Source organism: Mesoplodon bidens (genome assembly GCF_964165515.1).
Source record: "Mesoplodon bidens genome assembly, chromosome: 5".
NCBI lineage: Eukaryota > Metazoa > Chordata > Mammalia > Artiodactyla > Ziphiidae > Mesoplodon > Mesoplodon bidens.
Window position 1 is genome coordinate 122,983,205 of NC_138161.1, and position 143,851 is coordinate 123,127,055.

The following is a 143,851-nucleotide window of genomic DNA, read 5'->3' on the forward strand; positions in this document are numbered from 1 at the left end:
TGATGTGATTCCTTTTATTCTGTTGTCAGAACCATGAGCAGGCACAGGTAAGTAATAAATGATTCTGATTGTTATTTTATATCCATACTGTATGTCTTCCTCTGTAAATACCTGTTCATGTTGTGGCTATTCAAGTAATAGGATAACATCAGTGAGGGTCTGAAAGAAAACAGAAAAACATCCTCTCCATTCGCTAATGCAACACCTGGTATTACTGTGTCAATACTTCGCTTTTATATGGTACTTACGTGATTTCCATTTCCCACGTGGGCTCTGCAGTCAGGCTGCTTGAGTTTACATCTCACCTCCTCTTCTCACCAGCTCTTTGACCTCAGACAAATTGCTTCAACTTGTTGTGCCTCAGTTTCTCACCTGTACAACGGAGATGATAGGAATAGTAAGTACCTCCCAGGTTTCGAATCCAGGGATCCAACCAATCGCAGAACAGAAATATTTGGGGGAAAAAATTCCAGAAAATTACAAAAAGCAAAACTTGAATTTGCTGTGTCCTGGCAATTATCTACATAGCATTTACATTGCATTTACAACTACTTCCATAGTATTTACATGGTATTAGGTATTATAAGTAACCTAGAGATGATTTCAAGTATACGGGAGGATGAGTAGGTTGTATGCATATACTACACCATTTTACATATGGGACTTGAGCATCCTTGATTTTGGTATCTATAGGGATCCTGGAACCAATTCCTACCAACTGCATGGGTTTTGTCTCTAGCAAGAAAATTGAAGCTCAGAGAGGCTAAATGACCTTCACAGGTTCTGAATTCAGGGCCAGTGGTATTTTTTAAGACACATGAGAGGACTTCCCTGGTGGCGCAGTGGTTAAGAATCCGTCTGCCAGTGCAGGGGACACGGGTTCGAGCCCTGGTCCGGGAAGATCCCACATGCCGTGGAGCAACTAAGCCCGTGCGCCACAACTACTGAGCCTGCGTTTCTAGAGCCCACGACCCACAACTACTGAAGCCCACGTGCCTAGAGCCGAGCCCATGCTCCGCAACAAGAGAAGCCACCTCAATGAGAAGCCCACGCACTGCAACGAAGAGTAGCCCCCGCTCACCACAACTAGAGAAAAGCCCACACACAGCAACAGACCCAACGCAGCCAAAAATAAATAAATACATTTATTAAAAAAAAAAGACATGAGAAATGGTACATGTTTCTGCTGCTCAAGAGATGCCTTTTAAGGGAGAAGTCATTGCCTCTTGATGTGATGCAACGGGAAGTATACAGGGTCACCTACTACTGGACTGTCTTGCCCCAAATGTTTAACTGGAATGAATCACACCTTTCTACAAAACCTCAAATTTACAGGATACAGAAGGGATCAAGCGGTCCCGTAAACGGTACCACAAGAAAAAACAAGCAAATCCAGGACGTGGGAACATTGTGCAATACAAACTGGTTGTGTCTTTTCAACAAGCCAATGCTGCAATTAAAGAAAGGCAGGAGAGGTGGAACAGCTGAGGATGGTTCCGGGTTAAAAGAGACAAAACAAACCCAATGTGCATGGTGTTGAATAGGATTCTGATTTGAACCTAAAGGGTAACCAGAGACTTGCATGTGTACAGAATATTTAGACAATACTACAGAGTTATTGCTAGTTTTGTCAGGTGTGATAATGGTTATGTGGTTATTTTTTGAAGAAGCAGGTTGAAGAATTTAGGGGTAAATTGTCCTGATATCAGTTTACTTTAAAATGTTTTAGCAAATAAAAATACATAATAGGGGAATTCCCTGGAGGTCCAGTGTTTAGGACTCCACTCTTTCACTGCCAAGAGTCTGGGTTCAATCCCTGGCCGGGGAACTAAGATCCCACGAGCAGTGCAGCACAGCCAAACAAACAAACAAAAAACAAATATGAAAAATATGATCAATTCTTGAATGTAGGTAGCGAGGTGAGTATACGGGGATACTTGTACTATTCTTTCTACTTTTATGAATGTTTGAAATATTCATGATAAAAAGGAAACAAACAAAATAGACAAAAGTGGAGCTTTTTAGAATGCAGAAGCTGTGTGTTAAAAGTTGTTGCAGAGATGGCCTAGCACAGCACACGTCCAGATGTCCACGCAGTGATGGTGACACACTGGACAGCTCTGCCTGCCACATCTTACACATCATGTATATTTCATATGGCAAGGACACAAAAGTCCCATTTAAAAAACAAAACTAAATGAAAACACCCTATGCTCCTAAGGAAAGCCTCTCTAGCCATTCCCATAAAGGGCCAAACCTAAACTGTCTGTGTAGTATTTAGATGTGCAATAAATAAACAGTGGGATGGTATCAATAATAATACGTGTGTTTTATGTAAACGTATTGGAGCACCAAGCAATTTTTTTTTTTAATTAAGAGGGTGGTTGATGATTTTGGTAAAGATGGATCCATAAGTGGGGACAGAACTAAGAAAAATCTATAGAATTTGAACTCCCGATTCTGGGCTCTGCTCTAAGCCACTCATTTACAAGTGAGAAAGTTTGAGCAAAGTAAATGTATTCACCTCCAAGTGCATAAAATCTTGATTTTATTCTCAAGCCAAGTTCAAGGAAAATCACAAGTTTTCATTTCATTCTCTAGCAGTTTCCAAAAATAACATCTTAGATATATACCTCTTAGACCAACCCACCATCCCAAGGATTTATTTTAAGCGAAGGCAAAACTGGAACTAAATAAATTCGTTTTTTTTTTTTTAATTTTATTTATTTATTTATTTATTATTTGTTCTTCGCTGCGTTGGGTCTTTGTTGCTGCGTGCAGGCTCTCCCCAGTTGCGGCAAGAGGGGGCTACTCTTCGCTGTGGTGCGAGGGCTTCTCATTGCAGTGGTTTCTCTTGTTGCGGAGCATGGGCCCCAGGCGCGCAGGCTTCAGCAGTTGTGGCGTGCGGGCCAGCAGTTTTGGCTCGCGGGCTCTAGAGTGCAGGCTCAGCAGCCGTGGCGCACAGGCTCAGGAGCTCCGCGGCATGTGGGATCCTCCCAGACCAGGGCTCAAACCCATGTCCCCCGCACCGGCAGGCGGACTCTCAACTACTGCGCCACCAGGGAAGCCCCTAAATAAATTCTAATTATCGGAGCATAAATCTCAGTCTTAGAAAGGATCCTTCTAATTTTCCCGCCTCTATCACTCAAGGACACAGCAGTGCCAAGGAGTGACCCAGAGTTGTGAGTAACTAGCTTTTCCACCGTTGGAGGGTTTCTGAATATAAATCTCTACTTTATGTAATTATATGAAAAAGATCTGTTTTCAAAGAAAAGGTATGGCTTTCAACCCCTGCATATAGTACAAATTTAGAACTCTAAGAGGACAAATATTACCCCAATTACCGAGTTCTAAATCTCTCTCCTAGGTTGGACAGAACCTGAATAGCTCATAAATGTTGCAAAAAAATGACCTTTTCAAACCAAAAATGCCGATTATGATGGTGTTATTACTTCTGGGAATCCAATGTGTGACTCTCACAGGAGAGAAGAGGCACGTAGGAGCCTAAACATTTTCACCAACATTGTCCATACTTGTCCACACTGTGATTGACAAGCTTCCTAGAGAAGTTCCTTGCGTTTTAAACTTCTTTGAAAATCCCAGCTTGCACACCATCGGATTCCTTTCAGGACTCTTGATTTAACACTTTGAAGAGGCCGGACTAACCTGCCATCTAAAGAGAAAGAGAATGAATTCAGTGTAACAGACACAAATCCTCTGGAATGATCCTTCACCCAACAGTTCTCCAAACAATTTAAGTGGGAGCATCAGATACTTGGGCCATTCTGACTCACTCATGGAAAGAAGAACATTTCTGGTCAAACCCAGATGTTTTCTGACTTACCTGTTTGTTCAGGCTTTCAGAGGCTCGTGCCACCGTGACCACCAATCAGCAGGTGGCCACTCAGCTCCCAGGGCGTGGCCTTGGGCTGGAGCTGGAATAGGGCAGGGGTCCCCCCCTTGCCATTTCCCAAGCGACAGTAAACAACCCAAAATAGCATACAGGTTGGCTTCATGTACTTCCAATTTATTAACTCTGGAACAGCCAAAGAAAGTCTGAGCTCGCTGGATTAAGTCCTGAAAAATACTATTTAGACGAGGACAACGTGTTAGATTCAACCAATGATAGCTTAGGCCATGCCAGGCCCTGGACTAAGCAGTTTACAGACATTTCTCATTTAACCTTCTGAAAAATCTTTTTTTTTTTTTCTTTTGGCTGTGCCACGCGGCATGTGGAACCTTAGTTCCCCAGTCGGGGATCCAACCCGTGCCCCCTGCATTGGAAGGGTGGAGTCTTAACCACTGGACCATCAGGGAAGTCCCCCGAAAAATCTTATGTGGATAAACAACAAGGTCCTACTGTATAGCACAGAGAACTATATTCAATAGCCTATGATAAGCCATAATGGAAAAGAATATGAAAAAAGAGAATGTATATATGTGTATAACTGAGTCACTTTGCTGTATAGCAGAAATTAACACAACACTGTAAATCAAATATACTTCAACTTAAAAAATGAAAGAAAAACCCTTATGAAATGGGTTTTATTATCCCAGTTTGTTCAGCAGGTTGGAGAACTTTCCAGAGGGAGTGTGGGTCTGGAAAGAGGTCTGCTCCTTCGCTAACTGCCCTGCCCTGTGCCCCTCCCTGAGGTGGTGGTGTGGGGAAGGGTGAGGCAGGGGGAAACTGGGCGAAGCTGAGTTACAGTGCTGTGTTCATCTCTGCTGTACAGCAAAGTGACTCAGTTATTCATATACATGCATTCTTTTCCATTATGGTTTATCAGAGGATATTGACTATAGTTCCCCGTGCTATACAGTAGGACCCTGTTGTTTCTCCATTCTATGTATACATCTGCTAATCCCAACCACCCACTCCATCCCTCCCCCAACGCCCTCCCCCTCGACAACCACCAGTCTGTTTGTAAAGAGACTTCTTAAAGTCAGAGATGAGGAAGGGCATGTAGGAATCTTTGCTTCCAGCCTCACAGTCACGTGGGGCAAATATCTGTCCCCACTTCACTGTAAGATTAAGGATGGCCTTCAGTTCAGTGAGTGTAATTCAGGAAGCAAGGTGTGTGTATGTGTGTGTGTGTCCACACACGTGTGCTGGATTAGTGATTCTGTGCCCGGCCCGATGTCCACGGCTGAGGGGATGTGGCAGACAGTGACGCAGACCAGGTCCACGGAGAGCGGTGCCGGGTAGACAGAACGAGAGTGCGCTCGCCTCCTTGGAGTTTACCTCTGGCTGCTGGGGTCCCCGCGGGCGCCCCATGTTTGAGGTGTGGATATGTGGCTTCTGCAAGACCCCAGAGTCCACTTGCATTCTTCCAAGGGAGAGGTCTTGGTTCTGCTGCTCACTAGTTGCCTGATCTTAGAAAACTCACCTAGCATTTCTGGACCTCAGCTTCCTCCCCTGTTAATACAACAGGGCACACGGGGTGATGCTCTCCAGAGCTCTTCCAGGTTGGCGTTCTGTAACCCTGATGTCAAGGCTGGGATTCCTTTCCATGCTGGGGGGCTAGGAGTCGCTTCAGGCCTCATCTTGGGGCCACTCGTGCTTCCCCGGGATCAGCAACACAGACCCCACACGTCCCTTCTCGAGGGCTTGATGGTGTAATCACACACCTGTGAATGATGGAACATTGGAGGAGGTGGGATGGGGAGAACAACACCATTAAAGCCAAGCATGGTGTTCATTTCCTGCCTTCTTTGGTTGCGTATTGCATGCCTACTAAGTGCCAGGCACTGTTCTAGAATAGTTCTAAGCAGACATGTTCTCGGCTATCACGGGATTTAAATTCCCAGAGCTTTAGCATTAAACAGTGATTAATGAGCACAGAGAATTAAGAATTAGGAGCTGCTTTCCTGAGGCCAGACTCCTCCAAGGGCTTCTTCCTGGTTTCCTGACTTCTTCCTCTCCTTCCCGGCTTTTCTATCTAACTAATCTTTTTAAAACAGCCCTTAGGCTAAAATACCTCTAATGTCTTTCTCTTGTACTTTTATCCTGTAATGAAATCCAGGCTTCTCAGCTCACCGTGGAGCCCTCTGCAAATTCGAGGTGACTACGTTTCACCCTTCCAGCCACCGCTCACTTTTCTAAGTCCTTCAAACAAATTTGTCTACTCATGGCCTCCCCAATCACTTCCTGAGTTTTTCTGCTTCCATATATTCTTCTTCTTTAAAGATTTATGTTGTAGATTTTTTTTTGATGTGGACCATTTTTAAAGTCTTTATTAAATTTGTTACAATACTGCTTCTGTTTTATGTTTTAGTTTTTTGGCCTCCAGGCATGTGGGATCTCAACTCCCTGACCAGGGATCGAACCTGCACCCCCTGCACTGGAAGGCGAAGGGATATGTAATGAGTTGGCAGTCTCACCTCCATTTTCCCCCATTTCATCCCTCTGAGGTAACTACAGTTTTTCCCTCCAAATTTACAGGAAAGTCACAAGAATAATTGATACAGAGAACATTCTTCTGCATATCCTTTACCCAGATTCACCGATTTGTAACATTTTGGCACGTTTGTTTTCTTCCTCTCTCTCTCTTTCTCTCTTTTTAACACACATATTGTCATCTATTCTTCTGAGCTATTACAATAGTTTTCAGACATCCTGCCTCTTTACCCCTTGATGTTTCACTGGGTATCTCCTAAAAACAAGAATATCCTCAGTATAGGTATCAACCTCAGGAAATTTCACAGTGATACAATACCTTTATCAAATCTAACTTCCATACTCCAATGTTTCCAGTGGACCCAATTATGTCCTTTATAATTATCTTTTCCATTTTCCATCCAGTACAGGATCTGTTCCAGGATCATATATTACATTTAGTTCTCATGTTTCTTTAGTCTCCTTTCATCTGAAACTTCAATTTGTGTTTGTCTTTCATGCCAGCGACACTTTTGAAGAATAAAGGCCAATTTCTTTCTTTTAATTTCCAATAATAAAATATTTTGTATTTGATCATTTGTATATATTTATATTTTAAAAATAAAATGTTTTGAATCTTCCTGATGTTTTCCATATTTTTTAAATGTCATTTCAGTCCCTGGTGATGCCTCTCCATCTTTTCAAATCCTACTTGTTCTAGGTTCAGTTATAATCCCTTCTCCCCTGGCCTTTGCCGGAGGCCAGAGAATACCCCGTAGACTTTACGTCTGCCATGCACCGGCACTGTGCTTAGCATACACAGAGCCGTTAATACATATTTGTTGATTAATTGATTTGGGGCTGAGACATGAGTACCGTCTGCTGCAAAGACAGAACACATCAAGCAGGCTTAGCAAGTCAAGATGGGTATCTTTGTTGCCAGTTGCTTCTGGGCCTTGCAATTATTGAGGTAACTTTTGGATTCAAAACTGGATCCTTGATTGTAGATTTGCCACACCATGGAACTGTAGGGAAGTTGTTGATCTTTTTTTAAAAAAGTTTCACAATAGATAATTAAGAGCGTGAAATGAAAGTAACTTTCCATGCTATTTTATTCCTCCGAATTTCAGGAAACTGAAATAGTGTTCAGTTCAAGAAAAGGTTTCAGAGACTAATGAACCAAACAGCTCAAGCTGCAATCCAGTATATTCAAATACAGTCTGTCCTTACGTTATCAAAAACATATAGGAGGTTGAAGGCTAGTGTGTTCAGAGAATAGGCCCTTCAGAGGAGATGCTAAATTATAAACTGAGAAGAATGCTTTCATACTAAGCACTATCCATTTGTTGACCTCAAACCAACATTTTTGCCCTTGCCCAAGAAAGCTTTAGACTCTTATCAAGTCTTGGTAAATTTTGAAAATCACATGGCTGTTCAATGCCTCCATGTGGTAGAAAAAATAATTTAGCTCTGTCCTAGCTTCCTGTGATAGCAAGGTTAGGACCAATACAGTTGCACAATGCTTAGCGTCCTTCAAAGGGATCAGTGCTTTTTGATAAAAAGGCCCGTGGAAAAACGACCCAAATTGAAGATAAAAGCCCCAGGTCTCATTAGGCTTCATGAACTGACCCTTCTTTGCAAACCTTCCTTATCCTTCTGTATAAGGAATGGCCTTTTCAGCAAAGGAGCATCATAAAATAAAACAAGTGGACTGAAATCCACAGTGACTCCACCTTTTCAGAAAAGCTTTATAGAAATTCTTTTTACATGCCAAACATAAGTTTTTTTCTTTTGACAAAAAAAAAAAAAAAAGGAAATCCTTTCTATCCAGCCATAGGGTAACTTAAAAAAATATATATTAATAAATGTTTATATATTATTAACAAATTTGCTTGGCAATTCTTTGGATGTGAAATTGGCCAAAGAGAATGGTCACCTTTATGAAATATTTGAAGTTCCGTGTAAGCAACAAGCCAGAAATAGGTGTGCTAGAAAGTTAGACAGGGTCTCTTTCTTTTGAATCAACCGTGTCATTTCACTTCCTAGGGATCAGTCAATACCTTGATCTTCAAGGGCTTCTACTTAAACGTACTTGATACTCTAAAGATGCCTTGAAGAAGAGGATTGGATCATTCTGAGAATCAGGAATAGGCATTAATAAAAACTGGAGCCCACTTTTTCAAAGCCCAGGGACGTCACAGTGTTGCACCACATGGCCTCTGTGGCTGAATGCGTCTTTTAAATGTAGATTGAGCCTTCCTATCAAAGCAGCCACTGTATATGGGCACATTAGCCCGCACTTGACTTCCCCAGCGTTGGGGGCAGGGGCCGAGGGATATTGTCGTGGTATACCCTTTGGTTTCTTTAGGATAATATAGCATGAGAATGTATCACCTACTTAAAATATACCCGTCAATATGAAATAAAGAAATAATAAGGATTATTCTCAGAATGGGGAGTAGGGAACTTCAGTAGGGGTCATTAATTGATTCAAGTCAATGTTATAAATTCAGTGATTCCCTTCACTCGCTTCCATTTTTTTCCACTTTCCCACCTGTCTTAATTGTTAATATGTTCTTTAAAATATTATCAGAATTCTTTTATATTTAATATATTGTTCTTCAGTGTAATTGAGACTCTTTCCACCACCACCCCCCGCCCCCCAACATTGCCAGGACTGGCAAAGTCGTCATGGGCCACAGTCACAATTCCACCACTGACTTAACTGCTTGACCTTGGACAAGACATGGTGGCTTCCTTTGCTTTAATTTCTTCATCTGCAACATGAGGAGTTTGAATTCAAAGCTATCTTAGGCCCCTTCCTGGAAATAAAATCCTGTGATTCTTCGACCCGATCTTTCTCTTAGAAGGTTTCCTATATTGTCATCAATTCTAAGTCATAAAGACCCCGTGTCCTAACAAAATTCCTGAGAAGTAAAATAAGGGTGGGATTATTAATACTCTGAGTAACCGTTAATAAACCACTTTTACTATAGATACACATTTCATCCTTCTTACAACTGACCAGCGAGTACAGCGCAGGTATTGCCCTTCTTAGCTGAGGAAAGGGAGGCTTAGAGAGGTCAATTTATCTCCTTAGGCCTTGCAGCTAATAAGCAGAGAGCCAGAAGATTGCAAATGAATTATTATTTTTTTATGACGGAGACAACTGTATATGTAAAATAATCTGAATATAAAGAATAGTCTTTCGAGAGCAGCGGATTCTTTTCTAAACATTTTGAGGTTGTCATTCCCCCTCGGCAGGTCATTCCCGAACCATAAAGCACTAACCAGGGTTAGAGATAAGAAAGACTAGTACACAAAAGAGAGCTAGTGTCCCTCCATACTAGCTTGGGAAAGCGCTTCGCTATAGAGGAGGGGCCCTTCCATTACATGATTTATTTCCCCAGGGACCAGTCTCATCCAAGCATCAACAATGCAACACAAAATACCACGTTCAGTTTTTTTAATATTATTATAGTTAGTATCCAAATATATGATTTATGCCAACCAAAATTAAAGAAAAAATTCACCCACCGTCCCAGTCACATCATCAAATCAAACCTCTTCTCCTGTATTCTCTGCCAGCTCTCGTCTTGATACATATACGAGTTTTTACTGGTTGTACTCACAGTGTGGACATGTATTTTAAAGTATCAGGAACCCAAAATTTTCGTAAGAGGAAGTCTCAATTTTAATAACTATCTTCAGATTATTTTTTTCATCCCAACTGAGTTTGTTTCATGTTTGCTCATTGTTTTCTCTCGAATTTATATGTGTTTTTTTCATCAGAAGTACAAAAACTATACAACCTGGTTTTGAGGAGATTTGGGGGCATTGTTTTCAAATAACATACAGCAGAGAATGTTATTATTTTTATATCCTCTACCAAGACTCCTGAAACCAAACACACGCCTGGCATCTTTTCAAAATTTCTAGGCATTTGAGTGACTGAGGGACTGCTCCGAGGTAGGAGGCTGAAACGATTACCTATACGGGTTTTTCTCAGCTTTTGGACCCCTTGATTCTACGACAGTTCTTGGTAAATACAGCTTTCCTGGTAAGGACTGAGCAAGAAGTCTGCACAATTACTTTGAGTCTTAATAAAGTTGGAGTTTCCTGTTGAGTGCTAGAAGGGGTTGAGGTGGGTGGTAGTAAGAACGCTCGTTTTCCTGCTTAGTGGATATGCCACGGGCTTTATAGCTTGTGTTGTCCTGTGGTAACTGAAGCCACACTGTTGCCATGGAAAAGGATGGTAATTTGAATGAGACAATTTAGAGTGGCCCATGGAAATCTGACTGGACAGCTGCTGAAAGCACCAGACCTAGTATGTGTGACACCACACCTATCTCTTCAATTTCCTTCAACTGAAATGACCGATAAGTGAGAAACTAAATTGTAACTTGATGGCTTAATCTTAAAAAAATCAATCTTCGTAAAAATACTAAATAAGGAACAATTCAGAAGAATTAGGACTATTATAGAAATATTATGATTATTTGAAAAGCATTTATATCGCCGCTGCAGAAGGTACAGCAGGCCCCCAAACTTTAATCCAATTTCCGACACCAAAAATTCTAAATCCAGTCTCCTTCAGTAGTATAGGGTTTATTCCCATTGATTTCTCGCATTTGTGAGGCTGTCACAGTCGGCTGGTTTTATCTGTCACGAAATCCTTTGTATCCGTTTTATAAAACACCACCTCTTTCTATAAAAAGTGACTGGAAGAATCCACAATCGTAAAATTGCACGTGCCTGAACAGAAAACTCCTATCTTGGGATTTTCTCACAGGCGTGCCTAAACCGACCTCTGCTCCTGGAAGGTAAATTGCCAGAGGGAGAAGCCAGGGTCAGCCCCCAGGAAACCCTGTTGCAGGATTTCTAATTTCGCCCTTAAACTGATCACTTTTTTAGGAGTTCCCGGGCATTCTCTAGTCCAAAGTCCTGGCCACCAGATTACCATCATTTTTTTTTTTTTTTACCAATTTGCCATCCCCGCCCCTTCCAGAAGCCCTTTTGGGAAGAACTGCCTCTCGTGAGTGCCCTATTCCATACAGTTCTCGGCGCCCCCCCGCCCCCCCCGCCCCCCCCGTCTAGGAACGACTTCCCCGCTCCAGCCCAGGAGCCGGGGGTCCCCAGACCACTTGAGAGGAAATTCACAGCCCTCGCCCCCTGGCTTGGCGTCCCGGGTGGTGAGGGCACCGGGCTTCCCGGGGTCCCCCGAGCGCTGCTCGCGACCCCCTGAAGGTGTCCAGTGGGCGGGGAGCGCGGGTGGGTGGGACCGGGCCGGTGGGGGAGGGGCGGGGAGGAGGAGGAGGAGTGTGTGCGAGCGTGTGTGGCTGGGGGAAGCCATTGCCTGTTTAATAGTTGCTGTTGCTGCACTTCCGCTTCTCTCCCAGCGAGAGAGAGACACGAGTGGCCAGGCCCAGCCGCAGCCGCAGCAGCAGCCGCGGCGGCGGCACGGAGCAGCCAGACACAAAGAGAGGTACGGGGATCCCCCCGCCGCCAGCCGCCCCCCGGCCGCGCCGCCGGGCCTCGGGGACACTCTTCGCCGCCTGGCACGGGGCCGGGGGGCCGGAGAGGGGCCGGGCTCGCCCGCGGGGGATGGGCAGGGACCCCCGGGCCGCGTGGGGTGCGGGGGCAGCCCGCGTCGGGGGCGGGGGGGCGCCGAGGTTCGAACTGTCAGCGCTGCCCCGGGAGCCCCCCACTGGCCGCCGAGGGGGCCGGGAGCGGGGGAGGGGAGGCGGGGGAGCCCCGTTTTTCCCCGGGGCGGGGGCCCGCGGGGATTAACCCCTCCGGGGCGGACGGGCTCATTGTTATTCCTCCGCCGAGGAGGCCGACTCCCCCCGCCCCCCCACCGGGGGTGCCGATTGGGCGTGTGCTCGGGACCCCCGCCTCGGCCGCGCAACCTCGAGCCGGACGGCCGAGGGGCGGGCGGCGCAGAGGGGCGTCGGGGCGCGGCGGGGGCCTCGGGCCTCGCCGCCTCGCCCCCCCCCTCTGGCCTCTCCCTTCCCCCACCCGGGCACCCGCTCCCCGTCTCCGTCCCCATCCCCCCTTTCGGCTTCCTCTCCGCCCTCCTCTCTTCCCAACCTCGCCAAACTCCGCTCCCGGCCCCCCGGTCTCCCGCGACCCCCGGAAAGCCGCCGAAAAAACAGCCCGGGGCCGGCCGGCCGGCCGCCGGGACCTTCCCTGCCCGCTCCGGCCGGGCACCCCGCGCCCCCGCCCGGCCGGTTGTTCCCCTCCCTGCCCCGAGGGGAGCCCCGGGGGGCGAGGGAGGGGCTGCTCGTGCGCCCCTGACCGTTTTCCCACCGCGTCCCCCACTTGGGGCCAGAGATAAACAAGCAGCGTCCGATTTGCAAAAGCCGTGGTGGGCCTGAAGACTTTGGAAAGCGAGTGGAGGGCGGTGGGCGGCCGGGTGCACCCCGGGCCAAAGCCCTCCTGACAGCGCCCGAGTTCCTTCTGTACACTGGCTGCATGGTTTGTGTGTTTCTGTTTTGTTTCCCTCCCCCTGCAGGGGCTGTTTGCGGGGTGGGGTGGGGGGTTCGCTATGTCGGATGACGATTCGAGGGCCAGCACCAGCTCCTCCTCATCTTCGTCCTCCAACCAGCAAACCGAGAAAGAAACAAACACCCCCAAGAAGAAGGAGAGTAAAGTCAGCATGAGCAAAAACTCCAAACTCCTCTCCACCAGCGCCAAGAGGTACCGTACCCCACCCCCCAACCCCAGCAGGCTTCCTATTTCCCGAACGGACTGCCTCTTGCTGCATTTGGTCTGCCTCCGAGGAGGGTAGCTTAAACGCTCCCCATGGGTTATGTGTTTTTAAAAAGGAGAAAGAGGGCCTTGGAAGCCCTAATGGTTTTTCTCTGTTGCTTCTTCTGTTTTCTCTTTAAATCGTGGTCCACATGCAGCTGTTGTGGCTTGCCTTTCCCATATCTTGCTGCAGTTTGTAAGAATCCGTGTTAGTATTATTAGTGACCCCCAAATCTGATTTTAGATGACTTGTCCTATTATAATCACTAATATGTGACCCTCCCCAAGGCTGGCATCCCACTTAATTACTAATACCTGCCCGGACAGCTCTATCACAGCGAATTCTATTACCATCTTACTTCCTTCTCACCTGTTGCACATATGATCTGTTTCACAAATTGCATAAGGAATAACTAACTCACATTAGCAGAGTAAAACATGTAATAGGTGGAGGTAGATGTTTTCGGATGGAATTTAAAGAGATGTTTCTGATTTAGAGAGTTGAGGCAAGTGGATGAATCAATAAACGATGTAAAATGGTTGTTTAGGCTATTTTGGGGATTCTTTGTTGTTCTCTTTCAGAACTTCAGTTTACCAAATTTCAGGGGAACTCAAATTTTTTTCATGCTATTTTCTCTTCTCTTAGGCTGTACAGTTGTTTTTTGGTTTTTGTTTTCAAGATGAATTCAAGCAGTGGCTCTTTTTCTTTCCTCTCTTCCTCTTACGTCTCTGGAAGAAGCTACTTTTTACCTTAATCTTTTTTCAGTAGCAGTATCCTCTGATCCCATGACCCTTAAAGTAATCTCTAGCAGATTCCTGGGAACCCTCATACCTTTTCATAAATCCTTCTGCTGTCAGGTGTACAGTCATTAAACTTTAAAGTGGCAAACCAGAAAGATAGTAAGGAATCCAAATGGTAGGTTAGAGAGAGATATCTGTCTTAAAGAATGTAAAATAAAATGGAACATGAGGCTTTAGATCTCTCCACTGAGTAGTGAGCCAGAACTCTCAGAGTTTGAAAGTTTGTCCTGTCATTCTCCCTGACTTGAAATTTGGAAGGTTGGTAAAGTGCTTTGGTGACCTGACCATAGGAGGATGAAGGAATGACTTCAGCTTATTGTAAACAGTGTAGAGGTGTAGAGTTAAGTGGCAAGATGTCTTGGCAAGATTGTTCTCATTTTCAGAGGGCTAGTTTGATTGCGTCTCAGCTTCCCAGGAGTCCTGACTGGCTCTCCTTGATTAGCCCTGTGCTGGTTCTCCCCCAGAATTTTGGCTTCTACCCTGCCCACTTTGGATGGGCCTTTCCTTAGTCACCCCCCGCCCCCTTGCCCCAGCTTCTGGGCTCCTCTTCCAAGCTGAGGCAGCTTTTGGCCTGACCTAAAGGTAGAATATGTGCTTTAGGTCATTAGTATTTTCATATTTTGCTGCATGTCCCTGGTGTACATGAATATATTTGGGGATAAAGGCACAGGCATCAAATATAAAACAGTCTGCTTTGTGTCAGCAAATTACAGAGGGGATTTTTTTCATTAGACACAATTTGTCCATATATGCTAAGGAGGTTAAAAACTCATTTGGAAATGCTTGAGAAAGAGATGGTAGATGTAAAACAAACGAAAGGTGGGAAGCTACCAACGGTACTTTTATTTATAAAGTTAACATCAGCTTTAGCTCCCTGGGAATCTTGCTGAGAGAGTGGCTGTTAGTGCAAAGCAGAGCTATGGTTAATGGTAAAGGTAAAAAAGTGGAGAGGGACAGTGTATCCAGGAAAGAATAAGGGGAAAAGTGATGGTAGTGGGACCCTATAGATGCTGCTCTGGGAAATGGGTTGGTTTGGAAGGTAGGTGTTGCCCATAGAATTGGAAGAGGCACACACACCAGGAGATAGAATGAAAGAGAAACCTGAACTGGCAGACGGAAGGTTACTTAACTGCATGTTCGAAACGGCATGTTGGTTTTGAGTCCACGCGTAAAGGAAAAGCCCCCATCAAGGGTGGTCTGGACAAGAATGACTCTGGAACGTATGTGTGGGTTACTCTTATGAATCTTTTACCAGTACTCTAGAAATGGTGCGGGTGTTGGTTGTAGAGATGAAGTGGACAAAGCTGTCTGGCATTATACTTTTTAGGTGTTAAAGAAGCAGCTACCTTTTCAGTGAATATTTTATAGGGAGAGGTTGGGTTGACAAGGAGAAGTGAAGTCAATGTGTGTTTTTATAAGTTGTGCTCAGGAGGAGGTTATTTTGGCCCCTGTACATAGGTCTTAACATATACAGTCATTCTAGTAGATGCAGGTAAAGAATCAGGAAGCCAGGGTTCCAAACTTTTAGTCTGACATGCAATAATGAGTCAAACAGCAGGGATGCCAAGGTCTCTGAACTGAAATGATAATTGATAGCAATAGAATTGAGCAGGACACAGCTAAGTAGGTATCAGAGATAGTAGTGAGCAAAGCCCTTTCTCAAGTTCACCAGAATTTGTAGGGGACAGGAAATGTCCTTCAATAGGAAAGTTGAAAGAACTTCCCTAATCAGCACCCCAATCAGAAGTAAATTTCTCTTTACTTATAAATGGAAAGAACAGTGTCTTCTAAAGACACTTTTAAAACAGTGTCTTCTAAAATATTCCCCATTGTATCTAGCCAGCCTGTCTTTCTACCTTCAGAAAACCTCTGGGAAGAGAAAAGCATCCATTGCGATTGTGTATGTGTGTGTGTGTGTGTGTCTGTGTGTGTGTGTGTGTGTGTTAGTTTTTTACTACTGTGCTGCCTCGGTGAGATTTTTAAGTTGTAACGTAGCCCTTTAGGGCTTTATATGATAGGAGCAGGAAAGGTTATAAAAATAGAAGGCACCGTTTATAAGGTGGAGGAGGCTTAAAGGCCTCAAACTTTGTCGTAGGAATTGATGGTCGAGGCGCCTAGGTAAGCTGAAGACAAAGGCCATGGCTCGGTGTGAACTGCCGGGTGGCGTCGGCCTAGGGGTGGGGGATGGGCTCTTTGTGGAGTCGCGGGCCGCTGCGGAGATGGGAAACTGGGTGGGGGTCCCGGGCTCTGAGCCGGTGTGGGGTGCAGGCCCAAGAGAAGTGAGAGGGTGTCCGGGCTAGAGCAGGGCCGGGCAGGTGAGCCGAGAGGGCGGGCGGTGCACCTGTGCGGGCCGCGGGCCGGGGTGTCCGGGAGGCAGGCGGCGGTTGAGCTGTGGGATCCCCAACCTGGCCCGAGGCTCTGTCCGCTGCCGGCGTGCTTGCGGGCAGGGGGGCGGGGCCGCCGGCGGGGGCGGGGCGGCCCACCGGGGTCCGCCGTACGGCTCGCGCCGCCCCCAGCCCGACGGCTGCGGCTGGTCAGCCAGCGCCCGCGGGGCCTCGCCGGCAGCGGCCATGTTGGCTTCGTCCCCGGGGACGCGGGCGGCCTGGGGGGGGCGCTCTGGGGGGAGGGGGAAGCACCCGAGGTGCCCGGCGGCCTGGGAGGGCGCTCTGCGGGGGGGGGAGCACCCGAGGTGCCCGTGCCCGGTTGCCTGGGGGGGGCGCTCTGCGGGGGGGGCAGCGGAACCACCCGAGGTGCGGGACGGCCTGGGCGGGGCACTCTGCGGGGTGGGAGCACCCGAAGTGCCCGGCGGCCCGGGGTGGGGGGTGCTCTGTGGGGGGAGGGAACCCGAGGTCCTGGGTGGGGGGGCGACCGCGGGCTCCAGGGTGGTGGTGGGGACGTGCTCTCTCGTCCCCCCCACACACATTGTGATACAATTCCGGAAACTAGGTGCGAGTGAGGAGCTTCAAAACGATTTCCTAAGTGGAAATTGGTGGGAAATAGCCCTGTCGTAGTGCGTGAGGCGGGATTCGAACCCAGGGCGGTGGAGGGCCGGGGCTCCCGCCCGGGTGGGGCCGATTCTTTCCTCGCGGGGTGCAGGTCCTGCTCCCCGGCAGCTCGGTCCGCGGCGGCGGGGGGAGGGGGTTGTCTGCCCTGCGGGGCGGCCGCACACCCCTGATTCTTTCTCCCCCCCTCGCTTCCTGTCTCCAGGATTCAGAAGGAGCTGGCGGACATCACTTTAGACCCTCCACCCAACTGCAGGTGAGCTCCCTTTACATTTTTTTTCTTTTTTTCTGTTTAAACTTTTAGGTTTTTTCTTCTTGTCATTATAAACTTTTGCTTCTGTTCTTTGGTTAATGCTTGTTTGGGTGCTGACATCAAGTTAACAGCTGAAATTGAATAACCTGAGTATAACGGAAGTGGTGGATTTATTTGGAGTGGACCCTTGTACGTATGTGTAAAGTGAATTCAAAGATGTATGATCGCCTGGTCAGGGATCTTTGATAGGTCATTAAGGATGATGTAAAACCTTTTAGATGCTTAGGTACATTTTAGTTTAGAAAATTGCTTTGCTGTCTTAATCTGTTATTCATGCTCTCTACTAAGCTGATAGAGCATAGAGTTAAATCAAGCACTGGACCCTCAAACTTCTATAAATTTTGTTGGACTTTGGGCAGACCTATTCAGGATATAATTTGTGGCTTTGATAAAAAGGTTTTGCCTTAAATTATTGTATAGATTTAAACTCTTCCATGGGGATATTTTTCCTCGAAATTGCTTTACTCAGACTGTATACATAATGTGTGTTTCAGTTTCAAAACAATTTGATACCAGCTTTTGAAGGATTTGGTGATGACTTGATTTTATTTAAAATAGCCATTTGTTTACTATTGAGTCAAGGTGGAAGACTTGATGATTTTACTAAATCAACAGTGAAGTGAGGAAGGACTTATATTACAACAGAGCCATTTGAGAGAGATTAATTGTTCCATTCTATTACTCCCATAGTTTAAAAATTAAGTATAACAGTTAATTTAATTCTCAGTTCTCAGGATTGTTATTGGAATGGGATGTGAGGTTTCAGAAGTGTCCTAAACTTGTAGAGGTACAGGAAGAATTTGTTACCAACAAGAAAATATTAAGTGGCTTTACACAGAATTTAAAGGGAGCCTGTGGAAATATTCAGGAATATTGAAAAGCGAAATGAAATATTTTGCTTATGAATACTGAACTTTCTAAACTATGGTTAATGGAGTAAATGGAAGCTTTAATACTGCCATTTTGGTAACATGTTCTTAATGTTGGTCAGGTGTGGGATGTTCTTTAGTAAAATTTTGTCCCTCTTTTGTAAGGAAAGTAAGTCATTTTGAGTTTGAAATGCTCTTAAACTATAGTTTGTAACCAGTTAATCGTTCTGGAGGATTTCTCTCATGGATGTTAAGAATCTTTTCAGACTGTTGTCCTGAACAGTGGAGAAATGGGTCAGGCTTAGGGCTGGGATGGTTTCGTTTTTCATTTTAGTGGCATCGTTGTTCCAATGGAGGCCTGGAGCTTCCCTTGGTTGGTTGTGTTGAATCCGTGGGCTTTCCCCGTGGTAGATGTGCGCTGTGTACTTATTGCTCCTGTCTGGTATGCCGTCTCTTCCATGTGTCTCTTGTGAGTTCAGACAGCTTTAGCTGGTCAAGTTATCAAGTTTTTAAAGCATGGTTTCAAAACTTATAACATGTACCAAGGTATAAATGGCTTTCTTGTAAGTGCAATGAAATTTAAAATTGTAAACAACTTGAAGGTTTTCATGGAATTAGTCACTTTTAAAAATATCGGATAAGTACACTTTTATTTCATACCATTTCAGCTGAGTTCACATGTGAGAGATTTGTGCTGCTGAACATGTAGGACTTCTCATCCTTGGAAAGGTCTCCTAATTACCCCTTCAGGGTGACACCTCTGACCATCACCTGTGGGTCAGGGGAAGCACCAGACTGGATGGATATTGGGTGGGGGGGTGGGGAGGAGACAAACCTCTACATACTAAAAACATTTTGAAAAAATATCTGTGATTTCAGAGAGAACACCAGGCATTTTTGTTTTGCGAGAGAAACGTGTGTTATGTAGACTTTTAAGAGTAAAAACGGCTTTATTTTCTGAAGACATTCTTCAGTAGGGCTGCTTAAGTAATATGAACTGCAATTTCTACTTTTGGTTGGCTTACTAGTGTTACTGACAGAATGTTTTGCAGTAACCCCGATATTCAGCTAACTTAGATGAGTTTGGTTTTATGTTTTGTGTTGGTACCTTATAGGATAGAATTATTTACTGTTTTAATGTACATTGTTTCAGATGGAAATGGATAATTTGCGGATACTTTTTGAAGTTAGCTTCCAATTAAAATGTGTGAATTAAGTGATCTATTGAATGTATGCATTTTTTAATACTTAATGTTATTCCACATGAAAGCTTGGTTCTTATGAAGTTGTAATTTCACCAATTGTAAATTATATTTTGAATGAGTTAAATAATTAGCTTTCAATTAACGTGTTTTATACACTAAGCTTTTGTAGAACTGCCTTTCTTCAGTCAGTATTCACTGTGTGGTTTTAAATTTAAACACATTACTTTATTAAAATACAGCAGTGGACACATAGGAACCTCTCAATAAACCATTGATTGTTGCGAATCAATGGGAGAGTGCCTTCTTCTGAAGGTGTACTGGATGTGGTCAGTAATTTTAGCACTTAGCAAAAATATTTGAATTCGAAGTTACTGAACTTCAAAACTTGTGTGAAATGCAATTTCTAAAAAAGTTATAATGTGTGAGCACATCAAGTTTAATCCTCAGTGTTTTATATTATGTCGAGTAGATTTTTTTAGAACAAAATGTGGAATATATTCAATGACGAGGTCAGAAGTATTCTAAGTGAATTTTAAAAGTTGCTGTATATTACCATTTAAGTCACATTTCTTGGTATCTCTGGACTGTTTGGTTATATTTATATGTACAGATGTAATAGTCTCTCAACTCATGTACCATGCTTTTGGTTGTTAGGCTTTTTTCCCTGCATTTTGACTCTTAATCATTTAGGAAAAAATGCTGTCTTAATTACTGTAATGATTTCCTACAGCATTGGATTGTAAAATTATGCCTTTTAGATAGCTGGTGAACTCTGGGCCACTACAGCCAGTTTTGTAGCTATTATTTATAGCCTGGGGCTCAAGCTTTGCTTAATTGACTAGTTATAGCTATGTAACTAACCTGTAGCCATAATGTCTGTAGGCAGTATGTCTGCACATAATAAATGACACATTTTGCCCAAGTCCTTTAAACTTCAGATTTCACTTAATATTGGAATTATGAGTAAGTGCTCACTTAGTGCCTCAAAACCTAAATATTAAGATTGGGGGGGGGTCTATTTAGGACAAAGTGTCTTCAAGAAGTCATTAAACACTTCAAGCATGGTGGAGAATAATAAAAGTAAGATTTCCTTTTATATGACTTTATTACACTTTGACCATTATTTTTCTGTTTCCTAAATATATAAACCTAACTAAGTCAATGCTTTTTATTTTGGGGGGGAGAACTAGAATGTAATCAGATATAGTTGGTTTTAAAGTTTTACAGCTAAATTGCCCATTTTTGAAGATGATGTAAAGGTTCACATGAAGAGCATTAAAAAAAAATGTCAAGCAGTTGTCTAAGAAGCTTTTTCTCAACCTTCTCTTCCTCGTTTACTAAAAGGGCTGAATACCTGGCTGGCCTACCTCATAGCATTGTAAAGTTCAAATGAGATTAGAGTTTTCTGACTGTGTTAGATGGTGACATTGTTGGAACTGCCCATTTAGCTCCTTTTAATAGCTCATCTTTTTTCCTAACATTGCCTTTTATTGCTTGTATTTTAAATACAATTTTAGGCCATTACACAATTATGATATAAGAATGTGTGTTTTTGAAAAGCTGAAATACAGAAGTTGTGGAGTAAAAAGTGGAAGGGTCCCCCTCATGACCTTCTGATCCTGCCCCTTGCACAGAGATGCTCCAAGTTAGCACACATCGTTTCTGTGAATTTACATTGTCGTATTATGTGGTTTTATAAAATCTCCTGGCATTTGGTGGTAATAATCATGAGATGTCAGTTTAGAAATCCCAGGCTGCTAACCTGGGAGTGAAAAGAGATGATCCTTTTCTCACAACAGTAAAGGCTTATGCATCTTGTCCAAGTTTAACATGTTTTGTATGCTTGTTTGGGTTTAAGAAGTGGGTTCAGCAGAAGTCATCCTGTACAAAACCCTGTATCATCTTACCTGCTAAAAAATATCCTTCCTTTTATGTATCTTTCATTCATCTGCTAATGCCTTAAGGATATCAGTGTGACTTCCAACACCTGAATGATGTTTAGTATCATCATAATTGTCATTTGGAGAGTTACTACAACAGTGTGCTTCCCTTTGTGTGCAAAAGGTACTGTGGAAAAATAGTGAGAACTGGGAGACTGGAGTGTCAACAGATCAAAGTGGCACCCAAAGCAGGGTCAGGTTCCTGAAATTAGATCATCACCTGGGGCCCGAGTGGGTAGGAAGGAAGGAAATCTGTCTAAATTAAGTGAATTGTTTCCTAAATGAGTAGGAACTCTTGTGGCTGTTGTGCTTTACCAAATGACCACGTGTGTGGATTGTAAAACTGTACTGCTGCTGCGTCTCATAAAGTGAAAAAGAATTACCGTAGGGGGAGTTCCTTGGCGGTCCAGTGGTTCGGACTCCGCGCTTCCACTGCAGGGGACTGGGTTCTATCCCTGGTCGGGGAGCTAAGGTCCCGCATGCTGAGAGGCGCGGCCAAAAAAAAAAAGAATTACTGTATGACCCAGCATTCTACTTCTAGGTGTAGTCCCAAAAGGATTGAAAACAGGGACTCAAACAAATATTGAGTCAGTGTTCCTAGCTTCTCATAGTAGCCAAAAAGTGGAAACAACCAAGTCAACCAAGTGTCCGTCGACAGATGAGTGGATAAGCAAAATGTGGCCTATACACACGATGCAACATTATTCAGCCATTTAAAAGAATGATTTTTTTTTTTGGCTGCGCAGCATGGCAGACAGGATCTTGGCTCCCTGACCAGGTATTGGACCCACACCTCCTGCAGTGGAAGCGCGGAGTCTTAACCACGGGACCACCAGGGGAAGTCCCGTGGAATGAAGTTCTGATACATGCTATACCATGCATGAACTTGAAAATACTACACTGAGGAAAATAAGCTAGACAAAAGGACAAATATTGTAGGACTCCACTTACATGAAATACTTAGAATAGGCAAATTCATAGTGACAGAAAGATGAGCGGTTTCCAGAGGCGGGGGTGGGGAGGGGAGAATGGGTAGTTATTTCTTAATGGGGACAGAGTTTCTGTTTGGGGTGATGAAAATTTTGCAAACAGATAGTGATGATCATTGCACAACGTTGTCAGTGTAATTAATGGCACTGAATTTTACACTCTCAAATGGTTAAAAATGGCAAATTTTATATATTTTTACCATTCCAAAAAAGTAAAAAAAAAAAAAATAAGACTATACGTTAAAATGTTATCGGTATTTTGAGGGAAAATTGCTTATAGTTTACGAGGCAACACTTCAGTTTTTTGGGATTCGTGTACAGGATACTAACGTTAGGTTCCTGTCACAGACCATGAGTGCCTGTCGCATGTGAAAAGTCACTGCCTTCAAGGAGTTCATTGTCTAGTAAGCATGGTGAGAAGTGCCTGTACAGATTTTGGATCGTACTTGGAAACGCGAAAGTTACTTGGAAAGTGTTAGTAAATGCATATAACGTATTTTAAAGGTTCAGAGGAGTGACATATTACTCTGACCCAGGTGCGGGGTGTGTGTCTGGAGCAGGGGAGGAGACCCGCGCGAGCAGAGGAAAGGCACGAGGGTGCTGCTGGGCGGCAGGGAGTCAACCTGCGGTCAAGGACGGGGACGGGGAAAGAGCGGGAGAACCAGCGGATAAGACATGCGTCCTCGGTGTCACCAGGGGGCCTTGAATGTGCTTTACTGATACTGGAGAATAGCTGCCACCCTTTTGAGCTGGAAGTGTAATCCAGTTAGAGCTGAGCATCTGGACAGAGACAGCAAGGGCTGTGTGGAGCTCCTGCTGCAGTAGTTGCTCCTGCTGGGCCTGGGTTGGGGACAGGTGGTGGCCAGCAAGGTGGAGAGGGGAGCGAGGTGGACAGCAGTAGAATCAGAGAACTTGGCCACTGATTTAAATGTGGAGGACGTGAAAGGAGTCAGGGATCTTTGGGTGTCGGGGAAGATGGCGGTGCCGTTAGCAGACGTAGACGAGGTGTAATAATGTGCTTTGTTGATCACGTACAACGCTTAGCATGTTGCTGCTCCTCAGTAGGCCCTCGGTACATATTTGCGTTTCGATTATACATTTGAGCTTATTATGAATCCGTCATTGAACTCGCAGATCTACCTAGCCTACTTTTAGATTAGACAAATTAAATAGATTATAAACTCCCTAAAAGGCACGAACCATGATTTCTGTCTTTGATTCTGATCCTACCTGTTTTTTCCCCCAACTTTTTAAATTTGAAAAATTCCAAACCACAGAAGAGTTGAAAGAATACTTCAGGGAACAGCAGCCTTCACCCTGATACATCAGCCGTTCACGTTTCACCTTGTTTGCTTTGCCTCGGTCCCATCTCCATATATTTATTGTTGTGGAACCATTTGAAAGTGAGGCGCAGGCATCGTGACGCTCGTGTGTTTAGGTTTCCATGCGTTGAATCTGAGGTGGGCTGGCTGGGGGCTGAGGCTGGAACCGGCCTTGAGTGTCTACATTAGATTTGAAAGTGAGTGATAAAGTACACCCTGTCGCCCAGGGAAGAGGAGAATTGAGACTTGTGCTCTGAAGGATGCTGCAGATGAGGGATGGGAAAGCAGAGAGGACCTGGAGAAAAAGACGCCAAGTAGGAGGAGAGCTGTGAGCCCTAGGGAAGGTCAAGGTTACAGTTATGCTTTGTAGACTGAGAGGAAAAAAGTGAAAAGGCGAGAGAGGGAGATGCAGTGTTTTTTGAACACGATTGTAGAGAAGGTAGTAGAATATAGAATTGAGGCTGTAAGAGGAGAGCGTGTATTTTGGAAGGCTGGTGGCCTGAACTTGATGATGGAGGGACAGTTTCTAGAGGACTGGAAGCCTTCGTGGTCCTTGACTGACACTCCAGCTACTTGAAAAGCAACATCTGTCCCCAGTGTTCTTTGGTTTGTTCTTTCCCGGGAGACTTCAAGTTCCTTGAGAGCAGGGGTTATGTCTTTGCATCCCGACATTGTCCGAGAGAGTGGATAAACAGCGATACATATTTGTTAAATTAAAATACAAACACAAAAACCTAATTTGGGTCTGATGATTTAATGGAACGTCCTCATTACCCTCTTCAGAAAATAATGGCAGGAGCCGGGGAAATTGCTGTTGCATTTTACTGCTGTCCGTCGCTGGCAGTCTTTCCAAGTTGGCACCCAAGCGCTTTTGGCAATTTTCACCTTCCCGCAATCACAGAGGAGCTCTGGACTGCAGTGTGGTACAAAAGATGGTGCTGTGGGCTAGATTGGGAAGATGTATACAGAAAATGACAGTACCTGTGATTTGCATGCTTTGACTTGTTAGGATTATTGTTTGCCAACAAATGAGCATGGGTTTAGGGGTGCTAAGTAAATTGGGCTTCCTGGAGACGTTCCCCACATCCCAGAGCTGTTCCAGAGTGGGTTATGTCGGAGATGCTGGCACCGCCTGAGACATCTGGCACATTCCCCGTCATCAGTGGAGTGAGACAGGGCTTCATAATGGGCCCATTCTTATCCAGCCTCTCTTATGCAGTCACGCTCTAACGTGAAGCAAAGGGCCTAGTAGCTGGTGTCAGAATACGCTTCTCATCCTCCGGGAAGCTTCCCACTCTACAGGCTGAGAAGCTCTTCAGAGCTCCTTGCTGGAGAACCGTAAGCCAGGAACTGCTGTGTGCTGATGGCTCCTTTCTTGAAACATATATGCGAGTGACAGTGAATTGCTTGTAGAGTCCATGCCACACTACATAGATGACAGACTTGTGGAAGGCCAGAGTGATGTCTCACTCAGTCAGGAAAGTCCTACGAAGCCAACAGTTTTCATATGCCAGACATAACTGAAAGCTGTCACCGGGTTTTGCTACTTGAAGCAGCATACTGTTCCCTAATACTTGAATTAACAAAGTAGTCAAAAACTGACCTCTGTCTGCTTTCTGAAGAACCTGAACATGACAAAGGGAACCAAAACATGACCAGGCCAGAATAAAGAGACTGTGTTATCCAGCTCTTACATAGCATCAACATTGCATTTGTTGCAGGTGTCACCTCTGATTGTCTATAGTGACCTGTGTCAGTACTAAATTTTAAATAGTAATAGTCAATGAGAGGTCCCAGTAGGGTCGACCACCGTTGAAATGATGACCGTTACGTGTAAGACCAGGAAATTGGGTGTTTGTATCTATTTAACTTGATAGATGGAAAATTGATGTGGGATGGACCCAAAATAAGTTCTATAGAAAAAGACATTGAAGCACATTTTCAAATAGCAATAGATGGAGCAGCTTGGAATGACTTAAAGAAAAGTTTTAGAGAGGGTACAGCTCAAGGAGTCAGAATTATAATCAGGAAGCAGTGCTGTGGAAGAGTGACAGCTGTGTGAGTGAATGAGATCGGATGCATTTCAAATGCAGGCAGCAGGCCTCGTTTTATCGCGCTTCACGGATACCACAGCTTTTACAGATTGAAGATTGTGACAACCCCGCGTTGTCACGTGATGATTAGCATTTTTTAGCAGTGAAGTACTGTTTAGGGTGTTTACGTGGCTTTTTTAGACATGATGCTGTTACACACTTAGACTACAGTGTAGTGTAAACACAACTTAATATATGCTCTGGGAAGCCAGACAGTGTGTGTGATTTGCTGTGTTGCGATATTTGCTTTATGGCAGTGGTCTGGATCTGAACCTGCAGTATCTCCAAGGTGTGTCTTTGTGCTAGGCTCTGTGGGTGACTACACAGACCTGGCCTCTGGCTTGTGCAGCTTGAGTTTTAGTAGGCAGTACAGACATTAACCAAGTTAGAGGGTTAGTAAGTACAGGTTGTATTGATTAGTAGGGGAGACATTAACAGTGCGGTGGTAGAGAAAAATTGCGGAAGAGGTTACTTAGAGAAGGCTTAGACAGACATTTAGGCCAAGACCTGAAAGATGAGAAGAAAGGAGATGTCCTTGTGAAAATCAGAACACGTCCTTGGGAAGAACATCCCAGAGGGAAGCACACACACAGGCTGCGGGCTGCGGGAATCACGTGATGCGGGATCTTGTAAACCATTTCATTCTAAGAACAGTGGGAAGCCATTCAAGGTTTGGAAGCAAGGAAGTGACATTATTTAAGTAACGATTTAAAAGTCTTTCCCCACCCTCCTTGCTCTGTGGGAAATAGCTGGGAGGAAGGCACGAGTTGGAGACAAGGTGACCAGAAAGGAAGGTGTGGCTTTATTCCAGGCAGCTGGTGGTGGTAGTTGGGACTAGGGTAGTGGCAGTGGAGGTGGGCTTAGAACCCCTGGACCTGTTGATGGGTTGCATTTGGCAGGTGAGAGAGGACTGAGAATGGCTCCAGGTTTCCGTGGTTTTAGAAACTAGGTAGATGATGGTGATGTTTTACTGGAATAAAGCATGTGTGTGTGTGTGTGTGTGTGTGTGTGTATGAAGCAGGAAAGGAAAATGAGGTTTTTTTGGATGTGTTAGGTTTGAGATAGATGCCAGTGACACATCCAAATGAAGGTGTCAAGTAGATGTTAGCTGTAAGTAATTGGAGTTCAGAGAAATATCGTGAACTCTAGACACATTAAAACTTGAGATAGGTATACACTTGGGGGACGTCAGTATATAGAGGCTCTTGAATGTTTGGGGGACACCTCTAGCTCACCTGGAGAAGAAAGGTGTAGTGAGAAGAGAGCTCAGGATAAAGACTTGGACATCTTTAGTTAGAGGTTGTAGAATCTGAAGGAGAAGCCAGCAAAGAAGGCTGAGAGAAAGGAGGAAAATCAGGAGAACATGGGGTCAGAAAGCAGCAAGTGGAAAGGGTTTTGAGGTAGAGTGATGATCAACTCTGAAATAATCCTGCTTGAGGTGGAAGAACATGAAGACCAGCAAGTACCCATTGGATTTTATGACTTCACATTGGTTGGTGACCTTCACAAGACAGATCCAACAGAGGGGCTGATTTTTGAGAAGGAAAAGATGTTTGTGTTACTGTTCCCAACTAGAAGATTTCATTGTGTTCATCAGGGAAGTGATTCAGTATTGCCAGATTTTTTACACTAGTATAGAATTTCTTAACATTGTGTATATTATTTCTCTTGGAGGCGGGGGTCTGTCATTTTCAGTGAATTCTCAAAGGATTGGAGGGGGGTTCCTTTTCTCTCCCCCCACCAGAAAAAGTTCTGCTTTACTGGATTCAAGGCTTTTGTGATCTTTACGGCTAACATTGTGGTATGGATACCATATGTAAATAGTGCAGGATTCTTATATTATGTCTTAATGAATCCATTTTGCTGGACCTAATTTGAAAATACTAGGCAGTGGATAAATTGGAAAATCGGTGAATTGCTGCCATCCTTAAGCATTTTTACATACTCTGATTTGCATCAATATTTTGTGCTCTTCACACTTGTGAATGCACTAGAATGAGGGGGTATACGTGTTTACTTTTTAAAAAAAATAATTATTTATTTTTGGCTGCATTGGGTCTTTGTTGCTGTGCGTGGACTTTCTCTAGCTGCGGCGAGCAGGGGCTACTCTTCCTTGTGGTGCGTGGGCTTCTCATTCCGGTGGCTTCTCTTGCTGTGGAGCAGGGCTCTAGGTGCATGGGCTTCAGTAGTTGTGGCACGTGGGCTCAGCAGTTGTGGCTCACGGGCTCTAGAGTGCAGGCTCAGTAGTTGTGGCGCACGGGCTTAGTTGCTCCGCGGCATGTGGGATCTTCCCGGGCCAGGGCTCAAACCCGTGTCCCCTGCAAGTGGCACATGGATTCTTAACCACCGTGCCACCAGGGAAGCCCTACGTGTTTACTTTTAACACAGCATAAGTTATTCATCATAGTCAGTATTTTTTCATCCTTTTCAGATTGACTGTTAGGTTAATGTTTTGGTACATTAACCAAAATTGGATAATTCCAGGTACATTCAATGTACCTGGAACTCTTAAAGTGTCATGTAAGCATCATCTTTCCAGTCATCTACCTGTCACGTTTTATTGATTTGTTTCAGATTATCCCAGGCACTCTGGGTCCTGTGTAACTTGATAATTGATATCCCCTTTTCAGAGATTGGTTCTCAAGGCACGTAATTGTAAATGACACACAGTCAGCCAGGGGACGTCAGGACACCTAGAGTAATTGCTGAATGTGCTTAATAGTTTCATATGAGAGAATGTCCCACAGTGCAAATGTTTATCTTAGCCCTTCCCATCAGCGCAGTGTGTTTAAATAGCAGCTGTGTAGAGCAGTCCCGATGCCAGATTCCCGTTCAGGTTTGGGGGTGAGGTTGGGGGAAGCGCTGCACAAGCACCCTGGGTGACCTGCTTGCTGTCTTTGTAGTCACATCACAGAAGTTGTCAGTCGAAGCACTACATTTTAGCCTCACAAATACGTTACACTTCACTGACATTAGCTGTGTTCAAAGGTGGGTCCTTTGGGTTATGAATGATACCTTTCACATCTTAAGACAATTAGAGGTTGTTTTCTAGTATGCCCTTATAGCAGATAAGTATTTGGAGGAGAAATTATTCATGATCTCTCCTATTCAAATAACTTGGACAAATTTATGAGTTAAAATTGACGGCACAGAGGAATCCGTTTTTATTTTTATGACGTGAAGCTTCAGACTTCAGTCCTGTTGCTGGGCCCACCTGGTGAGATGTGGGCAGCCAGTAAATGGTGTCATTTGGGTGAGTCGGTGACTCAGGCTGTCTGGAAGTGAGAGCGGAGGTCTGGGCATGTTGACCGTAGAATTTAGAAATTTTCAGGATTGGGAGACATTCTGCTAGTTCAGAGTATTCGTTGGAATCACAAAAGCATTAGGTACTGCCAGAGAAAAGCAAATGGTACCTTGTGGAGCTGCAAGTGTTTTGGCTGCATGGCGCTTTGCTCCCCACATAACTTAAATAACTTAAATCACAATAACTTAAATTTCTCCTACCACCAGTCATAACCCTTCCTCCTTTATGGGAATACATCTCAGTTTTTTAAGGAAATTTATTGGAATTGGCTTTGTAAAATTTTATTTCTTAGCAGACTTTGCTAGAACACATTTATCCTAAAGAAGAGGAGATCGTTGAAATTGGTGTACATCAAAGACTGAAAGAAAACACTTGTTTTACAACAAGCACCCAGGAGGATTTTTATATATAAACATGAAAGATAACTTTCCCCTAACCTAAGTAAATAGTTAAGTAAATGTATGTTAAGTATTTATAGTAATGTGTGAGCAGAGACTGGGAGTAAAGATAGCAACGCCTTCTGTTACTTAATAGTATATGGTACTGCTTTGGCCTTGGTCCTTTTTCTGAATAACTTTAGGAAAGTCCTCAATGCATAGCTTTATTCTTCAGATTGGCAGCCCCCCCCCCCCAGAAAGTGCTGCTTCTTTGTAGCTCAGAATACTGAGATGTTTCCACATCGAAAATGTATTTATTACATAGTAGACATTGCCAAGTGATATGGACCAGTCCTAGAATAAACCACATGTTAAGGACGCAATTCTCGTTAGAACCAACATTTGAAATTGGTTTTCATTCTGTCCGGCCACACTGCTGGATTCTGTGTAGATGTAAGGATTTCTTCTACTGTATTTGACTGTAACGGTTTGCATTTAGATATATTGGGAGGAAATTCTGTACTGTAGTACCTGCAAGTTAAAACACATGACTATGAAAAAAAACCTGAAAAGCTATTAAGATCTTGGAGCCCAAATTAATTGTTATGATGGAAATTTTGTAGCTTGGAGGATTGGATGCTCCCTCTCTCTGTTTCTGTGTCCTGTTTACTGTGAGATGAGTGCATTTTCATCCACAGATGACTGGTGCTGTGTTTGTCTTTTTCTTTTTCCAGGGCTATTCTTGAAACCTTTCTACATTTAGAGGTTTGTGACAGTCCAACTCTCATTGCTTTCCAAAGGTTTATTAAACTTCCCAGCCTGGTAGTAAGGCCCTCCAGTTCTGAAGCTTCTCTGAGATCCGACAAGCCCCTAGAGAAGTGTGAGGTTTGCTGATGGTAACATTTACTCCTTGTCATTTGACCTGGAAGTGCAGGAGAAGAAATGCTGTCTTGTTGTTGAAAGGGCTAAGTCAAATCTCCGATGCTAATGACATTGCTGCATGCTTAATTTGCGGTTCCCTTCCTGGTTGCAGCCTTTGTCGGTTCACTCCGACACCTCTGGCCCCTCGTAGCCCGCTGTGCTGCCTCCCCTCCTGGTCCCTTCAGAACAGAACAGTTAGCCAGTTGGGTGAAGTTTTCTTGGTCTATTCTGAACATACTCACTCGAGCCAGAAAACACATAGTTTGTGACACTTGACTTTTTGAGGAAGAGATACGATCGTGTGTATCCAGACTATATATGTGAATTGCTGTTGGCCTAAACTTTGAAAGTATGATTCATTCCCCAACAGGTATTTACCAGGCCCAGTAGATGTGTAATTATGTTCCTTGAATGAGTTTTAAAAATAATGTAACATACTGAAAGCACATGATTTGCATCATGAGAATTGTCTTTAGTAATAACAGATTTTCGTTTGTTCCAGTTCAGTCTTATTCCTAATTTTGCAAGTACATGAGGCGTGGCTTGGTTATCAGTGACTCAGCTGGGGTGGGCAGGGCGTCTCCTGCCTGCCCCACCTGTGTTCCCCGCCTGCCTGGCTCCCTGTGACCCAGGCTGAGCAGTACAGATCATTGACAGCACTGCCAGCACCTTGGTCTGTGTCTGCCCCGGCGTGTTCCGTGCGTGGCTCTCTGACTTAAGACACGGCTGTGATCAGCCCTCCCTCACCGTATTCAGTCGCTCCTCCTAACATTTAGTGGGCATTTCCTGCCCGGCCAGGTACACAAGATAGAGCAGTGGAAAAGCTCTCGTGGAGGTTACATTCATACAGAGGGAGGGACAGTTTTAAAAATGTACAAAACAGTTCTCATCACAAGAAAAAACTTCTTTGTGTTTCCTTGATTTTATGTCTGTGTGAGATGGTGGATGTTCACTCAACTTGTGTGATAGTTATTTCATGACGTGTGGAAGTCAAATCATTATACTGTGCACCTTAAACTTATACAGTGCTGTATGCCAATTACATATCAAAGAAACTGGAAGGAAAAAGGTACAAAAAAGTAATTTCAGGTAACAATACTAAGAAATTAAAACAGAGTAATGCCATAGTGAGTGACAGGGCAGGTGGAAGGAAGCCTTGCTGTTGCCACTTGGGGGAGATGGCCCTGAGCGATGACCAGGACCCAGCCATGAGAATGGCATTTTTAGGCCCAAAGACAACAAAATAGAAGACTGGACGTTACGAGTGAGGGTGAAGAGTAGTAGGAGATGAGGTAGGCAGGGGTCCGATCTTACTGATTTCGGTACAAGGCCATTGGAAGTTTTAAGTAGAAGAGTGATCTACCGCCGTGCTTGGCCTGTGCTCAGACAAAATTTCCAGCTCATAAAAAGAGCGCTTATGGAGATACTCTTTGTAAATATCCTTGGTTTTTGTTTTTTCTGTTTGTTTGGGATTTTTTTCCCCTCATGAACAGATTGACTGTTCTTTATATAGCAGTTCTGTTTCATCTGGATGTAATAGATCTATCATACCCATTACATCTAGATGTCTTATATCTATTATATCTAGAAATTTTATAAAAATGAAAGACATGCTACCACAATTTGTGTCTGAACCTGTGAGGGGAAGTATAACTGTGCTCAGCTTGCTTGTCCTGACATATTGGTCGGGTGAAAGTGTGAATACTTTGTAATGCCTCGGTAGCCGGTAGCGACAAAAACAGCTCCTTAGTTGTCTCTGTCGCCTGCTTGCCTGGCTTCCAGCTGAAGTGCAGATGGCCTGGGTCTGCTGGTGTGGAAGCCATCAGGAGTTCGGCTTCTACCTCTGCAGAACAGGAACAGCACACGAGAGCTCGGGGAAGCAGTGTGGGACCCTCGGTGGTTGGGGGACAGCTTGCTGGATCTCCCCCCAGTCCCTGCTTGGTTACCTGTGGTATTTAAAAGATTGATCTCTGCAGCATGAAGCTCCACATCTGTGTGATAGGACTACGTAGCATGCGTTCCAGTTTCCTTGATTCGGTAGATCCTTTTGTGGAGTAATAGTTTTGCCATACTTTTTAGTTATGATAGCTGAAAATTTGGACTAAAAGGGGACCTGTAGGCCAAACACAGGTAATAAGGCTAATAAACAGATAAGTGATATAATCATTCTTAGGTGTGTATTTGAAACTTCAGTTCCTAAAACTCTTGTTTTGATTTGTTTTTTATGCTATAGAAATGACCTGTAAAATGAAATGTAATTCCAGCATATCCTAATAAATGAGGTTTGGGGTTGCACTGATAAGAGATTACATCAGTTCTTATGGAAGGGTACGTTTTCTTACTGAAGGAGTAGTCCTCATGATTTTTTTTCAACTGAGCTAATAAGAAACAGCTAAGAAGAAAGAGGCCTCTAGGAAATTTTTGTTTCACTTATTTACCATTATAGAAAAAATTACACGTATCATTCAAAATGTATACATGTCATTCATAATTCTTAAGGGGACAAAATTTCAGGGCAGATACAACGTGGGTATTCGCTCAGAAGGAAACTAAACCAATAATACGAAATAATCAAAATACACAAAAACTGAAGTAACTTATGTTTGACTTTGAAACGAATTTTGGTAATTATGCTGTAAGATGATATGAATGCGTCCAATATTCTGGTTATTCACTTTATGCAAAATAATGAAGGAATAATGGGAAGCCTGACAACTGGACAACTCTTTAGACTTACCGTACAAATCTTAGTTTAGCTTCTTTCTGCTTCATATTCTGTGCTGTGCACTTTAAAAATAGAATAAAACTTAAATAGCGATTATAGCAGCTGACACTTATGTCATTATGATTGTTACTCCCCTTTTACAGATGAGCAAGGAGAGGCTTAAAGTGGTTATGCAGCTTGCCCAAGGTCACTTAACTGGGGGAGCTGTGTTTACACCCCAGCCCTTTAAAGCCTGCATGCCTAACCGTCCTGCTCATACAGTAAGCCCTGAATGGAACCTTACATCACGATATCGCCTGTTCAGTTTTTACTGTTTTTACTGCAGAACTGTGTTTAGATTAAAACACAGCTTATTTCACAACTTAGCCACTGACATTGTTGCATCAGGCTGGCCATTTACCCCTCTGTATGTTCTCCAATGTAGGTTTCATCATCATGGCATCCCTCTTTTAAAAATCGAAGGACTCCAACTGCCCTTAGAATTAAGTACCCCAATTCTTTATGTGATGTAGAAATCCTTTACAGCCTGATTCCAGTCCACTTGATCCTCATCTTGTTATTTCTCCACCCTCACCCCGCCCGTAACTTAACTATATTCAGCCTACTCCCTGGATCGTTCTCTCTCCCAATTTCTATCCTTATTATTTTTCAAAGCACAGACGAAGGGGCTTCACCCCACACAGCTCTCTCATCTGTCCCCCACTGGCACTTTATACTTACCTCTTTACAGCATTTATCACACTCAGTTACCATTATTTGTGTTTTCTTTAAAATGCAACTGTTTTATTTCTTGAGCCTAACACCAGGAGATGCCTAAAAAGTTTGAATGATTACTGAAACAAATTACTTGACTAGCAGTAGTTGTATAAATGTTTCTTTAGATGTTAACATCAGTCACTAAGAAATTATAGTCAAGTTGAAGTGATGAAACCAGTCAGTTTTAATCTTTCATTGGTAGAAACAAAACAAAGTTATTTCTGCTACTTCGTGTAAATGTAATGTTTTTCCTTAAGATTTTAAATATAGGTGTAATTTTTAAGAAAATTAAAGCAAATATGCACTATACCTAGTGATTTAAAATTTAGATCAAAATGAGAAAATGGGATCATGCTTTGGATATTTACCAGTGTTAGGTGAAGCACCTGCTGGTAAAGGCATTGAAGTTGCTGCATTACAGATAGATGTAAAGTTACTTTTGCAGTAAAATATTAGAGTAACGGCCACCATCAGAAAAAAAATTTGAAAAGTTTTTTAAAGAAGATGTTGGGGGTAGGAGTTTATTAATTAATTAATTAATTTTTGCTGTGTTGGGTCTTCGTTTCTGTGCGAGGGCTTTCTCTAGTTGTGGCAAGCAGGGGCCACTCTTCATCGCGGTGCGCGGACCTCTGAAAAGTTTTATTTGACTAAAATGATAAGCTGAGCATTTATTTATGTCTCTCTCTGTGTGTATAGCACTGAATTAGATTGTGTGCCGATAGATGCTCTCAACATAAAACGACATGAAACAGGTAGTGAACAAGACACTGTATATTAAGGTTAGTTAGTGACCTAAGATATAACTGTTTGATTTTTTTCTAACCATAGCTCCCTTTCATCTAAACCTTCTGTCCGGTGATCGCAGTGATTGCCAGTTGAGCCCCTATCGCAGCACACCTTCGGGAGAGGGACTAGCCCGCCCATAACGGCCTTGCTTTCAGTGCTGAGTGCGGGGGAAGGGAGAGGAGCAGTTTGCTGGGGGCTGGGAGGTAAAAGCCCTGCAGCGGTGCTGAGGGGCCGTGGAGAGGGAGGCGGGTGGCCTGAGAGGCAGCTGCTCCCTCTTCTCTTCTCTCGGGGTGAACCAGGGGAAGGCAGGATGAACTGGAGGGTTTACAGACCGAGGGAGTCGAATGGAAAGGTGGTCCTTGGGAGGCTCTGAACCGAGAAGGGAAAGGGGTCTAAAGAGAGGTGACCTGTTTCTCTCGAGGTCAGAAATGGGGTCTCGCTTGTTTTTCCCCACAGGCTACATTTACAACCCCACATTTGCTATTTTGTACAAATAAGATACATCTGAAAGAGAAGCAGAGAAAAGCAAAGGAGAAACCGTGGATTGATTGGCTCTGCTGGACCTGGGTTCCTGGGAAGAGGAGCCCCAGAGTGTGCCATTATTTCAGAATTTCTAGAGAAGCCCCAGCGCTGTAAGATTGTGGACATGCTGCACGCTTCCCGTCTCCCCTCTCCTTTTTACTACCTCGATGGCTACACACCTGGAATTGTGGCTCTAGAATAATTTAAAAAACATTTTTGCCAAGAAAATATCTTTGGAAAAAATCATGTATGTATGATTTTTTTTTTTCTAAAACTACTTCCTGGCCCTTCGGAACCCTTTGTTTTTTCCCCTTTGCCTTTCTTCCTCCCTCCCTCCCTCCCTCCTTCCTTCCTTTCTTTCTTTCTCTCTCTCCTCCCCCTCCCGTATGTCTTTCTGAGGTATAACTGACATACAACATTATATTAGCTTCATGGGACTTCCCTGGTGGTCCAGTGGTTAAGACTCCAAGCTGCCAATGCAGGGGGCACAGGTTCTATCCCTGGTCGGGGAACTGAGATCCTGCATGCCACACGGCCAAAATATTAAAAAAACCAAAACGTTATATTAGCTTCAGGCATACAGCGTGATGGTTGGATATTTGTATATGTTTTGAAATGATCACCACAATAAGTCCAGTTAACATTTGTCACTGAACATAGTTATGGAATTTTTTTCTTGTAATGAGAACTTTTGAGATATACTCTTAGCAGCTTTCAGTATGCAGTAGTGTTAACTGTAGTCGCCATGCTGTGTATTGCATCCCTATGACTTATTTATTTTATTATTGAAAGTTTGTGCTTTCTGACCACCTTCACCCATCTGCTGCATTCCCCAGTCACCGATCTGTTCTTTGCAGCTATGAGCTTGGTTTTGGGGTTTTTGATTCCACATATAAGTGAGATCATATGGTATTTGTCTTTCTCTGTCTGACTTATTTGACTCAGCATACTGCCCTCAGGGTCCATTCACATTATTGCAAATGGAAGATTTCATTCTTTTTTATGGCAGAGTAATATTCCACTTTGTGTGTGTGTGTGTGTGTGTGTGTGTGTGTGTGTGTGTGTACACACACACACATCCCACATCTTTATTCATTCATCTGTCAGTGGGCACTTGGGTTGTCTCTGTGTCTAGGCTGTTGTGAATAATGCTGCAGTGGATGTGGAGGTGTAGATATCCTTTCAAATTGGTGTTTTCATTTTCTTTGGATAGTACCCAGAAGTGGAATTCCCAGATAATATGATAGTTCTCTTTTTAATTTTTGGAGGAACCACCATCCTCACCAGATGTTTTCATTCCCACCAGCAGTGCACAAGGTGGAACCCTCGATTTCTTTGTTTTTTTAAAAATTGAACTATAGTTGATTCACGATATTGTATTAGTTTCAGGTATACAACATATAATTCAATATTTTTATAAATTATACTTCATTTAAAGTTATTACAAAATAATGCTATGTTCCCTGTGCTGTCAAATATATCCTGTTGCTTATCTGCTTTATACATAGTAGTTTGTATCTCTTAATCCCACACCCTAACTTGCTCTCCCCCATCCCCCCTCCCCTCTGGTAACTACTAGTTTGTTCTCTGTGTCTGTGAGTCTGTTCCTGTTTTGTTAATTCGTTTGTTGTATTTTTTAGATTCCACATGTAAGTGGTAATGTAGAATATTTGTCTTTCCCTGTCTGACTTACTTCACTTAGCGTAATACCCTCTGGTCCATTCACGTTGTGGCAATTGGCAGAATTTCATTCTTTTTTATGGCTGAGTCATAGTCCATGTATGTGTGTGTGTGTGTATATATATATATATATATATATATATATATATATATACCATATCTTCTTTATTTTTTCATCTGTTGATGGACACTTCGGTTGCTTCCGTATCTTGGCTATTGTAAATACTGCTGCAGTGAACACTGGGGTGCATGTATATTTTTGAATTGGTGTTTTTGTTTTCTTTGGATGAATACCCAGGAGTGGAAATGGTGGATTACGGGGTAGTTCTATTTTTAGTTTTTTAAGGAACCTCCATACTGTTCTCCATAGTGGCTGCACCCATTTACATTCCCACCAACAGTGTAGGAGGGTTCCCTTTCCTCCACACCCTCTCCAGCATTTGTTATTTGTAGACTTTCTGGTGATGGCCATTCTGACAGGTGTGAGGTGATATCTCATTGTGGTTTTGATTTGCCTTTCTCTGATGATTAGTGATGTTGAGCATCTTTTCATGTACCTGTTGGCCATCAGTATGTCTTTGGAAAGATATCTGTTCAGGTCTTCTGCCCGTTTTTTTTTTTTTTTTTGCAGTACGCGGGCCTCTCACTGTTGTGGCCTCTCCCGTCGCGGAGCACAGGCTCCGGATGCGCAGGCCCAACAGCCATGGCTCACGGGCCCAGCCGCTCCGTGGCATGTGGGATCTTCCTGGACTGGGGCACGAACCCGTGTCCCCTGCATCGGCAGGCAGACTCTCAGCCACTGCGCCACCAGGGAAGCCCGGAGCCCTCTATTTCTTAAAGGCAGGTGCTTGATCTCTGGGCTGCGCTTGGGCCATGCTTAGTCCTAGTTCAGTGAGCCCTTCGGGGTGGTGTTCAAATTTATTCCAAACTCTTTACATCGAGTCTTCTAATATCCCCTTGACAGAACCACGGATGGGTTTAGTGTCTTGGTTGTTACCTATTATAAATAGATTTAAGTTTCACAGATGTCGGTAGCCTAATTGCCCAATCCCCATTACATGCGAAAATAAAAATCACAAATAATGAAGAATCGTAAAGTTTATAGCGGTCGGGGTGATTTTTGGGGCAAGCTGAAATCATCTGCTGAATCTGAAAGCACGCAGTAGCCTTTAGGTTTAGAAGATGAGTGGAACAGGAGGGAGGGCCGTGGGGGGTCTGGCTGGGTGGTGCCTGGGGCTGTGGGTCACCCAGTTCTGCTTTTCTCTCTCCTGTACTGATCTTCCCCACTCAGCAGTCGTGGAACCTGCCCCAGCCCCTGCGTGAGGGTGGCCCTGCCATCCCCTCCCGCCCCCCCCTCCATGCTGTAGGGAACGTGTGGAGCCAGGGGAGGGGAGGGGTCTCAGTTGGAGCGTTAGCTCCTCCGTGGAGTTGTGCTAAGGGAACAACAAAAGCAGTAACTCCTGTCAGCAGTTACTATGGGGCAAGCTTTGTTTGCTTTGAGTGTAGAAACTCATTTAAAATTTAAACCATTCCTAGTGGTGGGTACTGTTGGGCCCATTTTACAGATGTTGAAGTCAAGGCCCAGGCTCTGTGTAGCTAGTGCATGGAGGGGCCAGGAGAGGCGCCCGCGCAGTCTGGCCCAGGGGCCGTGTTCTCAGCCCCTCTACTTTGGGGGGGGGGTAGTCAGGGAGTCCAGTCTGATACCAATTTTGTTTTTGGTTAAGACTCTTTATGTTGCAGGTAACAAAGTCCAGTTTCAACTGGTTTAAATAAAAAGAGGAGATTATTATAAGGACATGCAAGTGTGTGACTTTATCAGTCTGATAGCTCAAGGCCTGAGCTGTTCTGGGTAACAAACAGCGGAATCAGGGATTCTTTCGGCTTCTCGTCTCTGCTGCTCTCTGCACATGCGCCTCGTTCTTTCTCACCTGCCTGGAGGAACAGGACCACGGGAACTCAGAGAGAAGCTGACTTTTTTTGTTTTTTTTTGGCCAATCCTGAAACTTCTGGATGAGGGGCCGGTTAGTGCAGTTTGATTGACTTCTGGACCAACCAGCTAGTTTGGTAACTGGTCCAGATGACACCATTGTTGATGGTTAATTTAACAAAATGGAAGAAACCTGTTCCCTTGGCTCTTCATAACTGGCCGTTGAGGTTCCTCAGTACTGAACGCTCCGTGCCAGCCCCCTAGCCGTGGAGCGCTTGGGAAATGGTAGCTGCCCAAGTGTTTACTGAATGAAGGAAGGAAGAAGTGAATGGTTGTCCTGAAAAAGGAACACTTCTAAAGACAGCATTTGGCTTTCTGATGGTTGCCCACGGCGGGGCATAGATGCAGATAGTCTGTTGGAAGACTTTCAGCAAAGGGGAAGGGGCTGTTTTTCCCGGCTGTGAAGTGTTAAGGTGTCTTTTTTTTACATCTTTATTGGAGTATAATTGCTTTACAAGATGTGTTAGTTTCTGCTTTATAACAAAGTGACTCAGTTATACATATACCTATGTTCCCATATCTCCTCCCTCTTGCGTCTCCCTCCCACCCTCCTTATCTTACCCCTCTAGGTGGTCACAGAGCACTGAGCTGATCTCCCTGTGTTATGCGGCTGCTTCCCACTAGCTATCTATTTTACATTTGGTAGTGTATATATGTCCATGCCACTCTCTCACTTCGTCCCAGCTTACCCTTCCTGCTCCCCATATCCTCAAGTCCATTCTCTACGTCTGTGTCTTTATTCCTGTCTTACCCCTAGGTTTTTCATGACATTTTTTTTTTAAGATTCCATATATATGTGTTAGCATATGGTATTTGTTTTTCTCTTTCTGACTTATTTCACTCTGTATGACAGACTGTAGTTCCATCCACCTCACTACAAATAGCTCAATTTCATTTCTTTTTATGGTGGAGTAATATTCCATTGTATATATGTGCCACATCTTCTTTATCCATTCATCTGTCGATGGACACTTAGGTGGCTTCCATGTCCTGGCTATTGTAAATACAGCTGCAATGAACATTGTGGTACGTGACTCTTTTTGAATTATGGTTTTCTCAGGGTATACGCCCAGTCTTTTAACTCCGTAGCACCACAGCTCCTGTTTTTTTCCTCTTCCTCTGCTTTTTGCTCAGTCTCCACATGTTCACCTCTCAGCACTGCCTTAGTATACAGTGGAGATATTTGTTTTTCATTTTGTATTTCTTAAATAGAAGTTTTGTGCTGCCTGTTTCTAACCTAAAAAAAGAGTAGTGGGTGTGCCTCCCTTGAAAATGAACCATTTGATAGTCAGGTACTAAAAAGTAAGAATGTAATAGACTATCCCAGCAAGGAGGATTTGTTTCCTAGACACCTTTGGAAGCAGCTACATTAGTTAATTAATTTACATGTAATACGTAAATTAATTTAATGATGGTTTATTCTTTTTGACAATCATTTGTTTTCCCCATTTTGAGATTATTGGTAGTGATTCAGAAAGTCGCATGCCATGTGGTCTGAAAGCCGTCCTGGAGCAGTTGTTAAAGTATTAAAGGTCATGGGGTAGAAAAGGATGCTGGAAAGCAGTGGCAGTGTTAGCAAAACTGGAGGGAGGGTGAGCTTCTGCAGTTAACAGCAAATTTTGTTGCCAATGTAAAGAAAATTACAGGCATGACTGTGAAGAAAGAGGCTGACTCAAGATACCAAAAGTTTTATATCAGGAAATGTCAACTTTTGGTATTTATGACTTAACAGCTTAACTCCTGGTCCGTGTGCGGACATTTTTTGAAAGATCTTTGGGCAAGGCCTACACCACTTCATTGTTACATAGCCGTGCAGTTACCTTTACTGTAATAAGAGCTTGGTTTTGAGTCTCACAAAATGTTCATTCAGGTCTTAACTCTGCTTCTTGGTAGCACTGTAACCTGGGGCAGCTCACTTAACCCCTCACAACTTTATTTTCTCATCCATCAATTGGAGATAATAACCCCTATCACATTCTCCTTCCGAGGGCCAATCTTTGTCACCATTTAGGGTGGTTTTTCTAAAACATGTCAAGTTGTTTTACTTTCGCACTGAAGGTCCTTCCTCTCCCCTTCAGGAACCTGGAGCAGGTCTCCACCCCGCAGTTCTTCTGAGGTCACTGCTGACGTCCCTTCCTCTAGTCTTCTCTTCCCTTTGAGATGAGGAATTGGATAATTTTTTTTTCTTACACTTTTATGTTTTACATGTTTTAACTTAAACTGTTTTTATGATGGGAGAGTGCACTTCGGGGACAGTTCTTCAAGTAGGACACTCTGGGTGCCGACTGCATGCGACGTTCACAGCTTCTCGGTTGAGTCACTGTGCCTTTACCTAATACGTAAGCAGAAAGACAGGCCGGGGCTCGAACCTCTTGCTTTTCTGACTTTGTAATGGATGGGGAGGACATGTTTCAGAAACTCAGTTTTAGTGGGTATTCCCTTTCCCTTCTTTTAAGTTAAGGAATTTCTTTTTAAAATTAAATTTGTACTGAATTTTGTTTTAAGGCTTGTGGTATTCCCTGGAATGCATACAAATCAGTGTGAGGAGTCACTACTCCAGTTGATAATACTTAAATTTAGAAAAAGACACTGAGTTAGTTACTTGCCCGAAGTAATTGCTTAAAGTAATCTAGCATTAAGTGTTGTAGTTTAGTGCAGTGGTTCTCAGCTTCGTTGCTGTCTCAGTTACATGTAGCATTTTAAAAAATATTCAGAGGCCAGAGCCCACCCCAGTGAAGCATCATCCATCTCCAGGGGGAGGCTCAAACGTCTGCATTAAGACAAAATGCACAAGCCAGGGGTAAGAAGGCATATAGTATGTATTTTGCATATAGTATACTTCTGGTCCTAATTTCTGTTTTTATAATGTAATCATAAGTTATTAAAACAAAGTAAAAAGGTAGTCATTCAATTTTAGAAACTTATTTCATTTTTCAGGCTTTTAGAAGGAAAACCTCAGGGCGTAAAGATGTATAGCTTTATCAATTCTTAAATGTTTCAAGAACCCTGGTTAATTGAGACTGCGTTAAATTTCAGTGTGTGGTTCTATTCATAATCATAATGCATTGGAATAGCTTTATACTTAAAGGCATTAGGAAAAAGGTTGGCGGGCTGGGGGCGGGGTTCAGTACGAGTTCCTCTGAGTCTTGAGCTGTGTCTGATGACTTTTCAGCTGCCGCTTTTATGATCTAGTTGTAGCGTAGACAAGGTATATGTATTTCCGAAAAAAGTTTTGAGTGTTTACTGTTGATGTTACGATGACTTTTTATGCTCCATGAGCCTTCTGGAACAAAAGCTGCTTAGATGTAGATGAAAAATATTGAAACAACAAAAACTAAAGCATTTTAAAGTCCTGTAAACGAGTCTTTAAAGCACAGTTTTTGTAACTAAAGTAAATAGATATATCTAAAATGAACATCCAGCTAATAAAATTAGCCACCCATTCATAGGATTTAGGAAACAGCTGATTTAGAGTGCTACATAAAAATATTTCCTCATTTCACTTATTGCTCACAAGCTTTCACCTGTAGTGCATTCACTCATTAAACATCAGATATCTTCCACAAGTCAGGTACATTGTTGGGGGAGCACATGTAAACAAGACAGGCTGGGCCCAGGCCCAGTATGAGCTCTTATTCTGGGGGAGCAAGGGATTTTAAACAAGAAATAAAAGGGCTCTAAATGTTGCTCTGAAAACTACAAGGTGCTTCGATTCTCCTGGTCAGAGGCAACTCTTTTGTTTTTTTTTCTGAAGAACAATATTGGCTTTTCTTGGAAATTTTAGAGCTGAAAGGGAACTTAGACCTAGTCCAGTTCTGCATTTTACAGATGGGAACACTCAGGTCTAGGGAGGTGATGTGACCTTCCTACAGCAGCAGAGCTGAGGACTGGTGCGGTTGGGAGAGAACACCAGCCTTCTGATTCCTGCCCGAGCACAAGTAAGCGATGTGTGAAGCAGGACCACGCACACCCGGAGTGCATCCAGCACCTTCCGTGGACCTGCTTTATACTCTCTTTGTGCTGGCTGCTGGGATTACTCAAAATGAAGGAGATAAGAGCTCTTGTCGCTAAATAGTTCACAGTCTAGAGTGAAAGACAGGCAGCTTTGAAAAACAAGTTTATAAAGGAGTTACTCATTTAGCACATGGATTAAGATGACAGGTTCTGAAATTAGACTGAGTTAAAATCGTAGCTCCCCCCTCAATAGATATGTAAATTTGGGAGAAACATAGATCTCTGCACCTCAGTTTCCTTATCTGTAAATTGGAGCTAACAATGCTTATTACTGGGTTGGCCAAAAGGTTCGTTCAGTTTTTCCCAAAAGATGGCTCTAGTAGCACTTAGTTGTCTTTAACTTTATTTGAAACAATTTTGTTAGATTGCATGTGACAGCTGTCATGTCAGCGTGCGTTAAAAAAAAGACTTACCACAACTGGTGAATTTTTGTGTAGCCATTTTAATTTAGAAGATGGAAGAAAAGCAACATTTTCGGCATATTATGCTTTATTATTTCAAGAAAGGTAAAAACGCAACTGAAACACAAAAAAAGATATGTGCAGTATGTTGAGAAGGTGCTGTGACTGATCAAACGTGTCAAAAGTGGTTTGCAAAGTTTCGTGCTGGAGATTTCTTGCTGGACGATGCTCCATGGTCAGGCAGACCAGTTGAAGTTCCTAGAGATCGAATCGAGACATTAATTGAGAATAATCAATGTCATACCTCGCGGGAGATAGCTGACATACTCAAAATATCCAAATCAAGTATTGAAAATTATTTTCACCAGCTTGATTATGCTAAATCGCCTTGATGTTTGGGTTCCACGTAAGTTAAGGAAAAAAACCTTCTTGACTGTATTTTTGCATGCGATTCTCTACTTAAACGTAATGAAAACGTTCCATTTTTAGAGCAAATTGTGATGGGCGATGATAAATGGATAGTGTACAATAATGTGGAATGGAAGGGATTGTGGGGCAAGCGAAATGAACCACCACCAACCACACCAAAGGCCGGTCTTCATACAAAGAAGGTGATGTTGAGTATATGGTGGGATTGGAAGGGAGTCCTCTATGATGAGCTCCTTCCGAAAAACCAAATGATCAATTCCAACAAGTACTGCTCCCAGTTAGACCAACTGAAAGCAGCACTCAACGAAAAGCGTCCGGAATTAGTCAACAGAGAACGCATAATCTTCCATCAGGATAACACAAGACCGCATGTTTCTTTGCTGACCAGGCAAAAACCGTTACAGCTTGGCTGGGAAGTTCTGATTCATCTGCCGTATTCACCAGACATGGCACCTTCGGATTTCCCTTTATTTCGGTCTTCAGAAAATTCTCTTAATGGAAGAAATTTCAATTCCCTGGAAGACTATAAAAGGCACCTGGAACAGTTCTTTGCTCAAAAAGATAAAAAGTTTTGGGAAGATGGAATTACGAAGTTGCCTGAAAAATGGCAGATGGTAATGGAACAAAAGGGTGAATACGTTGTTCGATAAAGTTCTTGGTGAAAATGAAAAATGTGTCTTTTATTTTTTCCTTAAAAACTGAAGGCACTTTTTGGCCAACCCAATACCTCATAGGTTTTTAGTATTTAAATACATAATTGTAAGCAAAACACTTGGAACAGTGCTGTGCTCATGGTGAGCACTCAATACGCAATAGCTATTATCTATTTTTAAAAAATTTTTGTTGGAGTATAGTTGATTTATAATGTTGTGTTAGTTTCAGGTGCACAGCAGAGTAAATCAGTTATACATATACATCTATCCACTCTTTTTTAGATTCTTTCCCCATATAGGTCATTACAGAGGTTTGAGTGCTATACAGTAGGTCCTGTGCTATACAGTAGGTCCTTAAATAGATAACTAATAAAAGCATTCTCTTTAAAAAGTTACACTCTTCCGGTTGTCCTCCGTTTTACAGAAGAGGAGGTTGAAAGCATAAAGTTAGGTAACTTGCTCGTGATCACACAGCTAGAAATTTTGGGAGCCAGGATTTAAAAACAGGAAGTCTAACCAAGTGCTCTGTGTAGATTTAGGGGGCTGAGCCACAGTGTGTTCCAGACTTACTACCGATACTAGAAAAGCTCTCAAAATTCTAAGCATCCAGGATATTGGTGTCACAAAAAGATAGTAATGTGTTAACTGTGAAGTGTTTAGTGATACATTTGCTTTCTTCTGAAGAGAGGAAGGACTATATTTGGGGAATATTGCCTGCTTCACCCAAGTCCAACTTGCCGTGTATTTTATTTTTAGCTGTTGGTTTATCCCAACTTGAAATTCAGAGGATTTCTAGTGTGTTAAAAATCGTGTCTTGTTGGATTTTCTAAAGCATTGGACATAGTATTTGGTTGGTTGGTTTTGGTTTTGGGTTTTTTTGGTTTTTGTTTTTGTTTTGTTTTGTTTTTTGCCGTACGCGGGCCTCTCACTGCTGTGGCCTCTCCCGTTGCGGAGCACAGGCTCCGGACGCGCAGGCTCAGTGGCCATGGCTCACGGGCCCAGCCGCTCCACGGCATGTGGGATCTTCCCGGACCGGGGCACGAACCCGCGTCCCCTGCATCGGCAGGCGGACTCTCAACCACTGCGCCACCAGGGAAGCCCCTTGTTTTGTTTTTTAATAGTAGTAGCCTACATCTGATTTGAGTGAGAATGGTTTAAAATAGCTTTTTTTTGGAGGAACTTTTGACATAAAGAGGATGAGATAGTATGTAGTAGTATGTACTTTCAGTAGAAGACAGACTCTGGTAATATGGAGAATTGAATTTTATAAATCTTTATCATTCTCTTATAAATTTCCCTTTCTTTCCACCTGCCCATTAATCTGTGTTGCTTTATACTACACATTGATACTTTTAGGTCCCTGCAGGAGAAGTTTTTCATATTGATTAGTACGTGTCTAGTAAGTGATAGCTGGTACATGAGTTTTTACTATTTAAATATTTATTTTAAGCAGCATGTAGTTGGGACTTCTTTTCCAATTTGACACTCTTTGTATTTAAATCGGAATGTTCAGACCATTTACACTTAATGTTATTGTTGATGTGATTGGGTTGAAATCTACTGTCTTACTATTGGTTTTCAATGTATCCCATCTGTTCTTTATTCCCTGTTTCTTTTCTTCATGCTTTCTTTTGGGTTGAGTTTATCTTTTAATGATCACATATGCTTTGTTGGGTTACTGGCTGTAACTCTTTGTTTTGTTTTTTTTAGTGGTTGCTTTTGAGTTTATAAAATATGTCTTTAGCATACTATAGTCTGCCTTCAAGTGCTGTTATGCCCCTTCCTTATAGTACAGGATCCTTCAACATTTATTCCTCCTAGCAGATGTGCTATTGGTATCATAAATTTTATTTCTACAGATTATAAACCCCATAATACTTTGTTATTAATTTTGCTTTAAATACTTGATTATCTTTTAAAGCAATTTAAGAAATAAAAATTTATATTTTCCAAATATGTTACTATTTCTGGTGTTCTTTATTCCCTTGTGTAATGCCAGATACACACCTATTATCATTTCCTTCCACCTGAGAGATTGCTGATGAATTCTTTCAGTTTTTGAATATCTGGAAAAAAATCTTTATTTTGCCTTTGTTTTTGAAACATTTTTGCTGAGTATAGAATTCAGTGTTTTTCTTCATGTATTAAGGATCTTGCTCATCTGTCTTCTGGCTTGTGTTGTTTCCTACGAGAAGTCTTATAGGAAAGTCTTATCTTTGTTCCTCCATGTATTGTCTCCACCCCCCCCCCATGTATTGTCTTTTTTCCCTGTGACTGCTTTTAGGTTTACTCTTTATTACTGGTTTTATGCAGTTTAATTATGATCTGCCTTGTGTAGTTGTCTTCATGTTTCTTGTGCTTATGGGTTGTTGAGCTTTTTGGATCTATGCGTTCATAGTTTTCATCAGATTTGGAATTTTTTTTGGCCATTAATTTCTTTCCAATATTTTTTCTGCCCTTTTCCCCTTGGTATATTAGGCTATTTGAAGTTGTTCCGCAGCTCACTGATGCTCTCTTCAAAGTCTTTTATTTTTTTATTTTTGTCTGTTTCATTTTGAATAATTTCTATTGCTGTGTTTTCAAGTGTATTCATCTTTTCTTTTGCAGTGTTTAACATGCTGTTAATCCCATCCAGTGTATTTTTCGTCTCAGATACTGTATTTTTGTATCTAGAAGTTTGACTTAGGTCTTTTTATAATTTCCTAAATTATAATTATATATTTATAATAATATTATAATTTATAATTATATATTACCTAACACTCAGGTATTTGGCAGTCATTTAGAACTTAGAGAATAGTCATAACAATGTTTATTGTCTTTGTCAATTAATTTTATTATCTATGTCATTTCTGGGTTTGTTTCTGTTGATTAGTTTTTCTCCTTGCATTTTCAAACTTTTCCATATCTGGTAATTTTTTATTGAATACCAGATGTTGTGAATTTTACCTTTTTGGGTGCTGGGTATTTTTGTGTTCTTAAATAATATATTCTTGAGCTTCATGGTTGAGATGCTAAGTTAAGTTAACTTGGAATTAGTCTGATCCTTTTGAGACTTGCTTTTATGTTTTGTTTAGAGTGATCAGAACAGCTGTGAAGCTTTTCCCCTTTGCTGAGGCAATACCATTCTGAGTATTTTACCCAGTGCCCAGTCTTCTCTAGCAAGTGGGAATGCAAACTATTAACCCTGAGGGAGCCCCGGGGCTGTCCCCTCTTCCCCTTGTGGGTGTTCTTTCCCTGCAATTGCATGTGCCGATAAGTACTCATTTGGACCTCTGGAGCGCTCTTCCCGGGCACCTCTTCTTTTCCAGCAGTTGTGTGCTCTGGCCACCTGGGTTCTGTCTCTGTATCACAGGGACAACTGTAGCCCTGTGTGTGTGTGTGTGTGTGTGTGTGTGTGTGTATATTTCTTTCTCAGGAATCAACTGCCCTGAGATGCCTGACGTCCAGTGTTTAGAAACTATTGTTGTTTCATGTATTGTTCTTTTTTTTTTTCTTTCCGAGTTGTTTAAAGTGGTAGGGTAAATTTGGTCCCTGTTATCCATCTTGTCCAGAAGGTGAAGTGACTTAAAAAGTCCAGGACATTTTTTTGTAAATAAAAGTTAGTCATTAGAAAGCAGTACATTTATGTTATTCCAGTTTTCATACATTTATTATAGTAATACTTTTAGAAATGTGGGTGAACTGTTTGAAGATTGGAAAGATATAAAGTTACTGGATTCTTGTCATAATGATTGGGGGGGTGGAAATTAAGTTCATCTTAAATGGCTTGTGTTTCAAATTTTATCTGCTATAAATGAATAAGAGATTTTATTTAAAATTTGTCTTGACATTTGGAGACTGGTACTATTTCTAGCCATATCAACTGCACTTTGCAATTAGAGTTTTTAGTTGTTTCAGACTGTTGGTTTATTTATATTCCTCTACTCTTATTGACTTAGGGTTAAGTGTGCTTTGAGTACATACTAATTCTAACATGATTATAGGTCAGGCCACATCAGAAAAATATTATGTGTTGATTATAATAGGACTTAAATGGCTACATTGTTACAGATTACACTTCTGTTTTCCACAAATTTCTGTTGGATTTTCAGATGAAATATTCTGAATCTGATAGGGAGAAAATGTAAATGCCATATATTCATCTCTTGCACTTCTTTCATTTTTAAAAACTGCCTTTTCTAAACCAGTGCCATCCAGTTGTGGGATTCTGGAGCTACGTTTGTAGTCACCATTAGCCAACTACTTTGAGCACAGTGTTGTACTGTATTGTTCTGACACAAATTTGAAATCCTGTTGGTTGGTGAGTGAAAGAGCCACATGCAGCTTAGAGTCCCAGTTTTATATCATTGTCCTAGATCTTCTTGTTTTGTGGAAGTGTGTTTAGGTGGTGGTGGTGGTTTGCGGTTCCGGTGGGAGAGGGCTGAGGGCATTCTGGGGGGAACTGCTGTTGGGGGGCAAAGAAGACTTGAGGCACACGGTTTAGTACCGTAATTATTCTAGCAACTGTTACACTGGACCAGACAGTTAATTTACCCTAAAATGTTTATTGTAACCAGATAAAAATAAATATGGTTATATAACTTTTAGTTTGACTGTAATGGGTGGTAAATCTCAGATGTAATAGGCTTTATGTTGGGATCAGGTAAGAACGTAGATTTGAACTATTTTGAACTATTTCATAGCTCATTGGGGATTTTTTGGGTTTTGGGTGAATAGCAATTTTTATGGCATGATGTTGCACAAGTTTAAGTATATTTTTAGATTAAAATTTGATTGTTAAAGTCATACATAAGATTTTATACTTTTTGAGGAAGGGAAAATTCCTTATTGCAGAGGACTAAATGGAATAGATGCTTACAACTTAGACTTTCCTGGAATAGCTGCTCAAAAGCTTTATTTTTCTTTACTTGATTTACGACCTCTGAGGAAAGCAGTGGCTTATTTTACTTAGGTAAAGAACCTTTTCGTACTATAGTTATGGTAAAACTACCATAAAGTATACCGTGTGCTATTATAACATAGTATATATTCTATATGTATACATATGTGTAAATATATAAATATAACACTATACACTATATTATGTAATTATTACTGTAATACACCATAGTATATACACTATAGATTATATGTAAATATATATTTAAAAGTATGTATTATAGCAATATAAAGTATGGTATAGAGCTGTTTTTCTGGCAAGAGCACAGTTTGAGGACAGCGTCCTTCAGATTTCTAAGATTACAATTGACTTTCTGTCTCCCCAGAGTAGGTTTCGTTGGGGGTGGATAGAGGGGCAGAGGGGTGTCCATAACACCTTGACTTAGTCTGTGTAATTGTGAGGTTCATGCCAGTCTTGTTAACCACAGGCTGTGCAATTCCTAACATATTGTCTAGCACATAGTAGATGTTAAATATTTATTGACTGACATTCTGAACTGTGCACAGTATTTGCTGTCAATAAGAGTGAGTCAGGGCCACTGCATCGCACAACTCTGGAGCACCATTCACATCATAACACTCTAGATTTTCTCAGTTCTTTGTTTGCTTGCAGAAATCTGTCTTAAATCTTTGGCGCCTACTGCTGTTAAAGTAGAATATGATGGCATGTGAACACAGAGATACGTATTTAGTCTTTTTTTTTTTTTCTAACAAATTTTAATGCCATCTTTATCACATGCAAAATTCCTACCTAAATATTGAAATTTTTTTTTAATTTTTTTTAATTTTTTGCTTTATAACAAATTTAATCAGTTATACATATACATACGTTTCCATATCCCCTCCCTTTTGCGTCTCCCTCCCACCCTCCCTATCCCACCCCTCCAGGCGGTCACAAAGCACCGAGCTGATCTCCCTGTGCTATGCGGCTGCTTCCCACTAGCTATCTACCTTACGTTTGGTAGTGTATATATGTCCATGCCGCTCTTTCACTTTGTCACAGCTTACCCTTTCCCCTCCCCATATCCTCAAGTCCATTCTCTAGTAGGTCTGTGTCTTTATTCCTGTCTTACCCCTATGTTCTTCATGACATTTTTTTTTCTTAAATTCCATATATATGTGTTAGCATACAGTATTTGTCTTTCTCTTTCTGACTTACTTCACTCTGTATGACAGACTCTAGGTCTATCCACCTCATTACAAATAGCTCAATTTCATTTCTTTTTATGGCTGAGTAATATTCCATTGTATATATGTGCCACATCTTCTTTATCCATTCATCCGATGATGGACACTTAGGTTGTTTCCATCTCCGGGCTATTGTAAATAGGGCTGCTATGAACATTTTGGTACATGTCTCTTTTTGAATTATGGTTTTCTCAGCGTATATGCCCAGTAGTGGGATTGCCGGGTCATATGGTAGTTCTATTTGTAGTTTTTTAAGGAACCTCCATACCGTTCTCCATAGCGGCTGTACCAATTCACATTCCCACCAGCAGTGCAAGAGTGTTCCCTTTTTTCCACACCCTCTCCAGCATTTATTGTTTCTAGATTTTTTGATGATGGCCATTCTGACTGGTGTGAGATGATATCTCATTGTAGTTTTGATTTGCATTTCTCTAATGAGTAAAGATGTTGAGCATCCTTTCATGTGTTTGTTGGCAGTCTGTATATCTTCTGTGGAGAAATGTCTATTTAGGTCTTCTGCCCATTTTTGGATTGGGTTGTTTGTTTTTTTGTTATTGAGCTGCTTATAAATTTTGGAGATTAATCCTTTGTCAGTTGCTTCATTTGGAAATATTTTCTCCCATTCTGAGGGTTGTCTTTTGGTCTTGTTTATGGTTTCCTTTGCTGTGCAAAAGCTTTTAAGTTTCATTAGGTCCCATGTGTTTATTTTTGTCTTTATTTCCATTTCTCTAGGAGGTGGGTCAAAAAGGATCTTGCTGTGATCTATGTCATAGAGTGTTCTGCCTATGTTTTCCTCTAAGAGTTTTATAGTGTCTGGCCTTACATTTAGGTCTTTAATCCATTTTGAGCTTATTTTTGTGTATGGTGTTAGGGAGTGATCTAATCTCATACTTTTACATGTCCCTATCCAGTTTTCCCAGCACCACTTATTGAAGAGACTGTCCTTTCTCCACTGTACATTCCTGCTTCCTTTATCAAAGATAAGGTGACCATATGTCCGTGGGTTTAACTCTGGGCTTTCTATCCTGTTCCATTGATCTATCTTTCTGTTTTTGTGCCAGTACCATACTGTCTTGATTACTGTAGCTTTGTAGTATAGTCTGAAGTCAGGGAGCCTGATTCCTCCAGCTCCATTTTTCGTTCTCAAGATTGCTTTGGCTATTCGGGGTCTTTTGTGTTTCCATACTAATTGTGAAATTTTTTGTTCTAGTTCTGTGAAAAATGCCAGTGGTAGTTTGATAGGGATTGCATTGAATCTGTAGATTGCTTTGGGTAGTAGAGTCATTTTCACAATGTTGATTCTTCCAATCCAAGAACATGGTACATCTCTCCATCTATTTGTATCACCTTTAATTTCTTTCATCAGTGTCTTATAATTTTCTGCATACAGGTCTTTTGTCTCCTTAGGTAGGTTTATTCCTAGATATTTTATTCTTTTTGTTGCAGTGGTAAATGGGAGTGTTTCCTTGATTTCACTTTCAGATTTTTCATGATTAGTATATAGGAATGCCAGAGATTTCTGTGCATTAATTTTGTATCCTGCAACTTTACCAAATTCATTGATTAACTCTAGTAGTTTTCTGGTAGCATCTTTAGGATTCTCTATGTATAGTATCATGTCATCTGCAAACAGTGACAGCTTTACTTCTTCTTTTCCAATTTGGATTCCTTTTATTTCCTTTTCTTCTCTGATTGCTGTGGCTAAAACTTCCAAAACTAGGTTGAATAAGAGTGGTGAGAGTGGGCAACCTTGTCTTGTTCCTGATCTTAGTGGAAATGGTTTCAGTTTTTCACCATTGAGGACGATGCTGGCTGTGGGTTTGTCATATATGGCCTTTATTATGTTGAGGAAAGTTCCCTCTATGCCTACTTTCTGCAGGGTTTTTATCATAAATGGGTGTTGAATTTTGTCGAAAGCTTTCTCTGCATCTATTGAGATGATCATATGGTTTTTCTCCTTCAATTTGTTAATATGGTGTATCACGTTGATTGATTTGCGTATATTGAAGAATCCTTGCATTCCTGGAATAAACCCCACTTGATCATGGTGTATGATCCTTTTAATGTGCTGTTGGATTCTGTTTGCTAGTATTTTGTTGAGGATTTTTGCATCTATGTTCATCAGTGATATTGGCCTGTAGTTTTCTTTCTTTGTGACATCCTTGTCTGGTTTTGGTATCAAGGTGATGGTGACCTCCTAGAATGAGTTTGGGAGTGTTCCTCCCTCTGCTATATTTTGGAAGAGTTTGAGAAGGATAGGTGTTAGCTCTTCTCTAAATGCTTGATAGAATTCGCCTGTGAAGCCATCTGGTCCTGGGCTTTTGTTTGTTGGAAGATTTTTTATCACAGTTTCAATTTCAGTGCTTGTGATTGGTCTGTTCATATTTTCTATTTCTTCCTGATTCAGTCTTGGCAGGTTGTGCATTTCTAAGAATTTGTCCATGTCTTCCAGGTTGTCCATTTTATTGGCATAGAGTTGCTTATAGTAATCTCTCATGATCTTTTGTATTTCTGCAGTGTCAGTTGTTACTTCTCCTTTTTCATTTCTAATTCTATTGATTTGAGTCTTCTCCCTTTTTTTCTTGATGAGTCTGGCTAATGGTTTATCAATTTTGTTTATCTTCTCAAAGAACCAGCTTTTACTTTTATTGATCTTTGCTATCGTTTCCTTCATTTCTTTTTCATTTATTTCTGATCTGATTTTTATGATTTCTTTCCTTCTGCTAACTTTGGGATGTTTTTGTTCTTCTTTCTCTAATTGCTTTAGGTGCAAGGTTAGGTTGTTTATTCGAGATGTTTCCTGTTTCTTAAGGTGGGATTGTATTGCTATAAACTTCCCTCTTAGAACTGCTTTTGCTGCATCCCATAGGTTTTGGGTCGTCGTGTCTCCATTGTCATTTGTTTCTAGGTATTTTTAAATTTCCTCTTTGATTTCTTCAGTGATCAGTTCGTTATTAAGTAGTGTATTGTTTAGCCTCCATGTGTTTGTATTTTTTACAGCTCTTTTCCTGTAATTGATATCTAGTCTCATAGCATTGTGGTCAGAAAAGCTACTTGATACAATTTCAATTTTCTTAAATTTACCAAGGCTTGATTTGTGACCCAAGATATGATCTATCCTGGAGAATGTTCCATGAGCACTTGAGAAGAATGTGTATTCTGTTGTTTTTGGATGGAATGTCCTATAAGTATCAATTAAGTCCATCTTGTTTAATGTATCATTTAAAGCTTGTGTTTCCTTATTTATTTTCATTTTGGATGATGTGTCCATTGGTGAAAGTGGGGTGTTAAAGTCCCCTACTATGAGTGTGTTACTGTCGATTTCCCCTTTTATGGCTGTTAGTATTTGCCTTATGTATTGAGGTGCTCCTATGTTTGGTGCATAAATATTTACAATTGTTATATCTTCTTCTTGGATCTATCCCTTGATCATCATGTAGTGTCCTTCTTTGTCTCTTCTAGTAGTCTTTATTTTAAAGTCTATTTTGTCTGATATGAGAATTGCTACTCCAGCTTTCTTTTGGTTTCCATTTGCATGGAATATCTTTTTCCATCCCCTTACTTTCAGTCTGTACGTATTTAGTCTTTACTACACACGGTCGACTGTGAGTAAATGAGAGCTGCGATGATTTACTCCCTGCCTTCACTCTCACGCTCCACAGCCATTTCCCGCTCTGCCTCCTAGTGGTTTGTTTTGTTTGAAACCAGCACCTTTCCACGCCTCCCCGAGCATCCGTACCATTAGCAGCCTGTATGTCTTCCACAGCACTGTCATCTTTAATAACTCTGTGGCAGGGAGAACAACGGGCGATCCAGATGACTCTCACGTGTGTGTCCAGCCATCCTTGGCTGTCCTCTGGAGTCGGTGCCTTCAAGCAAACATTGGAACTTAAAAGCAAAACATGTCTAAAATTATCTAAATTCTTCTTTCACCCAAATACCATTCTGTTGTTCCTTTGTCTCTTAACCGGTATCATATTGTTTACCCAAGTTAACAGATATTGCCGTCTTTATCCTGCATTCTGGTTATACCAGTACCAGTTCAAGAGGTCTTTTTGATACTTCTTTTTTACCATTTATAATGTCTTACGCTTAGGGCTCCTTTAATAGAGGTCTGTTAGACGTGAAACTGGAGTATGTAGAAATACCCAGGGGTAGAGCTGTGGTGTGTGCCTGCGGTGCTGTGGTTGGGTGGCGTCTGCAAGGTGCAGGCTACAGTAGCTAGCTTGGTGGGTGTTAGCACTCTCCTACCCCAGAGTCGAGGGTTCGTATAAGCTAGGTTCCTTTTTCTCCTCGTCCCTTCTTGCTTGTTTTATTCCATTTTATCCTCATTTTCCACCCGTGTTAACCCCCAGAGCACCCATTCTGATGTGTTTCAATACATCATGGGTAAGTGCTCTTGCCAGTGTATATTCAGTGAGTGTGTGTTTTTAACTTACATAAATGACGATGTCATTTTCTTTCCTAAGCACAATGCTTTAGGCTCTCTCGCTGTTGCTGTGCACAGGTCTGACTCATTGCTTTGGTCCGCTGCATGGCACTCCGTAGGGTGTATCCATTCTGTCCCCACAGGCCCAGCTTGCCTGGGCAGCTCCGTCCCCACCGGCAGGGCCACAGCAAGCGTTCAGTATGCATCCTTTCATGGGCCTCCGTAAGAGTTCAGCCAGGCTGCAGGGGATCGTAGGGTTGGCTTAAATTTAATTTAAGTTGTGCCAGGTAGCTCTGCAAAATGGCTGTCCCCATCCCATGCCCAGCAGTAGCAGGGCGTGGCAGTTCTTGTAGCCCCGTGTGTCTCCTTGGAGGGCTCTGATTTTCTAATTTTTGCCAGTCTGCAAGTGTAAGGTGGTGTCTCGTAGTTTGATATGTATTTCTTGGATTATGCCCCTTGTTAGCCTCTTGTCCTATACCTGTCACACTCTTACGTATCCTAGTCTGTATATTGCCTAATCACCATTTGTCCACTTTTCTACTGAAGTGCTGTCTGATGCCTCAGATATTAAGCCTTTGTTCTACATTTTGTAAATGTCTTCTCTCTGACCACTGTTAACTTTATAATATAGAGATGTTAATTCTCCCCCTTATAAATTTAATTCAATCCCAATTTAAATTCCAGTTGGAATTTTTTTTGAGGCAACTCTATAAACTTACTCTAAACATATATGGAGTACATATCCAGACAACTAGGTCAGTCTTAGAAAAAAAAAAAAAAGAAGCAGTTGGATGGAGGGCAGGAATTGTTGCTTTACCAGATGTGAAGACGTGCCCCAATACTACACTGTTTTACTGCCCTGGCCTTGTGGTTATAGGTGGAGCACTGTGGTAGGTTTAGAGTGCTTAGAGATAGATACATGTACATGTAGGATTTTCATATGTGATTACAGTGACAGTGGAAAACCAGTGGGGGAAAGGATGGATTGCTTAATAGATGGTGCAGGGGAAACTAACTCACCCTATGGAGGCAAATAAAACTGGATTCCTACCTAATACCATATATGGGGAGAGAGCAAGATGGATTAAAGGCCTACCTTGGAGATGTAAACTATAAAGTTAAAGAAGAAAATGGGACCCATGGGCTAGGAAGGACCTTTTAAGCACAGACCTTAAGGTGAAATGAAATTAATTTATCACATGAAATTAAAACGTCCTGCGTAGTGGACTTCTCTCTCCCTCAGACTCTGTAAGTGCCTGGCAGCGTGCATGGCATGTTCTTTCGGGGAGGGGGCCAGGTTGGCTGTGCGTGCATGTACTGTTGGCAGAGGGCAGGAAGCCTCTGCACTAAGTTCTCCCGTCTTGCTCAGCTATGAGATTAGAAGTCTCCACGTGACATGTCCCCCTTCACCCAGGCATCTGTAGAGGAAGCGTGTGCAGAGCAGTGTTTTCTGAATAATACAAGGTCTGCAACAGAATCACCTGCGGTGGCTGTTAAGATGAAAAGGCCTCTTTTCTCCATCTCTCCCTCCCCTGTTGTTTCAGTAAGTGGAGTGGAGAGGATCTGCCTTTTCCTGAAAGCCTCTAGAGCAAGGGGATGGCAAACTTGCAAAGTAAAGGTCCAAATGGTAAATATTTTAGGCTTTGCAGACCGTGTGGTCTCTATTAAAACTATTCAACTCTAACCGTAGTATAAAAGCAGCCATAGAAAATGATACATAAATGAAAGAGCATGGTGGTGGTCCAATAAAAATTTATTTATAGACACTGATAAAATATTAGTGTCACAAAATGTTCTTTAAAATTTGTTTTCAATTATTTAAAAATTGTAAAATTCTCCATTCTTAGCTTGCAGATGGAACAAAAACAGGCAGTAGGCCCGATTTGCCCCGTGTGTGTGTCATAGTTTGTCAACCCTGCTCCAGAGTGGTCCGTAGGCACCTGAAGTTTGAAAACTGGTGCTGTAAATTACTTGATATAATTGTTATTGTCTATATTGTTGGGGGAAATGTCTTATTTCATTAAAGCAAGAACTTCCAGGACCTCTGAGGGGGAAGTATTATATATTAAGTATTTAACTAAGCAGGGTTTTTTTTTTGTTTTTTGTTTTTTGTTTTTTTGAGTATAATTGCTTTACGATGCTGTTAGTTTCTGCGGCACAGTGAAGTGAATCAGCCATACGCATACACACACTCCCTCCCTCTTGGACCTCCCTCCCCGCCCATCCCACCCAACTAGGCCATCGCAGAGCACGGAGCTGAGCTCCCTGTGCTATACAGCAGGTTCCCACGAGCTATCTGTTTTCCACATGGTAGTGTATTTATGTCAATCCTAACCTCCCAATTCATCCCACCCTCCCCTTACCCCACTGTGTCCACACCTCTGTTCTCTACGTCTGCCTTTCTATTCCTGCCCTGCAGATAGGTTCATCTGTACCATTTTTCTAGATTTCACATATATGCGTTAATATACGATATTTCTTTTTCTCTTTCTGACTTACTTCACTCTGTATGACAGACTCTAGGTCCATCCACCTCACTACAAATAACTCAACTTTGTTTCTTTTCATGGCGAGTAATATTCCATTGTATATATGTGCCACATCTTCTTTATCCATTCGTCTGTCGATGGACACGTAGGTTGCTTCCATGTTCTGGCTATTGTAAATAGTGCTACAATGAACATTGGGATACATGTGTACATTTGAATTATGGTTTTCTCAGGGTATATGCCCAGTAGTGGGATTCCTGGGTCCTATGTAGTTCTATTTTTAGTTTTTTGACGAACCTCCATACTGTTCTCTACAGTGGCTGTATCAACTTACATTCCTAAATTGTGCAAGAGGGTTCCCTTTTCTCTGCACCCTCTCCAGCATTTATTGTTTCTAGATTTTTTGATGATGGCCATTCTGACTGTTGTGAGGTGATACCTCATTGTAGTTTTGATTTGCATTTCTCTAATGATTAGTGATGTTGAGCATCTTTTCATGTGCCTCTTAGCCATCTATATGTCTTCTTTGGTGAAATGTCTGTTTAGGTCTTCCACCCATTTTTTCTTTATTTTCTTTTTTTTTTTTTTTTGCGGTACGCAGGCCTCTCACTGTTGTGGCCTCTCCTGTTGCGGAGCACAGGCTCCGGACAGGCAGGCCCAGCGGCCATGGTTCACGGGCCCAGCCGCTCCGCGGCATGTGGGATCTTCCCAGACCGGGGCACGAACCCGCGTCCCCTGCATCGGCAGGCGGACTCTCAACCACTGTGCCACCAGGGAAGCCCCTTCCACCCATTTTTTGATTGTGTTTGTTTTTTTGATATTGAGCTGCATGAGCTGCTTGTATATTTTGGAGATTAATCCTTTGTCAGTTGCTTCGTTTGCAGGTATTTTCTCCCATTCTGTGGGTTGTCTTTTCGTCTTGTTTATGGTTTCCTCTGCTGTGCAAGAGCTTTTAAGTTTAATTAGGTTCCATTTGCTTATTTTTATTTTTATTTTCATTACTGTGGGTGATGGGTCATAAGAGATCTTGCTGTGATTTTTGTCAAAGAATGTTTTTCCTATGTTTTCCTCTAAGAGTTCTATAGTGTGTGGTCTTAACATTTAGGTCTTTAATCCATTTTGAGTTTATTTTTCTCTATTGTGTTAGGGAGTGTTCTAATTTCATTCTTATACATGTAGGTGTCCAGTTTTCCCAGCACCGTTTATTGAAGAGGCTGTCTTGTCTCCATTGTATGTTCTTGCCTTGTTTGTCATAGATTAGTTGACCATAGGTGCGTGGGTTTATCTCTGGGCTTTCTGTCCTGTACCACTGATCTAAATTTCTGTTTTTGTGCCAGTACCATATTGTCTTGATTACTGTAGCTTTGTAGTATAGTCAGAAGTCAGGGAGCCTGATTCCTCCAGCTCCATTTTTCTTTCTCAAAGTTGCTTTGGCTATTCGAGGTCTTTTGTGTTTCTATACAAATTGTATAACTTTTTGTTCTAATTCTGTCAAAAAAGCCACTGGTAATTTGATAGGGATTGCATTAAACCTGTAGATTGCTTTGGGTAGTATCGTCATTTTCACACTGTTGATTCTTCCAATCCAAGAACATGGTATATCTCTCCATCTGTTTGTGTCATCTTTGATTCCTTTCATCAGTATCTTATAGTTTTCTGAGTATAGGTCTTTTGCCTCCTTAGGTAGGTTTATTCCTAGGCACTTTATTCTTTTTGTTGCGATGGTAAATGGGATTGTTTCCTTAATTTCTTTTTCTGATCTTTTGTTGTTAGTGTATAGGAATGCAAGAGATTTCTGTGCATTAATTTTGTATCCTACAACTTTACCAAATTCATTGATTAGCTCTAGTAGTTTTCTGGTGGCATCTTTAGGATTTTCTGTGTATAGTATTATGTCATCTGCAAACAGTGACAGTTTTACTTTCTCTTTTCCAATTTGTATTCCTTTTATTTCTTTTTCTTCTCTGATTGCCGTGGCTAGGACTTCCAAAACTATGTTGAATAAGAGTGGCGAGAGTGAACATCCTTGTCTTGTTCCTGACCTTAGAGGAAATGGTTTCAGTTTTTCACCATTGGGAATAATGTTTTCTGTGTGGGTTTGTCGTGTATGGCCTTTATTATGTTGAGGTAGGTTCCCTCTGTACCCACTTTCTGGAGAGTTATTTTTGTTTGTTTGTTTGTTTTGCGGTACGCGGGCCTCTCACTGTTGTGGCCTCTCCCGTTGTGGAGCACAGGCTCCGGATGCGCAGGCCCAGTGGCCTTGGCTCACGGGCCCAGCCGCTCCGCGGCATGTGGGATCTTCCCAGACCGGGGCACGAACCCGCGTCCCCTGCATCGGCAGGCGGACTCTCAACCACTGCGCCACCAGGGAAGCCCTGGTCCTGGACTTCTGTTTGAAGATTTTAAATTACAGTTTCAAGTTAATTGCCTGTGATTGGTCTGTTTTTATGTTTTCCAATTCTTCCTGGTTCAGTCTTGGAAAGTTTTACCTTTCCAAGAATTTGTGCATTTCTTCCAGGTTGTCCATTTTATTGGTATATAGTTGTTTGTCGTAGTCTCTTATGATCCTTTATGTATCTGTGATATCAGTTATAGTCTCTCCTTTTTCATTTCTAATTTTATTGATTTGAGTACTCTCCCTTTTTTTATCTTGATGAGTCTGGCTAAAGGTTTATCAATTTTGTTTATCTTCTCAAAGAACCAGCTTTTAGTTTTATTCATCTTTGCTATTGTTTTCTTCTTTTCTGTTTCATTTATTTCTGCTCTGATCTTTATGATTTCTTTCCTTCTACTAGCTTTGGGTTTTCTTTGTTTTTCTTTTTCTAGTTGCTTTAAGTGTAAGGTTAGATTTTTTATTTGAGATTTTTCTTGTTTCTTGAGGTGAGCTTGAATCGCTGTAAACTTCCCTCTTAGCATGGCTTTTGCTGCGTCCCATAGGTTTTGGATCATCGTGTTTTCATTGTCTTTTTTGTTTCTAGGTATTTTTTAAATTTCTTCTTTGATTTCTTCAGTGATCTCTTGATTATTTAGCAGTGCACTGTTTAGCCTCAGTGTGTTCATGTTTTTTACAGTTTTCTTCCTGTAATTGATTTCTGATCTCATAGTGTTGTGGTCAGAAAAGATGCTTGATACGATTTCAGTTTTCTTAAATTTTCCAAGGCTTGATTTGTGACCCAAGATGTGATCTATCCTGGAGAATGTTCCGTATGCACTTGAGAAGAAAGTGTATTCTTTTGCTTTTGGGTGGAATGTCCTAAAAATATTAATTAAGTCTACCTGGTCTGTTGTGTCATTTAAAGCTTGTGTTTCTTATTTATTTTCTGTCTGGGTGACCTAGTGGTGTAAATGGGGTGTTAATGTCCCCCACTATTATTGTGTTACTGTCCATTTCCCCTTTTATGGCTCTTAGCATTTGCCTTATATATTGAGGTGCTTCCTGTGTTGGGTGCATAAATGTTCATAATTGTTATGTTTTCTTCTTGGGTTGATCCCTTGATCATTACGTAGCGGCCTTTCTTATCTCTTGTAACAGTCTTTATTTTAAAGTCTATTTTATCTGATACGAGTATTGCTACTCCAGCTTTCTTGTGATTTCCGTTTGCATGGAATATCTTTTTCCATCCTCTCACTTTCAGTCTGTATGTGTCCCTAGGTCTGAAGTGGGTTTCTTGCAGACAGCATATATAAGGGTCTTGTTTTCATATCCATTCAGCCAGTCTGTGTCTTTCGTTTGGAGCATTTAATCCATTTACATTCAAGGTGATTATCACTATGTATATTCCTATTACCTCCTATTACCATTTGCTTAATTGATTTGGGTTTGTTTTTGTGGGTCTTCTTCTTTTTTTATATAAATTTATTTATTTATGGCTGGGTTGGGTCATCTTCTTTTTTATATATAAATTTATTTATTTATGGCTGTGTTGGGTCTTCTTTGCTGTGCGCGGGCTTTCTCTAGTTGCGGTGAGCAGGGGCTTCTCTTTGTGGTGGCTTCTCTTGTTGCATAGCACGGGCTCTAGGCATGTGGGCTTCGGTAGTTGTGGGTTGCGGGCTCTAGAGCACAGGCTTAGTAGTTGTGGTGCGTGGGCTTAGTTGCTCCGTGGCATGTGGGATCTTCCCGGACCAGGGCTTGAACCCATGTCCCCTGCATTGGCAGGTGGATTCTTAACCACTGTGCCACCAGGGAAGCCCTGTGGGTCTTTTTCTTCTCTTATGTTTCCCGCTTAGACAAGTTCCTTTAACGTTTGTTGTAAAGCTGGTTTGGTGGTGCTGAATTCTTGTAGCTTTTGCTTGTCTGTAAAGCTTTTGATTTCTCCGTCGAATCTGAATGAGATCCTTGATGGGTAGAGTAATCTTGGTTGTTGGCTTTTCCCTTTCATCACTTTGAATATATCCTGCCACTCCCTTCTGGCCTGTAGAGTTTCTGCTGAAAAGTCAGCTGATAACCTTATGGGGATTCCCTTGTACGTTATTTTTGCTTTTCCTTTGCTGCTTTTAATATTTTTTCTTTGAACTTAATTTTTGTTAGTTTGATTAATAGGTGTCTTGATGTATTTCTCCTAGGGTTTATTCTGTATGGGACTCTCTGTGCTTCCTGGACTTGATTGACTACTTCCTTCCCCATGTTAGGGAAGTTTTCAACTATAATCTCTTCAGATATTTACTCAGATCATTTCTCTTTCTCTTCTTCTTCTGGGACCCTTATAACTCAAATGTTGGTGCGTTTAATGTTGTCCCAGAGGTCTCTAAGGCAGTGCTCAATTGTTTTCATTCTTTTTTCTTTATTCTGCTCTGCAGTGGTTATTTCCACTATTTTATCTTCCAGGTCACTTATCCGTTCTTCTGCCTCAGTTATTCTGCTATTGATTCCTTCTAGAGAATTTTTAATTTCATTTATTGTGTTGTTCATCATTGTTTGTTTGCTCTTTAGTTCTTCTAGGTCCTTGTTAAACATTTCTCATGTTTTCTTCATTCTGTTTCCAAGATTTTGGATCATCTTTACTATCATTACTCTGAATTATTTTTCAGGTAGTTTGCCGATTTCATCTTCATTTATTTGGGTCTTGTAGGTTTTTACCTTGCTCCTTCATCTGTAACCTTTTTTTTTTTTTTTTTTTCTTTTTTTTGTGGCCTCTCCCATTGCGGAGCACAGGCTCCAGATGCGCAGGCTCAGCGGCCATGGCTCACGGGCCCAGCCGCTCCGCGGCATGTGGGATCCTCCCGGACCGGGGCACGAACCCGTGTCCCCTGCATCGGCAGGCAGACGCTCAACCACCGCGCCACCAGGGAAGCCCTGTAACCTTTTTTTGTCATTTCATTTTTTATTTTTTGATGGGTGGGGCTGTATTCTTGTCTTACTGGTTGTTTGGCGTGAGGCGTCCTGCACTGGAGTTGGCAGGCAGTTGGGTAGAGCAGGGTCTTGGTGCTGAGATGAGGACTTCCAGTAGGCCTCACTCTGATAAATATTCCCTGGAGTCTGAGGTTCTCATTCCAGTGGTTTGGACTCAGAGCTCCCACCACCAGAGCTCAGGCCCCACCCCCGGCCTGGGAACCAAGATCCCACAAGCTGCATGACGTGGCAGAAAGAAAAAGAAAAAAAGGAGCAGTACAATAACAAAGAATAAAAAATAAAATAAAATTAGAGGGCTTCCCTGGTGGCGCAGTGGTTGAGAGTCCGCCTGCCAATACAGGGGACATGGGTTCGTGCCCTGGTCCGGGAAGATCCCACATGCTGCGGAGTGGCTGGGCCCGTGAGCCATGGCCGCTGGGCCTGCGCATCCGGAGCCTGTGCTCCGCAACGGGAGAGGCCACAACAGTGAGAGGCCCGCGTACCACAATAAATAAATAAATAAAATAAAATTAGAAAGGTAAAAAATATATTAGGAAAAATAAAAAATAATTGAAACATCTGCAACAAGGTAAAACAAAACCGCAACAGAAAAAAGAAAGGAAAGAAAAAAAGCGAACAAGCCAAAAGGAGCAGAACAATAACAAAGTATAAAGAATAAAATTGACAAGTAAAAGATATATTAGAAAAAATATATAAATGAATCGACAACAAGGTAAAACAGAACTACAGCCTAGAAGAGGGAAAAAAAATAGAAAAATAAAATAAGGAAACAGAAAAAAAGGCCGGAAAAGGCTTTGGCTGTGGGAGGCAGAGCTTAGGTGGGGGGTGGAACTTAGGCAGAGGTGGGGTGGGGCCTAAGCTTAGGACCTACGAGGGAGGGGAGAGGCAGCATGTCCAGAGTGGTCCTGAGTGTGGAGTTCCGGACCTTGGAGGTAAGGCCTGGGTGAGGGTGTGTGTGTGGGCTTAGGCCCAGCGCAGTTGGAGGGAGGGGGTCTCTGAGTGCAGAGGTGGGGCCCTGGTGTGGGGGGGTGTAGGGGCAGGGCTTGGGCTCTGCATGGCAGGAGGGAGGCTCCAAGGGCAGAGGATTAGGCCTGGGAGCCTGACATGCTCCCTGGTGCCCAGATGGTCAGGGAGAGCACTGGCCACCCTCCCCTCCTTTCCTCCACTCTCCCGAGGGTTTCTCCCATTGCCGCTGGACCCCTAACCATGGGTGGGTCCCCCTGGGTGTAGGAACTCCTCCCCTCCCCCAGCCGCCCCTCAGGGGTGCCGGTCCCGCAGGTCCAGCCTTTACTTTTGCTCTCCCTTCCTTCCCTCCCACTCCCTCAGGACCCGCATGGCTGGAGGGGGCCTCAGTGGGCAGAGGATCAGGCCCGGGATCTCCGCAGGTTCCCGGGGGCCCAAGTGGACAGGGGAAACCTGGCCACACTCCCTTTTGATCCTCTGCCCGCCCGATGGTCCCCTAATTTACCCCTTCGGGCGTGGGATCCCTTCCCCTCCCCAGCCGCCCCTCAGGGGTGCCAGTCCCATCCCACCTCCACCTCTCCTCCCCCCTCTCTCCCCCTCCATGTCCTTCACGGTCGCTGGGAGTTCCTCCCATCCCCTTATGTGTCAATGGTCACCCATTGGTGCCTAGTAGGTGCCCTAGTTGTGCGGAGACACGAATTCTGTGTCCTCCTAGTCTGCCATCTTGACTCCGCCCCCTTTAATATTAAATATTAAGCAGGTATTTAATGAATGTTAGGTCCCATCATGTTCCTTTGCCCAAGTATGTCCTTATACTTAAGGAGCTGGGAGGAAGGTAAATCACAGTACAACTTGAGGAAAAACAATAAGACTACTAGTTAAATGCCCAAATATGTGATATAATCAGACACTGACCTGGCAGATCAGACATGGGAGACATCAGAGTATAGTCAGGGAAAATCTTTAGATGAATGTAGTGAGATTGGGGAAGGATTTACACAGAGGGCCAAAGCGAGAGGACACATAAGAAGGGAAGAGAGAGTAGCGTTAGCAAGAAGGCCCTAACTGGAGCCAGAGTGGGAGGTGCTGGTAAGCAGTGGGTTGCCTTCAGTGCCGTGTGGTCATTTGTGACTGGTCCTTCCCTTAGCACAAGGCTGTCAAAGTTCATCCATGTTTTAGCAGGTATCAGGTTTTTTTTCTTTGCGGTACGTGGGCCTCTCACTGTTGTGGCCTCTCCCGTTGTGGAGCACAGGCTCCGGACGCGCAGGCTCAGTGGCCATGGCTCACGGGCCCAGCTGCTCCGCAGCATGTGGGATCTTCCAGGAGCTGGGCATGAACCCGTGTCCCCTGCATCAGCAGACGGACTCTCAACCACTGCGCCACCAGGGAAGCCCAGGTATCAGTTCTTTATTCCTTTTTATGGGTGAATAATATTCCCCCTGTAAGGTTATACCACATTTTATCCATTCGTCATTTGATGGATGTTTGGGTTATTTCTACCCGTGGTTATTATGAATAATGTTGCTATGAATGTTCATGTGCAAGTTTTTGTGTGTTCATGCTTGATTTCTCTTGGGTGTATATCTATGAGTGGAGTTGGTGGGTCACACGGTAACTCTGCTTAACATTTTGAGGAATTGCAAAGCTATTTTCCAAAGTGGCTGCACTATTTTACATTCTCATCTAGCCAGTACTTGTTATCTGTGTTTCATTATAGCCAGCCTAGTGGGTGTGAAGTGGTATACATTCAGTGTGGCTTTGATTTGAGTTTTTTTATTGAAGTATAGCTGATTTAAAATATTATATTAATTTGAGGTGTACAGCATAGTGATTCAGTAATTCTACAGATAATTGATCTGCATTTTTCTAATAGCTAATGATGTTAAGCATCTTCCCATGTGCTTTTTGGCCATTTGTATGTCTTTGGAGAAATGTCGATTTAGGTCTTTTGCCCATTTTTTGATTGGGTTGTTTGAAGTTTTGATATTGAACTGTATGAGCTGTTTGTATATTTTAGAAATTAACCCCTTGGTGGCTGCATCATTTGCAAATGTTTTCTCTTATTCCCTAGGTTGCCTTTGCATTTTGTTTATGGTTTTCTTTGCTGTGCAAAAGCTTTTAAGTTTAACTAGGTCCCATTTGTTTATTTTTGCTTTTATTTCCATTATTTTAGGAGATGGATCCAAAAAATATTGCATAATGTTCTGCCTATGTTTTCCTCTAGGAGTTTCATAGTATCTGGTCTTACATTTAGATCTTTAGTCCATTTTGAGTTTATTTTTGTATATAGTGTAAGAGAATGTTCTGATTTCGTTCTTTTACATATAGCTGTCCATTTTTCCAAGCACCACTTATTGAAGAGACTTTTTCTCCATTGTATATTCATGCCTCCTTTGTTAAAGATTAATTGACCGTAGGGTTTATTTTTGGGCTCTCTATTCTGTTCCATTGATCCATATGTCTGTTTTTTGTGCTAATACCATGCTGTTTTGATTACTGTGGCTTTGTAGTATTGTCTGAAGTCTGGGAGGGTTATGCCTACAGCTTTGTTCTTTTTCCTCAGAACTGCTTTGGTAATTTGGGGTCTTTCATGGTTTCATATAAATTTTAGGATTATTTGTTCTAGTTCTGTGAAAAGTGTCATGGGTAATTTGGTAGGGATCACATTAATAATATCTGGCCATTTAAACTATATTAATTCTTCCAATCCAGGAGCATGGAGTATCTTTCCGTTTCTTCTTCAGTTTCCTTTACAAGTGTTTTATAGTTCTTCATGTATAAGTCAATAGTGTCTTTTTTTTTTTTGCGGTACGTGGGCCTCTCACTGTTGTGGCCTCTCCCGTTGCGGAGAACAGGCTCTGGACGCGGAGGCTCAGCGGCCATGGCTCACGGGCCCAGCCGCTCCGCGGCATGTGGGATCCTCCTGGACCAGGACATGAACCCGTGTCCCCTACATCGGCAGGCGGACTCTCAACCACTGCGCCACCAGGGAAGCCCCAATAGTGTCTTTTGAAGAGCCAAATTTTTAAATTTTGATGAAGTCCAGTTTGTTAATTTTTTCTTATGCAGCTCATGTTTTTTGTATTCTAGGAATTCTTTACCTACCCCAGGATTATAAAGATTTCTCATATGCTTTCCTCTAGAAGTTTTGTAGTTTTAACTCTTAAATTTTGGTCTGTTCATTTCTGTTCATGAATCAGTCTTTAAGATAAAATGCATATAGGAGAGTTGGCAGGGGAAGGGAAGTACCTATCACTGATTACTTGTTTTTTTTAGTAATGAGTAAATTGGTGAGAACAACTAACTACACATAAACCTGTAGGCCTGCTTTGTATAATTTTTGCATTTGATAGTCTGCCAGTGCTCCTCAAAAAACCCTGGTGGTGTTCGTTGAGGAATACTATCCATGACCGTCTCTGATGGCCATATGTCATTTGTACGCCTAACATCCCCTTGGGGTACCAGCGCCTCTCATTTTATAATAATCTTTTCTGTTCCGTCAAGAGTCTCCCCTTCCCCTAGTAGTGGTTGGTGTGTGACTCAAGCCCAGCCCTCCAGAGTTGCGGTGATGGCCTCAGAGCTGGCTGTTGGACCCAGTCTGAACTGGTTGGAGCTGTGGCAGAAGTATTGGGGAGGGCTGTTTTCAAAGGTCGTCCCTTTTCCTGAGGTAGCTGTCTGTTGGATGTGAGTCTTAAGCTTCTGTTATCTGTCTTTTCCAAGGCATCATGTGTGAAGAGCCTGTCTCAAAAGGAAGTCACCCAAAGTCACGGTGAGACACTCCTAGTGACCCTGGTTGTCCACGTGGGTCCGCCCTTGCCTGACCTTCCCTTGGCCTTTTCAGTTATGTGGGCCAACGAATTCCTCTTTAGGCTCAGGCTCATTTAAGTCAGGTACCTGCGCTTGTAACTGAAAAAGTCCTGACGGATAAGATATTAAATCTTCTCAAATAAATGTCTCATGTGTAGGGATTTCAAGTAAGTTAAGATCCATTTTATTGGGGCTTCCCTGGTGGCTCAGTGGTTGAGAATCTGCCTGCTAATGCAGGGGACACGGGTTCGAGCCCTGGTCTGGGAAGATCCCACATGCCGCGGAGCAACTGGGCCCGTGAGCCACAACTACTGAGCCTGCGCATCTGGAGCCTGTGCTCCGCAACAAGAGAGGCCGCGATAGTGGGAGGCCCGCGCACTGCAATGAAGAGTGGCCCCCGCTTGCCACAACTAGAGAAAGCCCTCGCACAGAAACGAAGACCCAACACAGCAAAAATAAATAAATAAATAAATAAACTCCTACCCCCAACAACAACAACAACCACAAAAAAGGTCTGTTTGAAGTCCCAGTTAAACATGACAAGGTTATCCTTATAAAAAAAAAAAAGATCCATTTTATTGATAGAGAGATGGTAGAGGAACAGAAACTTCTATGTGTGTGCTGTGGGCCGAAGCAGCTCCTGCTGGTTTTTACGAAAGCTAGGAGAGCCTATTAAATATAAATACCTAGGATCGTGATACTGCTTTTTCAGAAGACTGAATTTAAGTCCTAAGGTTAAATGAGAATTAACTGAGAAGTACATCTTTAAGTGTCTGCTTTTAATGAATATATGGATTAATTATTCATTTGACCAACTTCTTGATGGTACTTTATGGGAGAACTGGATGCATAATAGAGGCTTGACATTTATGAAGGCAGATTGTTCCCTGAACAGGTTAGGACTTTTGAGTGTAATTTTTATTACTTTAGAGTAATTATTTTGTAAGACTATAGCTTGAAATTAAAATGAGGAGTATTTTTCAACTTATAGAATCACAGAGCAGTAATTTGGGGATATGTAGCTAATGTAAGAATAGAGTTCACTGTGTGGTGGTGAAATCAAAGCATGCTTAAAGCAGTCTTAGGGCTTAGAAAGGTAGATCTCTAAAACATCACTTTTCCCGTATTTGGGCAACTAAGGGGTGTGAATATGCAACCTTCTATAGCAATCACTTCCACATTCTTACTAGTTTATGTTTTTTATTTAAAATTTTATTGAATTAGTACATATCTTAATAATCCATGTAATATAAGTTAGTTTTTGTATTATTTGATTTCAGTATAATGACTTCATTAATTACGTGGAATTTTACTATAATTTTGATATTTGAAGTGAGAAGATTAACTTGATTATTGGAAAGCCAAATGTAGCTTTAGATTTTTCTGACAGCTGTTACTGATACTCAAGTAAGAAGTCACTATTTCTATGGAAATTTTATCACTTATTGTTTTTAAAATAATTGTGTGGGTTTAATAGTGCTTTAGGGCTCAGAGCCCCTTTATGTAGTCCTTCCTTTACTTCTCAGGGTCCAGCAGTGCCGTGGTGTTTACGCTCCCATGAGCTTCACTCTCCAGATGAGGCTTGAACTGGGATTTGCACACGGTTCTGATTTTCACGTTTCCTGTGTGTTTAGTTATATCATGCTATTAAGTGTATTTTTCAAGCTTTTTGAAAGCAGCGTAACCCTTTCTTAAAACAGATTCAGGGAAGTGAAGCATTTAAAACATTAAAGCCTTCTCTCCATTTGGAGTACAGTTTTGAACATCGTTGCTTTGTAGTAGGTATTTCTAGTGTGTTACCAAGGCCCACGAACTTGCCAATAAGACAGCACGCTAAGATTTCTCACTAAATTTGTATCAGGTTCTGACTTGCCTTCTCGCTTTCTCCTTCCATTGATGCCCATTAAAGCCGCTCTAGACCCTGTGTTTTTCTTTTTGCATTGGAAAGTTTGAACTTTTTGTAACCAAGTGTTAGATTCATTGATATAGTATGAAGGAGAAATTTGATAGACCACACATTTGTCTTTGAAAGAAGCACATACTCTGAAATGAAAGGGGAAAAGAAGAAAGGAGTGATGATAGAAATTCTCATGTTCGAGGACTTCCCTGGCGGTCCAGTGGTTAGAACTCCGCTCTTTCACTGCCCAGGGCCTGGATTCAATCCCTGATCAGGGAACTAAAATCCCACAAGCCACGGGGTGCGGCCAAAAAAAAGAAAATAAATTTTCACGTGGAAGAATTGAAGTCTGAGGGAGCAAGAGACACCAAGATAAGTGAGAAGTCCTTATAAGTAACACATTCAACACTGTAAGATGTTTTTCCCCAGGCTTCCCTGGTGGCGCAGTGGTTGAGAGTCCGCCTGCTGATGCAGGGGACACGGGTTCGTGCCCTGGTCCGGGAAGATCCCACATGCCACAGAGCGGCTGGGCCCGTGAGCCATGGCTGCTGAGCCTGCGCGTCCAGAGCCTGTGCTCCGCAGTGGGAGAGGCCACAGCAGTGAGGCCCGAGTACTGCAAAAAAAAAAAAAAAAAAAAAAAGGATGTTTTTCCCCAAACCTATACCTTTCGGTTGCCCATCAGATTGGAGATGTGCACCAGCCAAGACCAAGTCACTCTGACTATTTAGGACGGAGTCTGGCCACAGAGGCTCCGCTTCCCTGTCAGCCAGCTGGTGGTTTGGAAGCCCCTCGTGCACGGAACCTGCTTCTGGTGTGGGTCCCTTTGAGGACCGGGTCTGGGTGATGGAGGTGCCAGTGACCATGCGGGGAGACGGGTCTTGCCTGGGTCTCCAGTGAGAGGCTCTGGCCAGTGGAGCCACAGGCCTGGGGCCAGGCCTCTCCCCCGCGGAAACTGCTGCGGAAGCTGTCACTGCAGTAGTGAACCTGGAGCTTCAGCACGTAGAGGGCTGATGCAGGGCTGCGTATTTTAGCTCGCCTTGCAAGGACGTAGAACACAAAATCACAAAAGAGGGAGAACTTGACATCAGAACGGAGGACAACCCTTTTAGTGAATAAATTAAAATTTATGAAAAACATGATACTTGATCCCTTTCCCTTTATTCGTTACCTTTTGGTGAAAACTTTGTCTGGGACTTGCGTGTAAGGAGCCCTGACCTGTATCAGGGAGGCTGCTCATTTTGGGAAGCTTGTTCTCAGGACTTGTCCCCTTTCTCCTCTCTCCACGTCGTGGTCGCGAGTCTGGCGTGGGGGGTGGGGAGGGAGGGTCGCCACGTGAACTGTGTGTGGGGGGCCCATTTTGCTTTCGCCCATCTCCTCTGACGGCTCACGTGGCACTGTAATCACTGTCGTCAGCCTCCTCTTAGCTGGCACTTCCACGGGAGCAGGCACCAGCTCTCACACTCCCGTGACTCTTGTTAAGAGTTTGTATCCCGCGTAATATTGAACAGCTGTTCGTGTCTAAACAGGTGTTAAAACGGGCTGTACGTAAGACGCATTGGGATTGTTTACGTCCTGCCCTCACCGCCCCACGCCCGGCAGCCCTGACTGCCAGAGCCGCTGAAATCTTCCTCCGCTTCTTGCTGAGGAGCCGCCTCTCCCCCAGAGCCACGTCCTCTGTGTCACATTTGTGTGCTCAGAGCACACGTGCCCGGGTCTCCTGAAGAGGAGGGTGGCTCCGGCAGCTGTCCCCGCGGCTCCCGGGTGCCGTCACCCTGCCTGGGTGCACGCACGTTCCTCCCCCAGGTCGGGTTTCCGGGGAGTCGGGACTGCGCCCCAGGGCCGCTGACCAGCCGACGGCCCTGGGCTTGTTTCGTCTTTGCAGCCGTGCCTGTGCGGGTGCACCGTCCCCTCAGCGCCCACTGACAAAGCTGGCTAAACGTCCCGAGTTGATGCGGGTGTTCTTTTATCTCATACTGATGCCGTGTGGACCGTGCCTGTTTGTGAGTCTTTAAACTTGTGAGCCCTGGTTCTTAATCGAAGCACAACCCTATCGAGCTGTCAGATAAACTGATTAAAAGTATTCATTTTGCTTAAATGTGTTTCCTTCCAGTATTTGCTTTATTTGCTGTAAGGCAAAGCCCATTTAAATAAAACCACAAACGCATTTCAGTAGTGTTTTTAAAGGAATGCTAAACCTGCTATTTTTTAACTTCTTGAAATAAACATAGACAGTGCCCCAAATAGCATGTTCACTATATTTTTTAAGCATATAGCTAATGATATTTTTCTGAGCTAAAATCAGGGTGTGTAGTTTTCTGAAATGTTCAGGTATTAAATGTACAAAGTTACATACATAAACGCAACAGTTTGTTTTTTAGCAAATAAAATGACTTAACCAAGTGGCAGTTACTACCTAACTACCAGCACTACCATGTAGTTAGTTAACTAACTACGTACATGGTAGTGCTGGGAAAGGTGCTTGGGATTTGTAGTCAGCAATACTGCGGAGAAAGAAGCTGGGCAGGCCGGGGAGAGACAGTTTGGATTCTGTATTTGTGTGTGTGCGTTGATCAGAGGATCTGTGCTGTATTGATAACCCTTCAGGATTGTTACCGTGAAGTACTTCCGATTTCCCCAGAGACAATTCTGTTCTCACTGTCACTGCTCTAATCTAGGTTCGTAGGTTCCCATAGCCTCTTAATTAGGCGCTCTGCTTTGTTCATTGAAGGTTGAATGTGTAGCTTCCAATTTCTGAATAGGTTGATGTTTTCAGTGTTTGGGGTTTTCTACTTCTTAAAACAGTGACTTTTTTCACTACCCTCTTGTAGGCAATGCAAAGCTATTAAAATCTAAATTGCTTGGTAGGTATTTAAGGTCCTCTGTGATTGGTTCTTCTCATTTAGTCTCTCCAGCTCCATTTTCAACTACATTCCTGGAGGAGACGCACATCACACACATGTCTGTACCAAAAGTTCTCCACTTCGGTCACCCCTCCCCTGGAAAAAAAACCTATTGGGCTCTCTAAGCATAACTTAAATACCACTACACTATGGAGCCTTCCCAGGTCTCCCTAGAAGGAACTTATGTACCGTCTCTGTTCCTGTTTCCTATTTTTGTTACCATTTTAGTTTGTGTTTTACTCTGTGTGGTACAGGGTGCATTAAACTGTATGTAGTGAATCCATGATGTTAAGCCAGTATTTTATGCTTAATTTCTTGTAGTTAAGTGGATGATCCTTTGGCAAACTAGCTCACACACACACTGTGGTACTTAGAGGGCCTTGAACTGGTAAAAAGGAGCGGTGTCACGTGGTTTTAAAGTGTTTGGTTTTCCTTTCCATCTTTTCTCGGTTTTTAACAACATAGTCTAATACTTCTTTACGGTGTGTTTCCAAGGAGCGACTGTTCCCAGCAGCGTTCCCCACGGTTAGCTTTCCAGAGGCAACTACTTGCACCTTTTTGAGCTGGTGAGTTTGCTGTTTACCTCCCCACGTTTAGGTGGTATGTCCAGATTGACTCGCTGTTTCCATTTTGGGCAGTAAGTCTTCATTCACAACAATGAACGGTGAAGATTTAGTTATTTCCTCCCCAGCTACCCCCCATACTCTTTCTGTTTATATCTTTTGTTTATATTTTGATATACTCTGTTGTTATATCCCTGTGTATATTACGTGAACATTATTCACAGCTGTACGTGGTACTGTGGACCACGGTAGCAAACTGCGATTCCTTTTTTCCCCTGCATGACCTTTTCCCTCCTCTGGAGTTAGTTTTTCTCTCTCTCGTCTTCTCTTTCCCTCTCCACCCCAGAGCTTTCCACACTTACCACTTCACATGCTTTCCTGATCTTCTACATCTCCTGAAAAGACAGGCAGATGCCTTGGGTGGTTTATGAATTTCATAATTTTGGAAGAAGTCTCTCCTGGAGCCTCCTGACCTGCTCCAGTCTAGACAGACGACACTAAGTCTACGCACAGCCTGTTGCGCCGGGCTCTTCACATGGTGTTTTGGGGGATTCTCTCTTCTCTCCACTCTCCATTGAATCTTGTTTCCTTTCTCTTTCTCCTTCACTCACTCCCAGTGTTGCTGTTGAAATCCAAAGTCAGGTGGATTGATTCATTGTACATTATCTTTTTTTCCTCACTGAGTACTTGATGTGTCTGTTTTCCCCCAGTGTACTGTGCCCTTTCAATCTGAAAACTTACATCCTGGGAAGTTTTCTGGAATTACCTTTCACCCCCCTCTCTGTTTACTCCTTTTGGATCACTGTTAAATCTATTCAAATCTTGGACCCTCTTATGATCCTTTAATTTTTATGTTTTCTCTCCTAATTTTTACCTTTTTTCTACTTTCTTGGAAAATTTCAACTTCACCCTTCATTACAGTTTTGAAATCTTTTGTTTGCTTATTTTTGATTTCCAAAAGCTCCTTTTCTTCTCCCCCCGCCCTGTTTTATTGAGCTATAATTGACAGAAAACATGGTGTTAGTTTAAGGTGTACAGCGTGATGATGTGATATATGTGTATATTGCATAATGTTCAGTTACCATCCATCACCACACACAGTGACAGACTTTTTTCTTGTGATGAGAACTTTTAGGATCTACCCTCTTAGCAGCTCCCGCACGTACAGTATTGTTGACTGTGGTCCCCGTGACTTATTTATTCTGTTCCTGGAAGTTTGTGCTGTTTGACCACCTCACCCATTAATCCTAGCCCTTCTGTCTTTTCCGAACGTTGTTTCGTTTTAGCCATGTTCTTCTTTCATTGATGCAGTATCTTCTGTCTCTCTGGATATGAACGATAAGTTTAGTTTGAAATCTTTTGTCATTTCTCTCGGCTCTGACTGGCCACCTTGTAGTCTGTCTTGATCTTTGTTTGCCGTGTGAGAGGAGCCACGCCCCTCGGTTCTCTACCTTTCCGAGGTCCTCCCCCGGCCGTCCTGCTGCCCTGGCGCCCAGGAGGAGGGCTGGGGTCTCGCTCTCTGGCCCACGGCGGGTACGGAAGCTCCCTTCAGCTCAGCATCTACCTCTGCCCTCGGCCAGGGTAGGTCCCCTGCTTCGGAGACCCTCAGTTTTAGCCTCTCCAGAAAGTAAACTGCAGTCCGGCGGGATTTCTGTCTCTGTGTAGCAATGACTGCAACTTGAGCAGCTCAGAACAGCGCACACATTCAGTACTGCGGTGAGTGTGGGTGTGGAGTCGGGGTGCCGCGCTCCTGGGTCCTGGGTTCAGGGTCTCTGGAGGCCGCGGTCGAGGGTGCCGGGGTCCTCTTCTGGCTCACGTGGTCGGGAGAGAGGTCAGCTCCTGCCTCCGTGGCACCGAGGCCGCCGCTCCTTCCAGGCCAGCGGGGGAGCCTCAGTCTTAGGGGAGCCGGTTGGAGACATGGCCTGACCCGGGCGGCGGTGCCCACCAGCGTGGCCTTACTCTGCGGGGAGGGATGGTGCTGCCCGGCCCGGGAGTGGCCTCACAGCCGGTCTTGGGACGCAGCTGCTGCTTGTGTGCACTTTTACCCGTCCTCACTGTACAGCCTGTCCCTGCCCCGCCCTGCACTTGCACAGGCGCCATAGCACCTAGTCTTCCAAGGACTTTTCGTGGGTCATTGGGCTTGATCTTAGCCTCCCGACAGCCGCTGTAGGATTCAGTCTTGGATGCCAAATCCTTGACCACTTGTCTATTTATTTGCCTTCTTGCTTCCAGACTTCTGTTGGCCCCATCTTTGTAGGTTTTTGCCTTTTTAGGAAATCCCTTTACGGTTCTGTGGGTGGTGCTTGAAGAAGGAATAAACGTTGGTACATGTGTTCAGTCTGCCATCTTGATGCACACGTTCTGAGACAGCCTTTTCCCTCCTCTGGTCTGGCACTTAAATTACTGAGACAGCCTTTTCCCTCCTCTGGTCTGGCACTTAAATTAGGTTTGGGTTTTTTTTTTTTTTTCTTCCATAAAAGAAATGAAAAACGAGAAATTTAAAATTTCCCACTTCATATTTCATATTTGTCTATTCTTTAATCCTATTTTCCAGTCATGTGTGTGGGCTCTTAGCCGCATTATGTGCCCCTGAGTGAAACTCCTCACCTTGGGCTTGGAGCAATTGCCGCCTCTTCTCTTAATCAGAACTTTTCTTGCCTTTTGGCCTTTTCTATAAAACTTATCCTGAATAGATAGGCATATCCTTCAGCAGTTAGCTCTCTGAGAGTATATCTCATATAAAATTGGAAGTCACTAGCTGACATTTTTGTTAGGACCCTTTTCTGTTGGGGGAGAATGCCCTTTGGTGTTAAATGGTTAGAATCATTTTAGGAGCGACCGATGCTAACAGGAGGCAGCGCATACGTGCACTACGTGTGTTCATTTACGGACCAGAGCGCTGGCTGGCCAGTGGCCCCTGGTGAAAGTCCTGGGCCTCTGCTTACCAGTCCCAGTACTGGATGTGTGAGACTTGGGCAGCCGTCAAATGTCACATGTGGACGCTACACCTGGGCGTCTTTAGCAGCTGCTGCAGTACCTGACTCGATGAAAGCTTTTATCTCTACTGCTCAACCGGAAGGTGTGTGTAGCCAGCAGGACAGAGATTTGGCTGTGACATTTCACAGCGGGAAAGGAACCAGACCCTCCCGTCCAAGTGCAGCCTTGTATTTTTGAGATACAGGGCATAGCCTCGCGCATTCAGTCTCTCAGCCCTTTGCAAATATAAACAGCCTTCTTCCCCATTTGTCCTGGCCAGCTGGGGCCGAGCAAGAAGCCAGTGACTCTCCAAATGCACTACATAGCTGTGCTCACATCCTGACCCTGTGATGTCCTGGTGGTTCTGAGTTGCGATGGAGACGGAGGGAACAAAGAGGCTGCAGAGGCCCAGGCTTCACAGAGCACTGAGCAGGGGTGGTACTGTATCCTCAGGCGGGGGTTGACCTGCCTCTCAGTGCAAGTCAGTTCGGTGATGGCCGGCCCTCCTGGTGCCGTGTGAGCTGGAGTGGAGTGGAGTGGATCGGAGCTCTGGCGCTGTGTCTGGGACCAGACGAACTTCTCAGCTGCGGAAGTAGGTGTCATGTTCTATACCTGCTTTTTAGCTTTTGTCTTCGCCTGAAGAATTGCGTTTCTTTCTCTTTTCTCTTTGCAATTTAGGAGCATAACATTGGGATTGTTATTCAATTGAACTGATGCTTGTTTCCCAAAACCATCTTTGCTTTTCATTAAGTGGGGGATTCTCATTTTTGGAGTTGTCACGTCATCAGCAAAATCCCCTCTCTCCACACTAAGTAGGTACTGTGTGGTGTGTATGTATTTCCAGTTAATTCATTTCTACAGATAAAGTGAATCAATTTTTGTTTTAAGAAATTTTAATAACACCTCTTAGCAGATCACAAGATTTTCTTGTTCCTGTTTAATTCCAGCCTCCATCCAAATGCGAAAGAGAAATAAAATAATAAGGTAGGAGAGGCAGACTAGTAAATGTGATTACATGAAATTGGTGGTGAGTCTGAAGACAGGTAATTTTATCAGAAGCTCCGTGGGTGTAGTGGAAAGAGTATCAATGTAGGAAAGCCTGGATTGCATTGGCCAGAACTGTGGCTTTCTAGCTTTAGAACCTTGTACAGGCACGTCACTTAACCTCCTGAATCTGTTTCCCCATCTTTAAAATGGGGATAATGCTACCTTCCTGATACAAAAGGTTTGGGTAAAGATCGAAAAAGTCAGAGTTTATGAAAGAATTGTGGAAATGATATGTTTCTCTGCAAATGTTGGGTATTTTTCTGCTTTTGATTTATGTTGGTTCTTGGAGTGGAATTTTAAATGTGCATATATTAGGTTAGACCAAACTGATACCTAATAAATGCTGGGGAATTGAATTCAAACATTATTTTGCTTATTATCCTTGGATAAATTTCTGTCTACTTTCTTGAGGAGTACTTTGCATACAGTGGAAGCCACCCACTTCAGAGTCTTTCATGTTTTGACTCTTCAGGTAAACTGAGCGCTGAGATAGATGGTTAGGTAACTTGAACAGATCGTCTTAGCTAACAGTTGGTCTGTGGTAATGTGTATGCCGAGTGGTCCGTCAGATCCGCCTGCCTTGATCTGAAAAGTGTTTGCTTCCTGCTGTTGGTGTGTATGTGAGCTGCTTTGGTTTACACTGCTGGAGGCTGTGTAATCTCTCGCTGAACTCGTCTCTCAGCTCCTGGTTAGGAGCGCGGTGCAGAGGACAGGCTAGGAAGGAGCCCCTGAGTTGAAGAGAGGAGGGAGGAGGACAGGCTGGCGGTGCCCATCCGTCTCCAAGCTGAAGGTCAGGGGAGGCCTCTGTCACAGGGCTGTCAGTTGGATGGAGGCAGGAGCGCTCCCAGGCACTTCCTGTGAAAGACTGTTTTACATCTTCACCCGAAGGTGCAGTAAGTCAGTGGGTCCCTGTGGAAAATGCCCTTGGGCTCTGAAGAGCAGGAGCGAATTCGTCTGAAGTCTCCTCTCCACGACTCTGTTCTGAACCACAGGCTTTGGAAACTGGGCCTCAGTAGCCCAGATGGAGGACCTCCATCCCCTAAACCCTTAAAGGGCTCGCTTTCTCCTCAGAAACCCTGTTTACCCCAGGGTAACCACAGTTACTTGCCTTCTCTCTTACTTTCTCTGTTACTAGGTGGGTTAGATTCCATTTCTTCTACCCTTTGTAGAACGGTAATACACTGTAATCATGAAAGTTAAAGATGATCGTTTTTTAAAATCCCAGTAATTTAGATCTGTTTAAAGGAGAAAATAAATCCCCTGTCTCTCATCCTGCAGGTTTTAACAGTATTTAACACTATTAACAGTTTGGTTGTATGGTATGTCTTATAAAAATGAGATTGCTTTACATACTGTCATGGAACCTGCTTTTTCAGTTATGTACATTATGGATTTCCTTAAACCCTGTTCAGGATGCATACTTCATCTCATTTAAGAGCTGTAGACTGTACCATTATATGCTTGTACCACGATTTATTTAACCTATCTCCTAGTGATAATTCAGCTCGTTCCAGATTTTTTCTTATCATACATAAGGTTCTTATAAATATCCTAATACTATAGCCATGTGCACATGTCCAGCTATTTCCTTAGGTTAAGTTCTGAGAAGCAGAATCTCTGTGTCAAAGGGTATACTGGATTTATATTTGAATATCTTATACCTAATCACAGCCTAAAAGAACTACTAATTTACTGTCCCACAGACAGTGGAAGAGAGTGCCTGTTTCCTCATACAATTAACACAGAAGATTTTCAGTGTTTTAAATTTTTGCCAGTCCTTACAGGTAAAATGTGTCTCATGTTTAATTTGCATTTCTTTGAGTCTAAGCAAGATTGACAGTTTGTTTATTGGCCATACCAGTTTCTTTTGAGAAATGCCTGTGTGCTTTCATCCATTGCTGTTAGTATGTTCAACGTTTTCCCTAAGTCAGGATATTAACCCTCAATCACGTCCTGCAGACATCTACCCCCAGCCTTTGATAAACTGTTGATGACATCTTTCTCTTAAGGGTCTTCGGTTTTTGTGTAGTCACGTATGTTCATCTTTCCCTGCGTGTGTGTGTAACTTCATTGGTGTCTCAGCCTTGGTTCCCGCAGAAGGAGACTCTTGAGATGAGAGTTCGAACACGAGTAGTTTTTGTAGTGTAAGGAACAGAGGTAGAGGTGGGGAGTGAGATGGAAGGAAAGACTGCTGTGAAGGACGGACGCCTCCTTGCCAGCTCCCATCGTGCGGGTGCCGAAGGGGATGCTGGAGAACTGTCCCAGCCAGCACTCCGCCGATGGCTGAGGCTGCTCTTGAGAAGTGTTCAGTGGTTTATTCCTGCCTTACGAGAACATCGCAAACTAAGCCCTGTGAAACAGCTACCAGCATGTGTCATAACCTTGGAGGCGTCTGCAGGCTTCCTGACGGCCGTCGGGCCGGGCTGTGGAGGCTCGGGGCCTGAGGGCTGGGACACCGAGCCTTCCCAGGCTTCCCGTGCTTGCTGCGGTTTGTCCACAGCGTCCCCAGTGTTCAGGTGCCCAGTAGTTCAGGGTTTCCTAGGTGCACAGAGGGAGTGCCCGACAGCTGCGGCGGAGGGGGTCTCACCACCAAAAGAAAGGACCAGCTTGGGGAGTCTTGCTGTGCCACTTAGCTGTCACTCTGACCGGCCCTCTTCAGAGGGAGGGGAATTGGACTCCGCCGCCAGCCGGGAGCGGTGTCAGAGGATGGGTGGATTGTGTTGTACAAGCGCCACAGGTTGTTACTTAGCTGCGCTTCCTGCCTGCTGGCCCCGACCGAGCAGCTTTTAGGCACCGAGACACAGACGGGCAGCTGGGAGTGGACCGGAGCCGGAACCGCGAGGCAGGAGGCTGTGCGTGAGACGCTGGCGGCCTCTGTGCAGGGCGGCAGGTTGAGAGGGGCCGGCCCCATGTAGCAGACTCCTCTCTCACGTTGCTTTCTAGTTCCTGTTGAAAGCTCTTAGGGTGTTTTCTGTTTTGTTTTGTTTTGTTTTTTAAATATCTGATGGGCGTAAGAGTAAAACACTTATTTTAGTGGTTAGCCAATTGTGCTAATATTATTTTAAAATAATCTACCCAGCAGTTCCCAAACTTTTTTTTTTTTTTTTTTTTTTTTTGCCGTACGCGGGCCTCTCACTGCCGTGCCCTCCTCCGCTGCGGAGCACAGGCTCCGGACGTGCAGGCTCAGTGGCCACGGCTCACGAGCCCAGCCGCTCCGCGGCATGTGGGATCCTCCCAGACCAGGGCACGAACCCGTGTCCCCTGCATCGGCAGGCGGACTCTCAACCACTGCGCCACCAGGGAAGCCCCCCAAACTTTTTAAAAAGTTTCAGGACCCTGTTACATTCTTAAAAATTATTACGGACAGCAACAAAGCTCTTGTTTATGTGGTTAATAATTACGGATTTTTTACTGCATTCAAAATTATAGCTGAAACATTAAAAATATTAATAGTTGATTTAAAAATCATAAAAGACAGGTTCACATATAACTCTGTTTTCCATATCTAAAAAAACCTAGAAGAGTGACACTGTTTTACATATTTGCAAATTGCTTTCATGTCTGACTTGAGAAAACAGCTGGATTACCCTATCTGCTTCTGCATTCAGACTGTCCCCGTATCACCCCTCATGTAGTCTCAGGAAAACTTCACGGTGCAAATGGGAGAGATAGAGAGGAAAAAAAGGCCAATCATGTGTTAGAATTAGGAAAGTAGTCGTGCCCTGTGGGCCTGTTGAAGGGGTCTCGGGGAAACTGCCGATCTAGTCTTTTGCCTGATGATGTCAACGCCAGCTTGAGCTGAAGGCGTTTTTACCCTCCAAACCCACCTGGGTTCTGTGCTGAGGGAAGAGGTAGGGGCTGGACCTAGGATGGGGAACACCTGCTTGGGGTGTTTTACTCAAAGTCCCGGAAAGAGGGTGCAGGTTGTGGATGAAGACCCAGCGGCAAGATTGCTAGAAGTAGGGGACCGCGGGGGAGTCCGCTCCAGACTGATGGGCTGGTGCAGGAATGTGGTCTGAGATCCCCGCATACGTTGATTAACCGTGTACCGTCCAAAGTGGAACACTTTAAAGGACAGTAAAAATTTAAAATTATTATTAAATAAAAGCTTTATCAGACAATAAAATAACTATAGAATTCACACCACGTGATAAGCGACCCAAAAAAAACCCCTGCAGCAGGATAGTTGAGGCAGGCCTGTCTCTGGTGGGTGGCGAGCCTCGTGCCGTGAGCGCTTCCACTTGACGTCACTGCCCACGTTGCCTGCTGTGAGGCCGTCCCCTGCTTGCCCACCTGCAGTCGGAGGTGGCCAGCAGCTGCAGAGTGGAGCCTGCACAGAAGGTGACGAGTGTGAGTGGATGGGAAACCTTTATGAGAGAGAGCTCTAGCCAAAGATGTGTTCTAGAATCTGTTCTTGGAATTGAGTAGAACCTGGTGAGTTCTTTGTTGAGAACTTTGTTGTCCTTTAAATAGCTCTTCCTTGTGGCACTGTTGCTTTTGAGGATCAGCACTAAAGTGTGGGGGGTACAGGTGTTAACAAGTGTGCCTTATCCCCCCAAAAGTCTAAACGAGAGGCTCTCCTTCCCCCCAGCTGCCTCTCATTTACCCACAGTACACTTACCGTCTCAACAGGCGAGCTGATTGTGCTTAGTAGACCCTGTGGACTGATGAGCGTAAGAGCCAGACTAATAACTGGTTTCTGTTTACAGTTGCCCCTTGAATAGCGCAGTGGTTGGGGGTCCCAAGTATAACGTTCGACTCCCCCCAAAACCCAACTACTAATAGCCTGCTGGTGACCAGAAGCCTTACCAATAGCATCAACATCGATCAACACATATTTTGTATGTTGTATGTGTATAGACATTTTATGCCTTCATGACATACCTAATTTTTCCTTAATTTTTTCGATATTTCTAGGCTATGCAGTTCGGCTGCGAGTTTTTTCAAACTGTCGCAAAACCCCCCAGATTTTTTGAATATATTGATTGAAAAAAATACACACATAAGTGGACCCTCACAGTTAAAGCTCGTGTTGTTCAAGGGTCAGCGGTACTCACTTAGCAGTTTTACATCAGTATATGCTGATGTAAGCACTGCACCTGAAAACTCAGGACTCGGCCACGTGACTCTAAGGCTTCTTTTAGTGGCAATAGAGGAGTAATAGCCTTAGAACTGGACCTGCTCTGACCATTTCTCTTACTTCTCTGGGGAAAAAAAACAAATTAGAATTGTTCTAAGTCAGGCTTGTGTGGCTCCTGCAGAAAAGAGCTATTGGCTGATCCACTTTAATCCTGAATTAGCTACCTGTTTAACGTTGTATAGGAACATGGCTTTTGAGACCGGGTGTGCTGATCTTTTAATGCTCTGCACTCTTTCCTATGTGTCGTTCTCCCGCCCGCCCCCCCGCCCCAGTCTGATGTTTTAGTCCCTTGACTTGGGACTAGTTTATCATTTCACTTGCTCGCTACCTACCCCGCACCCTATACCCAGTAGTTCAGAAGTTAAAGCGCGATTCTTGGCTCAGTTAACTAAAAACTCTCGTGACTCAGCCGTCCCTCGTTGGGAGTAAGGAACCCCTGAGGGCCATGGTGTTTTAGGTCTACAGTTCTTTCACTATCCCTAAGGGAGTCCCTTTCAAATTATCTTGAAACTAGTTTTAACTAATTTTCTTTTAAAAATTGTGTCTTTATGTGCATCTGATTTTTTTTCAATATTGGAATGTGAATTTCCAGAAGGACCTGTTGCTTTTTTCTAAAGCAGTTGTGTAAGATAAAACTATAATTGAATGGCTAGCTGGGCAGGATTGAGCTTTCGTGGTGTTTTGTTATTTCACCTAATTTGGAAATGTCGTCCTTTAACCTTAAACAGTGGTACATATTTTGACCAGCTAATTAAACACTGTTAATCACTATCAGGCCTACAAACCTGTAGTATGTGTGGGAAATTAGTGATCTCTAGAGACTTACAATCTGTTGTAAGAGAGGTGGTGCACCCACATAGCTGTAGCAGTCTGTGTAAATAATCCACAGACAAATCTGTTCTCTTCTGAGAACAGGACTTTGGGGGGCTTTGTGGGAAGGCTTCCTGGTGGACATGGATCGTGTTGTTTTCGATCCTGAGTTTGAGTTCGTTTCCCTCCCATATGTAGGAAAATGTACCCACTATATGGACCCACTCTGTTCCAGAGTAACTGCCTAGACACACAGGATACCACTGATGTGAGTTCTTACCCACGTGGGCACCAGCTTTTCTGGGGAGTACTTTAGGTTGGCCCTTGGCCTAAAAGTTCTTTATGAGGGACAGTAGCCAGAACGGTGTGTGCGAAGCAGCTGTGCCTTGTGCTTGTGTGAGGAGGCCTCTCAGAGCTACCAGGAAGGATGCACAGGGGAGTGCCCCAGTTTTTCATAGCGCTGACCAGGCCACGTCACTAGCCTGCTGGTCACTGCAGTGAGATTTGCTGACCTTTCACGTTCCTCCTGCCACTCACTTCTAGGTTACGTGGTTACTGTTTTATGAAGGGATGCTCAGGACAGCACAGTTTTTGGTTTTGTTTTTATAAAATTCCTCTGGGTGTGTTAAGCAGATCTCACGGAGAAGGCGGCTTTCATTCCCTAGAGCGTCTGTCTGTTGAGAGGTAGTTGTGGGAGATGAGGATTCCCTCTGGTAAATTGATAAAATAGATTCATGCTATTTTATCATATTCTTCTTGAATTTCTTAGGAAAAGGAGAGTAAATTAAGAATGGGGTTTGAGTAGTGTGCTTTGTTGTGGGGAGTGTAGATTCGATTGTGGATCTCTTCCTGTAAGCATTTTCTAAGTTCTGTGTGTATGGTATTGATTTTACAGTCTTAACAGAGCAAGGCATCACCAGGGTTAATACTTGTTTCTTACTGCACAGAATTACAGACAGAGAAGGTAATACAAATAAATGGTCATCTAAGTCTAGAAGATTGGAAAGTAGAGTTGCTGTTCATTGCCACTTCCTTTCTCCGTAGCTGGCTTCTCAAGCTTTAATGCGGTCAGGCATCATTTGGAGACTTTGTTAAAATGCAAATTCTGCTGCCTTAGGTCTGGGGTGGAGTCTGAGAGTCTGCACTTCTAACAAACACCCAGGGGACGCTGGTGTTGCTTTGTTCAGGGACCACATTTTGAGTAGCAAGGGTCTATAGAACACTAGAACACGTGCAAATCTAACTTTTTTTGGTTTTATTTTGTTTTGTGTTGGCTGAGCTGCACCTGCCTTTGCCTTTCGGGATCTTAGTTCCCCCGACCAGGGATGGAACCCGGGCCACGGCAGTGAAAGCGCCGAATCCTAACCACCAGGGAAGTCCCGCAAATCTAAGTTTTATAATAATGACAGCCATATAAATTGAATATTTTTTTCTGTACCAGGCACTGAGCAGTGGGGCAGAGATCAGACGGTGGGCACTGGAGTCTGACAGCAGGGGTTCAAGCTGAAGCTCTTCTCTTTCCTATCTGATTTCGGGCACATTTTCTCTAAGGCAGGATTCTCAGCCTTGGCGCTGTTGACATTTTGGCCAAGAGAATTCTATATTGCGGGGGCTCTCCGGGGCATCGTAGGATGTTGAGCAGCATCTAGCATCTACCCACAAGGTGCCAGTAGCGCCCCCCGCGCCCCGTCCTATTGTGACACCCCAAACTGCCTCGGGGGCAGCATCGCCCCCAATGGGGAACCACTGCTCTGAGGCTACTGTTGAAATGGGGGGATTTGGGGGATGTTGTGACGTGAGTGACGCACTTCACATAAGCAACTAGTTGTGCTTTATCATGTCGCTCCTACAAAGAAGAGGAGGAAAGACACATGGACTAGCCAGTCCACAGTCTCTGCCGCATCCCGTTTCCTGGGGACGATCGTTGGATACTCCAAGTGCCAGTTCTTTGTTTTTATGAAACGTTACTCATTGTACTGCGGGATGATAGCAGGGAGTACTTGGGGTTTTTAGGTGGGAAGAGCTGAGCTGCCAACCGGCTGATCCTGAGCCTCGCCCCTTTCTCGGGGCACACGTTTCCCGGCCTGCTGCTGCTGGCCACACGCTCGCTTGCGGCATGTTTCTTATCTTTCTGTCTCCGGACCTCTCATCCCTCACTTTTTCCTGGGGTGTGAGACTAGATAACTAAGTCGTCTTTCAGGATTATGCCTAAAAGAACATCTGAGTTAGGGTTTTCTATGTTTGTAAGCAAGGGTCATCTCTCCCAATAACAATTAAAAAATTGATCAGGTAGAAATACCATTTCTTAAAATCGATTATAATTTTTGCCTGCTTTCAGGATATTCTTTATAAGAAATCGGTGATACCTTTTGAAAACTGAAGTGCAACTTTGGTTTCTAACTGTTGAAATGGAAGCTAAGTTTTTAATAAACTAATATTGAGGATGGGAATGGGGGAGGACCGAGAAAAGCATGATTTTAAGACAAAACAAAATGAAGCTTAAACGTTGGCTTATGCAGTTTTCTTGGAGAAGTCGGTCCAGAGGGCACATTAGATGCCAGTAGTTAGACTGCTCTAATGACAGTTTTTAAGAGTTGGTTTTATTAATTTCTTTGGATGATACCTTAAATGACTTGTGTTAATTACTTTTTATACTGTTCAGATTCTATTTAGGACCATATGTGCTAAGCGTTAGTTACACCCGTCAGCAGCTCTGTGCTTCGTGTAGCTCCCCAGAGAGTATCTGGGAGACAGGAGAGCTGCAGCGTGTAATGGCCCTTCCCAGCGCTCACTGCGGGGGAGGCCCTCGAAGGCGGGAGGCCTGGACCACGGTGAGTGCCTGCCAGCCGGCGGGCTTCATACACCCCCGCTCCCACTGTTGATGGGTCCGTAGGGCGTCAGAAACCACTACAGAAATAAGAAAATACTGTGTCAAAAGTATAAGTTACTATCATTTTTCTTAAAATGTTTACTGCGGCTGTATTTATTTTGACCAGAAGGGAAAAAACAGAATTCAGGGCACAGTTCTTTCTTTTTGCCTTGTATAAGAGTTCTGTGTGTTACACTTTTTTTTTTCTTGGCTGTTCGGCAACCAGGGATTGAACCCCGACCCTCGGCAGTGAAAGCGCGGAGTCCTAACCACTGGACCACCAGGGAGTTCTTTTGAAAAGTGTTTGTGTTGCAGATAAACGTTATGTCCCTGTTTAACAGAATCTGGAAGGCAAAGGCATGGGCTCGTTTTCCCTTCTCAGTCTCAGCTGCCTGCAGAGATTCCAATCACAGTTGGGTTTCACTGTCTCCAAACAGGGAGGTGTATTTTTTGTTGTTGTTCCCATCTTTCCTTAATGCCTTAAATTCATTCCCCCCATCTCCCAATTCAGAAGTTTCCACCCCTTCTGATCACTTAGACTGATTAGAATACTTCAACCAGTATTTAAAATTGGAGTTACGTTTCTTATTGTGAAACCAGAAGTATCTTCTGTTACAGGAAGGGAGACGGAAGGCAGGGGGAGGCATATGCTGACCACCTGAGGGGTCCAGTCAGTCACTCTATGGAGGAAGGGGTGGGGTGCTTGGACACACTTCCCCCGGAACAGCCTCACGTAGCTTCTCCCTGACAGTGGCCTTCTGAGAGCCGGGGACTTCTGCCCTCTCACCCCCTCCCGTGCCCCCCGCCCCCTGCCATGGGTCTGTGTCTACCCACCTTCTGGACAAGTAGAGCCTAACTTTTCCAGTGAGAATTGGAAGGAAGAAAAAAAAGCAAAAGTTTTGCAGGCCCCATATCATAATTTTTGTTTTATCCTGTGATTAAGAAAATGCATAAGACAGAAAGCTACGTGAATTCATCCAATAACAGCCTTAGAATGAATAGCTGAAGTTTTTGTTCAGGCAGCGTTGCTTGGTCTTTCCAGTGGGTTCTCAGACCCCTCACAGTAACTTCCAAGCCTCCTGGTTGAGGACCCACAGGTTAGGGATCTATGCTGTTGAATCTTTTCCAAAGCTTTAGCATTTCAACTACATTTGATATTATTTCACTCATTATTTTTCTTACTATAACCCACCTTCATTCTCCACTTTTTTGAAGCTTATGCTGTGTACTTGATTCTTGAACTCTCTTTCTCCATACTTTTTTCTGAACTTTCAGGAAGGTTCACACCCGAACTGAAAGCTGATTACAAACAAGTAGCGATCTTGATTTGGATTTCTAGCTGTATCACAGATGACAAGCGTGAAAAGTTAAAGCTCGCATTCTCAACTGGTTGTCCTACTCCCAGTGACCTGTACAAGGGGGTCCCAAATGCAGACCACCTGCTCAAAGGTCCCCAGAGGAGCTTTTTAAATATGTCGATTCTCGGGTTTAAGCTCAGGAGGCCTGGGCTTTAAGGTCAGGAATCTGTAATTTTTGAAGTTCCATAGATTATTTTGATGATGAAATTTCTGTACAGTCATAAAATCTGCTTGTAGTGGCATGTTGTTAGACCTTTGTTCTTCTTTTATCTTTTTTCTGTACTAAGGGGCCAGCAGAATTGGGCCTATGCGAACATGTCCCCGCCAGGGTTGGACTGACTTTACTGTTATTTTTTTCTGGGTCTCTTAGCATCACCAGGCTGACTGAGGAAAACAGTATGGCTGCTGATGCACTAGTGTTTTGGATGGCCTAGCTTCTGCTCTCGGCCTTGGTTCCTCATCTGTAAGAAGAGGGGTTTACAGTAAATGATAGCCTCTTGCCTTTAAGTCTTAGATACCGTGAGTTCTTATCTAGTTGGATAAGAGAGAATAGTTTGTCTTTTTATCTGCAGCCTCTGTGTCAGTGTCATCTTCATCTGCTTAGTCCACTTTTCAGTTAACTCCAGTCTGGTAATCAGGTATCATAGCTGCATCAGCCATGGTTTGTAGACTTTCTGTTCAAGTACATATGCTGGATGCAAACATATAAGCAGGTCAGCAAACTTCAGATGCCCAAGGACCAGTTCTAATCTCAGGCTATGAAGCAGCAGCAATCAGAGTTGTATCCTTTCACTTGGAGGGGTTACTGCATGTTTTTAGAGGGAGAGGGTGGGTTAGGAGCACTCCCTACCTTGCACCTTGTGAGAACTGTGGTCAGATGTCATGCAGAATCGGAAGTCGTCTTTTTTTTTTAAACTCGAAGATTGGTGTCTGCATATACGTGTGACTTAATATTAGAGACAGTGTTAATTAAACGAGCTCTCTTCCCATATCTGTCCTGTGTAAAACAGGTTTTTAATAGTTGTTGGGAATACCCATCACAAGGAGATATTCAGGGACCGTAGTATTTGAGCCAGTGGGAATCATCAGATAATTGGAAACGGAGGTGACGGCTGCCATTTAATGGGAGATTACTGTGGGCCTGTTGTTCTGCAGAGATAGTCACGCCCCCCCCCCCATATTATCAGTATTTTAGTTCTCAGAACATTCCTGTGAGGTGGGTGCTCTAACTTGCTCGAGGTCACACAGCCAGGAAGTGCTCAGTGAGTGTCCGAATGCTTTCTGCCTCTTGACCAGTTTGGGCCCTAACCCTCCCCATTGCCCATTGGCCCCTATCCTTCATCCGTATCTTCTCCCTCCTTTTTGCCACACCATGTTTTTTCCCCCCGAACTTGTTTTCTTCTGGTTCTCTTTTACAAGCTCATTCCCCTAACCTATGTTGCTGTGGTTTCTCCCACTCCAAATTTCAGGTTGAAAGGAAAAAATCTCTGGTGGGTTTGAGGAAAGTATAGGGCCACAGGTAGGTTTCCTCTTTTCCTTTTTTTTTTTTCCCCTCCCTTCCTCTTCATCTCCTCTTTCTCCTAGAAGGACTTGAACCCCATCTCTAACCAGTTAGCAGCGGGCATGTTGAAGACAAGCAGTTCTTGTTTTGTGCGTTAGGGAACCTTGGCATCTAGCATCTGCGTCAGGCGTGGGCCTTCCGTGTGTGGGGAGTGAATCCAGTTCACACCATACGTGTGTTGAAAAGAGCCTTGCCTGCTCTGTAGAAATTATGCTATGTATCCACTGGGATCTACAGGCCTCTCCAGGCAAAGACCTTTTGTTGTTTGGCCAACACACACTGCTGTCCTCGAAGTGGCTGTTAACAGTTAGGCTTGAGCGTCTCAAGTGAAGCGGTCCACGCCGTTACCCGTTACCCTGCGCTGCGGGCAGGTGTGTCTGCATCGGCACCGAGACCGTCGCCCAGACTTGCGTCTCCTCTCTCGGTAGCGGAGCTTTACGCTTACTTGTGTGGACAGATGTGCTAGCCAGCCCTCGGAGGTCTTGCTTGTATTTTTATTAATGTGCTTGACTACAGGGCGCTCTGTGAGCCGACACAGTGCTGTAGGGGAGGGCGCTGCGGTGTCACTAGGCGTGTAGAGCGCTGAGCTCACTCACAGGTGAGGGTAGCTTAACCTGTAGAGAGAGAACCTGACTGCGGAATCTAATGTGTGCAGAAGTGAAAACTGAATGACTGGTAACCGGATACTTTGTCCCCCTCCTGCTCCACCCAGCATGGTTTCTGCTGTAAAGAGAACCTGCAACCTGTTGGACTCCTTTTAGGGTAAGATTATGGAGAAACAAGAACAAGGAGGAAGAAAGAGCCCCAGTCAGAGGGTCAGAAACGAAGCTTTGGTGCTTAAAATGGTCCTCAAAGATGATGTAGCCGTGAGCAAAACTTTGTCGCTAATTTAATGAATTCTGGTGTGCTGAGAGATGTTTCTCTTTTTGTAAAGTATCGTTTACGCTTACATTTTCTTATGATGTATCAAGGAGAGAGGGTTTGAGAAGTGAGGTGTTTCTTGCTTCTTCACAGTTAAGCGGGCATAGACTGGTTTCAGCGTCCTTTTTTACCATATACTTGACCTAAGGCTTGTTGGAGGCCTGCATCAGAGGCCTGTCTGAAAGATACCTGTGTTTTGTGGAGAGAATCCACACACTAAACAAAAAGGAAGGAGAGGCGACCTTTCCCCCTTTTGGGGACACACTGTAAAAATGGGGATGCCCCGCCATCTACTCACCTTCTGGTGTATTATTTCACAGTGCTGGTCCCAAAGGCGATAACATCTATGAATGGAGATCAACCATCCTAGGGCCTCCAGGGTCCGTGTATGAGGGTGGTGTGTTCTTCCTTGATATCACTTTCACACCAGAATATCCCTTCAAGCCTCCAAAGGTAAGAAATTCCCCGATTCATGCTGAAATTTACATACTCCCATGAAAGATTATTCAGGCTTTTAAAATTGAGTTGTTAATCACAAATAAATAGATTTCTGTTATATCTTGACAAATCTCTAAGTACACTTGAACATACACAAAACACTTCTTTGGGTTGACTTTGCCTCTTTTGGCAAAGACCATTTCTAAGAGTAAGTGCTTTATTTTGATGGGGCTTAAAATCCTGCTAATATTTGTAGTAACACAGTCAGCAACCTATAAATAATCCCCTATTTCCCACTCAACAGAAAAAGTTTCTGAACAGATAAAAATGGTGTCAAAATATCCACGCACTAAAACGATTAGACAATCTCCTACCAAACAAAGCCTTGGATTCCATTCCTTGTCATCTTTCGGTCTTGTTCAGATCCTGACCCCAAGCTTGGGCTTTCTCATCTAGGATGGGCAGGGGTTGCTCAGTCACTGTCTCCTGTAACACTCAACACCGTGATTCTCATTCGCCCAGTCGGAAGGAAAACCTCTTCTTGGGGATGGGGTGGACTGCTAGGGAAAAAGGTACAATTGCAGCCCAAGAGGTGACCGACCGCAAGTCTGTCGCTTAAAAAAACAACCAAAAAACTGGTAAAGTGATAGGGTTTTTTCACTTTGGAATGAGTCGGTGTATTTCACAAATAAAAAGTAGGAGACCAGACAAAGTAACCCAGGTTCGTGGGGCTGATGTTGATTCGTCTGCTGCTGTGGTCCTTACCCACTTCTAGCTCCTCACCTGTGGAGATTCTGTTTAAGTGAATTCTGTGATTTAGGTAGGCATGATTATCTGCAAGATCTGATATATAAAGGTCAGAAAAAGCAGAAACAAACCTCATCTTCAAATATATTTTTCAGCCTTTTCGGTGTGTGATCATTGTTTGCTAAGCACTTTGTCTTTATGTACCCACTGTGTTTGTTTGAATTAGATTCTAAAGCTTGCTTTGAGGCCATGTAGTACTACCAGCTAACACAAGAGGTCAGCAAACAATTAGCTGTTCAAACTTGGAAACGTTTGGAAAATACTTAATACATTAAAACTGCTAAAGATGAATTCAAGAACTATACAGGGAACTATATCCGATCTCCTGGGATAAACCATAATGGAAAAGACGATTAAAAAAAGAACGTGGGGCTTCCCTGGTGGCGCAGTGGTTGAGAGTCCGCCTGCCGATGCAGGGGACATGGGTTCGTGCCCCAGTCCGCGAAGATCCCACATGCCGCGGAGCGGCTGGGCCCGTGAGCCATGGCCGCTGATGAGCCTGTGCGTCCGGAGCCTGTGCTCCGCAACGGGAGAGGCCACAACAGTGAGAGGCCTGCGTACCGCAAAAAAAAAAAAACCAACATATATATGTATAACTGAGTCACTTTGCTGTGCAGAGATTAGCACAGCATTGTAAATCAACTATACTTCAATTTAAAAAAAAATTGAGGTTACCTTGCTTTTTGTTGATGGATATTACTTTTTAAATGAAATTGAAAATCCCTGAGATTGTATCAGTGAACACTTTCTAATCTCAATTTCATGAAATAGTCTCTTACCCTAACTCTCATCAGCCTTAAACTGTTTTAAAAACAGTTCGGGCTTCCCTGGTGGCGCAGTGGTTGAGAGTCCACCTGCCGATGCAGGGGACATGGGTTTGTGCCCTGGTCCGGGAAGATCCCACATGCCACGGAGCAGCTAGGCCCGTGAGCCATGGCCACTGAGCCTGTGCGTCCGGAGCCTGTGCTCCACAACGGGAGAGGCCACAACAGTGAGAGGCCTGCGTACCGCAAAAAAACAAAACAAAACAAAACAAAATAAATAAATAAATAATTCACTTTTTTAAAAGACCAAATGTCTCTTTCAGGACCATTTAATTGAAGAGGCAATTTAGTAAAAAGTTTCATTGTTTGCTGTTCAGATTTCATTTAACACTGTCTTGTTTTTTAGGTTACATTTCGGACAAGAATCTATCACTGTAATATTAACAGTCAAGGAGTTATTTGCTTGGACATATTGAAAGATAACTGGAGTCCAGCACTAACCATTTCTAAAGTCCTTCTTTCTATCTGCTCACTTCTTACAGACTGTAATCCTGGTAAGGTTAATAATTCTTTACCTTGTTTTTTTCCTCCTCACCTGGAAAATGGTTATTTTCCACTTAAACTAAGATTTTCTAAAGATAAAGTTCAGATTTTATTTTTGTACGGGCTTTCAAGGGACAAAAACTCATTGCTTTTCAAAGAAAGTTCTAATCAAGAGTTCAATCTACTAGGTGAAAAATGCAGTGACTTCACCATTACTTGATGTGTTCTAGCAACAAGGTGTTATAAACTGAAGACTTACAAAAGATTGACAAAAGATTGCCTTAGGTTTTTACATCTTCATTCTCTCCCCCTTTTTTCCCGTTTCCCATACAGAAACGGCACACACACTTGTGAATGTTGAGTCACCTGCCCTCTGCCTGCGGGTCTGCTCATCACCTGCCCACAACTGCTTACTGACGTGGCGTTGTTTCTCTGCTGATTACCAGACTGTGGTTTCGTCTGGGCCTTAATTTCCTCTTATTAAAAACTTTTTTTCTAGATAGAGAAATATAAATTTAATTACTAAAGATTTTATTTAGGTTTCAGAGGAACACTGTACTTAATCGGAAGTACAGGTTTTGACCTGGCAACTTTGGGTCTTTGCGGGTCAACAGAGTAGAGAGGTAAATAGCGTTCGCTTGCAGTAGCCCTGAGGACTTGACAGCGCTCAGTGTCACAACTGGTGCCATCGAGCAGAAGGTCCTGTGAACACAGCTGGGTGTTCACTGCAGCCTAGGGCCTTGCGCGTTCCGTGCCCTGACACGCAGGAGCAAAACCCTTCCCGTGGCGGGGGGGTTGGGGGAGAGATGGAATGAACTAAGGAGACGGGGCCAGACCTCTCTGTCCGGATCAGGATCCCCCTGCATCCATGCTGTTTTTTTTTAAAGTCCAGGAGGAAAAGTATCCCAAATGGTGGAGTGGTTTGATCACAGCTACTCTGTCCATTTCCTCACAAGCTGTCACTAGCTTATTTGCTGAAACTTAACAATGTTCCTTTCCCTTCTTCGAAGTAATGTACATTCTTTTCTTCCAGCCGACCCCTTGGTGGGAAGTATTGCCACTCAGTATATGACCAACAGAGCAGAACATGACAGAATGGCCAGACAGTGGACCAAGAGATACGCTACATAAATTGGGTCGTCACCATTCTCTACATTCTTTGTCTGTCACAGAGAGAGCTGCTTATGATTTTGAAGGGGTGGGGGAGGGTGGGCGTTGGTGAAGAGTAGGGTATTTCTATAACAGATATTATTCAGTCTTATTTCCTAAGATTTTGTTGTAACTTAAGGTATCTTGCTACAGTAGACAGAATTGGTAATAGCAACTTTTAAAAATGCAGTACAGAGAAGAATAGACGTTTGGGTTCAGTTGCTTGTAGTCTGTAAATCTGAAACAGCTTAGTTTGTACAGGTTACACACATGGCCATTTATGTAAAGTCCTTTCAAGACTATACAGTCTTTTGTTTTAAAAAATTGGAATTTCTTTTCCCTTCTTGGAGGGGAACAGTGATATTTAACAGCTTTCAGAGATTGTCATCTCATATATATACAATGGACACATGGCTATAAGACACCATATAGGAAATATCAGTAGTTATGTATTTTATTTTATATGCCAGTCTCCTTTCTTGTGAAAAGATAAGAGGTTTGAATCAGGACTTGTGAAAACCTGTAGTAAAATACCTTAAGCTGTTAACTGTAAGGAGTGGAATAGGAGTTGCTCAGTGGATTGGTTCTATGTTGTGGACTGCCTAAGTCTGCATTTGTTACTGTGCTAATAAACAATATTAAAACCACCGCCTAATGCTGCTGTATTCATTTACTTCCTTTTGCCTTTTTTGTAGTTTCTTTCTTCTTGATAGATCTTTGGTACTCAAACAGCCTAGAGGTAATGCAGACTGAACGCGCTGGTGTTGTCTACCCAGCACGTGTGTTAGGATTGGTACGTTACTCTGGATTTATCCAACAGCCTTGCAGGATAGGTGCCTTACAGAAGGTTAGATAATCTAACTCATGATCTTCCAAAGGCAGAGTTCCGCTGTATCTTCGTCAAAGCATTTTCCAACTTGGAAGCGCTGTGGTGGTAAGTGTGTGCGTGAGAAGTGGGCTCTCATGGAGAAACACCCCTGCCACAGTGGAGGGAGCCTGGCAGGACCTAGGCGCACACACCTGCTCCAGAGAAGCTCATCCAGGGCCCAGGCCCGGAGGTACCTGCACTCTCATGACGCATTTAAAAAGAACACGGTCACTTTGTGTACTAACGGATCTAAGTTGCATTCAGCAGATGAGCAAACTGCAGGATCTATTATATTATTTTAAAATAACTGTAAAAGTATTTATCCATCTATGTAAAACAAAACAAAACAAAAGCTAGAAGCCCAACACCGGGAGAGAAGGCAGGAAATGACCTGACCATATCTGAGTGACAATTGTTTTACCCAAAAAAACATGATGAGAAATTTTAAATCTAAATCGGCTAGTGCGGCCGCCATATAAGTAAGTTTTCTATCTTTATATATATACAGTAGTTCTTGGCTTGCACTCACTGAACTCAGCCAATTGAGTTTACATTTTTTTTGTGGGAGGGGGGCCGCACTGGGTCTTCATTGCTGTGCGCGGGCTTTCTCTAGCTGTGCTGAACGGGGGCTACGCTCCGTTGCGGTGCGCGGGCTTCTCATTGTGGTGGCTTCTCTTGTTGCAGAGCACGGGCTCTAGGTGCGCGGGCTTCAGTAGTTGTGGAACGTGGGCTCAGTAGTTGTGGCCCATGGGCCCTAGAGTGCAGGCTCAGTAGCTGTGGCGCACGGGCCTAGTTACTCCGCGGCATGTGGGATCTTCCCACGGGCTTGAACCCGTGTCCCCTGCATTGGCAGGTGGATTCTTAACCACTGTGCCCCCAGGGAGGCCCCACCAAGTGAGTTTGAATTCACTGAACCGCGCCTTAAGAGTATTTAAGATACTACTATTTACTAGACGTTTTAAAATTTCTTTGCTGGACAGTTTATCTCACACTTTATATTGAAAACTAATAGTTCACTGTTTTCACAGTCAAAACCACTAAGTAGCTTGCTTCCGACTTAACAGTTACAATACTGTCAACTTGCTCAGCACAGTCAGCCCCATTACTCAGATCTTGCCCAAATCTTCAGAGAACCATAGCGCAAACTCAGATACCTAACTAACTTGAAGACCACTCCAGAAGGTATGGTATGCCTTGTGGGAAATGGAAGCTTCACTGTAAGTGTTCAGCAGTTTCCTACAGAAGGAAGAACCAGCTGGAACATACTTACACCACCTACTCAATTCATGTTGAACATAATTGGAACAAAGCTAAATCATAGGTTTAGCAAGATCTCTACCAGATAAAATTTAGCTTAACTTAGTACCCAAATTGTTTACTGTTTGTGATCCAGTTTGGACACACAAAAAATGTCATTTCGTAATCCTAGACCTTAGATGATGAGGGAACTTTCCAAAAACAAAGTTAACGTTTGAGCGAATAAGTCTGCATAAAGTTACACAGAATGACAGCTTCTGAAACGGGTTAAAGGTGAGGGGAGCTACTCACAGGTACACGTGCATACCACCCAAATTTATTCTTTTGACAAATGCAACATAATGTAGATAACAAAGGTGCTAATTTTAGGGACAAGTCTGAAACAAGGAGAGTGCAAATATATTATTACTTCATGTCAGGCAACGGTAACTGAATTAAAACTGGAAGTGCATTAAATTACTTCCCTAGGGGCTTCCTAAGGACCAAATGTAGATAGAAATGGCCTGTTTTACATGAGTTCACAGACACCTGGAGGCAGTCACCATTCAAGGGACAGTTGTGCACCCCAGGGTTTAGTTCTCAGAGCTGGAGTTGCCTTTGCTTCTCCTCCCAGGCAGAGGGAAGCTCGCTTTGCTCGGGGGCTGGGAGAGTTTGCGGGCTAGCAGGGTGAAGGGCTCGATCAGGGTCTTACGGTCTGTGACCGTCACCTCCCACAGATGCACCTTCTCGCTCCTGGCCCACCGCTGTGCCACTTCGGCGTCCACTTGTCTCTGCTCAGTAAGGTCAGTTTTGTTTCCTAACACGACAATGGCCACCTGAAAGAAACGGGTACAAGATCACACTTTGCCAGCATCCGTTCCTAGGCAAAATGGAGGAATAAAACTGTCCCATTTAACAAAGTGCTTCGTCCAAACTGACCCTCAGGTGTGAGCTGAAGGGTAAAGGGCATTATCTCACCCCTCCTCGCTCAGTGTGTCTCCTTAAAAACGCAGATGCTCTACAGGCTGCTGACTACGCAACACTTGAAGTTACTCAACTCCGGTAAGACTGGAAGACAAGACTTGGGGAAATCACTATCGAGGGTACAGATAACGGTTTGACTGAAGTGTGTCTACATTTCAGTTTAGCTCTACCTGCTGTCTGGGAAACCTGCGATACGTACTTGAAGATACAACCATGGAACTTCTGGAGCCGTGAGAGGTCTGCAGCCCTGGGGCCTGAGTTCCTTGAGAACGGGAATCGTTCTGTTCACGTCACTCCTAATCATAGCAAAGCGCCTGACACAAGCACTAAATATGTGTTGAACGTACCACCCAATAGGAACGTTTTACCCTAAATGCAAGGCAATCAATCCTTCTCTCGAAGTGGAGCGCTCGCTACCCCCAGGCACTGTTTCAGGTGACCAGAAGGGCGGTCACAGTCCGCCGGAGGGGAGACGAGTGGTGACCTCCAGACGCTGACAGAGGGCCTGGAAAGGCACCTAAAGCAGGAGGCCGGGGAGGTGGAGGAGGGCACCTCTGCGCCACGGCCCCGCTCCTGCCTTTGAGACGCGCGCGCGCTCCGATGGGAGGACGGGGCGGGACGGAGCGGCAGGCAGGGCTCTCCTCCGTTTCAGCAGGAGCCAGCCCTCCCGTTGCTCCCCACCACCCACCCGGTCTGCGGTGAAGGTTCCCTTTCTCTCCGGCCGCCCGCAGGGCACAGCGGGGAGGTGTCCTAGGCTCAGGGCCACCTCCAACGCGGTCCCTCCCTAGAAACCCTCAGGCCGAGGGCTGCTGCTTCTGCCCTGCGCCCCCTACCCACCCGCCCGGCCCGGCTGTCGCTGCTCATCCCAGCGCTGGCCCGTGGTCCCCCCACACGCTACTCCCGTCATACTGGCGGTGATTTCAGCAGCCCTGGGGGCGACCCGGTAGCCTCACCCCTCAGCTCCTTGACTTCAGAGATCCTAACTGTCCTCCCGACCTCAGCCACTCACTCCCACGAACCAGGATAACCGCTCTCCTCTCCGACCTCGGGTGCGGAATCCTGCTCCGACCGCTGCCTTCCTGGTTCATCCCCCGCACCCCTCTGCAGCAACCCCACAAGCACCGCAGGGACCCACGAGCCCCAGCGCTACCACCTCTGTCTCAGTCCTTCAACCCCGCTGCCGCCCTCGGCGCTCCCCCAGCCGAGCTTCTCCTCGTTCGCTCCCTCGCCATCCTTATCACGCCGTACGCCCCCCGCCGCCACCTCGGTTAAGTTGAACTCTTAGCTGTACCTTTTGCCGACACCATTTACCGAACGTGGCCGGAGAAAAACGCAACCCTGCTGGCCGGTCCCGGTTCGTAACCACCGCCCTCCAGCGCGCTGCTGTTCCCCAGCAAACACTTCACGTTCCCGCCACCTCCCCTGGAAGGACGGCGTCTCCTACCTTGGTCCTCCTCCTCCAACCTCCACCGTTCCCTCTGCCTTCCCCGTCTCACCCTCAGCTGATGTCCACACTACGTCAGCAAGAAGACAGGAGCAACCAGAAGGGAAGTGTCAGGTGCTCCCACCGCCACGTCTAACAGCCCCACGGTCCTCTAAGCCCATGTCCCCACCCTCTTCAACCTGGACAAGGATGTCACTATCCCCTCACCTGCGTCTCTCGGCTGAATCATCCCACTGCATACAAACAACCATCTCTCTCATCTGGAAAACAAAACCTTCTTACACATCCTTCTCCAGCTCCTCTCTGTTCCCCTTTTAGGGGACACTATTTTACCCTTTGACTCAAAGCTCTTTCAAAGAGCTATGTTTGCTGTGCTCAACTCTCTCACATCCAGTCCATCCGACTGTCTCACTGTTTCACTAAAACATCGTTGTTGAGATGTCCCAAGTTACTAAAGCTGGCCACTTCTCGGCTTTTTTGATCTGCCTTTAGTATCTGACATAGCTTGGTCACTTCCTACTTTGTAAAGTGCTGACTTTACTTGCTTTCTGGAACACCCTTATCTCTTGGTGTTCCTCGTACTTCAAAGGCCACTTTGTAGACTCCTTTGCTGCCTTCTCACTTCTCCAGCCGGTAAATGTCAAAGTGCTCTAGAGCGAGAGCACCTGAACTAAACTCTGCTTCTCACCTTGTCCCTCAAGGTGAAAGTCAACACAGAGTGATATATATACATATATATATATATATATATATATATATATATTTTTTTTTTTTGGCCGCACAGCATGCGGGATCTTAGTTCCCCAACCAGGGATCAAACATACGCCCCCTACAGTGGAAGTGTGGAGTCTTAACCACTGGACCACCAGGGAAGTCCCAGAGTGATCATTTTAAAACAAGTCAAAAGATGGGACTTCCTAAGAGAGAGGCATGGACATATATACACTACCAAACATAAAATAGATAGCTAGTGGGAAGCAGCCGCATAGCACAGGGAGATCAGTTCGGTGCTTTGCGACCACCTAGAGGGGTGGGATAGGGATGATGGGAGGGAGGGAGACGCAAGAAGGAGGGGATATGGGGATATATGTATACGTATAGCTGATTCCCTTTGTTATAAAGCAGAAACTAACACCACTGTAAAGCAATTATACTCCAATAAAGATTTTTTTTTTAAAAAGGGATTTCCCTGGTGGTGCAGTGGATAAGACTCTGTGCTCCCAATGCAGGGGGCCTGGGTTCAATCCCTGGTCAGGGAACTAGATCCCACATGCATGCCGCAACTAAGGAGCCTGCCTGCAGCAACTAAGACTTGGTGCAACCAAATAAATATTAAAAAAATAATAAAAGTAAGTCAAAAGAGGTTCACCTTCGTTCACATTAAGGACAAATGAAACTACGAAAATACCATTTCACCCAGAAGAGTCAAAAAATTCAAAAATTTAACCACACATTGTTGTCAAGAGTGAAGAAACAGGCATTTTCATACCATTCCTATGGACAGTAACTTGTCACTATATTTACCTTTAACTCAAGAACCTAACTTCTGCTGGTTGATCTTACAACTCTACATTAAAATGTACAAAATAATAAATGTCTTAAGATTATTCACTGTAGTTCATGATAGCAAATGACCAGAGAGAACCTAAGTATCCATCAATCTGAGACTGGTTAAAAAAGTATGATATATCTACAGCCACACAGTGAATACTATGCATCAGTTTAAAAAAAAAAAAAAAGGAATCTGAGTACTGCTATGGACAGGACTCCAAGATATATTACATGGAAAATACAAGGTATACAACAATATGCTACCTTTGGTACAAGAGAAAAGTAAGAAAAAAATTATGTACATTTCTATTTGCTTGTATTTACACAGAGAAACTCTGGAAGGACACCCCCAGACTAGGAAAGGGGTAAAACATTAAAACAGCATGCTTGAGGTACAGGAAATAGACGGTTGAACCCAGGGGTGGGAACAAGTTCAATAGAGTCCTCTCTATACATCATATTTATTTTTGAACCATGTGCAACCATTACCCTTTCAATTTTTTAAAACAGACATGAAAACAAGTAAGTGCCACCCACGCTAGACCCTGCCATCCCTTTGCCTCCCGTCCCGAGTCGCCCTCAGCTCTGCCTGCCCCCAGCCCTGCCCGCTCAGGCCTCAGTGCCGCTCCTGGGCACAGCACGCTCCCGCCCCGGCCCCTGCTCAGCTGGGGCCTCCGCCTGGAGCAGCCTCCTCTAGACATCAGCTTACACCCTGCACCCTTCCCTCACATCCTTCAAATCTCTGCTGAAAGTCACCTCACCAGGCCTTCCCACATCACCTACAGAAAGCAGTGCCCTCACTCCCCACTCTGCTTGACTTTTCTTCCTACACGGCATCACTCCTCACAATACATACTTGTTCGTTGTCCCTCTCTCCCCCACCCCCCAGACAGAAGCTTTATGGCAACAGGGACTCTGTTCTATTGTCTACTGTATTCCCTCCGCCTCACCTAGAACAGTGCCAGGCACATAGCCCAGGAAGGATCTGGTATCAAAGCTACAATGAGGTAGCACCTCACACTGGTCAGAACGGCCATCAGCAAAAACAAATCTACAAACAATAAATGCTGGAGAACAGGGAACCCTCCTAGACTGTTGGTGGGAATGGAAATTGATACAGCCACTATGGAGAACAGTATGGAGGTTCCTTAAAAAAGTAAAAATAGAACTACAGTATGATCCCGCAATCCCACTCCTGGGTATATATCCGGAGAAAACTCTAATTCGAAAAAATACATGCACCCCGGTGTTCACTGCAGCACTATTCACAGTAGCCAAAACCTGGAAACGACCTAAATGCCCATCAACAGATGAATGGATAAAGAAGACATGGTACATATACACAATGGAATATTACTCAGCCGTAAGAAGAAAGAAAATAATGCCATTTGCAGCAACATGCATGCAACTAGAGATTATCATACTAAGTGAAGTAAGTCAGACAGAGTAAGACAAATATCATATGATATCACTTATATGTGGAATCTAAAATATGACACAAATGAATTTATCTATGAAACAGAAACAGACTCACATAGAGAACAGACTGGTAGTTGCCAAGGGGGAGGGGGTGGGGGAAGGATGGAGTAGGAGTTTGGGATTAGCAGATGCAAACTATTATATACAGGATGGATAAACAACAAGGTCCTACTGTAGAGCACAGGGAACTGTATTCAATATCCTGTGATAAACCAAAATGGAAAAGAATTTTTAAAAGTATATGCATGGGGCTTCCCTGGTGGCACAGTGGTTGAGAGTCCGCCTGCCGATGCAGGGGTCACGGGTTCGTGCCCCGGTCTGGGAAGATCCCACATGCCGTGGAGTGGCTGGGCCCGTGAGCCATGGCCGCTGAGCCTGCGTGTCCAGAGCCTGTGCTCCACAGCGGGAGAGGCCACAACAGTGAGAGGCCCGCGTACCGCAAAAAAAAAAAAAAAGTATATGCATGTATAACTGAATCATTTTGCTGTATAGCAGTAATTAACACAACATTGTAAATCAACTATACTTCCATAAAAAAATTTAAAAATAAGCATTTGCTGAATGAATGTGCTTCTTAAATCCCCATAACCATATGAGAAAGGTACTATTATTATCCTTATTTTATGGATAAGGAAACTAAGGCAGAAAAGTTGAGAAGCAGAGCCAAGATTCCAGTATCAAGTACATGAGCTCACTGAACTATACTTTTAACTTTAGGGGGGCAGGGAGGGAAATCTGGGGATACTCCCCCAAATAATCACAGCACTTATCTGTCTCGGTGGGAAAGATGGGAAACAGGTGGAGCGGAGCCTTCATTACTTACCTTTTTACATCTTTTGAAGATTGAACCTTGTGAATGTCGTTATCTATTCACAAAGTAAGTTAGTATCCAAAATAATAAAAATAATGAAAATATCAACAACCCAGAGGTCCTTGAACAGGTGAGTGGTTAAATAAACTCTGGTGCATACACACCATGGAAAACCACCCAGCAAGAAAAAAGAATGAACGACTCATAAACGCAATTACCTGGATGACTCTCCAGAGAATTATGAAAAAGGCCGATACCTCAAGGTTACAAACTGCGATTCCATTTACGTTAACACTCTTGAAATGACAAGGTTACAGAAATGGAGAACAGATAATGGTTAAGGAGGGAGAAGGGATGGGAGGGGAATGCGTGTGGCCATGAAAGGTCCCATGAGGGGTCCCTGCAGTGCTGGAAAGGTCCCCTCACTGTATAAACGTCAGTACCTCGGTTGTGTTATTTTATTTATAGTTTTTGCACAGTGTTATTAGCATTGGGGGAAACTGAGTTAGGGATCTCTATTATTTTTTTAAATTGCATGTGAATCTACAATTACCTCAAAATTAAAAGTATGACATAAAAAATACATAAAAATTAGGTTAAGTAAAAATTAGGTTAAGAACATCTAGCCAGTGCTGTGAATGGGTTCATGACACGGTTTCCTAAACCCTGAGGAGTCAGCCATGCCAAGACCCAGAGAAAGACCTGCGATGAGAGAGTTCCAGGCAGGGGAACGAGTCACTGAGAAGGACTTCACAGGGGGACAAAATTATCATGCTGGAAAAGCAGAAAGTTGACCACTGGAGTACAGTGACAGAGGAACAGAATGCTAAAGGTGAAAGGACAGACATGGGCCAGATCATCTAAAACTTTACAGACCATAGTAAGAATCTTATTTTCAAGTGGTAAGTGGATAGAAGCTACTAATTATTTATTAGTTTTTTCCACTTCTTTTCTTTTTTTTTTTAAGGCTAAGGACAATCCTACTTCTCCAAGAAGACAAAGCCCCAGGAAACAGTGATCCCAAATAACGTGAAATGAACTACGCAGTATTTGCAATATGGAGTCATTAAAATTCAAGTTGTACATGGGAAGAAGCAAAGGCAGAAAGTCAAATGCTGGTCCTGGTTGAACTCAGTCCTGTATTTCCTGAGCTAGGGAAAAAATCATGAAGAGTACAGATACTGTGAATACAATTCAATGCTTTTAAAATATTTTAATTGCCCAAAAGCCCATGCTACAATTTCAACAGTGTTATGATTCATAGCTAGCATTTTTTAACATACCCACTTACCTCTTTTTTGTCTTTGAACTTATCAATTTCTTTCTTCAGAAGCTCCACTCTTTGAAAGGATTCAAGGTTATTCACACTGTACACAAGAACAAAGCCATCAGCAAATGAAAAATAATGCTTTGGCAGCTCCACTCCTTCCTGTAGGCCTCTGGTGTCATAAAGATGTAACTGTTCCTTGACTCCCCGATCTGTTTCCACTGAAGCCATATACACATCTTCCATTGTTTCACAGTCCTCCATTCCTGGGGTTAAAAAGGAATTACTTTTACATATACAAATATCAAATTATTATGTTATTCACCTGAAACTAATACACTGTTATGTCAATTATGCCTCAATTGAAAAAAAAAGCTTTTACTCTTTCTGCATAACTCAATACCAATTGTTGTGTATTTTCTCGTCCTTTAGAAGGTGGCTTTCTAGGTCCCTTATTTACTACACATAAGAATCATATTTCCATTTACTAGCTTCTTTAAAATGAAAGGTAATTGTTACAGTAAATGAACAAAGTGCTTTTTAAGATTATTTCTTCCATATAGACATAAAAGAAAAATTTGGCAGTGAGATTTACTATTACTTATTTTTCAGAAGTAACTTACAAGAGTCAAAGAACTTACTATCTCAATTGGAGAATTAAGGGCTGATTTTTAAAGTACCTTCAACAACTAAGTGGCCCCATTTTCTTTTTCATCAGCGCCAAGGACAGGGCCTGGGTAAGTTTGATTTTTCTCTGTACAATTTCCACTGTTTCCAGGGTCTGTTTCAAGGACTCAGAAATGTACATGTCCAGTCTGTGTCTAGGCACCAGGCCTTAATTCCCAAGTACCTACTGGGCACTTCTGTGTGAATGTCCTCCAAGTCCTCCAAACTAACAAGACTTGTTATCTTTCCTGCCCCACCTGTCCCTCCTCCTTGCTTTTGTCCCTTGATCACCATCCACCTGCTCAGTCTTCAGCGTTCTCTTTGAACAAGGAAAGTATGGGTGAACGTGGTCCTAAATCAGCCACTCTACACCTGAGACATCTGCTCGATCCACTGCCTGCTTCCACTCCCCCTGGCTTGCTCCCTTCACCTGAATGACTGCCAACAGCTCAGGAAGCACCTGGTCAACACCTCATCCTTTCCAGGCTCTGCTGAAATGTCAGCTCTGTAGATTTTCTTCTGATTATCCACTTCCCTCCATCCTGCTCTTACTGTGCCTTGTACAGGTAATACCACTTCACCCTAAACTCTTTTCATATCTGCCCCCTCTGGAGCTGCAGTGTAAACTCCTCGAGAGCCAGGACTGTGGCTAATCTCTCTTTGGAGCTCTGAGGACTAACGAATTGACTTACATACGTAGAAAGTCCTTAGTAAATGCCTGAATGAATGAATGAATGCATGAGCTCATAACTGGTGCCCCAATTTCATTCCCCTGCTCGCCTGAATGATGAGCCCTGTAAAATCCATTTTACTTTGCTCCATGTGTGTGGGTTTTGTCTCTTCAACTCACCTAGAACTTCCTCAAGAGAAACAACACTTCTGTGTACACGGCAAGTATGCAACAACCATTTGTGGATGAGGGGATTAAGGTGAGAAGATGAACACTTTGAATGTTAATGACTAATGCAAGAGGTAGTCTATGAAGACATAAACTTATTGGGCTTCGATTACAAAAAATTTAAAAGCAAAAACTACCAAGACTTTTGTCATGGTGGATGTTCTGTCCACCAAAAGCCAGTCTGGTTCCCTTCCTCCTCCCATTAAGCTTAGACCTTTTGAGATTTTCTCACCCTATACATCAAGTGAAGTTACGACTCTGCATCTCCTCTGCCACTCCATGCCACCTCTGTCCCAGCAGGAGACTAAGGCTGCACTTCTAGAAAGGGTAGAACAGAGGCTGCTTAGATGTGCGACAGAGGGGATGAGCTCCGCAGTGAAAACAAGGGGCAACTCAGTGACGTGCCCCCTCGGCTCCCAAAACTTTGGCGGCCAACTCTTTATCCTCTAGGCGGAAGGATCTGGGGAATCTGGCCAGTGAAAAAGGAGAAATCCTAAATATGCTAACCTCTGAGGTAAACCAACAAATGCCCCACCCAGGTCACCTTATAATGAAGCAAAGTCATGAACCCTATCCACATGCTTAGAGCTTTAAATTAGCTTTTCAGTTCCCCATTCTTAACTACAAGCAGACAACCAAGGATTACCAGATACCTGAGAAAGAGAAAAAAAAATTCGGAAAGAGCACCTGAAAAGAAAAAGACTGTGCAAAGAAAACAGACAAAAAAACTACCAAATATTGTACTCAAAGAGATAAGATAGTGCATCCATGAAATAACAGGATACTAAGAAATGAAAACTCAACAGAAGGGCTGAAAAATAAGGATGAGGAAAATTCCCAGAGTGGAACAAAATGCTGAGAAATTTCCAACAGAAGAAGAGAAAATTTAAAAATCAGAGGACGAGTCCAGAAGATCCAGCATCCAAAAAGAGAGTTCCAGAAAGAGAGAACAGAGAACACAGAAGAGAAATAATTCAGAGATGAAGAACACACATTTCCATATTGAAAGGGCCCACCAGGTGCCCAGCACCGTGGATAAACACAGACTGATCCTATGATACACCACTGTGAATTTCAGAGCACTGGGGAGAGAGCCTACAAAAGCGTCCACGTCCGAAGCAACAAGAATCACGATGGCTTCTGGCTTCTCAGAAGCACTGGAAGAAGACATTAGAATCTGGTAAACTGAAGATACACATGGTCTATGAGCCTGCGATTTCATTCCTAGGTATATCCCCTCAGACCTTGTCCAAATCATAGCTGGGATACGTGTATAAGACTGTTCACAGCAGCACTATTTCTAATAGCCCCAAACTGGAAACAACCCAAATGTTCATCAAGATACAAGAGGTAAATAGGGACTTCCATGGCGGTCCAGTGGATAAGGTGCCACGCTCCCAATGCAGGTGACACGGGTTTGATCCCTGGTCAGGGAACCAAGATCCCACATGCCACATGGGGCGGGCAAAAAAAAACAAAAAAACCAAAACGATACAAGAGGTAAATAAATGGAGGTATATTGAGACAATATATCTATCGTGAAAATTACATCACACCTACTTAAAACAATATGGATGAGTCTTACAAATGCAATGTTGAGTGAAAAAAACAAACACTGAAAAATTTATACGGTATGATTCCGTTGATATCAAGTCAGTAAGAGGCAAAAATAAACTATGTCATCCAGTGATACATACATAGGTGGCAAAACAATAAAGAAAAGAAGGGATTAACCAAAAGTCAAGGGAAGGGCTGAGTTTTGATTGAAGACAGGAACACGGGGAGCTGACAAGAGTACCTGCGGTCTTCTACCTTTTGACCTGTGTGGAGGTTATGTTAGGTTTTGTAATTATTCATTAAACCACATGTGTGTTTTATGCACTTTTCTATATGTATGATGCATTTTATAATAAAAGGAGAAAAGATGATAATGGACCAATGCTTTCAAAATTTTGGAAGGAAATTATTCTCCATCTAGAATTCTATACCCATCAAAATTATAACTCAATTGTGAATGAAAGTAAAGACATTTTCAAACACGTGAAGCCTCAGAATATGTATCATGCACATTTTCTTAGGAAACTCTTTGAGGGAAGCCCGCCATCAAAATTAGCATGTAATCATAGAAAGAGGAAGACCCCAGATTCGGAAAACAAAACCTCACATGAGAGTAAAGGGAATCATAGGGACAACAGTAAATACCTTTATTCAGAAGCCCCAGGATTACTACTGTGCACCAGGCATAGTGGGCATTCTGAGGGCTGTCATCACCCGATGCCTCATGCCATTGTGCAACCTTTTCAACCTCCAAAAAAGTCCTCCAAGATGTGCTCCACCAAAAGAAGGGCGTAAACAGAAGGTGACAGGAGATCTAGAAAACAGGAAATCAAACCCAGGAAGAAAGAAAAAGTAAAGGAAAGTTCTATGGTGACAGCTGTACAATAGGCCCAGATAAGAGAATGCTAGCTCCTGGAAAAATATCTCAAAAAAAAAGGGCGGGGTGGATTATCTGATATGATTGACCTCATGGAGAACTGAGAACCATCTGCACAGGTGGAAGGATCAGCAAAAGGTATGAACAAAACTAAAGAAGTAATAGAGCAAATATTAGCCTCCATAAGAAGAAAAAGAAAGAAAAGAAACAATTATAGTACATAATACTGCTCAGCTGAGAATATTTACATGTGCCAGCAGTTGTCAAAGTGTGGTCTACAGAGATCCCTTGAGGTATCCTTCCAGGGAACCCATATGGGTAAAACTATTTTCATAATAATATAAGACATTCGTCTTTTTCACTGTGTTGACATTTGCACTGATGATATAAAAGTAATGATGGGTAAAACTGCTGGTGCCAGGACTTCCCTGGTGGCACAGTGGTTAAGAATCCGCCTGCCAATGCAGGGGACATGGGTTCGAGCCCTCATCTGGGAAGATCCCACATGCCGTGGAGTGACTAAGCCCGTGCGCCACAACTACTAAGCCTGTGCTCTAGAGCTCACGTGCCACAACTACTAAGCCTGTGTTCTAGAGCTCACATGCCACAACTACTGAAGCCCGTGCTCCGCAACAAGAGAAGCCACTACAATAAGAATCCCGTGCAAAGAAGAGTAGCCCCTGCTCGCCGCAACTAGAGAAAGCCTGCACGAAGCAACAAAGACCCAACGCAGCCAAAAATAAAATTAATTAATTAATTGAAAAAAAATTCTCTAAAAAAAATACTGCTGATGCCTTAGTACAAATGAAGGCAGTGGCACCAACTGTATTAGAGGCTGAATTCCTCAACACTTCATACTTGCAGTTTCAAAAGAAAAAAGCCAGTTTCGCTTAAGAATGTCCTGGATGAAGCAGGAAAAATTACCAAATTTATTAAATCCTAATCTTTGAGTATGTATCTTTACACTTTTTTAATATTCTATGTGATTAACGAGAAGTATACATGAAGTATTTCTGCTTAATGAATAATGGTAACTAACTGGAGGAAAAGGTCTTGCATTTGAGTTTCAAGCTGAAATAGCTACTTTTTTTTTTTTTTTTTTTGGCTGTGTTGGGTCTTCCCTGCTGCGCACAGGCTTTCTCTAGTTGCGGTGTGCGGGCTTCTCATTGCAGTGGCTTCTCTTGTTGCGGAGCACGGGCTCTAGGCATGGGCTTCAGTAGTTGCAGCGTGTGGGCTCAGTAGTTGTGGCTCGCAGGCTCTAGAGCACAGGCTCAGTTGTCATGGCACGTGAGCTTAGTTGCTCCGCGGCATGTGGGATCCTCCCAGACCAGGGATCGAACCAGTGTCCCCTGTATTGGCATGAGGATTCTTAACCAACGCACCACCAGGGAAGTCCCACTTCTTTTTTTTTTTTAAAGAAGGAATAACAGAAAAAAAAACCCATGGTTATTCAGGGCATTTGACAGACATTTTCTCAAAGATGAATAACGAGAGCCTATCATTTCAAGGAAAATAACTGATAGTATCTGTTGTTAATGATAAGATTTGAGCTTTCAAGCAAAAATGAGAATTGTATCCATCAGCAGAAACTTGATAGCTTCCCAATACCGATGAGACTGGTGATGATATTGATATATGGTATTTGGAAGATCTGCTTACCTCAGTTAACCAGTATTTTCCAAATGATCAGTTCACAAATGTTAAGAAACCATGCATGCAAACCATTTGAAGTGCAAGATAAATCAATGAGATTTTAATGTAATAGAACAGGAGAAGTTCACTGATGTGGCTTCAGACTCCACACTGCAATAACCTTTAAGTAACCATCACTGATTGAGTTTTAGTGAAATACCAAAGAAGAAAGTCCACAATTATCTGCAAAGCTATTAAAATATTCCTACCTTTTTCAACCACATATTTGTGTGAGGCTATATTTTCTTCACATATTTCAACTTAAAAAACATATAACAACAGATTGATGCAAAGGCAAGCAGATATGATAATCCAGCTGCCTTCTATCAAGGCTGGACATTCAATTTTCAAAAATGTAAATGAACACTCATCTTCTCACTAAATTTTTTTGAAAATATAACTACTTTTCATTAAAATGTGTTACCTTAGCATATAAGTTTATTGTTATTATTATTATTATTTTTTTTGCGGTACGTGGGCCTCTCACTGTCGTGGCCTCTCCTGTTGCGGAGCACAGGCTCCGGACACGCAGGCTCAGCGGCCATGGCTCACGGGCCCAGCCGCTCCACGGCACGTGGGATCCTCCCGGACCGGGGCACGAACCCATGTCCCCTGCGTCGGCAGGTGGACTCTCAACCACTGCGCCACCAGGGAAGCCCCTATTGTTATTATTTTACGTGATAAGTTTTTTTTTTAATTTCCTCAGGTTTAATCTCTAATAGAATAAAAATATCGTTAAGACATAACCTACAGAAACAAAATCTGTTGGGGTTTTAAGAGGGGAAAGGGATTCTTTTTTCCCCCTTTGGGCATAATTTACTTTTTCACTGGCATAAATTAGAATCTGAGGGTGAGAAATTCAAAACCAATAGTGCAGCACTGTGATAGGTTTCCAGACCTTCTGACACAGGCATTGTTATTAATAAAAACCAAATATGGATTTAACTGAAGTTGTTAAATATTATTCTGGGAAGGTGGAAGAGAATCAGAGTTCATCAAAATGGTTAATAAAAGTAAGACAGAAATGTGCTTGAAGCCACTTGCCAGTGATAAATACTTCAAAGATCTCTGATTCTACGTATATCTCTAAGATAAGCCTTGTTTCATTCTAACGTGTTATGTCTGTCCTTCCTTACCGAACTGTGACCTCCTTAAATCCAGAGATGCTTCTCCACCTCTAAATCCTCACAGGCCTCATCACAGCCTGTATCAAAGAGCAAGTACTGAACAATTATTTAACTCAATGAATGAATAAATGAATGAGATAATCCGATTCACAAAATTAGGTCATATTGCAGCAAACAGCTGTCTCTTCCATTCTTAAAACCTATACAGCAGTACTGGAAATTCATGTTTGAAATGAGAATGAGAGATCATTCAATGTATTCTGACGTCAGTGAGTCTGTGATTCCAAGACCACTCTTCATCATGTAAACACACTGGAAACCACATAGAGACAACATTTTTCTTACCTGTTATAACTCTTGTTCTAACAGAGTAAGTGCAAGCACTCTGGAATTTCAACAACATAAAGATGATTTTTCCTTGATCCTACCTTCCCCACCTCATCTCTGTCGATTTCTATGACCCTTTTGGTCCCTCTCGATGACACCTCACTTTTATGCACCACTGCCCATCTTTAAGTTAGCATGACCAACAAAAGACCCTGACCAGTTTCCAGAACCTGCAGGGAAACTAGGGAAAAATAATCTTACCAATAGTATGATTCCCATAAAGGAGCTGCTCCAAAATTGCCGTTTTTCCCACAGATAACAAGCCACAAACCACAACCTTACAGCCCTTTCCCATCTTCTCTTAGGATATCACTGTGAAGAAAAGAGAAGAACTTTAAGACTGTGTACTGTTAAAAAAAAGAAAAAAGAAAAAAATCAACCTTTCCTTTTTCTTTCTTTCTGTGTTTAAATTTAATTAGTAATACATACACAGGGGGCAACTGCAAGTATAAAAAGAAATGTAGAATACGGTACATCCTTCCAAACCCCATTCCTGGTTCCCATCCTCCCTTAATCAGTGTTACTAGTTTCCTATATACCTCTGCAGAGGTGACCTAGAGAAACGTAAGAATACATGTATAGATACATGTTTGTTTTCAAACAGCATAAACGCATCTTATACAAAGACTATTCCAATACTAATTAAGTCTATAGGAATCCGAACTGAATCCTAGATGAAGCAATCCTTGAAAGACTGCCTGCTCATCAATGTTTACCTGGAAAAATAAGCATTTAAGTAAAAATTTAAGGAGGCATGAAGATAAAAATTTGGACAGAGAGTAGACATCATTTTTTAAAGAAGTATTAACACCATCAATGCGAACGTCAGTCTTTTCTCAGGAGAGTGAGAAACTGGATTTGGGGCTGTCTTAGTCATACTTCTTTTTGCGTCACAGTTCTTCATGCTAGAAAAATTGCTCAGGCACTTTAAACTGAAAGAAAGGAAAACTCATTTCTCCTCGCTTCCTCACATATGCATGGAAGAGCAAGACTGGGTAACACTTTCTTGAATTTTCCTCAAAGTTTTTATTTTCCAGAAGGCAAGGTACCAGCAGACAAGACAGAAAGGGAAAGGGGGCTCATTAAATACAACAGAAAAACTTGGGAAGAGAAGTTCAAGTTCCACACTGTCTTTTGCCTCCTTTCCTCCAGTTCTCTTACCTAGAAGTGTGAGCATGCAATAGCTCTGACGAAAAAGCATGCCACAACGCCTTCAAGTCAGAAAACAACAACAAGAAAGTCCAAATGAGCATTCAAATAAAAGGGATGGTGGGCATCTTTCTGTGTGTGCGCACGTGTGTCACACATCACTTTTTTTATCAACACCTAAAACATTAACAAATGAACTTCCTGTAAGTCTTCTCTACTCTGTTTTCCCGAAGTCTGTAAATTTTTTTTTTATCGAAGTATAGCTGATTTCCAGTGTTATGTTAGTTTCAGGTGTACAACAGAGTCAAAAATTTTATAGATGATCCTCCATGTATAGTTATTATAAAATACTGCCTATCTTCTCTGTGCTGTACAATATATCCTTGTAGCTTATTTATTTTATACATAGGAGTACAATCCCCTCCCCCTACTTGCCCCTCCCCCCTCTCTCCCCCCACTGGTAACCAACCACTAGTTTGTTCTATCTCTGAGTCTGTTTCTTTTTTGTTATATCCACTAGTTTGTTGTGTATTTTTTTAATTCCACATATAAATAACATACAATATTTGTCTTTTCTCTGACTTATTTCAATATGCATAATACCCTCCAGGTCCATCCATGTTGTTGCAAATAGCAAAATTTCATTCTTTTTTATGGCTGAGTAGTGTTGTATATATTGATATCTTCTTTATCCATTCCTCTGTTGATGGACACTTAGGTTGCTTCCATATCTTGGCTGCTGTAAATAGTGCTGCAACAAACACTGGGATGTAGGTATCTTTTCAAATTTGCATGTTTGTTTTCTTCGGATATATACCCAGGAGTGGAAATGCTGGTTCATATGGTAGCTCTATGTTTAGGATTTTGAAGAACCTCCATATTGTTTTCCACAGTGGCTGCACCAGTTTACATTGCCACCAACAGTGCAAGAGGGTCCCCTTTCTTCCACATCCTTGCCTACGTTTATTTGTAGACTTTTGGATGATGGCCACTCTAACAGGTGTGAGGTGATATCTCATTGTGGTTTTGATTTGCATTTCTCTGATGATGAAAGATGTTGAGCATCTTTTCATGTGCCTGTTGGCCATCAGTGTGTCTTCTTTGAAAAAGTGTCTATTTAGGTCTGCCACCCATTTTTAAATTGGGGTCTTTTTTATATTGAATTGTATGAGTTGTATTTTGGATATTAATCCCTTAGCAGTCATATCATGTGCAAATATTTTCTCCCATTCAGTAGGTTGTCTTCATTTTGTTGATGGTTTTCTTTGCTGTGCAAAACCTTTTAAGTTTAATTAGGTGCCATTTGTTTGTTTTTGCTTTTGTTTCCTTTGCCTTAGGAAACAGATTCAAAAAAGTATTTCTAAGATTTATGTCAAAGAGTGTTCTGCCTATGTTTTCTTCAGGGAGTTTTATGGGTTTTGATCTTACCTTTACGTCTTTAATCCATTTTGAGTTTATTTTTGTGTATGGTGTTAGAGAGTGTTCTAATTTCATTCTTTTACATGTAGCTGTCCAGTTTTCCCAGCACCACTCATTAAAGAGGCTGTCTTTTCTCCATTGTATATCCTTACCTCCTTTGTCATAGATTAGTTGTCAAAGTCCATAATTTCTTATGACCCAGATCAGCCATGACACTTATCTCCTGACATGAAAAAAAAATTTTTTTTTTTGGCTGTGTTGGGTCTTTGTTGCTGTGCACGGGCTTTCTCTAGTTGCAGCCAGCAGGGCTGCTCTTCATTGTGGTGCATGGGCTTCTCATTGTGGTGGGTGGGCTTCTCATTGTGGTGGCTTCTCTTGTTGCGGAGCAGGGGCTCTAGGCACGTGGGCTTCAGTAGTTGTGGCTCACGGGCTCTAGAGCATGGGCTCAGTAGTTGTGGTGTACGGGCTTAGTTGCTCCGCGGCATGTGGGATCTTCCTGGACCAGGGCTCGAACCTGTGTCTCCTGCACTGGCAGGTGGATTCTTAACCACTGCGCCACCAGGGAAGCCCCTGACGTGAAAAACTGTAACACTACCATTATTGTACTGCAGTAATAACACAGCACTCATTTCCAGAGCATTACGCTACATTTTACCAGTAGATAAATAATCATCCCTTAGGTGATATAACCATTATTTCCTGGGTGGCACTCTTGGAATCTTTCTGATAAATCTTCCCAAGAATATTTATCACCTGCTTCCAGGAGAACCACTTCTCTTAGGGGACTTTTTCTTCTTTATAATTTCTAAATAATTGCAATAGAAAAACTCTCAGTCTTTATTTATAAGGGCAGAGTTTTGTTTAACACTGATTATCTATGGTATGGTAACAACTATGTCAGCAACTATGACCTATTTTAAAAGGTTTTCTACACATATTTCTGAATTTATGATTAATTTAATGTCATCTCCTTTATCATAGGATTCTACTCTCTCTGAATAACGTGGTCTCCTGTAAGTTATACTATTGAATCTCTCTTTCAAAGGGTTTTTTTTTTTTAAGGTAAGAAATGGATTTATTTACATTTATTTATTTATTTATTTTGGGGCTGCGCTGGGTCTTTGTTGCTGCATGCGGGCTTTCTCTAGCTGTGGTGAGTGGGGGCTACTCTGCTGCAGTGCACGCGCTTCTCATTGCAGTGGCTTCTCTTGATGTGGAGCAAGGGCTCTAGGTACGTGGGCTTCAATAGTTATGGCACGTGGGCTCAGCGGTTGTGGCTCGCAGGCTCTAGAGCTCAGGCTCAGTAATTGTGGCTCATGGGCTTAGTTGCTCCACAGCATGTGGCATCTTCCTGGACCAGAGATCGAACCCATGTCCCCTGCATAGGCAGGTGGATTCTTAACCACTGTGCCACCAGGGAAGTCCCAAAGTGGATTTATTTAGAGAGAAACATGCTCCACAGACAGTGTGGGCCATCTCAGAAGGCGAGAGCAGCCTTGGGACAAACACACTCCACAGAGAGGATGTGGGTCATCTCAGAAGGTGAGAAAGGCCCAAAGGGCTTTTAATAATAGTTAAAATTTAAAGGAAGTTGCCACCTAACTACATGAGAGGAGGATAAGAAAGTGATGGTGGCACGCAGAACAATTCTGTTGTCAGAAAAGGTTGCCGTTGGAATCTAAATTCTGATTTTTCTATTGTTATTTTCTATTGTTATTTCCCTTCCTCTGAAATAATGTTAGGATCAGCAGATAAAGTTTGTTAAAAATATGCACTATTTTGTATTTGTGTTTGTATAAGATAAATTGGGGGATTTGTTTCAGTATTTCAGAGAAGATTTCAAGGGCGAAAAGTAAAAGCAACTGAAAAGAGGTAACTCAAACACTAGGTAAGGATTTTAAGGTTTTTTAGGATGCTGAGAGAAGGAAAGAAATAAAACAGATCTTGGTAAATATTTTATACCATCAAAAAGAAAACAAAGATGAGAGGGTAAGTGTGATTAATCAAAGCACACCTGAAGCATTCTAGCTTCCTAGTTGTCTTCAAGTAGGAAACAATAATACTACATAAACCTGAAGATTAGGACTTCCCTGGTGGTGCAGTGGTTAAGAATCCGCCTGCCAATGCAGGGGACACAGGTTCGAGCCCTGGTCCAGGAAGATGCCACAGGGTAACTAAGCCCATGCACCACAACTACTGAGCCCACACACCACAACTACCGAAGCCCGTGTGCCTAGAGCTCATGTTCCGCAATGAGAAGCCACAGTAATGAGAAGCCCACGCACTGCAATGAGTAGCCCCTGCTCGCTGCAACTAGAGTAAAAACTGAAGATTAGTGACCTGCTTTACCATCAATTAAAAAATATGAATTCTTGGGACTTCCCTGGAAGTCCAGTGGTAAGACTTCACCTTCTAATGCAGGGGATGAGGGTTCAATCCCTGGTCAGGGAGCTAAGATCCCAAATGCCTCTCAGCCAAAACACCAAAACATAAAAACAGAAGCAATATTGTAACAAATTCAATAAAGACTTTAAAAATGGTCCACATCAAAAAATCTTAAAAAAAAAAAGAAGAATTCTTGAGGTATAAACTACTGTGTATAAAATAAATAAGCTACAAGGCTACATTGTACAGCACAGGGAATATAGCCAATATTTTATAATAACTATAAATGGAATATAATTTAAAACTGTGAATCACTAAGTTGTACACATGAAACGCATGTAATACTGTACATCAACTATACCTCTGTAAAATTAATTTCTTAAAAGTATGTGTTCTGTAAAAAAATAATATCTAATGTAAGATTTTGAATGAATAACATTAAATACACATACAAAAACACTTTATTTTTCATATATGATCATGATGGCAGGGACTCACATTACATACAAGGAAGTTGTTCTCACTCATATATATTCAATATGTACAAATAAAACCTACTAAAAGCTTAGTTCTATAAGCATTATAATATTTCATAATTCCCAAACACAATAAATAGGCACCATTCCCTTCCAAATATAAAGGGAGGTCATCTGCGGCACCCTGAAAGGGCAGGGAATCACATGAATAGATCCTGGGGGTGGCCACGCCTCTTATTAAACCCAGGTTTCGAGAGTCTGAAAGGCCCCAGAGTAGATGGATGACCTTTAAGGTCACTTCTAATACTGTAACACTATGAGAGCGGAAACTACTTACCAGGAAACTGCATCAACACGAGGTTAATACAAAAAGCGGTAGCTACAGCTACCTGTATAGTCCCTACCCTAAGAAACTGCTGGACAATACAATTCAATCTGTGACCTATTAATCCCTGACAGTCTGATGTAAATGACTAAGAGTATGTGCTTAACAGGCAAAATCCAATGCAGTCTAAATACATATTGCTTTGCTTTCCAGGCTAATCAATAATGTGGCTAGAGAATAAAAATACGTTCTGATCCATTCTGCTGAAAACACTGAGCTTGGTCAGTATTCTCTTTGAAATGCCATCACAAAGAGCTACCCAGAATTGTCAGTACTTCTGTTCTTCTGTTCTTCTAAGGAAATCATTCTAGTTTTAAAGTAAAACACAATTTTTTAATGCAAACTGAAAAATATTATCACCAAAACACTGTTAACCTCATAAAGAGATGTTATAGATCTTATTATGCAAGCATCACAGGAAGAAAACCTCTACACTGTGTATTTGTTTATGTAAACATCATGGATTGTGTGCAATACTTTCATTTAGCCATAGATGAATACACTTTACATACATAAACACATATTAAAAGAGTTTTGCAAACAATACTGCACATAATGAAATACAATAAACAGATTCCAGTAACCATTCTTTTACTCATAATCCTTCAGGGGATTATCCTAACGCCAGGCATTAGGGACAAACTAGGAGGCAAAATCAGAAATGATCCCTGCCCTCAGGAATCTCAAAATCAATTGAAAATACCAATCCAAATCTTGCAAAATTGCTAATTGAGAAACTGCAAACTGCAAATCAACAAACAAAACTGCAAAACCTAATTAAGAAATAGCAGTGATTAATCACATTGCCAGTATCTTCTTTCCAAATGATTATTCCACCTTTGTAGTCAATCGTTCTTAACTAATTTTCCTCACAACCCACATCTGATCCATCAATAAACCCTCTACCTTTCAAACACATCCAAGGCTGGACCACTTAGCACCTCCATCACTAATGAAGTAGTCTAAGGCACTATAGTCTCTCATCTTATCTCTCAAAGATGTCCACATCATAATCCCCCAAATCCATGAGTATTCTACTTTACATGGTAAAGTACCTACTAGAGAATGGACTTGAGGATATGGGGAGGGGGAAGGGTAAGCTGTGACAAAGTGAAAGAGAGGCATGGACATATATACACTACCAAACGTAAGGTAGATAGCTAGTGGGAAGCAGCCGCATAGCACAGGGAGATCAGCTCGGTGCTTTGTGACTGCCTGGAGGGGTGGGATAGGGAGGGTCGGAGGGAGACGCAAAAGGGAGGGGATATGGGAACATATGTATATGTATAACTGATTAAATTTGTTATAAAGCAAAAATAAATAAATAAATAAATAAATAAATAAATAAATAAATAAATAAGACTTTGTGGTTGTGACTAAATGAAGAACCCTGAGATGGGAGATTATCCTAGATTATCTGAGTGGACTCAATGTAATCACAAGTGTCTTTATAAGGTGGAGACAAGAGTGGCAGAAGTGAGAGAGACAGAGATTTGAAGATGCTATAATGCTGGCTTTGAAGATGAAGAGGCCAGAAACCAAGGGATGCAGGTGGCCTCCAGAAGCTGGAAAAGTCAAGGAAATGGAGTCTCCCCTAGCACGCCTAAAAGGAACACAGCTCGACTGACAACTCGATATTAGCCTAGTGAGATTTCTGACCTACAGACCTATAAGACGATGAACGTGTACTCTTTATTTTTTTATTGTTTAATTTTTTGGCCGTGCCACCTGGCATGTGGGATCCTAGTTCCCCAACCAGAGATCGAACCCGTGCCCCCTGCATTTGAGGTGCAGTGTCCTAACCACTGGACCGCCAGGGAAGTCCCATTGTACCCTTTTAAGCCAGTAAATTTGCTGTAATTTGTTATAACAGCAACAGGAAAATGAATACAACCTCCTAACCGTCCACACTTATTCCCGTCTTCCTTTTAGCCTCAAATAATCCTTTTTCTTTTTTTCCTTTGGCCACGCTGCGCAGGCTTGCGGGATCTTAGTTCCCCGACCAGGGATCGAACCCAGGCCAAGGCAGAGAAAGCTCTGAGTCCTAACCCCTGGACCACCAGGGAATTCCCCAAGTGATCCTTTTAAAATGTAGATCACATGAAGTCACCCTTCTGCTCAACATCGTCCCATGGTTTCCAATCTCAGAAAGTTTGAAAACCCAAAGCCCATAAGAACGTTCGTCTCTTTGATGTCACAGGCCAGTTTCCCCTATGCCTCCTTGCTGGTCCTGTATTAACGCAGGCACACTCCAGCCCTGGCGCTGTTCTCTCTGACTGAAATCAGTCCCCACACCTCCAAGGTCTTTTCTCAAATGCCACTTCTCAACACTTACCTGAATATTCCATCCAAAATTTCCACCCCTGCCCCAACACGCCCTACCCGTCCCCTCCCCTTAATATTTGTCCTTAACACTTATCACAGAGCACAATATACATTTTATGTCTATTGTCCTTTTCCAAGAAGCTAGAATTGCTGCGACGACCACTGCTACCATCCCAGCAGCTGGGCACATGTGAGGCCCTTCAGAAATATCTGTTGAATGAATCAATGCACCTGTGAGGGCTTTTACAACGGTAAAGCTGCAATTTAAAAAAAAAAAAAAAGGCTATTAGGAAATGGGGTAAAAAAAATATAACCAAACACGCTAATTTAGAAGATAAGAGTCTCTTAAGCCTTCGCCACATTTAAACTTAGAATTCGTAAGAGAATTAAACCACATGATTTATCTAAAATGAAAATATTCTGGAGATGCAAAAAAGTTAGTAAATAAACTGTCAATAAAGAACGCAACACAAAACGCCTGCATTTTCTCGGCTTTTTTCCCCAAAACACTCGCACCTGACGACCAGATTTTGGCATATAAATATTTCGCCTTCCTAAAAAGACCGTGGTTCTGACGTAGCAAATCTGGGACCAGATCTGCACGCAGGAAAGGCACGGACCCGGGAAGGCGAGGACCCGCCTGCAACACGCCCCCCCACCCCCCGCAATCCTTTTGGTGCAAAATTCCTCGGAGCGGGGCCTGCAGTCCCAATTGCTCCGGGGGGGGACAGACGCGGCTCCCACCGCCAAGCCCCCGCACCTCGAGCGTCCCACCTGCCGGCTGGGGCAGCGCCGCCGGGGCCCCCAGTTTCTGCGCGCGTCCGGGGAAAGCGGGGAGCCCACCGCGGCCCCCCCCCCCGCCAGGTGAGGCGCCCGCAGTGCAAAGCGGCCCTGCCGGACGCCCCCGACAGACCCGCACGCCCCGCAGGCCCAGAGGGGAGCGGCGCGCGGGCTGCACGGCGGCACCGCGGGCTGAGGTCCCGGGAGCCCCGGCCCGAGCTTGCCTCCTCGCGGCGGCGGGATGTCGGGACTCTCTCCAGGCCTTGCCGCGGACGGTCACCGCCGACTCGCCTCTCACTCTCAGGCTCGAATGCCAGGGAGAGGGGGACGGGACCTGGTAGGAGGTTGCGCCCAATCCCGGCCTAACTCCGCCCAGCGGGCTCTCTGCTGGAACTACATGGCCCATGAGGCTCTGTGCGGCCGCCGCTTTCCACCGGAAGGAGGCTCGCAGAGGAGGGGGAGGAGCGCGAAAGGGATTGTGGGAGAAAGGGTCGTTCTTTTCCGTTTGGCGGCAGCCATCAGGTAGGTTGTGGTGGGATATTGGCTTTTCTATCCGCCGCGGATCTCTCTTCATCTCCGCCATCCAGGCTCGGGGACCCTGCGACCTCGGAGCTCCTCCTGTCTCCTGTGCGGCGCGGGTTCGGTCGGGATGCGGGGCAGCGCGGGCGTGGAGAGGCGGCCCCCGGAGCGGGCTGGGGGGAATGCTGTGATGGCGGCGCGAATCCGAGCTGGGGCCAGAGCGTGGAGGAGAGGGAGGCGTGGGGGCTGAGGGACGGGCGGCCGGGCCTGGGGCGTCCGAAAGCGAAGCCGGGGGGCTGGGGGGAGGGAGAGCTTTTCTTCGAGGAGTAACCCTTGGCGGTGGCGGCGGCACCTTCCCCTTGGGGATCCCGGCAAGGCCTCTGCAGGCCGGGCCTGGGGCGCCGCCCGCCTCGGTCCCCCGCCCCCGGGCGCCCAGGGCCTGCTCGGTTCCTTCGTCCGGCAGCAGCGTGCGGGGCGCCGGGATGGGCCGGCTGCGTCCCGCGTTCGTGCAGAGCCGTTTCTTCATCATCGGGGCTTGTGGTCGGTGGGGACTCGGGCGGGCGGACGGGGGCTTGTCGTTACACGTGAAAAGGATGATGTGTTTCTGATACCTGGCGGCTTACGTCAAAGGTGAGCCGAGATGGGCGCTTACAAGTACATCCAGGAGCTGTGGAGGAAGAAGCAGTCGGACGTGATGCGCTTTCTGCTCAGGGTGCGCTGCTGGCAGTACCGCCAGCTCTCGGCGCTGCACCGGGCCCCGCGCCCCACCCGGCCCGACAAGGCGCGCAGGCTGGGCTACAAGGCCAAGCAAGGTGAGCGGGCCCTGCGCGCAAGCGGGGAGGAGATGGTGCCCCCCCGGGAGAAGCCGGGAAGCGCGCTTCGGGGAGCCGTCCCTCTCGCCCAGGGCCTCGGCAGAAACCGATTGCTGGCCTGAGATAACAGTCGGTGTCGGCGCGTTAGAGACAAGGCACTGAGTCCTTCGCGCCCTTCTGTGGCCCTTTTCTCTAAACAGGTTATGTGATATATCGGGTTCGCGTGCGCCGCGGCGGCCGCAAACGCCCGGTCCCGAAGGGCGCCACCTACGGCAAGCCCGTCCACCACGGCGTCAACCAGCTCAAGTTTGCCCGGAGCCTTCAGTCTGTTGCCGAGGTAAGTGGGTTTCGAGTAGCGCTTGAGTTGGCCGCCTCCCGGAGGAGGAGGAGGATTTGGGCACCTTTCCTCGTGGTTCGTTTGTACCCAGGTGAGCCCTGTTGCGTTTAAAACCGGGTTGGGTGATTTTTTTTTGTTTTTGACTAATCCCAGCGAGGAGTTGATATCGGACTTTGTCAGTTTTTTGTTGGGAACCTGTCTTTGCTTACGTGGAGGAAAGTGCTTTATGATAAGCATGCATCCGTGGAGACTACGCTTTTCCAAAGGGCAGTGAACGTCGTCTTGAAGAGCGTGTCTCCCCAGGCGTTAGAGAAGCTGTGTGTGTTCGTACCACTGATTGCCTGTGCTCGGTAGGAAGCTGTCTTTCTCGGCTAGTCAGTTAAGCTGTGCTCTGTTGTAGAGGTTGGCAACAAGGGCCTATTGCCCTCCACGAACTAAAAAGGTTTTGTGTTTCAAAGAAAAGGCAAAGAAGACCATTCGAAAGAGACTCGTGGCCTTCACAGTTCTCTGTAAGAGTTTGCTAACCCTTGAATTGTGCTAGAAAAATGCATGGTTCCAGAGTATTAGATTTGGTTACCCAGATACTAGCATTCATGTTTTACTTGGTAAGGAGGCAGAAGAGAGAACGGTTTCAGACCTAAGCATGTCTGTGTGCTTTGTTTTATAGTAAGTCTCTACCTTATCGTACTTCAGGTCCCAGCCTCTGGGGAGCAAATCAGTCTAAGGATATTTATGTGTGTTACATAGTATGTACGTCTACCTTATCATAATGGTCCCTGCCTCTGGGGAGAATTCTTGCCGCCTTATTGGCTACTAGGATGTGTGGGATGCTGACCTTGGGGCTTTGTTTCCTGTTCTAGGAGCGAGCAGGACGCCACTGTGGGGCCCTGAGGGTCCTGAATTCTTACTGGGTGGGTGAAGATTCTACGTACAAGTTTTTTGAGGTTATCCTCATCGATCCCTTCCATAAAGCTATCAGAAGAAACCCTGACACCCAGTGGATCACCAAACCAGTCCACAAGCACAGGGAGATGCGGGGGCTGACGTCTGCAGGCAGGAAGAGCCGCGGCCTCGGCAAGGGCCACAAGTTCCACCACACAATCGGTGGTTCTCGCCGCGCAGCCTGGAGAAGGCGCAATACTCTCCAGCTCCACCGCTACCGCTAATATAAGTAATGTTTGTAAAATTCTTACCTAATAAACAGTTTAGGACATTCACGTCTGCTTAAAAGTGTTTTTTAATCTGTCTGTTAAAACTAATGGTCTGCAGATCGCTTCACTGAATGCATTGTCAAATTCTGAAAGTTAAAGTGCAATAATGTCTGAAGATTTTAAGTGATGGTGTGTCTTGTTTCTAATAAGGGAAATGCCTTTGTTTTTTGCTTTATTAGGCAGTTGATATGTCCGTGTTTAAAATGCTGTCTGGTAACAATAGGTGTAAAATTCTGTAAAAGAGGAGCACAGAAACTAGCCATGTAGATTTGTTGGTGCATGTGATGAAACCTACAGCTTTATTGGGGTGATGCAATGCTCTGCTGGTTTACTCTAAAGTGGCTGTTTTATGGAGTTTGGCAAGGACAAACTTTAAATTGGTTTTCCTTGGAAATGTAAAGGATGTCGTGATCCTTTATCATGATCATAATGCCGAAAAATAAACTTGACTAGGGCCCATGTTTTTAGACTTAATTTGCTATTCCATATATGTAACTGCTGCTGCCAAAAGGCAGAAAGTAAAGGAATGCCACCATTTTTTAAGAGAATTGAATAAACCTGTTGCAAGATGTTTCTCTTACAAATTGAAACAAATCCTGGTTAACGTAAATTAAATTGCCTTGGCCTCGATGGTATCACTGAAGTTCCCATAAAAGGTGGGAGCTCCTGGTTCAATCCCGTGACTCTGATCTGTAGAACACTTAACTTCATGCAGAATAGTCATGGTATTTACACTAGTGTATATTGAAACTGATGGAAATTGAACATTGGGTAAATGAGGGAGTTTTTAACCCTAAGGTTTGTAAGCTAGTGATGCTAGGATTGGGAAATTGGTGTTCATAAGGTCCCTTTCGAGTGTAGGAGGATAGAAGGGGCTTGGATCAAATTTTTAAATGTTTTATTTGTAGTATTAGTTTGTGACCCATTATGAAATCTAAGCCACCTTGGAGAAAATAGGGTTGGTTTTATTTAAAAGTAACATTGCTAAGTCTCATCAGTGTTATCTTGGCTCATCACTTTATCCATTCCCGTAAGGCTACTAAGGAGTCGTGTAGTTGGTGTCAATACAAGTTCAGTTGGTTTCCGATTTTATGTGTGGTCTACAGTTATTTTTCTCATCCCTGCTCAAAGTACCCCCAAGAGCCTCACCATTCCACAAACGTGCCAGGCCACCCACCGGTTGTGGTCGGGCGTACCACCACATTCTGCTTGCATCATGACTTCCCCTAGACTAAGCTGCTTTTTCCCTGGGTGGAGTTGAGTGTGTAGGAAATACGGAAGGGGAGTTGCCCCAGTTCTTTCCAGTTCTTGGTTTGCTATCTTAATAGGTAGTTTAATTTGGAAATCTAATTGCTGGTTTTCTTGCAAACCAATTTTGCTTGTATTTTCTTCAAAGGTCTTTTAAAAGGCCCACTTAAATGATTTCCAGAAAACATGTAGCAGGCTCGCAAAACCTTCTGAGACCCAAATTCCTTCCCACTCAAAAAATCTTAAACCATATTACTTTGTGTGTAGAGGTGGTTCAACTATATATGATAGAATAAACGTCTTATTAAACTAAAACAAATGGACTTCCTGTTATCTTTTGTGATCTAATACTAATAATGTGCTTTAAAGCAAACCGAATACCCTGCAAAAAGATACAAAACATGGCAGAAACGTCAAGAATTTCAGGGAAAATAAAATGTATAGTGTTTAGTCTCGAGTTTTTCTCTCTTGGTTCTTTGGTCCTTGCATGAATTAGAAAAACTCATCTAAAGGTTTTTTCCCAACTATTCAGGAAGCCGACTTGGGGAGGGGAGGGAGGATTCAGGCTGAAGGTCAGCATTACGTATCTCCCAGAAGGGCTTGCTGCCCTACAGGTAGTCTACACACAGCAGCTAGGGGATCACAGGAAGCTGAAGCCGCAAATGGCTTCTTCCATGGTCTTCCCACTCCCACCCTGAGATCTCATGTACCCAGTGCTGTCCTCATTCCAACTCATCCACCCTCCTTGCAGTTTCTCAGACACACCAAGCACTCTCTAACGCCTTTATCATGGGAAAACTCACCAGGCTTTCCCTGACTGCCTCACAAGCTGTACCTTTTTAATATTTCTAGATCAGCAGGTGGTTCAAACATACCCCAATTGATTCTATTAGAATTTTCTTCAGAAGTAGAGTAATTGGTTTCTTACAACCCCACAAGATGGAGGCACTGATTCTAACCCCCCTTTTGTCGATTAACAGACATAAAGATGAAGCAATTTGCTCAAGGTCACACAGTGGCAGTCTGAATTCACATCCTCCATATAAACATTTTAAAATTTGGTGGGGCTTCCCTGCTGTTCCGGTGGTTAAGACTCCATGCTCCTAATGCAGGGGGCCCAGTTTCGATTCCTCGTCAGGGAACTAGATCCCACATGCATGCCACAACTAAGACCCAGTGCAGCCAAATATATTTTTTTTAATAAAATTTTGATTATGTAATACATTGGCATGGCTAAAAATCCAAAAGGTAAAATAGGGACTACAATAGAAGTCTCCCTGCCCACCGCCATCCCCCCAGTTACCCTTCTGGAGGCAAGCAGTGTGATCAGTTTTTTCCTGATGATCAGGAGATATTTTCATAAACGTACAAACATAATACATATGTATTTTTTCATTTTTACCCAAATGGTAGGATATTATACACATTGATTTTTTTCATGTGGTTATGTATCTCAGAGCTTATTCTATCTCAGTTCATGAAGAGCTTCCACATTATCTTTTTTTATGACTGCATGGTATTCCATCATATGGATGTACCATAAGTTTGTTTAATGTGGACCCTGCTGATGATTATTTAAGATTTTTTCCAATCTCTTGCTTTTACAAAAAGTTTTTTACATACACCTTAGTTCATCTGTAGGATAAATTCCTAGAGGTAGAATGGCAGAGTTAAAAATTGTGTATTGACAGATTCTGCTCTGCAGCCTGATAGAATAATACTGTTCTCTAGTTTTATTTTTGCACTTTTGAGTGTGGCAGAGGCAAAGCCACACACACACACACACACACACACACACACACACACACACACACACACACACACACACACACACACACACACACACACACACACACACACACACACACACACACACACACACACACACACACACACACACACACACACACACACACACACACACACACACACACCCCGTATCTTCCTCCCTTTCCCCCCAGGCGTACAGCTGAACTATGTTTACCAGGTGCCCTGTACATTTAGGTAGCGGTCTTAATGACGTTCTTGCTAACAGAATGGGAGCAGAAGTGATACATTACCTCCTTCAAGGCAATCAAGAGTTGGTATGCCAATGGAGGTCAATGATTCGTAGCTACAAGATGGAAGAAAAAGCTGCTCAACCCCTATCAGCCTGCACAAGTGAGAAAACTTTGTTAAGCTACTGAGTTAGGTGCATTTGTTCTTATGGTAGCATGGCCTAGTTTGACCCTAACCAATTCAATAACTTGAGCATGCTTTTTATATTTAAGAGTCTTAACGTTTGCCTTACGGTGACCTTCCATTGTAATCCTTTGTCCATTTTTCTATCAAAATCCATACACTTGGGCTTCCCTGGTAGCGAGTGGTTAAGAATCCACCTGCCAATACAGGGAACACGGGTTCGAGCCCTGGTCCTGGAAGATCCCACATACTGTGGAGCAACTAAGCTCGTGTGCCACGACTAGTGAGCCTGTGCTCTAGAGCCCAGCGAGTCACAACTACTGAGCCCACGTGTCACAACTACTGGAGCCTGCGCACCTAGAGCCTGTGCTCCACAGCAAGAGAAGCCACCGCAGTGAGAAGCCCATGCACTGCAACGAAGACCCAATGCAGCCAAAAAAATAAATAAATTTTAAAAATGATAAAATAAACCATAAAAACAAAACTCCATGCACCTTTAAGTACCATGCCATGTGAAATGAATTGGAGGGTGGCTGCTACCTTACGGCTGCCATGCTTCATCATTTCTCTGCTCTTAAGCTTCTTAAAGGTGACTTTATGTAGAATAAGTTCTTGAAAGTTCAACTCTTCATTTTATCCTTTCAATTCTAAGCTCTCATTCCATCTCTAAATTCTGAAATTCCTAAGGGAAATTAGTAGGTATACTGCATCAGTCAGGTAGACTAGATTAGGCTACAGTAACAAACAACCCCCAAATCTCAGTGGCTTAAAATAATAAAGGTTTATTTCTTGAACAAACTACATGTTCATTGATGGTTGGTCATGGTCCTCATTCCAGAAACAAGGCTACTGGAATAGCCACTACCTGGAACATTGCCAGGTGCCCATACAGCATGCCCTGGCTTTTAGAGCTTTCTCAGAAAGTTGTCTGAAAACAAGTCCCAAGGCTACACCTGAGTTCAAAGTGTGGGGAAGTGAAATCTCACCAGTAAGATGGAGAACCAAATATTTGTGAACAGCCCAATGGCTAATCCATTTGATTTCCTTTTGTCCTTGTACACACTTGAGGTGTTGTGGAGAACAGTTTGTATACCAAGAGGGGAGCAGGAACCGCTACATTCCACACTGGCAGAGAGGGGTACTTTATCACTGATATTGCTTAGAACTGTCAGCATATGATGATAATAAAAACAGACTTTTAGTCAGCTTTTGTTGTTTTTAAATTCTCTACAGACAGCCCTCTGGTTCAGTTGATTCATGTGGCAAAATATGATTATCTGCACACAACTCTGCAACCAATTTACCTGCCACTTTGTTATGTGACAGCTTCTTTCCTATAAACCTCAGACATATTTACTGAAAAATACATTAGAATTGCACTATCCCATATGGTAGCCATTAATCACCTGTGACTAAATTTAGATCTAAATTAAATATAATTTAGAAGTCAGTTCTTCGGTCACACTAGCCACATTTCAAGTGCTCAGTGGCCGCTTTGGCTACCATATTGGACAGCACAGAAAACATTTTGGTGATCACAGCAAGTTCTATTATACAGTGCTACTGTAAACCCTTGACATTCTTTTCTCCTTTTTTGTGGTATTTCTCAGTAGATAAAGATGAGGCATCTGAAGTCTGGTTTTCCCACACACAATGTATTTGAGGTTTAGATTTCATATTAGAATAGTATTTGTTGCTACAGATTTTTAAAATGTGTAATGACCACTTCCTTTGACCAGTTGGTATTGGGTTTTTAGAAGTCTTTAACAAGAGTTGTATCCCAACATTACTAACTATAAAAAAAGAAGGAACCGCTACAATACCTTTTCTAACAATAAAGGTTTTGGTCTAAAAAGACCTAGTTTCCCACTGGCTTCCACTGCCGGATACTCAAGTTTTATAAATACGCATCATTGGGAGAAAAAACAATTCTTTATTTTTGTCCTGGAAGCGTCAAGCTGCCTGACACAAGGAGTGAGGTGACATGCAGCCTCCAGCTACATCCTGATGATCCCACAGAGACTCACCAGAAGTGGAAGTTTTTACCCAGCAACTCTTTCCCCATAGCCCACCACCAGCCTCCAGTTCAGCCTTGGGAATGTTGGCTGGACATTTAGAGCGTTCATAGATTTTAGCTCTTGCTATTCATGCTGCAGTGAATATCATCATTATACATATAGTTTTTTAAAATAAATTTTATTTATTTTTGGCTGCGTTGGGTCTCCGTTGCTGCGCGCGGGCTTTCTCTAGTTGCGCGCGAGCGGGGGCTACTCTTCATTGTGGTGCGTGGGCTTCTCATTGCGGTGGCTTCTCTTGTTGCGGAGCACGGGCTCTAGGCCTGCGGGCTCCAGTAGTTGTGGCTCGTGGGCTCTAGAGCGCAGGCTCAGTAGTTGTGGTGCACGGGCTTAGGTGCTCTGCGGCATGTGGGATCTTCCCGGACCAGGGCTTGAACCGGGTCCCCTGCATTGGCAGGTGGATTCTTAACCACTGCGCCACCAGGGAAGTCCCTATACATATAGTTTTCAACCATTTTTATATAGGAAAAATAAACTTACAATACAGCCTGTTAGTAGGAAACACTGACAAATTTCCTTAAAAAAAAATCAGCTGAAAAGGTAGTATAGTTAGCCTGTACCTTTAAAACTCATCATCAAAGCACTCAAATTTAATGAAGTAGTCTGAAAACACACCTCACAGCTCACTCTCAAATCCTGGTAAAGGGCAACTCACCATCCCTCTGAAACTGATTAATCATTTAATTTAATTTGAATGCTATGAACATCTGAACTCATTTATGTGCAATTCTCATTGTCATTTAGAGAGAGGTTCATTATCTGGCAGTCCTAGTTGATTTGGAAACAGTAATTGATGGGTAATGTAATTATCAGTCATCTAATCACTAAACTTCTTTCTATGAGACCCTGAACATACTATTTAGGTTCCAGAGGTCGATTATTAACTAAACGAGGAAATTTCACTTATCAGAAAGGAAAATTCAAAAAATGATCATCCACATTAAAGAATTCAGCCCATTCGCTCCCAGTTGGATTCTGTGGGGGAGGACCTGTTAGCATCCATTGCTGTCAACACCTAGTATAATATTGTGCTTAGAATGAAAAATGTTTAAATGCTCAGCCCCTCCTCCCAATTTAGTAGTTCTCTAATTTGTTCATTCTTGGTATAATGACTGCTCATAGATTTTGCCCCTCTATGCCCCATTCTGTTCTTTTTCTTCTCTCTTCTTACAGTCAGTCAGTGGAGAACTGGAGGCCCCCAGAGTCAGATCAAGAACAAAGCTGAGGACAAGACCAAGAGGGGCCAACCCCAAAGACAGAAACCACCACGAAAGCTGTTAGCTGCCAACTGAAAAGCTTTCCTGATGGAACAATGTAACAGTGGAAATTAATATGTCTAGTCATGCCACAGCATCATTGATTATTTTTATGTGCTTTGTAAAACACGTCTGAAGTTCTGAAAATGCTTTGAGCAACAGCATTCTCACTGTTTCACAATGGTGCTCCTTGTCGCGTGACTCTTCATGAATGTCACCAGGTGTTAGAAAAGCCACTGCCTTCTTTAGTAAAATAGAAGTTCATCTCAAGGTCTGGTAGATTTGGAACAGGCTTTAAGTGGGGCTGGGTACCTGGATTAGTCAAGACTCCTTTGACTTTCTAGGTAGGGCCCTTAGTGGTCACCACCATGACCTCCCCTTAATACTCTGCAGTGTGGCTGGGACCAGGAGAAATTATTTAAAGAGGATTTTATTGAATCTAGAGGGTAACAGGAAGGAAAGAACTAGGCAGACAGCCGACCAGATAGTCTAGTTTTACAAGATAAGGAATACTTTTGGGGACCCACTCTGATGCCTTAGCCAAGCTCCTTAGTCTGTCTTGGGCCTGTCCCTCTCACAATAAACACAAGAGACAATGCTGTGCATTTGGGGCAGCAGTTAAGGGTGAGGGTGCTGGAGAGAGGTTGCTTGAGTTCAGACCCCTGCACTCCCATTTCCTGAACAAACTGTCTCGGGGAAGTGGCTTCAAGCCTTTAAGTGTAAATTCTGTCATCTGTAAAGTAGGTCAAACAGTACACCCAGGGTTTGTCAGTATTTTTCCAGTTCCACCTGGGGGAGAAGGAGTACTCCAAGAGCCTGGATGTGTAGATCAGACTTTGTAGACATAAATACTTCTGTAGAGGAACAAAAGGGTCTATTCGGTTATGACGGCTTGAGTGAAATTCCTCTTCGGAGCCAATGACCTTCAGAATCCTGCATTTCTCCAAGCCACCACTTTACTTTTTTTGTGTGTGTGGTATGCGGGCCTCTCACTGTTGTGGCCTCTCCCGCTGCGGAGCACAGGCTCCGGATGCGCCGGCTCAGCGGCCATGGCTCACGGGCCCAGCCGCATGTGGGATCCTCCCAGACCGGGGCACGAACCTGTGTCCTCTGCATCGGCAGGCACACTCTCAACCACTGCGCCACCAGGGAAGCCCGCCACCACTTTACTTAATCGATAATTTGATCTTCCAGGAATAGCCCTTTTTCTGCAGACCATAGATCTAGATTGCCAGTTTATATATCACGGATATAAAATGTTCTTACCTGAATACTGTTAGTTCCCACTAACCCTCCATCCCACATAGTTCCTCAGTGAACTAACATTAAGTTGCTAAATGTGGAAAGTAACTCCAATGTATGTTATAACTGACTTGTATATAAAACTAAATCCTGCTGCATCCTTGATAGGATCAGAAAAAAATTTTTATACTAATATTTTTCCCTAAAGAAGTTGACATTTGAGATAGAAACGGATTCCAAATCAGGGATTCCTATGCCCGTGGTTTATCACAGAAGTGCTCTCAGGGGAGGTCGACAGGGAAAGAGAAGCCAAGTCCCAGGGTGATTTCAGTCTTACAGGGGGTGGTTTCTGCCTGATCCCACCAGGAACACCGGAGTGGAAGTTCTGCCTGGGAGTTTGTCTCAGCTCATGGCAAGGAAGCTGGGCTTTCACACTTTTCCTGCACTGGCCATGGGCTGGGGCTGCCCAGGGGGAGAGTAAACCAGTAGGCCAAGTGGCCCTGGTAGCTCCAGAGCGGCCTCCTGTGAGAGTCACAGGCGCCCAGAAGCTGAGGAGCGCAACTAGAAGCAGTAACAGGATCCAGCGGGACCTGACTGAGTACCCGCAACGTCTGTCTCCCAAAAGCACAGAGATTTCATGATCCTCTCTCTAGCTAGTTTTGTTTTTGTTTTTTTCACGAGACCACTGTCATCATCAACAATTTCTTTGGCCGAGGTTTCAAGTATAATGGATGTTTGGGAACCGTTCTTAAAATATAACCAGTTTTAGGTAAATGTTGCAGTGTGGTGTTTCAAAATACATTGGTACCTCTAGTGGGGGCATAATTATTTAATTACATGTTGTCTTTCCTATCGACAATGATTTTCTATTTTATTTATTTATTTATTTATTTGGAGTACAGTTGATTTACGATGTTGTGTTAGTTTCAGGTGCACAGCAAAGTGATTCAGTTATACATATACATATATATTCTTTTTCATATTCTTTTCCATTATGGTTTATTACAGGATATTGAATATAGTTCCCTGTGCTGTACAGTAGGACCTTGTTGTTATCCATACAATGACTTTCTAATAGTCAACTAAATATTGTAATTTCCAGGCCAAGGATATTCACAAAGCTCTCACATATCTTAAAATGAATGAGAACATTCCTAACAAGCTTATCCTAAATCACTTAAAAAAATTTTTTGGTGACTTTTTTTATAATATCAACTTTACTTTTTAAATTGTTTTGTTAATTTTTGGCTGCGTTGGGTCTTCGTTGCTGCGTGTGGGCTTTCTCTAGTTGGGGCGAGAGGGGGCTACTCTTCGTTGCGGTTTGTAGGCTTCTCATTGTGGTGGCTTCTCTTGTTGCGGAGCACGGGCTCTAGGCATGTGGGCTCAGTAGTTGTGGCACACAGGCTCAGTAGCTGTGGCACATGGGCTCCGTAGTTGTGGCTTGCGGGCTCTAGAGCACAGGCTCAGTAGTTGTGGCGCTCGGGCTTAGTTGCTCCGCGGCATGTGGGATCTTCCCAGACCAGGGCTCAAACCCGTGTCCCCTACATTGGCAGGTGGATTCTTAACCACTGTGCCACCAGGGAAGCCTTCTATTTTTACATATGCTTACAATGTGTGGGACTCTCAGACTTCTTAAATATAATGCTAACAAGCAAGAATTTTTAATTACAGAAAATTTGAAAAATACAAAAAATAAAAAATTATCTGAATTCCACTATTCGGAGAGAGATGTTATTTTGGTTTCTTTTCTTCCAGTTTCTTTATTTTAATTTAAAAAATTATAGAATTTCCACTTTATAATGGTGGAATCAATAACTGATGGAATAGGTAATCTGGACAACTCTCTCTCCAAGGACAACTAGAAAGGCAGAATACATTTTACACCTATATAATATTCTCTTTCTCTCTCTCTCTCTCCATACACACATAAGTATATAAAATAAATATAAGTACATAAAATAAAGTAAATATATATATATACACACATATGTACACACTTTATATATATGTATATATATGAGCTAACAAGCAATGGAGAATCACAGAACTCAGATCCAGGACAACACAGGAAATCCAGAGAGTGGGTAGCATTCAGAGCTGCTTCTGGAAGGGGTAGTTGAGACGCAGAGTGGCTTAGTGACACTCCGACATTCTCACTGGGCTACGGGGACAGAAATGAAGGCATCCAGTTCCAAGCAGTACAGGAGGAGGGTGCTGATAAACCCTCTAAACTAGGGTTGGTGTTCCCCCGCATCTGTTCTCCACAGAGCAGCAAGAGTGATGTTTCTGAAACTAACCGCATCAGGCACTATTTTGCTCAAAACTCTCCAGTGACTTTAAGTCTCAGAGTAAAAAATAAGAAACAAACAAAAAAAATTTTAGTGAACAAAAGGACTATAAGACTCCTACACTAGCCGTTTTCAACCCTGTTTTTGTGTCAAAAGGACCCAACACCCTCTTTTTATAATAGGAATTTATAATGCTCTCTTGACTACCATGATATGAAATTTATATATCACAGCTAATCTACAAATATAATTTCAGAAAAATCAACATAATGCCCAAACTGTAATATGAAGGAAAAATAAAAGTAATCTATAATAAAACAATATGTATTGCAATATGTAAATTTCCCCATACAACTAGATCAGAAAGTATTACAAACTAGTAAGAAGGTGTTTATACCTTTATGCAGAATTCCTGTGAATACAACCTGATGCACGTGTTTATTCTATCAGCCTCTCAAATACCATAAACAGTGTTGCCTTCCGTGATCTGATTTCTGAATGGTTTAAAAACTCTTGGTAAAGTTCTAAACAAAACCAACAGCAAGCTTCCCTTCCTTCACAAGGTAGTTACATTCCTAGAAAACACAGTATATATTCAAACTGTGCAAAAAGCAGTTTGTGTTTATATGTGGAATGAAGTTAAGTTCTAGGCTCATATAATAAAACAGATTTTTCAACTTATCTACAAAACAGAAACAGAGTCACAGATGCAGAAAACAATCTTACATTTACCAGGGGGGAAAAGGGGGAGGGATAAACTGGGAGATTGGGATTAACATATATACACTACTATATATAAAATAGATAACTAATAAGAACCTACTGTATAGCACAGGGAACTCAATACTCTGTAACAGCCTAAATGGGAAAAGAATCTAAAAAGTTGATATACGTATATGTATAACTGAATCACTTTGCTGTACTGTATGCCTGAAACTAACACAACATTGTAAATCAACTGTACTTCAATAAAAATTTTTAAATTTAATTTAATTTAAAAAAAGAAAAAAGTAATACAGTGGCTATTCGTTCCTGGCCCCAAAGACTGTCTAATTTTTCCTCCTACTGGGAAATGTGCAGAGACAGGGTGTTTTCTATCTAGTCTTCGCCTGACACTGTGATGTTTATTATTAGTCAGCGGAGTCTGCCACTGGTTTTTGATGTTTTTGCGAATGGAGAAGTTAATTTTGAGGGGTGAGATAGGTAAGAACCTCTGTAAGTTATATCACCCCAAAGCCAATTGACTACAGATGGTTAGAAGTCAGCTTGGCTTAGAGCCCTCAATTCTCTTTGTAATGTGAGGTGTTTATGGACCCCAAACCTCACAACTAAATGGAAGTGTCAGAAGTGATTATAGGTTTGGCAGACTTTCTGAGGGGTGTTTTGAGTTAGTCACAGCAGGCAGCCTTCCAGTAATAGCTATTGTGAGAATGCCTATCAAACTGGGCTCAGTAAAAGGGTATTCAATAAATAAATCAAAGAATGAAATTCCAACCATTTCCATACTATACTATAGATAAATGATACCTGGAGGAGGTCCCTGTCATTAAAATTTTTTTTTTTGGAGTATAGGTTTTAACAATGTTGTGTTAGTTTCAGGTGTACATCAGTGACTCAGTTATTGCTTGTTTTTTTTTAAATTTAATTTTATTTATTTTTTATACAGCAGGTTCTTATTAGTTATCTATTTAATACGTATTAGTATATACATGTCAATCCCAATCTCCCAATTCATCCCACCACCACCATCCCCCCGCCGCCACTTTTCCCCCTTGGTGTCCATATGTTTCTTCTCTACATCTGTGTCTCTATTTCTGCCCTGCAAACCAGTTCATCTGTACCACTTTTCTAGGTTCCACATATATGCGTTAATATACGATATTTGTCTTTCTCCTTCTGACTTACTACACTCTGTATGACAGTCTCTAGATCCAGCCACGTCTCTACAAATGACCCAATTTCGTTCCTTTCTATGGCTGAGTAATATTCCATTGTGTATATGTACCATATCTTCTTTATCCATTCATCTGTTGATGGGCATTTACATTGCTTCCGTGTCCTGGCTATTGTAAATAGAGCTGCAATGAATATTGGGGTGCATGTGTCTTTTTGAATTATGGTTTTCTCAGGGTATATGCCCAGTAGTGGGATTGCTGGGTCGTATGGTAATTCTATGTTTAGTTTTTTAAGGAACCTCCATACTGTTCTCCATAGTGGCTGTATCAATTTACATTCCCACCAACACTGCAAGAAGGTTCCCTTTTCTCCACACCCTCTCCAGCATTTATTGTTTGTAGCCTTTTTGATGATGGCCATTCTGACTGGTGTGAGGTGATACCTCATTGTAGTTTTGATTTGCATTTCTCTAATAATTAGTGATATGGAGCAGCTTTTCATGTGCCTCTTGGCCATCTGTATTTCTTCGTTGGAGAAATGTCTATTTAGGTCTTCTGCCCATTTTCTGATTATTTGTTTTTTAATATTGAGCTGCATGAGCTGTTTATATATTTTGGAGATTAATCCTTTGCTTGTTAATTTATTTGCAAATATTTTCTCCCATTCTGAGGGTTGTCTTTTCGTCTTGTTTGTAGTTTCCTTTGCTTTGCAAAAGCTTTTAAGTTTCATTAGGTCCCATTTGTTTATTTTTGTTTTTATTTCCATTACTCTAGGAGGTGGGTCAAAAAAGATCTTGCTGTGATTTATGTCAAAGAGTGTTCTTCCTATGTTTTCCTCTAAGAGTTTTATAGTGTCCAGTCTTACATTTAGGTCTCTAATCCATTTTGAGTTTATTTTTGTGTATGGTGTTAGGGAGTGTTATAATTTCATTCTTTTACATGTAGCTGTCCAGTTGTCCCAGCACCACTTATTGAAGAAACTGTCTTTTCTCCATTGTATATTCTTGCCTCCTTTGTCATAGATTAGTTGACCACAGGTGCGTGGGTTTATCTCTGAGTTTTCTATCCTGTTACACTGATCTAGAGTTCTGTTTTTGTGCTGGTACCATATTGTCTTGATGACTGTAGCTTTGTAGTATAGTCAGAAGTCAGGGAATCTGATTCCTCCAGCTCTGCTTTTTCCTCTCAAGATTGCTTTGGCTGTTTGGGGTCTTTTGTGCCTCTATACAAATTTTAAGATTTTTTTTGTTCTAGTTCTGTAAAAAATGCCACTGGTAACTTGATAGGGATTGCATTGAATCTGTAGATTGCTTTGGGTAGTATAGTCATTTTCACAATATTGATTCTTCTAATCCAAGAACATGGTATAACTCTCCATCTGTTTGTGTCATCTTTGATTTCTTTCATCAGCGTCTTATAGTTTTCTGAGTACAGGTCTTTTACCTCCTTAGGTAGGTTTATTTCTAGGTATTTTATTCTTTTTGTTGCAATGGTGAATGGGATTGTTTCCTTAATTTCTCTTTCTGATATTTCATTGTTAGTGTATAGGAATGCAATAGATATCTGTGCATTAATTTTGTATCCTGCAACTTTACCAAATTCATTGATTAGCTCTAGTAGTTTTCTGGTGGCATCTTGAGGATTCTCTATGCATAGTATCATGTCATCTGCAAACACTGACAGTTTTACTTCTTCTTTTCCAATTTGTATTCCTTTTATTTCTTTTCCTTCTCTGATTGCCATGGCTAGGACTTCCAAAACTATGTTGAATAATAGTGGTGAGAGTGGACATTCTTCTCTTGTTCCTGATCTTAGAGGAAATGCTTTCAGTTTTTCACCACTGAGAATGATGTTTGCTGTGGGTTTGTCATATATGGCCTTTATTATGTTGAGGTAGGTTCCCTCTATGCCCCCTTTCTGGAGAGTGTTTATCATAAATGGGTGTTGAATTTTGTCAAAGGCTTTTTTGCATCGGTTGAGATGAGCATATGGTTTTTATTCTTCAATTTGTTAATATGGTGTATCACATTGATTGATTTGCATATATTGAAGAATCCTTGCATCCCTGGGATAAATCCCACTTGATCATGGTGTATGATCCTTTTAATGTGTTGTTGGATTCTGTTTGCTAGTATTTTGTTGAGGATTTTTGCATCTATGTTCATCAGTTATATTGGCCTGTAATTTTCGTTTTTTGTAGTACCTTTGTCTGGTTTTGGTATCAGGGTGATGATGGCCTCATAGAATGAGTTTGGCAGTGTTTCTTCCTCTGCAATTTTTTGGAAGAGTTTGAGAAGGATGGGTGTTAGCTCTCTTCTAAATGTTTGATAGAATTCATCTTTGAAGCCATCTGGTCCTGGACTTTTGTTTGTTGGAAGATTTTTAATCACAGTTTCAATTCCATTACTTTTGATTGGTCTGTTCATATTTTCCATTTCTTCCTGGTTCAGTCTTGGAAGGTTGTGCCTTCCTATGAATTTGTCCATTTCTTCCAGGGTGTCCATTTTATTGGCATAGAGTTGCTTGTATTAGTCTCTTATGATGCTTTGTATTTCTGAAGTGTCCATTCTAACTTCTCCTTTTTCATTTCTAATTTTATTGATTTGAGTCCTCTCCCTCTTTTTCTTGATGAGTCTTGCTAAAGATTTATCAATTTTGTTTATTTCTCAAAGAACCAGCTTTTAGTTTTATTGATCTTTGCTATTGTTTTCTTTGTTTCTATTTCATTTATTTCTGCTCTGATCTTTATGATTTCTTTCCTTCTCCTAACTTTGGGTTTTGTTTGTTCTTCTTTCTCTAGTTCCTTTAGGTGTAAGGTTAGATTGTTTACTTGAGATTTTTCTTGTTTCTTGAGGTAGGCTTGTATAGCTATAAACTTCCCTCTTAGAACTGCTTTTTGCTGCATCCCATAGGTTTTGGATCATCATGTTTTCATTGTAATTCGTCTCTAGATATTTCTTCATTTCCTCTTTGATTTCTTCAGTGATCTCTTGGTTATTTAGTAACGTATTGTTTAGGCTCCATGTGTTTGTGTTTTTTACTTTATTTTCCCCCTGTAATTGATATCTAATCTCATAGCGCTGTGGTCGGAAAAGATGCTTGATATGATTTCAATTTTCTTAAATTTACTGAGGCTTGATCTGTGACCCAAGATGTGATCTATCCTAGAGAATGTTCCATGTGCACTTGAGAAGAAAGTGTAATCTGCTGTTTTTGGATGGAATGTCCTGTAAATATCAATTAAATCTATCTGGTCTATTGTGTTATTTAAAGCTTGTCTTCCCTTATTAATTTTCTGTCTGGATGATCTGTCTATTGGTGTTAGTGAGGTGTTAAAGTTGCCCACTATTATTGTGTTCCTGTCGATTTCTTCTTTTATAGCTGTTAGCAGTTTCCTGATATATTGAGGTGCTGCTATGTTGGGTGCATATATATTTATAATTGTTATATCTTCTTCTTGGTTTGATCCCTTGATCATTATGCAGTGTCTTTCCTTGTCTCTTGTAACATTCTTTATTTTAAAGTCTATTTTATCTGATGTGAGTATTGCTACTCCAGCTTTCTTTTGATTTCCATTTTCATGGAATATCTTTTTCCATCCCCTCACTTTCAGTCTGTATGTGTCCTTAGGTCTGAAGTGGGTCTCTTTTAGACAGCATATAGATCGGTCTTGTTTTTGTATCCATTCAGTGAGCCTGTGTCTTTTGGTTAGAGCATTTAATCCATTCACGTTTAAGGTAATTATCGATACGTATGTTCCTATTACCATTTTCTTAATTGTTATGGGTTTGTCTTTGTAGATGCTTTTCTCCCCTTGTGTTTACCACTTAGAGAAGTTCCTTCACCATTTGTTGTAGAGCTGGTTTGGTGGTGCTGAATTCTCTTAGTTTTTGCTTGTCTGTGAGGCTTTTGATTTCCTTGTTGAATCTGAATGAGATCCTTGCCAGGTAGAGTAATCTTGGTTGTAAGTTCTTTCCTGTCATCTCTTTATATATATCGTGCCACTCCCTTCTGGCTTGTAGAGTTTCTGCTGAGAAATCAGCTGTTAACCTTATGGGAGTTCCCTTGTATGTTATTTGTCATTTTTCCCTTGCTGCTTTCAATAATTTTTCTCTGGGTTTAATTTTTGTCAATTTGATTACTGTGTGTCTCAGTGTGTTTCTCCTTGGGTTTATCCTGCCTGGGACTCTCTGCATTTCCTGCACTTGGGTGGCTATTTCCTTTCCCATGTTAGGGACAGTTTCAACTATAATCTCTTCAAATATTTTCTTGGGTCATTTCTCTCTCTCTTCTCTTTCTGGGACCCCTATAATATGAATGTTGTTGCATTTAATGTTATCCCAGAGGTCTCTTAGGCTGTCTTCATTTCTTTTCATTCTTTTTTCTTTATTCTGTTCTGCAGCAGTGAATTCCACCAAGCTGTCTTCCAGGTCATTTATCCGTTCTTCTGCCTCAGTTATTCTGCTATTGATTCCTTCTAATGTATTTTTCATTTCAGTTATTGTATTGTTCATCTCTGTTTGTTTGTTCTTTAATTCTTCTAGGTCTTCATTAAACATTTCTTGCATCTTCTCGATCTTTGCTTCCATTCTTTTTCCAAGGTCCAGGATCATCTTCACCATCATTATTCTGAATTCTTTTTCTGGAAGGTTGTCTATTGCCACATCATTTATTTGTTTTTCTGGGGTTTTATCTTGTTCCTTCGTCTGGTACAAAGTCCTCTGCCTTTTCATTTTGTCTATCTTTCTGTGAATGTGATTTTCCTTCTACAGGCCACAGAATTGTAATTCTTCTTGCTTCTGCTGTCTTCCCTCTTGACTCAGTTATACATATACATGTATCCACTTTTTTTTGGATTCCTTTCCCATACAGGTCATTATAGAGTATTGGGTAGAGTTCCCTGTACTGTACGGTAGGTCCTTATTAGTTATCTATTTTATATATAGTAGTGTGTATGTGTCAATCCCAATCTCCCAATTTATGCCTCCTCTCCTTTCCCCTTTGGTAACCATAGGTTTGTTTTCTACATCTGTGACTCTATTTGTGTTTTGTAAATAAGTTCATTTGTATCATTTTTTTTTTAGATTCCACATATAGGTGATATCATATGGTATTTGTCTTTTTCTTATATATAAATTTATTTATTTATTTATTCATTGGCTGTGTTGGGTCTTCGTTGCTGCATGTGGCTTTCTCTAGTTGCGGCGAGTGGGGCCTGCTCTTCGTTGCAGTGCACAGGCTTCTCACTGTGGTGGCCTCTCGTTGCAGAGCACAGGCTCTAGGTGCGCGGGCTTCAGTAGCTGTGGCATGCAGGCTCAGCAGTCGCGGCTTGCAGGCTCTAGAGTGCAGGCTCAGTAGTTGTGGCACATGGGTTTAGTTGCTCCACAGCATGTGGGATCTTCCCAGGTCAGGGATTGAACCTGTGTCTGCTGCATTGGCAGGTGGATTCTTAACCACTGCGCCACCAGGGAAGCCCTAGGTATTTGTCTTCTGCGTCACCAGGGAAGCCCTAGGTATTTGTCTTTTTCTTTCTGGCTTATCAGTATGATAATCTCTAGGTCCATCCATGTCGCTGCAAATAGCATTATTTTGTTCTGTTTTATGGCTGAGTAATAGTCCATTGTATATATATACCACATCTTCTTTATCCACTCCTCTGTCTGGAGTCCCTATCTTAACCTGAGATTTCATGAGCTGAAGTGTACAACCTTAATGAAACAATCCACATGAGAACTACCTATTATCACCCACCGAAAACTAATTTCTGTTGTTTTATAAAGAAAGGGGCAGAGAGGCTTACAGGGGCCTCTCATTGGGAAGAGCAGGAGCTAGCGTGTGTTTCACTTTTACTCCTTCCTCCAAAAAGGGGTGTTTCTTCTACATTCAGAGTCAGTAACATCACTGTACATAGGATCATTCCACATTTATTTTTGGTGGGCAGAATCATGCCCCCTCCCAAAAATGTCCCGCCCTAATACCCTGTGAGTATGTTAAGTTACAAAGCAAAGGGGGATTAAGGTTGCAGATGGAATAATGTTGCTATTGGGCTGCCCTTGTGATGGGGAGATTACCTGGGTGGGCCCAGTATGATCACAAGGATCCTTTCAATACAAGAGGGAGGTGGACAAGAGTGAGTGTCAGAGAGATGGCAAGATGAGAAGGACTTGGCCTGACATTGTTGGTTCTGAAGATGGACGGGGAGCACACACCAAGGACTGTGGGCAGCCTCTAGAAGCTGGGAGAGGCCAGAAAACAGATTCCCCCAGAGGCCCCGGAAAGGAATGCAGCCCTGCTGACACCTTGATTTTATTTTATTTTTAAAATTTTTATTGGAGTATAGTTGCTTCACAATGTTGTGTTAGTTTCTACTGTACAACAAAATGAATCAGCTATCCATATACATACATCCCCTCTCTTTTAGATTTCCTTCCCATGTAGGTCACCACATTGCATTGAGTAGAGTTCCCTGTGCTATACAGTAGGTTCTCATTAGTTATCTATTTTATACATAGTATCAATAGTGTATATATGGACTGACACCTTGCTTTTAATTCATGGAGAGCCTGTTAGACTTTGGACCTACAGAACTGTAAGACAGTAAGTGTGTCTTTTGTTAAGCGCCAAGTTTGTGATCACTGGTTACAGTAGCGGTAGGATGCTCACACAGTATTGCTCTGCTGTCCGCGTGTGTCACTATTCTGTCTCCCACCCCACACCTCCACACGCTTCTCCTCACTGTGGCCACTTTGTGAATCACTCTATGATAGTGGTTCTCAATGGGGGCAATTTTGTCCCCCCCAGGGGACATTTGGCAATGACTACAGATGTTTTTGTCACACCTGGGAGTTGGGGGTTTCCTACTGGCATCTCAAGAGGGAGGAAGCCAGGGACGCTGCTAAACATCCTATAATGCACAGGACAACTTCCCCCCCACCCCGCCCCGCACTGCCCGCAACAAAGAATTATCCAGCCCCAAATGTCAATAGCACCACTCTGCGAAAACCCTGCTCATCACATACATCAGCTTATACATAGAATATATGGGGCTGGGGGGTAAGGGCCTACATTCAACCCCCACTCCTCCTCCCCTCCTCTTGCCTTTTTTTTTTTGCCTTTATTTATCCCATGCATTCTCAAAGGGCTAAGGTAGTATTGCCCCCAAGGGAGTGAAAATTGGTTCTTGAAGGGCAAAAAAAAGAAAAACAGACATTACGATACTTTGTGGCCCTCTGAAACTCAACCCCACCTGACAAAATCTTATTCTTTGGTACTTATTTCTCCCTTTACGTAGAATTTAAATGATGTTTAATTTTTTTCCCTTAGGTGAGTGATAATGAAAAAATACATTGAGAAATACTGCCTTACACTAAAGTGTGTCATCAGTCCTTTCCAGTGATGGTCTTTTCTTCTGATCTGTTTTGGTTAGGTTTACAGGAAACTTACCCATAAGCTATTAGAGTAGTTGTGTAGCAGAGAACATTCACGAATAAACATTTTTGCAAGCTAGTACATTTTTTTAAATGTGCATGCTTATGAATTTTTAAAAATGTACATAAAGCTGTACAAACTTACTGTTCAACTGTTAACATCTCATTGAAGATGTTTTATCCTGTTTTTTACCTCTCCTTCTAGGACAAGTCATTAATTTGAAGAAGGAGAATCTAGTAGAATGCCACAGTAATGAATATAGAACCATAAATACTAGAAATTCTAAAGTAGAATATTTTCAGTTTCACACCACAAAATGCTTTTGTTTTCTGTTAAGCAATACTCCAAAATTTACCTATAATAAATGTTAGCAATGCTTAAGAGAGATTTCTTTTTCTTTTTTCTTTCAGTGACATCAATAGTTTAATGGATGTGGGTTAAGAGAGGTTTCTAAAGTTAGCTCAAGAAATGGCAAAATATGGACTTCCTGGTGGTCCAGTGGCTAAGACTCAGCACTTCCAATGCACAAGGTGCGGGCTCAATACCTGGTTGGGGAACTAAGATCCCGCGTGTCGCACAGCATGGCCAAAAAAAAGGCAAAGTAATGACCTGGACTTTATATTAGCCCAAAAGAAATGGGGAAGGCTTTGTATTTGTGTGTGTGTAATAGGGGAGAACAAATCTGACTCCATATTGGATCCATTTCTTTTACATTAGCCTTCATATTCTATTTTTTTTGCTACAAGTTAATCACTAAAGGAATGTTGCCTTTAAGCTTAAATTCTACATAATGGCCAATCTCTGGGAACCCTGCTCCCCAGATAAAAAGCATTAAGCTAAAATACCTCTGTTTAGCTCACAGGAAACATCCTGACCAGGCCCACCTGTGAATGACGGCAGGAAGGGAGAAATTAACACACCCCCTCTGGAAGTTGACTGGAACCAGGAAATGTTTGACTTTACTCCCTCCTTTTTTAGTATAAAAGAAGCCTGGGGCTTCCCTGGTGGCGCAGTGGTTGAGAGTCCGCCTGCTGATGCAGGGGACATGGGTTTGTGCCCCTGTCCAGGGGGATCCCACGTGCCACAGAGCAGCTAGGCTTGTGAGCCATGGCCACTGAGCCTGCACGTCCGGAGCCTGTGCTCCGCAATGGGAGAGGCCACAATAGTGAGAGGCCCTCATACCGCAAAAAAAAAAAAAAAAAAAAAGAAGCCTGAATTCTAACTCGGGCAAGATGGTTCTTTGGGACACGAGTCCACCACCCTCTCGGTCTGCTGGCTTTCCAAATAAAGTCACTATTCCTTGCCCCCAACAACTCATCCTCAATTTATTGGCCTGTTTTGCAGCGGGCAGTATGAGCTTGGACTCAATAACATGTGTAGCCTTTGTTCTTTCCTTCCTTCCATCGTTTATGTGCAGAAACTTTTTTCACAAAGAAAGAGGAAACATCTTCTTACCTTTCCTCACCTCCAAACAAACCACTGCAACAAACCAAAACCAAACACCAAATGTAATTGTATCCTTATGTTTTGTCACGGGTATAAAGTGAGAAGGGAGCCAGTGTCTTAGGCAGCTATGGCCCATGCTGTCATAATGACACTTGCAATATTGGTTCTTTGAATGATTAAATGATTACTCAGTTATTAGAATGATGTCATTCTGTCGCAATTCCTCCAGCTATTTTGCTTTCATACTGCTAAAAATTTAAGTCTCAGCTTGAACTTTTATTTATGCTGAGATCAGCCCTGTGGATTGCCTCATTATACAGCGCCTGCAGGGGTGGCACTTCTGGGCCCCAGGAGCGATTTCAGCTCAATTTACAAAGCAAAAGAAAGGGATCCAGTTGACCTATAAGGACCAACTCTGCAAGAATTAGTGCTTACCAAAATGATGATTATTCACAGCTTGCCCACCTTCCTGAGAGGACATTCTTCAGACATTTTATTCCTCTTCTTTCAGTGAAAGCATCCATTCTTGCTCTCTTTTTAAAAAAAAATCAGAATATCAGAAGACTTATTATCTAATAGGCTTTCTAAAAATTGATAAAAGATTGCTTAAGGGATGCATTTAGTAATAAATGATTTCTAAATCCTGGGAGAACATTAAAGTAAAACAGTGCTGATTGCCCAGAAGGACCCACTCCAATCTAATCTGCTCAATTTTTCTTTTGTACCTTGAAGGTGATTTTAAAGATTTCTTGTCCTTCAGGTTGTTCTTGCAGGTTATGCAAGCAAAGATGAACTGGGTAAAGTCAGCGTCTGAGAGTGGAATTCAGCCTCTCTGATGCCTACCAAAGTGTCTCTATTCACCAGAACATAAACTCAAACGAGCTGTGAACATTGCTTTCCTTTTCCTCATCTGACTGCAGTGACTTTTTGGTGTCTGTATTCGTTCTCTATTGCTTCTGTAACAAGGTACCACACATTTAGTGTCATAACACAACAGAAGTTTGTGATCTTGCAGTTCTGGAGGT

General features: G+C 43.0%; 3 protein-coding genes across 5 annotated transcripts; 2 read left to right on the plus strand and 1 right to left on the minus strand.

Annotated features, from left to right (window-relative positions):
- Positions 1–11,704: 11,704 nt before the first annotated feature.
- On the plus strand, positions 11,705–93,772 carry UBE2E1 (ubiquitin conjugating enzyme E2 E1). The gene is made up of 6 exons (XM_081235586.1): positions 11,705–11,861; positions 12,891–13,075; positions 17,135–17,185; positions 89,745–89,877; positions 91,840–91,987; positions 93,010–93,772. Exons 2-6 carry the CDS (start codon positions 12,924–12,926, stop codon positions 93,105–93,107), a joined length of 582 nt encoding a protein of 193 aa, XP_081091712.1. The 5' UTR covers positions 11,705–11,861; positions 12,891–12,923; the 3' UTR covers positions 93,108–93,772.
- Positions 93,773–95,544: 1,772 nt separating this feature from the next.
- Positions 95,545–119,253, minus strand: NKIRAS1 (NFKB inhibitor interacting Ras like 1). 2 transcript variants are annotated; one of them, XM_081234595.1, is made up of 4 exons: positions 119,113–119,253; positions 110,171–110,281; positions 102,790–103,031; positions 95,545–96,065 (listed from the first exon to the last, which is right to left on the minus strand). In XM_081234595.1, exons 2-4 carry the CDS (start codon positions 110,262–110,264, stop codon positions 95,823–95,825), a joined length of 579 nt encoding a protein of 192 aa, XP_081090721.1. In that variant the 5' UTR covers positions 110,265–110,281; positions 119,113–119,253; the 3' UTR covers positions 95,545–95,822. The 2 variants fall into 2 exon arrangements, with proteins under 2 accessions (XP_081090721.1, XP_081090722.1); XM_081234596.1 differs by lacking the exons at positions 110,171–110,281; positions 119,113–119,253 and adding an exon at positions 104,562–104,642.
- Positions 119,254–119,329: 76 nt separating this feature from the next.
- Positions 119,330–121,773, plus strand: RPL15 (ribosomal protein L15). 2 transcript variants are annotated; one of them, XM_081234593.1, is made up of 4 exons: positions 119,330–119,410; positions 120,038–120,219; positions 120,420–120,556; positions 121,417–121,773. In XM_081234593.1, exons 2-4 carry the CDS (start codon positions 120,048–120,050, stop codon positions 121,720–121,722), a joined length of 615 nt encoding a protein of 204 aa, XP_081090719.1. In that variant the 5' UTR covers positions 119,330–119,410; positions 120,038–120,047; the 3' UTR covers positions 121,723–121,773. The 2 variants fall into 2 exon arrangements, with proteins under 2 accessions (XP_081090719.1, XP_081090720.1); XM_081234594.1 differs by lacking the exon at positions 119,330–119,410 and adding an exon at positions 119,492–119,515.
- The last annotated feature ends 22,078 nt before the right edge of the window (positions 121,774–143,851 follow it).

Bases quoted from the DNA above. Each gene is read 5' to 3' on its own strand.
- UBE2E1 (XM_081235586.1), top strand. From the start codon at position 12,924: ATGTCGGATGACGATTCGAGGGCCAGCACCAGCTCCTCCTCATCTTCG. The intron at 13,076-17,134 runs GTACCGTACCCC...TCCTGTCTCCAG, and splicing joins CTCTCCACCAGCGCCAAGAG to GATTCAGAAGGAGCTGGCGG. The intron at 89,878-91,839 runs GTAAGAAATTCC...CTTGTTTTTTAG, and splicing joins ATCCCTTCAAGCCTCCAAAG to GTTACATTTCGGACAAGAAT.
- NKIRAS1 (XM_081234595.1), bottom strand. From the start codon at position 110,264: ATGGGAAAGGGCTGTAAGGTTGTGGTTTGTGGCTTGTTATCTGTGGGA. The intron at 103,032-110,170 runs GTAAGATTATTT...TTTTAACCCCAG, and splicing joins TTATGGGAATCATACTATTG to GAATGGAGGACTGTGAAACA. The intron at 96,066-102,789 runs GTAAGTGGGTAT...CGTTTCTTTCAG, and splicing joins AGTTCAAAGACAAAAAAGAG to GTGGCCATTGTCGTGTTAGG.
- RPL15 (XM_081234593.1), top strand. From the start codon at position 120,048: ATGGGCGCTTACAAGTACATCCAGGAGCTGTGGAGGAAGAAGCAGTCG. The intron at 120,220-120,419 runs GTGAGCGGGCCC...TTCTCTAAACAG, and splicing joins GGGCTACAAGGCCAAGCAAG to GTTATGTGATATATCGGGTT. The intron at 120,557-121,416 runs GTAAGTGGGTTT...TTCCTGTTCTAG, and splicing joins GCCTTCAGTCTGTTGCCGAG to GAGCGAGCAGGACGCCACTG.